Below are 144179 nucleotides of genomic sequence, written 5' to 3'. Positions count from 1 at the left end.
AACATAAATAGTAGTTTTCAAAAGAAACATGGACATTTCAGGCCATTAATAATATATTCTCAAGTCCCCCAAAGGATTGACTGAGTGGATTAAGTTTCATTGTGTGTCCTGGGGCAGGTGGAAGTTCTTCAAACCATTTTGTACTGAGGTTCTCTTTGTATTACATTTCTTCAGCTTCCAGAAATCCATAAAACATCAGTTCCGTAATCACTGTCCTACCTCATCAAAGACAGCAGAGGGAGGAGAGGTAGGTGATCTCCTCCACTTCTTGGAACAAAGAAAAGATTGCTGCCCCCTCCTTTTCTCTCTCTTTGATGAGGCAGAGCTATCATCGTAGAAGCTAAGAGCTTATGAATTTAGGGAATTAAGAACCAAACCACACTTCTCTCTTGGCGTTTTATCAGACTCTTCTTTCTGAAATATTGCCAGATAGAATAGCATGCGATTAGGAAGAAAGGGGAGAACCAGCATGATCTGGTGAATGCTTCACCTTTGCTATTCCCTAGGCATAGGCTCTGACCAATACTCAGTGAAGCCTCAGTGCAGATTAATTCAAGATAGGAGGTGGAAGGTTTGCCAGGTACTTGAATGACTTGGCACATTCTTGGTCAGCATTTGGGTGCCCTAAGAGGCTGAACTCCCAGTTACCAGAAATAATTCTCCAATAATTTCTCTCCTCACACACGAAGAGCTGGCCTGGCCCAAGGCTTAACCAAGGCCAGTTTACTCATTCAGACATGTTTACTTTCTTTTTAAAAGAAAGAAGAAGAAACAAAAAAAGAGAGCACAAGCAGCTGCAGCCTGATCCTTGGTCATGTTTTGCATTTTGAAACTTTTTGTAAGTGTGGTATAGCCGACTGACCCAGACTTTTTTTTCTTTCTCTGAGAGAGTAGTCCCTCCTGCTTTTGTAAAAAGTGCAAATGAAAGAGTGCCCTGATGTTTGAGTAACTTACTTTACTTGCAGGGTGGGCCAGAAGAGGAAGTTTTGAGGGAGAGATTAGAGAGTTTAGATGGCAGAAAAACTGAGTAGGCAAAGAGGAGGAAGCTATATGAATAAAGGCTAGGGACTTACTGGAATTTTTATCAAACTCTGTTAAGGGGGAAATTACCCAGTCGGAGGTCGAAGCCAAATCAATATGATACCTCCTCTCCCCTGCCAAGGAATTAGGAAGGAATTTTGTACTAATGGGGCCCCAGAATAGTTATGGACACATAAGAATGTAAATTAAGAGGAATGGGGAGAACTCCTGTTGGGGCTTTGCCATTCCTAATCAAGCTGTGACTACAAATACTCCAAAGTGGTTGTGACCCTGTCTCGGAGAAATTTGATGTTTCCCTGTCACACAGAAAAAGGCATTGACATCAGAACAAGGCAGATTCATAAATTCAGCAGCATGATTAGGGGCTTTGGGGAATAAATCTAAATGTATGTTTATATGTTTTTGGCCAAATTCTTTATAGTCCAGTTTCCCCCAGCTTAAAATTGGAGCTAAAATGCTTGCCTTGGTAGGCAGGTCACTTAATTATAAAGAATGCTTCAAATCAGAGACGTGCTTTTTGCATTCACAGAGTCGTTTGGGAAGGTAGCTTGGGTGACTTGTTTCCTGTCAAAGTTTAACCTAAAACACTTAAGACATAAAATATTAGCAACCTTTAGCTAACCTATTAATATTGTTTCCTATTAACTTGTGTAAATCAAACATAGTGGCTGAAAATTAACTTTTGCAGCACTGAAACAAGAAGAGAGTAAAATTTTGATAGTAAGTAGAAAAACTGATTGATTAAAAGTATCATTCACACAAAATCAAAATTAGCTCAACAGTCTATTCTCAAGTGTTCTGTTCATGCTAGGCATTACGCGAAATGCAACATGTTAGAATTGGAAGAAAACTTATTTATTTTATCACCTAAGTATAACACTGATTTTACAGATGAAAAAATTGAGACCCAAAGAACAGTGATTTACCCAAGATTGCATAACTAGTAAGTTGCAGAGCTGAGATTAGAGCACAAGTCATTTGTCTCTTGGTTTTGAGCCTCAGGCTGTACCAGAAAGTTATAATCTGTGTGTTCAAAAAGTTTATCAGTAAGAGGTGATGAATTCATGCTTTGGCCAAACCATACCACTACACTTTGGTTGATGTTTATGTCATTAACAGGTATTAAAAAAGCAGCATATACAGTGGGTAGTGAGTTGGCCTTGGTATCAGAATGGCCTGGATTCAAGTCCTACCTTGAAACATGCTGGAAGTATAACCCTGGGCAACTCACTTAACCTGTCAATGCCCCAAACATTATAAATTGCAGGGCATTTGGTGGTCTGGATTGGTAAAGCAGGTCCCTCACTGGAGTTCCCTATACCAGTAAAATCAAAGGTCTAGACAGCCCACAGAAACCATCCACAAAACAAACAAAAATCATCAGGTATATCTGTGTATTTATTATTTGTCCAACAATGTGCTAAGCATGGCAGAGTAGCTTGGGTTGATCTGGATTTTCATCGACATTGATATAGTTATTACTTCCATCTGTGTGAATGTGACAGTGTTCCTGTGCACTTTCTCATCCCATGCAATTTTTTTCCATGTTGCTCTGTAAATTTACCTTACAGAATCGATTCAATGTGCTCAAGCCTTCTTCAGCTGTTATTAGAATCTTAAGGGTACCAATTATCTGTTAGTGCTGTCTTTCTGTTTTCTGTCATTCATTTTATGTTACTGGCCCGCCTCTGTTCCCATTCATTCACATTTTCAATAATGTCTTTTACATCACTTCATGAATAAGAGTTTTCATTGGTAATATGCTTTAGCCTACTTACACCCACCATGAGTCTTTGTATTCTGCATTACTTATAATTTTCATCCTTCTGAGATCAGTGTTCCGTAATTTGAGTCTTCACTGAGAGAATACTCATGTTAAAAATATGTGCTTTTGCAGCAGCAAGTATTTGAAATCATTGAAAATATCACACAATTTCCAAATTTCAATCTAGACCAATCTCCTTCTGTTAGTCAGTTCTGGGCCCAGCTCATTGTCCATCTGCAACACTTGTCTAAGAAATCTCTCTCTCTTTTCTAGATACAGAAATGTAGACAGAACTTAGAGATTTGTAACAAAATCTCTTTAGTTAAATCTACATCAATGAGAGATAGTTATAACCATTCACGGTAGAAAAATAAAGTGGATGAAAAATGCGTGTCCCTGGACTATGATGGACTGTGCTTAGGAAGATAGTCATTGAGTTATTCTCTATACAGATATTTTATTATCACTCTTTGGAAATATAAGATATAAATAGATGCTTGTAGGTTGAGAGAGAGAGAGAGAATGAGAACATGATGTCTCTTTAGAGAATAACTTAATGGACTTCCCTTCTAGATTTATATCATAGTATAGGCAATATGTACTTTCCCCATCTACTTTATTTTTCAAATACGAATGATTAGAATGAACTCATTTTTTATTGCTGCGGACTGAAGCTTTGTAGAATTTTGGGGATAGTTGCAGTGATCACAAAGTCAACGTTGAATAGGAGCATTTGGAAAACTTTGCCACCAATAAGGTTTTCTCTGAACATTGAGCCATGGAAGTTACAAGAACTATGAGATACAATTCCTGTCCTTGAGGAACTCAATATCCAGATTAGGAAAGGTAAAAGTTATACATAAGAAACCATTAGAGAACGACATAAAACATTTTATAGTGTCATGCCTAATTGTATTGAGTAAATGATCAAAGTTGACTTCAGAATTGAATTAATATAACATATTTCTCATGGTTTTTTTTTAAAAGCACATGATGTAGACTCAGTTAAGATAATATTTGGAGGGGGGGAGGTGGAGCCAAGATAGTGGAGTAAAAGTAGTGACATGTTTGAGCCCTCCCCCAAACCCCTCCAAATACCTGTAAAAAAATGACTCTAGACAAATTCTAGAGCAGCAGAACCAGCAAAAAAGACAGAGTGAAATAGATTTGCAGCCCAAGACAACCTGGATGGTTGATAGGAAAGGTCTGTTGCCCTTGGCTGGGAGAGGAGCGCAGTTTAGTGTGGGCCCCACAGGCAAAGACAAGGCTCCAGAAAACCCAGCTGTGGTGGTTTCCAGACTTCTCAACCCACAAATGCCAAAGACAACTTAGATGGTTAGTGGGAAAGGTTTGTTGGAGCTGGGTGAGAGAGGAGCATGGCCGAGCCCTAGCCCTAGTGCAGCCCCAGGGCGGCAGCCACAGTGGCAACCCTTACTTCTGGAGCTATTGGCGCAGTGAGGGGATTAAGCAGCTGATCAGAGAGGGATTGCAGGGATCACTTTGCTGGCTCTAAGACGGGATTCTCTTGCTTTGCCTGTGCTTGGATCTTCATTGCATTCTTGGGTGGTGGTCCAGGGGCAAGGAGTGCTGGCAAAGTGGAGTTTGTGGTGGTGGTAGAGAGAGAATTCTCCTCACAGTTCCAAGTCAGAAAAGAATACTTGTGGTCACTCATAGACCAGAGCACAGTCCAGGAAAGGACTAAACACCTCTCCTTTGATCATACCACCTTGGAAGAACTGAAAATTTACAGGGCCCTAGAATTATCTCTGAAAACAGCTGCACAAAACTCTGAAGCTTGTGACAGTATGATCTCCACACTGGAAGCAGAACTCTACCTTAACAAAGAATTGAAAAGTCAAGTAATTGTCTGGGAACATGAGCAAAATGCAAAAAACTCAGACAATACGATCTTTCTTTGGTGACAAAGAAGATCAGAACATATAACCAGAAGAAGACAACAAAGTCACAGTTCCTACATCCAAAACACCTCCAAGAAAAATATGAATTGCCTTCAGGCCATGAAAGAGCTCAAAAAGGATTTTGAAAAGCAAGTAAGAGAAGTAGAGGAAAAAGTGGGAAGAGAAATGAGAGTGATGTAAGAAAATCATGAAAAACAAGTCAACAGCTTGCTAAAGGAGACCCCAAAAATATGAAGAAAATAAAGCCTTAAAAATAGACTAACCCAGGGGCATCTAGGTGATACAGTGGTTAGAGCTGCAGCCTTGGAGTCAAGAGGACCTGAGCTGAAAGCTGACCTCAGACCTTGACACTTAGTAGCTGTGTGCCCCTGGGCAAGTCACTTAATCCTGATTGCCTCACCAAAAAGGAAAAAAAATGACTAACCCAAATGGCAAAAGAGGTCCAAAAAGCCAGTGAGGAGAAAAATGCCCTAAAAAAGAAAAATTGGCCAAATGGAAAAGGAAGTCCAAAAGATTACTGAAGAAAATACTCCCTTAAAAATTAGAATAGAGCAATTGGAAGACAGTGACTTTATGAGAAATCAAGACACTATAAAACAAATCCAAAAGAATGAAAAATTAGAAAACAATGTGAAATATCTCATTGGAAAAACAGCTGACCTGGAAAATAGATCCAGGAGAGAGAATTTAAAAATTATTGGACTATCTGAAAGCCATGATCAAAAAAAGAGTCTAGACATCATCTTTCAAGAAATTATCAAGGAAAACTGCCCTGATATATTAGAACCAGAGGGCAAAATAGAAATTAAAAGAATCCACAGATCTCCTCCTGAAAGAGATCCCCGAAGGAAAACTCCTAGGAATATTGTAGCCAAATTCCAGAGTTCCCAGGTCAAGGAGAAAATCTTACAAGCTGCCAGAAGGAAACAATTCAAGTACTGTGGAAACACAATCAGGATAACACAAGATTTAGCAGCTTCTACATTAAAGGACCACAGGGCATGGAATATAATATTCCAGAGGGCAAAGGAGATAGGATTACAACCAAGAATCACCTACCCAGCAAAACTGAGTATAATCCTTCAGGGGAAAAAATGGTCATTCAGTGAAATAGAGGACTTTCAAGCATTCCTGATGAAAAGACCAGAGCTAAACAGAAAATTTGACTTTCAAATACAGGACTCCAGTGGAACATGAAGAGGTAAACAGGAAAGAGAAATCATAAGAGACTTATTAAGATTGAACTGTTTACATTCCTGCATGGAAAGATGATATTTGTAACTCATGAGAACTTTGTCAGTATTAGGGTAGTTGAAGGGGAAAAAATTGTATGTATGTATATATAGATAGATAGAGGGCACAGGGTGAGTTGAAGATTAAGGGGTCATATCTGGAGAATAAAATTAAGGGATGAGAGAGGATGATACTCGGAGAAGAAAGGGAGAGGTAGAATGGGGTAAATTATCTCACAAAAAAAAAGAAAGAAAAGTCTCTCACAGTGGAGGGGAAACGGGGAAGGTGAGAGGGAATGAGGGAATCTTATTCTCATAGGATTTGGCTTAAGGAGAGAATAACATACACATTCAATTGGGTATGGAAATCTGTCTTACCCTACAGGAAAATAGGGGGAGAAGGGGACAAGAGAGCAGGGGGTGATAGAGAGGAGGGCAGATTGGGAAAGGGGTAATCAGAAGCAAATACTTCTGAGGAGGGACAGGGTCAAAAGAAAGAATAGAATAAATGGAGGGCAGGATAGGATTAAGGGAAATAGAGTTAGTTTTTCACACATGTCTACTAAGGAAGTGTTTTGCATAACTGCACATGTACAACATATATTGAATTGCTTGCCTTTTTCAATGGGGTGGGTGGGGAGGGAGAAGGGAGAAAATTTGGAACTCAAAGTTTTAAAACACATGTTTTAAAAAAATGTTTTCACATGCAACTGGGAAATAAGAAATACAGGAAATGGGGTACAGAAGTCTATCCTGCTCTACAGGAAGATAGAAGGGGAAGGGGATAAGAGAAGGGAGGGGGGAGAGACAGAAGAGAAGGCAGACCAGGGGAAGGGGTATTCAGAATGCATGCCATCTTGGGGTGGGGGAGGGGTGAGAAATTTGGAACTCAAAAACTTGTGGAAGTGAATATTGAAAACTAAAAATAAATAAATTTATATTAAAAAAAATTAGAATGGAGCAAATGGAAGCTAATGACTCTATGAGAAATCAAGAAATTATAAAACAAAACCAGAAGAATGAAAAAATAGAACAGTGTGAAATATCTCATTGGAAGAACAACTGACCTGGAAAATAGATCCAGGAGAGATAATTATTGGACTATCTGAAAACTATGATTAAAAAAAGAGAGGGGCGGAGCCAAGATGGCAAAGTAAAAGCAAGGACTTGCTTGAGGTCTCCCCCAGACCCCTCCAAATACCTATAAAAATGGCTCTAAACAAATTCTAAAGCAGCAGAACCCACAAAAAGACAGAGTGAAACAAATTTCCAGCCAAGACAGCCTGGATGGTTGATCTGAAAAGTGTATCGTGCTATGATGGTAGAAGAGCACAGTTAGGCACAGGCTGCAGCAAACTTGGAGCAGTCCTCACAGGACTAAATCACAGGCAGCTGTGGCGGTTTCCAGACTTCTCAACCCACGAACACCAAAGACAACTTAGAAGGTCAGTGGGAAAAGTCTGCTTCTTTGGTGAGAGAAGAGCTTGGTCTCAGAGCTCAGAGTCCGGAGTGCTGCCCTGGGGCAGCGGCTGCCTCCTGAGCTTTTGGCCCACAGACTGAGGGGAATTGAGTGGCTGATCAGAGGGGAATTGCAGGGATCTCTTTGCTGGTGCAGGATTCTCTTGCTTTGCCCATGCTTGGATCTGGGGCGTAGTTCTGAGGGGCGGTCCTGGGGCAAGAAGGAGCACTGGTGTGGTGGAGCTTATAGTGGCTGTGAAGAGAAAACTCTCACAGTTCCAAGGCAGAAAGGAGGACTTGTGGGTCACTCATAGACCAGAGCACAGGTCAGAAATGGAGTAAACACCTCACCCTTGATCATACCACCTTGGAAGAACTGAAAAGTTACAGGTCCCTACAAGTATCTCTGAAAACAGCTGCACAAAACCCCTGGGACAGTACATTCTCCACACTGGAAACAGACTCCTACCTTAACAAAGAGTTTGTAACTCAAGTAATTTGCTGGCATCATGAGCAAGCAGTGCAAAAAGAGTCAGACTATATTATCTTACTTTGGTGACAAAGAAGATCAAAACGTACAACCAGAAGAAGACAACAAAGCCAAAGCTCTTACATCCAAAGCGTCCAAGAAAAATATGAAGTGGTCCCAGGCCATGGAAGAGCTCAAAAAGGATTTTGAGAAGCAAGTAAGAGAAGTAGAGGAAAAACTGAGAGTGATGCTAGAGGAGACCCAAAAAAATACTGAAGAAAATAACGCCTTAAAAAATAGCCTAACCGGAATGCAAAAGAGGTCCAAAAAGCCAGTGAGGAAAGCAAAACTGGCCAAATGGAAAAGGAAGTCCAAAAGCTTACTGAAGAAAATACTTCCTTAAAAATTAGAATGAAGAAATTGGAAGCTAGTGACAATTTGAGAAATAAAGGCACTGTAACACTAATCCAAAAGGATGAAAAAATAGAAGAGAATGTGAAATATCTCATTGGAAAAACAACTGACCTGGAAAATAGATCCAGGAGAGAGAACTTAAAAATTATTGGACTATCTGAAAGCCATGATCAAAAAAAGAGCCTGGACATCATCTTTGAAGAAATATCAAGGAAAATTGCCCAATATTTTAGAACCAGAGGGCAAAATAGAAATTGAAAGAATCCACCGATCACCTCCTGAAAGAGATCCCCAAAGGAAAACTCCTAGGAATATTGTAGCCAAATTCCAGAGTTCCCAGGTCAAGGAGAAAATCTTACAAGCAGCCAGAAAATACCAATTCAAGTATTGTGGAAACACAGTCGGGATAACACAAGATTTAGCAGCTTCTACATCAAGGATCTGGAGGGCATGGAGTATGATATTCCAGAGGGTAAAGGAGATAGGACTACAACCAAGAATCACCTACCCAGCAAAACTGAGTATAATCCTTCAGGGTAAAAAAATGGTCATTCAATGAAATAGGGGATTTTCAAGCATCTCTGAGGAAAAGACCAGAGCTGAATAGAAAATGTGACTTTCAAATACAAGACTCAAGTGAAACATGGAAGAGGTAAACAGGAATGAGAAATCATAAGAGACTTATTAAGGTTGAACTGTTTACATTCCTGCATGGAAAGATGATATTTGTAATTCATGAGTCCTTTGTCAGTATTAGGGTAGTGGGAGGGAAAAAAATTATATGTATGTGTACATCGATAGAGGGTACAGGGTGAGTGGAAGATGAAGGGGTGATATCTGGAAAATAAAATTAAGGAGTGAGAGAGGATTATACTGGGAGAAGGAGAAATGGAGAAGTAGAATGGGGTAAATTATGTCACATGAAACAGACAAGAAAAGGCTTTTACAGTGGAGAGGAAATAGGGGATGGTGAGAGGGAATGAGTGAATCTTAGCCTCATAGGATTTGGCTTAAGGAGGGAATAACATACACAATGGGGTGTGGAAATCTATCTTACCCCACAGGAAAATAAGGGGGGAAGGGGGCAAGAGAGCAGGGGGTTGATAGAGGGGATGGCAGACTGGGGAGGGGATAATCAAAAGCAAACACTCCTGAGGAGGGACAGGGTCAAAAGAGAGAATAGAATAAATGAGGGGTAGGACAGGATGAAGGGAAATATAGTTAGTTTTTCACAGCAGGAATACTATGGAAGTGTTTTTGCATGACTGCATATCTATATACCTGTATCGAGATGCTTGCCTATTCAATGAAAGTGGGTGGAGAGGGAGTTAGGGAGAAAATTTGTAACCCAAAGTTCTAAATATGTTAAAATTTAAAAAAATATTTAAAAAGAGCCTAAACATCATTTTTCAAGAAATTATCAAGGAAAACTGCCCTGATATTCTAGAACCAGAGGGTAAAATAAAACTTGAAAGAATCCACTAATCACCTCCTGAAAGAGATTCCAAAAAGAAAACTCCTAGGAATATTATAGCCAAATTTCAGAGTTCCCAAGTCAAGGAGAAAATATTGCAAGCAGCCAGAAAGAAATAATTCAAGTATTGTAGAAACACAATCAGGATAACACAAGATTTAGCAGCTTCTGCATTGAGAGATTGGAGGGCTTGGAATATGATGCTTTCAGTGAACATATAGAAGATGAACTTATATTCCAATACTTTCTTTCAATTACAAAAAACAGTCATTTTATCCACCAACAGTACACAATGGCATTAAATGTAAAAGAATAAAAGCAAGAGGAGAGAGAGGAGGACATTTTTTTCTGCTTGGAAAAAAAATTATTAAAAAACCTTTTGAAAAATTAAGAGATGAGAATAAGATGAGTAACAATAAAACTAACATTTATTTCATGTTTTAGAATTTGCAAATTTCATTATCATTAAATCTCAAAAACAACCAACCTAGTGAAGTAGGTGCTATAGCTATAATTTGTCTTGTTTTACATTTTTGAGGCTCAGAGTTTAACTTGTTTGTGATTATGCAGTGTCAAAGGTAGAATTTGAGCCCATGTCTTTATAACATCCTGCTTATATAACTAATCACTCAACTAATATTTAGTGGGTTCCTACAATGAGCTAAGCACTACTAACATTCTTAGTGCCCCATTCTTGATTTTACAGGGACTGTCTTATTTGTAGAATATTCATTGTAGAATACGTGTGTGTTTGTGAATGCATTTAGTATGTGTATGCACTGTAGAATATTCATAACTATCCCCTTTGTTGCTGCCTGCTTTTTGGCAGTTTCAATGGTAGTTAACACCCTTTACCAAAGGAAGGCAAAGGAGAATAAATGAAAATCCAGATAATAGGTTGTTTGTAAACTCTTCAGTAGGAAGTGTGCCTAAGGTGACTTGCTTAATCTCAAAAGTGGTGCCATAGTTATATGAAAAAATCATTATTGATTATAGAAATGAAAATTAAAAGAACTTTGACATGTCATTTTACATGTCAGATTGGCTAAAACAATTGAAGGAGGATAAATGTTGGAGGGGATGTGGAAAAATTGGTACACTAATTCATTGTTAGTGGACTTGTGAACTGATCCAACCATTTTGGAGAACTATCTGGAATTATGTCCAAAGAGTTACTAAACTGCATACACCTTTGATCCAGCAAAGAACCTATGTTTTGTAAACTATTTATACTAGTTCTCTTTGTGGTGGCAAAAATTGGAAATTGCAGGGATGTCCATCAGTTTGGGAATGGCTGAACAAGTTGTGATATATGGTTGTGATGGAATTAATGCTATAAGATATGATGAGCTCAATGGTTTTAGAAAAACATGGAAAAACTTGCACAAAGTAATGAAGAGCAGAATGAGCAGAACCAAGAGAATGTTGTATACAGTAATGGCAATACTTTCTTAAGAACAACTTTGAACAACTAAGTCATTCTAACTTTTATAAATACTCAAATTGACTACGAAGGACCAATGAAGGAAGATGCTATCTACATCCAGAAAAAGAATTAACAAATAGAAAAGTATGTATAGTATGATTTTATATACAAACACATATATGTATGTATATGCACACATATTTGTGTCTAATGGTAGCCATCTCTAGGGTGGGGGGGAGAGGGAAGGAAAAAAGGTAAAAAATTAGATGATGATTTATCATTTTTAAAAGGAATAGCAAATTATACATGGTAGACTTGTAGTTTCACGTGCAATCATCTTTTTAAAAAATTTTACTGTTAGGGAAATGCTAATTTTACTTCAGAAATTAAAAATAAAAAATATTTTTAAAAAATTGATGACATCTTCTTGTATCTGGTGCTGCAGCAAAGCACTTGAAGGTGGAGATGACTTTCTCTGACTGATAGCCGTGGTTCTAGTTGGTCATGCATGGATGACAGCTGTAAGACATGATTTCGACAGCTCTTCGTTTTCTCCTCATTTTGTTACCTCCTCTTATCAGAGCATTTGTTTCCAGTTGAAGTGGCAGAAATCTTACCATAGTGTTTCAGTGTTCTCGTTCTGTCTGTGTATCTATCTATCTGTACTTAGTTTAGAAACAGTTGCAGGTAATTGTGCATGGAACTCAGGGGAGACTTTACCATTATAGAATGCCACACTTGTTCTGTCTCTTGCAGGCAGCCCTGCTTTTCCAGTTACAGTGCCTTTCTCTCGTTCAACTGTTGCTCCAGTATTCCTCTTAAGGCAATGACAGCAACTGTCTGGGCTTCTTTAGAGACTCAAGATACTCCTTGAGCAATTGTTTCTATAGAACGGTTAGCTATGCTTCTGCTCCTTGATATCATATTCCTTCTGTTGCAAACAATAAGACCTTATAGTCAATATCCTGGTAGTTCTATGAATGTAGAAAAAGAAAAGTATGGCCTTGAGTCCCTGATTCTGTGTTTTGAGGTGGCCAAGTTTGAATTAAGATAATTAAGCAAAACTTCTGTATGATTCCAGACCAATCACTCAACTTTTTGTGACTTAGATTAGAGCTCTAGCCCCCTTACCTCTCTATGAGGATGAATATGAAGATGAGCATGATAAAATGAGAGGCAAAACATGTTTTGCTTATCATCTGAGATGAATAAATAAATATGAGGTTTAAAATAGCATTTTGAGCACTCCTTGCTAGAGCCATGTCAAATAGAATTACATTTTTATGGTTTAATTTGAAATTTTGATGTTCCTAAATCGCATCTTTTTTCTTCTCTTTTGTTTTTGGTTGTTGTTGTGAGGTGTAACTTACTTAGTAGGAGGTATCAGAAAAAGGTGATATTTTAAAATATATACTGATAAAAATTTTAAAATAATATTTAAAAACTCTTTATGTTCAGGATGGCTCCCTTTTGGTAGTGAATATGTCCGTCAGATTCTTCTGACTGACCACTGAGACTTGCACATCATGAATCCATCTTTTTTAATTTTTAGGTGTTCCTTTCCCAAGGAACTTTCTTCAGATCTGCAAGAAGATTCTGTGTCGTCTTTTCCGGGTATTTGTGCATGTCTACATCCATCACTTTGATCGTGTGATCGTAATGGGTGCAGAAGCCCACGTCAACACCTGCTACAAACACTTCTATTACTTTGTCACAGAGATGAACCTCATAGACCGCAAGGAACTAGAGCCCTTGGTAAGTGGAGCAAATACTGATTATTTTCATTCACTCATAGAGCTAGAAAAAGGCAAGGAGGTTCAAGAACTGCAGTTTTAAATCTTAACCATTTCTTCTATTTAGAGATTGCTTCTATTCTCAATAAGTAGTAGAGATCCCAGCGCTACGAGAAGGGGCTTGAAAATCAACTGACCTGTGGTTCTGCACTGTGAATGCCCTGATCCAAACTCTCTACTTGGTCATCATTCCTTCAGCTGGTTGGTACAGTGGATGGAGCACTGCATCTAGAGTCAGGGAAACATGAGTTCAAATCCAGCTTCAGACAGGTACTGGCTTTGTGACACCGGGCAAATTGCTTAACCTCTTTTTGCCTTAGTTTCCTTAATTGCAAAATGGGAATAATAATAGTACCTACTTTGCAGGGTTATTGTGAGGATCAGATGGAATAAAGATTATAAAGTGCTTAGCATGGTGTCTGGCCCATACGAAGCATTTACTTAATAAATGCTTTTTTTCCCCACTTACACTTCCATTATTGTATCTCTCTATTTGAATATAAACTCCCTGATAGCAGAGACTATTCCACTTTTGTGGATCAGGAATCTAGTCCACTACTGTCTGTACTTTGCACTAGGTCTGACACATAGTAGGCCCTTCTTAAAATGTTTATTGATTGACCGGTTGATTAAGCAGTCTTCAGGAAAGGAAATGCCCACATCTATCTATTCAGGTTTTTCATAGTCAGGAACTTCTTCCTCTTGTCTAGACTGGCTCCATTTATAGAATCATTATTATACCTTTGGAAAAGGGATACAGTATGGCATAGTGAAAAGAGCACATTTAAGTCAAAGAACTTAGTTTTAAATCCTTTATTACCTGTGTAACTTTGGCTAAGTCACTAAACCTTGGCCTCAGTTTCCTCATCTGCAAAATGAGGAAGGCGAGATCCAGATCTGTGATCCTATGAGCCACAAATCAACTTTGGGACCACACTAAAATCGAATTGGTGCCTCATTGTGGTATCAGGTACCACTGTAGTGGTTTGCCATTTCCTTCTCCAACTCATTTTACAGATGAGGAAACTAAGGTACACAGGGGTAAGTGACATGCCCAGCATCACATAGCTAGTAAGATTTGAACTCAGGAAGATGAATCTTCCTGACTCCAGGCCTGGAACTCTATCCAGTGTACCACCCAACTGCCCCATTCAAGGTCATACCAACCAAGAATGAACAAACCCAAACAAACTAGAAAGGTTTTGAGGATAGGTCCTAATTGGACTGTCATCAGAGTATTAGCCTGAGTTTAATAGGCTTATCAACTATGTAACTTTTGGGGAGACGTCACCCATTCTGTAAAATGAGAGGTTTGAATTAGATCAGTAGTTCTTATGTTGGGGTTGGTGAACTTGGTTTTAAAAATATCTTGGTAATAATATTTTGATGTAATTTGTTTCCTTTGTAATTCTATGTATTTTGTTTCCTGCATTTAAAAACATCATTCTGGCAAGGGGTCTTTCCCCAGATTGCGAAAAGGGACCATGTTATAAAAAACATGGTTCAAAAGAACCCCTAGATTAAATAATCAGTAAGGTCTGTCACATTTATCTCTAACACTATGAGTTCAGAAGTTTGTACGTGGTTACTTCCATCAACATGGCATTATAATCTAGCATTCTTTCAGCTACAGCTTGCCAATATCGGTAATATGAATAGGTATAGTTAATGCTTGGTTATGTTAATAATACTTTTAAAAATAGTTAAACCATAATTGCCTAGATTACAAGGGTGGGGATCCTGCAACCTTGAGGCTGTACATGGCCCTCAAGGTCGCAGGTTCCCCACTCCTGGCATTATGTATTCACTAGGTGATCCTGTAAAGAGATGATAAATGTTGGCTAGATGAGCAACTACGAGCTAGGTTGTCTGTAATTGCACTAATTAAAATCACTAAGGAGCTCTAGATTCATTGTATGATTGTATTGATTTTAAAATGTAGTATTTCTGGAAAACTGTCATATGATCAGTAGATTTCCATCCCCCAAATCAATAAGTATGATGTATTTCACTAGTAACCCCTTTTTTGCTATGCTTGCTGTTGTTATTTAATCAATTAGTTGTTTCCAACTCTTTGTGACCTTATTTGAGGTTTTCTTGGCAAAGATGCTGGAGCGGTTTGCCATTTCCTTCTCTAGGTCATATTACAGATGAGGAAATTGAGGCAAACAGGGTTAAGTGACTTGCCCAGGGTCATACAGCTAGGAAGTGTCTAAGCTCAAGTTGGAGCTCAGGTCTTCTAGACTCCAGACCTAGCGCTCTATCTACTGTGCCACCTAGCTGTTCCTTTTTGCTGCACACTTGTTTTAAAATCAGCTATATCAAATTAAATAAAAATAGTTCTACTGATTCACGATAATAGGAAAAGAAGGTATTATGTGGGATAGAATTAAGTATGAAGCATAATCGTTGCTTTCGTGGATCTTACAGTCTACTAACAAAATATTTTCTTAGTACTCAGATATCCTCTTTCACTCTTGATCTAGGACAGAGATGTCAGGCACACTGCCTGGGGGTGGCATGTGGCCCACACCACTCAGGTGCTACCTGACTCAGGTTAAAATGTAATTGGGAAATATTTAACAAAATAAATAAAAATTCAATAAAATACAGATAATGCTGTATTTTAAATTGGTCAATATGCAGCCCGCAGGGATCCTTATATGTGGCTTGGTAGGCCCTGTTTCTATTTGAGTTTGATACCACTGATCTAGGATTAAGTAACCAGATGACTGATTACAGTGGAAAGAGTACTAGATTTAGAGTCGAGCTACCTAGATACACATCCTGACTCTGCTATTTGCTATCAGTGTGACCATGAACAAATCACTTAACCTCTCTGGGCCTCAGTTTCCTCAACTGTAAAATAAAGTTGTTGGACAGTAACCTTGAAGATCCCTTCTTACTCTCAATCTGTAATTATTTAATTATTTAGATGCTGTAATTGTTAACATTGTTGTCTTTTGGATTCTTTTTCCTGAATTGCCTCATCATAGGTTAACTGTTCCAGTTAGTTCTATTGTTGAAGTTTCTCCATAGAATGACTCACCTGTCCTCCTAGTACAGATAGATAGATGGAAACATGCAAGAGAATTTTTTGTTCTTTTAGGGAACACATAAGACACAACTTAAACATTGGGAAGAGAGGGATTAGACACCCAACAACTGTTAGACAGAAAAAAAAATCATTTAGTGGGAGGGTGCCTTGAGCCATAGACAATCAATTAACAAGCATTTTTGGAGTGTGTACTACATATGTACCAGGCCTCATACTAGACAGTGAGGAAATACAGAACAGTATAAGACATTTCCTGCTCTTATATTCAATGCAAGGGGACAGCACATAAATATATAAGTGTGTACAAGGTAATGGGTGAGGGGAGAGAACATGGAACTAGGGAGATCAGAAAAGGCCTTATATAGAAAGTAATGATTGAACTGAGTCTTTAAGAAAACTAGCTATTCTAAAACATTGTGGTATAAAGAGTATATATATTCCAGGAATGACAGAAAGCCAATGCAAAGGTGTGGTGATGGGAAATGGAGTTCTCTTTATAAGTAACAGTAAGAAGACCAGTTTGACTGGACCATAGGATACCTGAAGAGGAGTGAAGTTTAATAAGTTAATTCTGTAGATTTTGTTAATTTTTTTTAAGAAGTTAATTCTGGTTGTCCCAAAGGTCTTTGGTCCCAAAGGTAGTTGGGATCAGGTTGTAAATGACTTTAAATGCCAAATGGAGGAGTTTGTATTTGATCCTAGAGGTAAGCCACCAAAGTTTATTGAATACAAGAGTGACATGTCTTTTGGTGCTATCACACTGGCAGTTACGTGGAGTACATATTGGAGTAGGGAGAGACCTGAGGCAAGTAAGCCCACAAGGAAACAGTTACATTAATCTCAGCCAGAGGAGATGAAATCCTGATATGAGAAATGTTGTAGAGTTAGAAAAAAACAAGAGTTGGCAACTTACTAGATATGTGGTATGAGAATGAGTATTATGAGAATAAGTTTGACTGGATGGTGGAGCCTTTGAAAGAAAAAGGAAATATGGAAAAGGCGTAAGTTTGGAGAGAAAGATCATGAGTTCTGTTTTGGAAATGATGAGCTTGAAATATCTACAGGATGTCCAATTGGAAATGTCTAGTAGGCAGTTGGAGATGTTGGATTTATGGTCTGAAGAGAGACTGGGGATGGCTGTGTATACCTGGGGAACGTGAGTGTAGAAATAGTAATTAAATCCAAAGAAGACCATCAAGTGTTCATTCATGAGTGGGAACAAGAAGTCCACATTCAAGAGAATGTAGAGAGAAAAGAGAAGGGGGCACAGGGCAAGGGAAATATTGACTTGATTAGACCCTATCTCTAGGATGCCAGTCTCTGATAAGTGAGCTTTCACCTTATCTTGTCCAGAAGAAGGCCTCCATGTCACTTCCCGGACATTTCCACACCATGCTGTTATGAACATACTGTCTTCACTTTTCCCAACCCCTTACCTTCTTAGGATATAAACTCCTTGAGGTCAGGGGCCGTCTTGCTTGCTTATATTTATTATCCCCATTGCTTAATATGTGCCTGGAACATAGTAACCTTTAATAGATGCCTTATCAATTATTGTCGCTCAGTATTAGAAGTATCTAAAGGTAGAATCACTTCTCCTAGGCTACATTGTGTTTCCCCTTTTTGAAAGTTTTCAAGTAAAGTCTGGATGATCACTTTGGGAGCGTATTATAATGAGGATTGTTTTCAGGTATGGGTTGGACTGTGTTAACTGAAGTCCCTTTTCAGTTCTAAATTCTGTTATTCTGTGAATAGACAATCTCAACTGGAAAACTAGAAGAGGGTTCCTGGAAGGTATAATGTGTTAGGCTTTTAATGATAAGCAGAAATTCAGCAGGTGAAAAGGGGGAGGGAATGTATTCCAGGCATAACAAACACATATGAGCAGAAGTGTGTACATGTTTGATGGGCAGAAAATAGCCTCATTTTATTTGAGCTTTGAAGAGGGAAGAAGAATATGAAATAAGGTTGAAATAACAAGATGTTACAAGATTCTGGAGGGCCTCGATTGCCAGGCGATGGGGTTTGAACTTTACTAGGAATGCCTTTAGTGGCCACCTATGATTTCTTTGGGGGGGGGGTGTTTTTAAAGGCAGTTCAGGTTAAGTGACTTGCCCAGGGTCACACAGGTAGAAATGTCAAGTGTTTGGTCTGAGGCTGGATTTGAACTCAGTTCCTCCTGACTTCAGAGCTGGTGCTCTATCCACTGCGCCACCTAGCTGCCCCTGCCACCTGTGATTTCTGAGCAGAAGAATAGCATGACATGAACATATTTTGCATGAGAAACATTATTCTGACACACATTTGAAGGATGGGTGACAAATGGATGGAGAAAGAATTAGGGGCAGGAAGACTTATAGAGAAGGCTATTCTATACAGGTTATTACATTTGAGAATCTGAAATAAGATGTTGCAAATTAAGGAGGAAGGAGATGAGGGTGATAGATAATTGTGGCAGTGGAATCAACAACAAAACCTCATAACTGATTGTCTGTGAAAGTTGAGTGAGAGAAAAAAGTCAAAATGACCTAAAGGACAAGATAATAGGAGACCAGGAAGTAAAGTCAAAATGAAGAGTAGGTTCAGGGATGATGATAATGAGTTCAGGTTGGGATATGTTAAATTTGAAGTGCTAGATTGAAGTGACTACAACTTGCAGTAATAATAACTTGCTTACATAGTATTCTAAAGGTTATAACGTACTTCATGTACATTTTCTCTTTTCATTTATTATCATCCCCATTTTACACATGAACAAAATCTCAGAGAAGTTACATGATTTGCCCATGAACACACAGCTATTAAGTGTCAAGCATAGATTTTGAAACCAGCTCTTCTTGACTGTCTCTCTATGCCACATTGCTCTCAATTATGTCCAGTTGGAAATGTGGGTCTGAAGCTCAAAACAGGCATTTTTAGGATTAGATATCCTTCATCAGCCATCTATTTACTGTAAGTGTAGCTGTTATCAGACGAAGAATACACTGAAGTTTGATAGTGTAGAAAGAAAGGAGAAGATGGCTAAGGATAGATCATTGGGCCACCTATTTGATTTTCTTAGCTAATTAGTGGTAGTCTGACCATTAACCTATGCATCCACCAGATACCACCCCATTCAGAGGTGAGCTAATCACAAAACACATACTTGTTCTTTAGATGTCTTTGAGGCCTTTGAATGCTGGTATTCCCAATGTTCCCTCACATCCATGGTTATATTCTACATTGGTGCACTTCAAGATTTAACCCAGACATACTACCATCTTTATACTGCTTCTACCCTTTAGCTACTAATTAGAAATTCTACTCTTCTTTTCTTCATTGCCTCTACTCTGATGTTAGATATTTACTAAACATTCCCATGCTACCTGTGCAGCCTTGGAAGGTCTGCACCTGCCTTCAAAGAGATTATACACCTTGTATCAGAGTCATATCTTTGATGAAGGTATGCTCTCTTAGAAAAGGAGGCATTCTCAATTGGAAGATTCAGACAAGCAACAGGTAGCTAAGTCTGAGGGTATTTGTCTTGTCTTTGGCCAATTCTTCTTAGAATCAAACTCCAAATTACAGAATTTTTAAGAGTCATACCATACCTAGTCAAACCCATGCTCAGGAATCACCAGTATAACATACTAACAAGTGGTTGTTTAACATCTGCTCAGAGACTTCCAAGGACTAAGAATCCACCACCTTCAAAGGCAGCCCGTTACATTTTTAACAGCTCTAATTGTTAGGAAAATTTTATTTATCAATTTTTCCTGACATCAAGCATCAGTTTGCTGCTTTATAACCCCCACCCATTGCTCCTACTCTGTTGTCTGGAACAAAATAGAATAAGTATTCCATGTATTATCTTATTAAATATTTGAAGAAGACAGCTATTATATCCCTCCTCCCCAGGTCTTCTTCAGATCAAATTTCTCCAAAGGTCCAAAACAGAGAAGGCATCTGACCAACATTAGAAAAGCATAGAACAGAGCCTGGGTTAGGTTAGATTAGAATAGTAGCTTCCCAATCTTTGTTCCAATCTCTAAGTGACACAGGGACCAGTATATGTTATGAATTGGCATGTGTCTCTTGTAATCCCAGCCTTTTAAATGAAATGCTACTTAGAATTTAGAAATGGTAGAAAGGTCAGTTTAGTCTGCTGAATTGGAGAGCACAGCATGTCAACTAACAAGATTAGTCTCATCAATCCATTTTGGAGCCTGCTTGTCAGCTGTTGCCTAGACCAGCAGCCTGGGAATCCACAGAAACATATGACATTTCTTTTAGCCAACAGCAAGAAGAGTGAATAGGTCTGGGGCCTTGAAATGGACACAGGCATGGCAAATAATCTTTCATGTAAATCCAACAGCTGAAGCTGATCCGCATCCCAGCAAGTTTACAGTTGGAAGAAACAAGCCCAAACGATTTTGGTAATTAGAAAATGGGCCAAGCGCTAATTGAATAAAGTAGACTGTTGGGCCCTTTTCAGTGCAGAAGTCAGCTCACAGATGTGATGTAATCAATCCTTAACAAATTTTCAACGTGTTTTATTGTAGCCTTATTTTAAAATAATCCTTATTGTCTAAAAACTAGTCAGGAAGGTCTGTAGTTGATAAAGAACAAGTTGAAGCAGGTTATGGAGAAAGAAGTGGGTATGAGAGAGGCAGGAAAGATAGTTCCTTTTTTACCCCAGTGTGACCTTGGACAAGTTATATAAAAGTCTATATAAAAGTGGACATAATTACACCTATTACTTACCTCACAGAGATGCTAAGAATCCAAATAAGAGTATATACTGAAATTTCTATGAGAATATCCATTGAATTTGCTGTGACCTTCTTAGAAGAACAGCATCATATGAATTTTCAGTACTATTGTTCAGTTGTCTTGGTACTATCTCAGTGGTAGTTCTACAAACACTGAATAGAGAAATATTGCATACCCAGAAAGTTGGCAAAAATCTCAGTGGTAGTTCTACAAACACTGAATAGAGAAATATTGCATACCCAGAAAGTTGGCAAATATGACAAAACATAAAAACAGTCAATGTTGGAGATGCTGTGAATTGTGCCAACCATTCCTGAATACAATTTGCAAATTATTATATGAAAAAGTTACACAGCTAATTGTACTTTGGCTCAGAGATCTCACTACTGGATTTATACCCTATAGTAATCAAAGACAGAAAGAATCCAAATATAACAAAATATTTGTGGTTATACTTTTTGTGGTAGCAAAGGGCTAGAAACAAAGAGAGCTAATCAATTGGTAAATAGGTAAAAAAAAAACCTGGAATATGAATGGAATTTTATTATACGGTAAGAAGTGACAAGTAAGAATTCAGAGAAACATGATAATACTTGTATGAAGCAATGCAGAGTAAAGTAAGCAATCAATTTATTTTTAAATGATCCTTACTATCCAGGAAACAGCTAGGGAGGTACATAGTTGTTAAAAAGCATGTTGAGGCAGAGAATAGTATACACAATGATTACAATAATATAAATGAGAAGAAGTCTAAAAGGAAGCCAATCTCTGACTGATGTAATAACTAATCTTGGTCCCAGAAGAACATTCTTCTTCCTCTTGCTAGAGGGGACTTCAAAAAGTATAATGCTGTATAGAATTTTAGTTGCAATCCTCTTGGTTGGTTATTCTTCATTATATTTTGTTGTTATTGTTGTAAGAGAGGGCTCAGTGGTGTGGCAGGCAATGGTGCTAAGTATGGAAATGACTGATATCAAAACTCAGCGATATAATTCCAAGATGTGACCATTCTGGTATGTAACTAAAATGACATAAAGAAGTTGTTAGAAGTTGAGAAGACTAAGGAGTTGTTTAGCCAAAGTATTGGATTAAAGATGCTTAGGATGATTGCAGAAGATGAGACAGAGAGAAAGACCAGGAAACAGAATATGAAAGACCTTAAGAAGCTTGGAACATGATGTACATATAGGTGAATACATGATAACATCAATGAAGGTGAGATGGATTGCACAGACTTCCAGAGAGGAAAGTTCTTTGGAGGATGGAGGCAGGGAAATAATCTTTAAATAGCAGTGGAATCAAGAAGTATGCCGACTTCAAATCAAGGGGAGAAGAAGAAGGGGTAGCTTCAGTAGATAAAATTGCAAGAGATGTGGTACACTTCATGGAGATCCAGGTCCCTGTTAAAGTAAGAAAGTAGAAGGAAATTTGTTGATTAGATTTATTTGTTTATTTATTTTGCAAAGGCTATCTAAGCTAAGCATTGTAATAGTGGTAGAGAGTGTCTAAACTTAGGAATGAGCCTTGATAAAACAGTGTAGAACACTGAACACCATACTCTAGGCACATTGCATACAGATACTTGGAGATTGAGGAGGAATCACCAACTTAAAACAGAATAACAGCTTGGAAATAGAATGGCCCAGAAGATGCAAAGCTGGATGTATTAATTTCAGTTGTGTCTAGTGAACACATGACCAATAATGAGATTCTCATGAAGAACTCTTCTTAAGATCATAGCATCATAGGAGCACAGACTTCAAGCCAGAAGAGACCTTACATATCATAGAGACAAGAGTGGATAGTGTTGTACTAGGAGTTAGGAAGACCAGAGTTCAAATCTTGCCTCAGATGCTTCCCAGCCATGTGACCCTGGGAAAGCTATGTAACCTTCCAGTTTCCGTTTCCTCATCTGTAAAATGAAGATTGGCAGCTAGGTGGTGCATTGGGTAAAGTGCCAGGTTTGGAGTCAGGAATATTCGTCTTCCTAAGTTCAAATCTGGCCTCAGATACTTACTAGCTGTGTGACCCTGAGCATGTCAGGTAACCCTGTTTGCCTGTTTCTTCACCTGTAAAATGAGATGGAAAAGGATATGGCCAATCACTCTAGTACCTTTGCCAAGAAAATCCTAAATGGAGTTATAAAGAGTTGAACATGAACTGAAAAATGAGGATAATTATAGCATCTTCCTCTGAGGATCATTATAAGGATGGAATAAGATAACATATCTAAATGTTTTAAAAACCTTAAAAGTTCTACAGGAATGCTAGTTGTTATCATTACTGCTACTACTACTAGTACTACTACTACTACTACCACCACCACCACCACCACTACTACTATTACTACTACTACTACTACTACTACTACTACTACTACTACTACTACTACTACCACTACTACTGCTATGACTACCACCACCACCTAGTCCAGTTCCCTCATTTTACAGGTGAAAGGAGCTGAAACCTAGAGGTTAAGTGACTTGCCCAAGGTAGTAAACTTAGTATTCGTAGAGCCAGGATTTGAACCCAGGCCCTCTGACTCCAAATCTCATACTGTTTATCCTGTAGCATGTATAGTGGTACCCAGCTTTCTGGTGCTGCCCACAATAATCTGTTTCTCAGAGTTTTGTCTATAATGAAAAATTAAGAGCAGACATTTGTGGTCACAGAGCAGTGTTACAGAATCATCCTGCAAGAGAACATATCAAATAAGAGCTCCACAGAGCTCATCAGCAGTGGCAGGTATAGTGTAGGCAGTTTATCATAAAAAGAGGCATTGCATTAAGTTGTAAAGCCCTAGAGTAAGGTTGCTGGCAGAGGAGGGTAGAGCTGTGTATCCAAGTCTTGCAAGGACATGCAGCTTCTCATAGCTACCTACCAAATAGGCCCTGGGCCTTTTGGAGAAATGTCAGGAGGACTTCATTCACTGATATTGGAGACACTGCTGGGAGAAACTAGCCCCTGAAGTCTTTGTAAAGGAAGAAAATTAGCCCAGGGTAAAGTGAGGGGGAACAAAGACCCTAACGATAACTAAAGGAACTACTTTGAAAGTAGTTCCTTCTTCCCCAGTCAATTGTAATCAATGATTCTTAACCTGGAATCTGTGAATTTGTCTTTTTTTTTTAAGTGTCCTTTGATAATTTGAATTTTTAAAGTGTCTTTTGAATTCAAAATCAATGTAATCTATTTCCTTTGTAATTATATGTATTTTATTTTATGCATTTAAAAAATATTATTCTGAGGAGTCCATAGTTTTATCAGATTGCCAGAGGTCCATGACAGAAAACAAGAGCAAGAACCACCACTTTAGATGAGGTATGATAGAGAGCTTAAAGGAGCAATGACAGTAACCCCAAAAACTTAGTTTTAAGCTTGTTTAGCAGCAAAATTACTTGGTGGAGTTCATGTTGCCTGCTTTCCTATTTCAGTGATTCTGCAAGAACCATGCTCTCCTTCCCACCACCAGTAGCCTCTCTGTGTGTGTGTGTGTGTGTGTGTGTGTGTGTGTGTGTATGTGAGTGTGTGAGAAGCAAGAACTGGCTTTGGCATTCTTGAGCCAGTAGCCTAGGCCAGACTCCATGAGGCTGGCTCAGTCAAGTATCACAGCTAGAAATGCATAAGGCAGACTATGGCCTGTTTTCTTGGTGTAATGTCTTTAGGTTTTTTGCCTCACCAGTTTCTCGCCAGATACAGGGACATAGGATAGGACAATCAAGCCTATGAAAAGGCAACAGTGTTGTGGACCAACAGATAGAATTGGTCCAAATGTCTTGGAAAACAATTTGGAACTCTGCAAGCGAATTGAATAAAAATTCATTTTCTCTGGCACAGAAATATACTACTGTGCATATGTCCTAAGGGGGTTGAAGATAGAAAGAAAGATTTGCCATATACAACAAAATTCAGAACACTTTTTTGATAGTCAAGGACAAAATGAAACAAAACAAAAAACAGAAACGAAGTCGGTGTCTATTAGTATGGTATGTGTCAGTTATGATATATGTATGTAATGGAATACTCCTTTGCCATAAGAAATAACAATCAACCATGAGGACTCAAAGAAATTTGGGGAGACTTGTATGAACTGATGCATAGGGAAGAAAGCAGAACCAAGAGAACAACATACATGCTGACCACGGTGATGTAAACGGAAACAACACTAAAAGACTTCAGCGTTCAGGTGACGTCACGTGAAATATTCTTCCTTCATCTGGAGAGTGGGAGATAGTGAACGCAGGTACAGAATACTCCGTATCCTGTCCAGCAAAGTTAACGGGTTGGTTTGTTTTCCTTAGGTATTTGTTTGTTTGTTTGTTTTGATTACGAGGAAGAGTTCTAACAAGAGATAAAGTAGAGGGGCAGCTAGGTGGTGCAGTGGTGCACTGGCCCGAGAGTCAGGAGGACCTGAGTTCAAATCCAGCCTCAGATACATCACACTCAAGTCACTTAACCCCAATTGCCTAACCTAAAAAAATAAATGTAAGAGATAGGGTAGAGTAAGTTTGAAAGAAACTTCAATAAACTTTTGTTAAAAGTAGCACCAGTGAAGTCACCCACTAAGAGTCAATGAGAGGCCTTAAATCCTCAACATGCTTGATCCTTTGGGGGTATATTGAGCTCATATATTTAATGAAGGCAACAGAGTTAGTGGGCCTGTTGAGTTAAATGTGGCCTAAATGGGAGATACAGACAACGTTTCTCTCCCCAGAATGAGCTGAGGTTGGTGGGACTGAGTCGTCCCCATTATAGGGGTCATAACTGGAGCCTGAGTCAAGGATTCCCAGAGGGGAGGTTGTGCCTGGACCTTTCTGAGGGGAGAAAGAGCAAGTTAAACAGTTTGCCAGAACCAGAGGGACCTTGCCTCATATGTGGTATGGAGATACCTAATGGACCTCCGTGAGAGGAGATGACAGGAGTAGGAGTTGGGCTATTCCTTTGTAGAATACAATTCCTTTTGTTAGAGGGAAAGGGCAAAGGAACATTAGCAAGACACTGGGGAGGAAGAAAGAAAGAAAGAAAACAAGAAGCTAAAGATTAACCTTTAGTGGTTAGAATCAATCAAATGAAAAATATTTTATAAGCACCAGCTATCTGCTGAACAGTATGCTGAGGACTAAAGATACAAACGCAAAGAATGAAGCAATCCCTATTCACAAGGAACTTACATTCTAATGGGGGAAACAGCAAGTATATCTATAAGTATAGATGTATAGCACAAGCATAAAGTGAGTAAATAAAAATAACCAGGGTGTCCCAAAATTCTTAGTGCAGCATTAAGTTTTAAGAACTTCAGAAGTATAAAGGCCATAAAATTACAAGAAAGCAACATTTTAAAGGTGAATTTTTCAACATTTTAAAATATTGCTACTAAAATTCAACACAGCCACTGTCTTGTGCTATATACACTGCTCTAGTCGACTTTTGAACTTTGTAAAAATTTTCATTTATTTGTTGCTCTGTGACTGAAAGGATTATATTTGTAATCCTAGCTTTGAAATTATACAGAGAAATTGAGGTTTTGATTCATATATGACAGTTTGGAAATGTCCCCACTGAAAAAAAGAAATCTAATGGAAATAGATAAGGTGACCAAAGTGGCAAAGCAAAGTCTTCCCGCTCTGAGAAAATATACAGTACTTACATGTGAAGGTTTATAAAACTGTGCCAATATTTTGACCCAACAATACCAAATCTGTATCCTAAAGAGATTAAAAAAAGGGAAAAGGACCTATCTCTACAAACATCTTTACAGCACCTTTTTGATGGCAAAGAATTGGAAATTGAGGAGATAGATAACCATCAATTGGGAAATTCCTGAACAAGTTGTGGTATATGATTGTGATGGAATACTATTGTGCTACAAGAAATGACAAGCAGGATGGTTTCAAAAAAACTTGGAAAGATTTGCATGAACTGACACAAAGTGAAGTGAGCAAAACCAGAAGAACATTGTATATAATAATAGCAATATTGTATGATGATCATGACTTAGCTATTCTCAGCAATACAGTGATCCGAGACAATTCCAAAGGACTTATGATAAAAAATGCTGTCCACTTCCAGAGAAAGAAGTGATAGAGTCTGAATGTAGATTGAAACATGCTTTTTTTTTTAACTTTATTTTTCTCAGAATTTTCTTTTGCAACATGGCTAATATGGAAATATATTTTGCATGACTGCTGTTGTATAATTTATATCAAATTGCTTGCCTTCTCAATGAGAGGAAAGAGGAGGAAGGGCAAGAATTTGGAATTTTAAAAAAGTTTTGATGGACATCAAAATAGTTTTTACATGTAATTAGACAAAACATTAAAAATTTTAAAATATATCATTCAGAAACTGTCACACATATAATAACTGACAGGGTACCCTATCAGGTTAAAATTTAAATGATAAATCAATTAATTTTATTATTTGAAACTCATGGTGAGCTAGGTAGTACAATGGATAGACCGCTGGTCCTACAGTCAGAAGAACCTGAGTTCAAATGCAGCCTCAGACACTTACTAGTTGTGTGACCCTGGGCAACTCACTTAACCCCAATTGGCTCCTACCCAAAAAAAGGAAGAACTTCACAAAACTACATAAGGGTAAGAAAAATTAAGCTTTCAGTACTTTTTGGTAAAAAAATTTTTGAGATGTTCTGTTCAATACAGGGTAGTTTGAGAAAGAAGGCATGACCAAGTGGTAGAGGTAGTGGGGACAGGAAAGACTTCACCAAGAACATGATGCCTCTTAAAGGAAGAGAGGGAATCGGTGAAGCAGATGGAAGTAAAGAGGGAGTGCATTCCAGGCAGAGGGGACAGACAACGAGAAAAAGGCATGCATTCAGGAGATGGGAGGTGGTGTGTTAGGAACAGAGAAAAGACCAGTTTGGACAGGTCACAGACTATGGGAAGGCAAATAGTGTCAAAGAATGGAGGGTAAACTCTGAATAGATAAACAGGGAGAATTGGAGAAGAGACAGAAGCATTGGTTGTAGAAACAGTGGAGGAGAAAAGAACAGCAGCAAGAAGAGCAAAGATAGCAGAAAATAAGAGCAGTCCTATGGATGTTGGAATATTGGGAAACTTTTAGTCGAGTCAGCAAGCATTTTAATAAGCATTTACTATATGCCAGGTTCTTTGTTAAGCACTGAGTATACAACAATAATCAAAGACCATTCCTGACGAAATCCAGTAGAGGAGACAACATGAAAATAACCATGTACAAACAATATACATACACATACACATACACACACACACACACACACACACACACACACATACATATATATATGTATATGATTTGAACATTATGCAGCTCATACCAAAGAAACATCCTATAAAGGTATCAGACAAGGATGAAGGCTCCCACTCTCAAGCTCCCACAGCATATTATTCACACCTACATGCTACCGAATAGAGGCATGGGAAAAGGGAGATAAAAGAGAGGAGGAAGGGATTCTATTAGTCTAAAATCACTAACAAAGAGAATACAGCTATGTACCTGAGACTGTGAGGGCACAAAGCTGCCAGTTATGCCTTGGCATCTGAGCACCCACTCAGAACTGTGAACAAAGGCAGAGCATCTTACATTATTAGTGATTTCAAAATTATGTAATAATGCTACCTGCTATTACAAAAAATTCTCACTTGCCCAGCTTTTCATAAAACAATTTATGCAAATAGAGAATTACATTAAAAATTTCTCTTGTAGCGTTGCCATCAACAAGTTTGCAAAGTAACAAATCTTACCTAATGTCAGATTCAGCAACATTAGTTATATCCATGTCTGTATTTATATATCTATGTATAGTACATGCCCAAATATTATTTATACTATGTATATGTATATGTATATGTATATGTATATGTATATGTATATGTATATGTATATATACACACATGCATGCCAGCCATATATGTGTGTGATCACATGGTGATCTTTAGCTATATCTGTTGCTTTGTCCAGTGTCAGTGAAAAATAGGAAGATACTAATTTCTCAACTAATTGCTTACAGGTCTTCAGTTATCTGTACCATTCTCCTTACCTGTTCATGTGATGGTCCAATATCAGTAGTTGTAACCACCAGTGTTTCTTCTATCAAATCAGGCTGTTTACAGTTAGAAATTCTGTAAGCCACTTTCTTAGAAAGCCAGTTACCCTTTTTTATGTCAGACTTGTGTTTGTTTGAAGACAGCTATCATGCCTCTTCTAATTTCTCTTTTCTTCAGGCTTAGTTTTGGTTTTGTATCTGATTTTTGGAAAAAATTGTCCCATCTTGCCAGTGTATAATGTATGTATGCTTTCAAGATGTCATTTCAGTCTATCAGAATCTAGTCTATCAGTAGGTAAACCAGATAGTCTTTCCTTTCTATCAGTAACAGTACTTGCATATCTCAAAGATAAATTCAGTGGCTTGTGTTTTCTAGTTTATGTTTTGCTTTGTTTTTTACTTCATATTTCCTAACTGTCTCTTGGATTGTTCTGGTTTCAGCTGCTTCAGGGTGTTTTCAAAACAGTTTCATGTTTCTCCATCACAGACATTTTTCTGCTTAAAAGTTAGACAATAAAATTTAAATTACACTTAAGTTTAATTGTCGAACATTGCAAGCAGCTATGTGTTCTCAGTTTATTTCAATTTAAAAAAAATTTTGGAAACCAGTTTATTATATTGTATTTTTCCAAAGTGAATGGTTAAGAAATAGAGCCAATTTTTTGGTAAATTTTATCTTCCACACATTTTTAACCTTGATTTTATACATATCATGTTCAAAATCAGCAAGCAATGCACACAGAGTTCATCTGTATGAGCCTGTACTAAAATGATAGTAACAGTGGGTGTATTGCTATGATGTGTTCACATTAACTTTTTTCCATGGCATTTCCCTTTTAGTGCATAAACACATAGACATTTCCCATTTTGAACAAAGTTCAAATCAAAGTCAACAGAAGTGAGATTAATGCAGTGAATTCCCTCCAACTGATAGTGTATACAATACAGTCATTATTTAATACAGTATGCACAAAGAAGATCCAATTTGAATGGGCACGTGTCAAATCTCATTTAGAGACCATAGCCTATAGGGAGCAGATGAAGGAACTAAAAACATTTAGCCAGGAGAAAGGAGAAATTAGAAGAGACATGATAGCTGTCTTCCAGTATTTGAAGGTTGTCATGTAGAAGAGGATTAACTTTATTCTGCTTGGTCTGGGAGGTAGAACAAGGGGAAGTGAATGGAAATTGAAGAAAGTAGATTAATGGTTGAATATACAGAAAATTTCTTAATAACAAGAGCTCTCCAAAAGCAGAAGGGACTGATTTGAGAGGCTGTGAGCTTCCTGTTAACTACAGATCTTCAGGTAGAGACATTATGACCACATGTTGAGCAGGATATTGGAGAGGGGGATTTCTGTTCCAGAGGTGAGGTTCCACCTCTGAGGCACTGTTATTCTCTGAGACTTATGGGATGCTTGTTACATACAAAGCAAGTGTCTGGAGCCTTCATTGGTGGAGTATTTTAAATTTGTGACAGGTTTTTTTTTCCCCTTGGCAGGAAGGGGGTGGGAAGGCTGAAATAGAATCAGCTGTTGGTGGTTGCTAGTGGCACTTCAAGGGGAAAGTAGTGAGCTGCTGAAGATCCTCTAAGTAGCAGTTTAGTGTTGCCAGACAAAAGGCCTAATCTGAAAATTGGCGAGGACTCCTAAGATTATTTTCAATGAACTACATTGTGTTGGGCAATCATTAATGTGGTCAGAAAAGTTACTTTTCACTTCAGCTTTTACTTATGCATCATTTGTTCATGCCTGGGGTTCTTTTTCTTTTAGGTACATAGCTGGATAGCTAGTTGAAAGTTAAAATGCAAAGGATGATGAATTCTGTGTGTGTGCATGTGTACGTGTGTGTGTGTGTGTGTGTGTGTGTTTGTGCACATGCATATATGTGTTTTGAAGAAAAGTGGAGATCAAGTTTTTTTTAATATTCAGATTATTCATATAAAGGCTAAAAGATATCTCTTTCATCTTTCCCTCAGACCTCTGACATCCTCAGTCAACACGCATTTATTAAATATTTACATCTCAAGTACCATGCTAGGTACAAGAATTATAGAGACAAAATTTCTTATCCTCAAGAAACTTAATCACATATACCTTTGAAAAGGTGTTCCTATAGTACATTTAAAGGATAATTAAGAAAAACCATAATCCTACAATATGTTGTTTACAAGAAACACATTGAAAACAGAGGGATACACATGGAGTAAAGGTAAAAGTCTGGAGCAGAATATATTATGCTTCAGCTGAAGTAAAAAAAAAAAACAGGAGTAGCAATCCTGATCTCAGGCAAAGCAAAAGCAAAAATAGATCTAATTAAAAGAGATAAGGAAGAAATTATATCCTGCTAAAAGGTGCCATAGACAATAAAGTAATATCATTACTTAAACGTATAAGCACCAATTGGTATAATATCCAGATTCTTAGAGGAGAAGTTAAGGGAGTTAAAAGAAGAAATAGATAGCAGAACTATGCTAGTGGGGGACCTCAACCTTCTCCTGTCAGAGCTAGATAAATCTAACCACAAAATAAACAAGAAAGAAGTTAAGGAGATTGATAGAATTTTAGAAATTTTGGATATGGCAGACCTCTGCAGAAAATTGAATGGGGATAGAAAGAAATATACCTTTTTCTCAGTGGTTTTTCACAAAAACTGAATATGTGCTAGGGCATTAAAAACCTCACAATCCAATGCAGAAAGGCAAAAATATTAAATGTGTCATTTTCAGATCATGATGCAATAAAAATTACATGTAATAAATGTCCATGGAAAGATAGGATAAAAATTATTTGGAAACTAAATAATCTAATCCTAAAGAATGAGTGTGTCAAACAACAAATCATAGAAACAATTGATAACTTTCTTCAGGAGAATGACAATAATGAGAAAGCATCCCAAAACTTATGGGATGCAGTTCTTAAGGGAAGTTTTATGTCTCTAAATGCTTACATGAATAAAATAGAGAAAGAGGAGATCAAGCAATTGGGCATGCAACTAAAAAAGCCAGAAAAAGAACAAATTAAAAATCTCCAATTAAATACCAAATTAGAAATTCTAAAAACCAAAGGAGAGAATAACAAATTTAAAATTAAGAAAATTATTGAACTAATAAATGAAACTAAGACTAGTTTTATGGGAAAAAAAACGATAAAACAGATAAATCTTTGGTTACTTTGAATAAAAAAAGAAAGAAGATAGCCAAATTACCAGTTTCAAAAAGAAAAGAGTGAATTTACCACCAAAAAAGAGAAAATTAAAACAAGAATTAGGAACCATTTTGCCCAACTGTATGCCAATAAATTTGACAAGTGAATGGATGAATATTCACAAAAATATAAATTGCCCAGACTAACAGAAGAGGAAATAAAATACTTAACCCCATTTCAGAAAAAGAAATTGAACAAGCCATCAATGAACTCCCTAAGAAAAATTCTCCAGGGCCAGGTGGATTTACAAATGAATTCTATCAAACATTTAAAGAACAATTTAATTCCAATACTATATAAACCATTTGGGAAAACAGGCGAAAGAAGAGTGCTACCAAATTCTTTTTATGTTACAAATATGGTGCTGATAACTAAACCAGGAAGAGCCAAAACAGAGAAAAAAAATTGTAGACCAATTTATCTAATAAATATAGATTTAAAATTTTTTAATAAAATATTAGCAAAGAGATTACAGCAACTTATCTCAAGGATAATGCAGTATGACCAGGTAGAGATTTATACCAGGAATGCAGGGCTGGTTCAATATTAGGAAAACTATCAACATTATCTCAATAGATTCAGAAAAAGCCTTGGACAGAATATAATACCCATTCTTATTAAAAACAGTAGAGAGCATAGGAATAAATGGAGTCTTCCTTAAAATGATAGGTGGCATTTATCCAAAAACATCAGCAAGCATTATATGTAATGGGGATAAACTAGAAGTATTTCCAGTAAGATTGGGGGAGAAACAAAGATGCCCATTATCCCATTGTTATTCAGTATTGTAGTAGAAATGTTAGTTGTAGCAATGCAAAGAAGAAACAAAGCTATCACTCTTTGCAGATGATATGATGGTATATTTAGAGAATCCTAGAGAATCAAGTAAAAAATACTTGAAATAATAAGCAACTTTAGTAAAGTTGCAGGATATAAAATAAACCACATCAATCATCAGCATTTCTTATGTGTTACTAACAAAGCCCAACAGCAAGAGATAAAAAGAGGAATTCCATTCAAGGTTACTGTAGACATTATAAAATATTTGGGAGTCTACCTGCCAAAATAAAGCTAGGAAGTATATGAACAGAATTAGAAAAGACTTTTCACATGAATAAAGTCAGATTTAAACAATTGAAAAAATATCAGTTGCTTATGGGTAGGCCAAGCTAATAATAAAAATGACAGTTCTACCTAAATTAATTTGCTTGTTCAGTGCCATACCAGTCAAACTACCAAAAATTATTTTATAGAGCTAGAAAAAATAATAACAAAATTCATCTAGAAGAACAAAAGTTTCAGAATATCAAGGGAATTAATGAAAAGAAATTCAAGGCAAGGTAGCCCAGCCATACCAGATCTTAACTTGTATTATAAAGCAGCAATAATCATCAAAACTACTTGGTACTGTCTGAGAAATAGAGTGGTGGATTAGTGGGAAAAGGTTAGGTACACAAGACACAATAGTTAATGACCATAGCAATCAACTATTTGAAAAATCTAAAGACACCAGCTTCTGGGATAAGAACTGACTGTCTAACAAAAACTGCTGGGAAAGCTGGAAAACAGTATGGCAGAAACTACCATGATAAAGTCAAAATGGGTACACAATTTATATAAAGACTGATACTGTAAGCAAACTAGGGAGCAGGGAGTAGTTTATCTGTCAGATCTGTGGAGAAGGGAAGAATTTATGACCAAACAAGAGATAGAGAACGTTATGAAATGCAAAATGAATGATTTTGATTCCATTAAATTGAAAAGTTTTTGCACAAAGAAAGCCAGTGCAACCAAGATTAGAAAGGAAACAGACAGCTGGGAAACAATTTTTACAAGTGTCTCTGATAAAGGCCTCATTTCTAAAATATATAGAGAACTGAATCAAATTCATAAGAATAAAAGTCATTCCCCAATTGATAAATGGTCAAAGAATATGAAAAGGCAGTTTTCAGATAAAGAAATTAAAGCTGTCTATAGTCATATGAAAAAATGTTCTAAATCCCTATTGATTAGAGAAATGCAAATCAGAACAACTCTAAGGTACCAAATCACACCCATCAGATTGGCTAACATGACAAAACAAGAAAATGATAAATGTTGGAGAACATGTGGGAAAATTGGAACACTAATTCATTGTTGATGGAGTTGTGAACTGATCCAAACATTTTGGAGAGCAATTTGGAACTATGCCTAAAGGGCTATAAAAATGTGCCTGCTCTTTGACCCAGCAATAGCACTTCTAGGTCTGTATCCCAAAGAGATCACACAAATGGGAAAAGATCCACCTGTTCAAAAATATTTATAGCAGCTCTTTTTGTGGTGACCGAGATTTGGTAATTGAGGGGATGCCTATCAATTGGGGAATGATTGAACAAGTTGTGGTATATGAATGTAATGGAATACTGTTGTGCTATAAGAAATGATGAGCAGGTGGACTTCAGAAAAACCTGGAAAGATGTGTATGAACTGATGCTGAGTGAAGTGAAGTGAACCAGGAGAACATTGCACCCAGTGATAGTATTATTGTGCTATGACTAGCTTTCATAGACTTGGCTCTTCTCAGCAATGCAAGGATCTAAGACAACTCCAAAAGACTAATGATGAAAAATACTGTCCACATTCAGTGAAAGAACTATGGAATCTGAATGCAGATCGAAGCATACTATTTGATGCCTTTTTTTCTTTTGTTTTGTTTTGTTTCTTCTTTCTTGTAGTTCCTTCCTTCCACTGGTTCTAATACTTCTTTACAACGTGGCTAATGTGAAAATATGTTTAATAAGAATGCATATGAAGAACCTATATCATATTGCATGCTGTCTTGGAGAGGGAAAGAAGGGGGAGAAAATTGAAAATTCAAAAGCTCTCGGAAGTGAATGTTGAAAACTAAAAATAAATAAAAATAAAAATAAAAAAAGATAGCATCTGGAATCAAGAAGCCTTGATTTCAGATCTAGCCTCACCCATTAGCTGTGTAACTCAGGGCAATTCACTTAACTACTGTCTGCCTCAGTTTCCTCAGATGCAAAATGTATGTAATAATAGCACATACAATCCAGGTTTGTTATGATGAAATGAGACTCCAAAGTCCTTAGCATAAAAAGTAATTAGATATATGCATAACTTTTCAGAAAGACAACTTGTATTAAAAAAAAACTGACTGTACTGTTGCTTGCTCTTTCTACCTGCTCACAAAAAAATACTCAAATCTCTTCTAGCAAAAAAAAAGACATTACTTTGACCTTCTTCCCCTTTAGATAAACTCCATATGTCACACTTGTTCTTTACTGCCAAATTTTTATAAACAGTTATATCTCTGTTTGGTAATTTTACTTCCAGTTCAAATATGACCTCAGACATTTATTAGCTATGTGATCCTAAGTCACGTAACCTCTGCCATAGTTTCCTTAACTATAAAATGGGGGTAATAATAGCACCTGTCTCCCAGGATTGTCATGAGGATCAAATGAGGTAATATTTGTGAAGAATTTAGCATAGAGTAGCTATTCCTTCCATTAGCTCAGGATTAATACTTTCCAGTCTGTGTTCTGCCCAACTATGTTATAGAAATTTCTATTTCTCAGTCACCTTCTATTTATCAGATCTAATATTTTTTTATTTGTCATTATTTTCTTTGACCTATTTGCCACACTTGACACAACCAACCCTTTTGTCTTGGTGTGCTACCCTCTCTTGGCTTCTGTAACAATGAACTCTCATGCCTCTACCTTTCAGATCATTTCTCTGAGGTCTTCCCTGGCTCAAATTCCCATTCCTTGGATGTTGGCACCACCCAAAGCTCTCTCCTTGGCCTTTTTTTCTTCTTTCCACACACTCTCTCATTTGGCCATATCTTCCACTCCTGGCTTCAGTTATCACTTCTATGCATATGAAAGGTTTTATCTCTAGAAATGACCATTTCCCAAACTTCAAACCCAAATTCCTATACATTGCCATCTAGCTGCTTCACTGGTACGTCAGATTCCCCATGTGCCAAACAAAACTCCTCTTCTCCCTTAAACAAGCTCTTTCTAACCTTCTTGTTTAATCCATCAGTATCCTTTCACCCACCCAGGCTTGATATCTTGAAGTCATTCCTTTGTCTATATAGTGTCCAAAAAGTCTAAGTGCAGTTTTAAGCTTAAAGCTTATTTTAAGCTTTATAAGCTTATTATTTATTGTAGATACCTTGTCTATCCCATTAGTCACCAAGTCCTTATGAGTCTAACTTCACTGTCCTAATTTAGGCCCTCAGTGTAGTGCACCTGGGCTATTGCAATGATCTGACTGATTTCCCTCCTTGCAGTCTCCCACATTCCAATTTTTCCTACCTATCACTGCCAGAATAATTTTACTACTGCATGTCTCTGATCTTAGAAGCAGCTAGGGGTACAATGGATAGACTGTTGGAGCTGGATTCAGGAAGACTTGAGTTCAAATACTGCAGCAAATACTTCCCAGTTGTGTGACTGGGCAAGTCACCTAACCTCTCTTAGCCTCAGTTTCCTTCTCTATAATATGGGGATTATAATAGTAACTACCTCACAAGGTCATCATGAGGATCAAATGAGATAATGTGTAAAGTGCTTTGTAAAACTTAAAGCACTATAAAAATAGTAGGCATAATTATTGTTGTCATATGACTCTTGCTAGAAAAGCTTTAGGGGTTCATCATTGCTACTGAACCATGGACTAAAATCTTCAGTCTGACGTTCAAATCCTTCAAGAGCTAATAATTCATGTTTCTATAGTAGTTTCAGGTTTCCAGTGTACTTTTCTCACAGCAACCCTGTAAGGCAGATGCAGCATGAGGATTATGATTCCTATTTTGCAGACGAGAAAACTGAGGCCCATGAACATATAAGCAAGTACTGGCCAATTTGATCTTCTTTGAAAGCTTCTCCATGATTAAACAGGATACAAAATATCCGCTTCAAAGCAAATGTTAATATTTATCTGAGGCCAATGGCAGTCAATCCTCACTGATGCAGTACACTTTGTTTCACAGATATTCTCTTGGAAGGCATGGTTTATCCAAATTATGTTAATACCTGAACGTTCAGGGAGCAGAGCCAAGATGGTAGAGTAAAAGCAGTGACTTGCTTGGAGCTCTCCCCCAAATCCCTCCAAATACCTGTAAAAAATGGCTCTAAACAAATTCTAGAGCAGCAGAACCCACAAAAAGACAGAGTGAAACAAATTTCCAGCCCAAGACAACCTGGGTGGTTGATTGGAAAGGTCTATTGCACAAGGCTGGTAGAGGAGCGCAGTTCAGCGTGGGCACTCAGGCCAAGACCAGGCCTCAGCAGGACTGAGTCACGGGCACTTGTGGCAGTTCCCAGAGTTCTCAACCCACAAACACAAAAGACAGCTTAGAAGGTCAGTAGGAAAGGTCTGTGACTACCATGAGAGAGAAGCTCAGTCCCAGCCCCAGCCCTGGTGCAGCCCCCAGGGCAGCAGCTTCTTCTGGAGCTCTTGGCCCACAGACAGAGGAGAATCGAGTGGCTGATCAGAGGGGGATTGCAGGGATCTCTTTGCTGGTGTTGAGGCAGGATTCTCTTGCTTTGCTTGTACTTGGATCTGGGTCCCTGTCTTGAGTGGCTGTCCTGGGACAGGGAGGAGCCCTGGCTTGGTGGAGCTTGTGGTGGCAGTGAAGAGAGAATCCTCTTCACAGTTCCAAGGCAGAAAAGAATGCTTGTGGTCACTCAAGCCAGAGCACAGGCCAGGAAAAGAGAATACACCTTGCCCTTGATCTTACCACCTTGGAAGAACTGAAAATTTACAGGTCCCTACAAGTATCTCTGAAAACAGCTGCACAAAATCCCTGAAGCTTGGGACAGTACATTCTCCACACTACCTTAACAAAGAGTTTGAAAGTCAATTAATCGACGGAACGTGAGCAAATTGCAAAAAGGGTCAAACCATAGAATCTTTCTTTAGTGACCAAGAAGATGAAAACATACAACCAGAAGAAGACAACAAAATCAAAGCTCCTATATCCAAAGCCTCCAACTAAAATATGAACCAGTCCCAGGCCTTGGAAGAGGTCAAAAAGAATTTTGAGAAGCAAGTAAGAGAAGTAGAGGAAAAACTGGCAAGAGAAATGAAAGTGATGCAAGAAAATCATGAAAAAAAAGTCAACAGCTTGCTGAAGGAGACCCACAAAAATACTGAAGAAAATAACACCTTAACAGTAGCCTAATCCAAATGGTAAAAGAGGTAAAAAAAACCAATGAGGAAAAGAATGCCTTCAAAAGCAGAATTGGTCAGATGGAAAAGAAAGTCCAAAAGCTCACTGAAGAAAATACTTCCTTAAAACTTAGAATGGAGCAATTGAAAGCTAGTAACTTGTTGAGAAATCAAGATATTGTAAAACAAAACCAAAACAATGAAAAAATAGAAGACAATGTTAAATATCTCATTGGAAAAACAAGTGACCTGGAAAATAGATCCAGGAGAGATAATTAAAAAATTATTTGACTATCTGAAAGCCGTGATGAAAAAAAGAGCCTAGACATCATCTTTCAAGAAATTATCAAGGAAAACTGCCCTTATATTCTAGAACCAGAGGATAAAATAGAAATGGAAAGAATCCACCGATCACCTCCTGAAAGAGATCCCCAAAAGAAAACTCCTAGGAATATTGTAGCCAAATTCCAGAGTTCCCAAGCCAATGAGAAAATATTGCAGGCAGCCAGAATGAAACAATTCAAGTGTTGTGGAAACACAGTCAAGATAACACAAGATTTAGCAGCTTCTACATTAAGGGACCTGAGCACTTGGAATATAATATTCTGGAGGTCAATAGAGATAGGATTACAGCCAAGAATCACCTACCCAGCAAAACTGAGTATAATCTTTAAGGGGGAAAAATAGACATTCAGTGAAATAGAGAACTTTCAAGCATTCTTGATGAAAAGACCAGAGCTGAATAGAAAATTTGACTTTCAAATACAAGACTCAAGAGAAACATGAAGAAGTGAACAGGAAAGAGAAATCATAAGGGACTTATTAAGGTTGAACTGTTTACATTCCTACATGGAAGGATGATATTTGTAAGTCATGAGACCTTTGTCAGTATTAGGGTAGCTGGAGGGTGGAAAATTATGTGTAGGTAGATAGATAGATAGATAGATAGATAGATAGATAGATAGATAGATAGATGGCATAGGGTGAGTTGAATGAAGGGGTGATATCTGGAGAATAAAATTAAGTGGTGAGAGAGGATTATACTGGGAGAAGGAGAAAGGGAGAGGTAGAATGAGGTAAATTATTCACATAAAACAGACAAGAAAAGGCTTTTACAATGGAGGGAAAGTGGGGGAAGGTGAGAGGAAATGGGTGAATCTTACTCTCATCTGATTTGGCTTAAGGAGGGAATACCATACACACTCAATTGGGTATGAATCTATCTTACCCTACAGGAAAATGGGGGGAAGGGAATAAGAGAGTGGGGAGATGATAAAGAGGAGGGCAGATTGGGGGAGTGGGTAATCAGAAGCAAATACTTCTGAGGAGGGACAGGGTCAAAAGAGAGAATAGAATAAATAGGGGACAGGATAGGATGAAGGGAAATATAGTTGGTTTTTCACAGCATGACTACTATGGAAGTGGTTTGCATGACTACACATGTATAACCTGTATTGAGTTGCCTGCCTTCTCAATGAGGGTGGGTGGGGTGAGGGTGGGTGGGGAGGGAGGAAGGGAGAAAATTTGGAATCCAGAGTTTTAAAAACAAATGTTAAAAATTGTTTTCACAAGCAACTGGGTAATAAGATACACAGGCAGTGGAGTATCAAAATTTATCTTGCTCTATAGGAAAATAGAAGGGGAAGGGGATAAGAGAAGGAGCAGGGAGATAGAAGAGAGGACAGATTAGGGGAAAGCGTATTCAGAATGCACACATCTTGGGTTGGGGACGGGTGAGATGGGGAGAAAATTTGGAACTCAAAATCTTGTGGAAGTGAATGTTGAAAACTAAAAATAAGTAAATTACTAAAATCTGGAAAAATGTTTATTGAATTGAAAATGTTGCAATAATAGTACATTTCTCAAGCTATAACAGAGATAATTTTGTTTTGTAACTTCTGATTATTAGTATCAAGAGAAATATAAGTCAGGAGGAATAGATTTAGAATCAGAGGGAAACCTAAAGGTCATCTAGTCTTCACACTCCCTACCACTTTCCCTTTTTTTGAAATTGAGGATATTGAAGTGAAGAAAGCTAAAGTGAGGGGCGGCTAGGTGGTACAGTGGATAGTGTACCAGCCCTGGAGTCAAGAGGACTTGAGTTCAAACCTGGCCCCAGATATGTAACACTTAATAGCTGTGTGACCCTGGGCAAGTCACCTAACCCCAATTGCCTCAAAATAAAATCTGTCCTGATCTACAGGAAAATAGAAGGGGATTGGGATAAGAGAAGGGGGAGGGGAGATAGAAGGGAGGGCAGATTAGAGGAAGGGGTATTCAGAATGCACACTGTCTTGGGGTTGGGGGAGGGACAAGATGGGGAGAAAATTTGGAACCCAAAATTTTGTGGAAGTGAATGTTGAAAATTAAAAATAAATACATTAATTTAAAATTATTAACAAAAAAATCTCTAAATATTCAGACTGGTGTTCTGCATACATTTCATGCGTAATACATTTGCTGAATTGAATTTTTCCAGAATTTAGTGAGTAAGTCACATGTATTAAGTGCCTACCAAGTATCAGGCTCTGTGCTAAATGATAAGAATACAAAGAAAGGAAAAAACAAAAATATTTTTAAAAAAACCCAGTTCTAGGTCTGAAGAAGCTCACTGTCTAATGGAGAATTTAATGCACTAATAAAAAGTATCCATTCAACTTCCAAACACATGGAGTTGTGTGAGTGTGAGAAAAAAGGGGAAAGGGACAGGTATCCTAAAGAAGCTATTGTTATTTTTATTTTCATCAGCTTTGCCACATATGTTTCTATATATCCTATCTCCATCAAGAACATGCAGCTTGGAGAAAGTATAGAATAAATCAAAGAATCCTGATGGATTGTATTCTTTGCCATTGGTTTTTCCTTGAAATAAATAATATAATCACTAAACTAATGTAATACATCTTCTTGAACAGTTTGCTTTTAGGTTGCTTGGCGCTGTCGTCGCCAGGCCTAAACCCTGAGCAGCTGTTGTCATTATATACTCTTACTGTAAACAATATAGTCTTTCAGAAACTGGCTGCCACGTCGACTGTCTCCTTATCTGTGGAGCAGGCTGCAACATAATACTATAACATTTTCTCTACGTATTAGTGAATATAGATTATGAACTCATATAATTTTCTCTTATTAACCTTTGAAAAACTGGCAAATCAACAAAAGTCTAATGAAACTTTGACTCCATCTAGCACTGCTGATTTAGTTTTATGGCTTAATGACTAAAAATTGAGAAATTACATTGAGGAGCCCACTCACAACTAGACCTATCTCCATTCATCTTTTAGGGGCCACACTTTAGATATATGTCTTTACAGAGGATTGATGGCATCTTTGGTACGTGAATTGACTATTACCCTTAATTCTGCAGGAAGACAGCTGATGTCTGACGGATGTCATTTTAATGTGTTTTGTTATTTTTTAATAATGGCTTCTCTGACATTTGCAGTAAGTGAATATGGCATTCTATACCAAAAATGATAATGTTTTCAAATGAAGATTTTGTGAAATAGACAGAAAACATGTAAAATTTTCTTCTTCAATATTGACAGAAATGAAAGAATACATTATGTTGACTAGATATTGGCCCTTTAGAAATTCTGCTATTCTTCCTTTATTAGGCATCAGTTGGCTCTTGTCCTGGAACCTACTTTTCTTTCTTTCCCTTTTTAAGGCTTCGTTTCATTTTGCTTTTCAGTAGAGCATGTTTTGCTAGTATGATAATGAGAAAATCTTTCACATGTAGGATCTGTGTCCAGTAAGTCTACTGAGATTATTTGCCTTTGGAAAAATCTATAAAAATGGCTCTTTGCCCCCAGAATGAGAAGCTTGAGGTCAAGGGGAAAAATCGTGTATAAGGAAAAAAAATGGAATCTGACTGCTATTCTGTTTTGAAATGCAGCAATACTTCTTTTTACTCTAATGCATAGAAGGTGACCAGGATGGTGAAGGGCCTTACAATTACATCATATGAGGACTGACTGAAGGGAAAGGAAACATTAGCCTTGAGAATACTTAGGTAGGACATGATTCTTCTCTTCAAGTGTTTCAGGTATTTGTCAGAGAGAAATTAGGCTTGTTGTACTTGACCCAGAAAACCAAACTAGGAATTATGGGTAGAAGTTACAAGGGTAGATTTAGGCTTAGTAAATGGAAAACTTATTAACAATTAGAGATGTCCAAAAGTGGAATGGGCTGCCCTGGAAGGTAGTGGATTCTTATCCCTTGGAAGTCTTCAAGTAAAGGCTATATGACCACTTTCAGGGGTCATCCTGTATCTCTCTTCCTTTTCTTACCCAAACTTCAAGAAAAAAAAATGCATTCCTCATCTCCACTTCCTTGCCTCCTACTCATTTCCCCAGATTCACCACTTGTCTCAAGGGCATCATCATTCTTCTCATCACTTAGATTTGCAAACTAGGAGCCATCCTTGATTTTTCATTCTCCTTCATTCCATGTGTTCAAATCAGTCACCAAGTCTTTTTGATTTCACATCACCATCTCCCACCATAATCATTCTTGTCCTGAACCTTATCACCTTTTGCCTGAGCTATTGGAACGACCTCTTAATTAGTTTCCCTGTATCTAATTGCTTCCTTCTCCAAATCATCCTCCACATAGGTGCAAAATTGATTTTCCTAAAATATAGGTCTGACCATATCATTCTTCTACTCAAAAAAAAAAATTTCGGTGGTTTCCTATTGCCTTTAAAATACAATACAAATTCCTCTTTTTATTATTAAAGTCATCACAAACTAGCTAAAGTCTATTTTTCTTGGCTGCTTACATATTATTCCCACTCACACATTTTATGCTATAACCAGACTGGCCTTTCTTGCTGTTCCTTATATACAACATTCCAATGTGGTACATTGATCATTGCCTTTGGTTTTCAGAGAACCTGGGTTCAAATCCTACCTGTGATGCTTACTAAACCTGTGTGACCTTGGGCAACTCACATAACTTCTCTAGGCTTCAGTTTCCTCATTTTGAGATGAAGGGTTTATATTAGATGGCCTCTGAGGTCCCTTCTAATTCTACATATATGATTCTATGGTCTTCCGCCTCTTTATCCTTATATAGGCTATACAGTAGTACTAGAAACAGAAGGCTTAATGCAATCAATAAAATCCATAAAAGGTCCAAATGGAATCTCACTTTTAATTCAACTGGAAATGTGTAGTTATCAAGTACTAGAATTTCATTATGAAAGGAAGAATCTTTTAAGTAGCAAAGAGGAGACAATTCACATATAAAGAAATTGTGAATCATAAATTCTTTGATTATGAGAAATTAAAATAAGTCTGTACTATAATATGATGAAAAGCAAAGGAAATTGGTATGTTCTACAAAATAACACATTCTACAAAGCTGAGCATAGTTGTTAGCAATGGTCCTGCAAAGGATCAAAGACTTATTCTTAAGAAAATATGAGATGGTTAGGTCCTTTGACATTCAAATTCAGCAAACAAAAATACCTAACAACTTGCAAACGAGTCTGGATAATATGAAAACAGCTAAGTGGTGAATCCATGTGTTTGCATGTTACCAGAAGGGAACAAAAGTGTAGCTATCCCTTTAGAAGCTTCATTTTGTGGGACCTTGAGAAAACAAAGAGAGAGTATCTTTGGGCTTATCCCAGTGAAGGGTAGAGATCCCAGAGATGTGAAGGAGTAGGGAGAAATAAAAATTAAATTTATATTTGTTGGAATGGGCTATCATAAATAAAGGCCATTCAGACAAAGAAGTGAAATAAGAAGCAGAGCAGAATCTGAACCACACATACCTGGACTGGACAAGTGTAGCAGAGGGAAAACACAAAATGCATTGTGTTAAAGCTCAATCATGTCCATGTAGCAACAAACCATATCCTGTATCATGCAGATCTGAGGGTGCTTAAAATACTTAAGAGGGACACTATTACAGATATACATGATAATGACTTTTCATCATTTTCAGAGTTTGGGGAAAGAATGGCAGTTTGGGCTTTTTCATAGTCAAATTTATAAGTCTCTGTGAATGGCATGTATTGTATATTTAGTTACGCATTCTGTAAATGCATGTGGTTTTGTATTCACACACACTCATAACTCTGTAGTTGAACTTCTATTGTGTCAGCAATGTGTATTCCACTTTAAGCACACAGCAATTCAAATCAGCTCCACTCTTTCCGGTTTGGGGAGGTCTGGTATGCTACATTTTAAATGTTATTTCTTTGGCTTATTTGCAGCACTGAGTCCAAAGCAAGCACAAAGGACATAGCTAACTACTATATGTGGACAGAATCCTATATATATACTCATAGCAGGGAAGGATCTGGAAGATTTCCATAGTCTGGCTGCCCTGCATTTCTCAATAGAATTCACATCTTGAGATGCTATCTGGCAAAGTCAGGAGTCCCATTTGAGGGTCCCCACCATTTTCGTGGATCTTGTCCTCATTCCCATTTCTATTCTCAATAAATTCCCAGCTTATTTTGTAGCAGAGGAACAGTATCACCAGTCTTAGGTATCATTCAGGGGAAAAGAATTCAGCTAGGATGGACAAGGTATTTGAGTGTGTCTTACACTGTGTCTTATAGACACAGTGTCTTGTCTGTAGTCGTCATTCAGTAAATGTGTTGGTTGACTGAGATTCCAGTCCCCCTCATTATTCTCATACTGTCTTTTGTGTTTAGAGCCATAGATTGACACTATGAGTTTTTGAAATATTAACCTTTTGGCAGTTTCTTTCCCCCAAGTCCTTTTAGATTTTCCCAGGTACTCTAAATAGGTGATTAGCTGCAAATTAGAAGGTGGTGAGAGAAATAGGAAATCTGTGCTATACTCTACAGTTTGGGGAGAGACACCTGATTACACATCATTTTGCAAATCAACTCAGCATTGCTAAACAAGATCAACTGCAAAATCAGTATGATGACTCTTACTGCACAGTGACACAGATGTGAGAATGAGACTCACATGTGAGAATGATGTCAGAGAGACTACAAAAATGTTTTCAGCTTTACAGACAAAAGGTGTGATGGAAATATTCTTAATAGGTATGATAAAATTATTACCTCATACCCAGACAGCCTCTGTCTCCTCCACTAACTCAAGAACATCTCAATCTGCTTTTCCAAAACTGTCAGTAAAGTTTGCTGTTTGTTGTTCAGTCATTTCAGTTGTGACTGACTTCTCATGACCCCATTTGGGGGTTTTCTTGGCAAAGATGCTGAACTAGTTTGCCATTTTCTTTTCCAGTTCGTTTGACAGATAAGGAAACTGAAACGAACAGGGTTAAGTGACTTGCCCAGGGTTACACAGATAGAAAGTGTCTGAGGTCGGATTTAAACTGAGGTCTTCCTGACTCTAGGCCCAGTGAACACAGCATCCACTGTGCCTCCTAACTGCCCCCTCTGTAAAGTTACTTCCTATTTGTTCTGAGGACAGAAATGTGACAGACTGAAAACTGCTGGGAGAAGAGTCATACTTCACTGTGTGTTAGCAGAAAGGATTTAAGGTTGCTTCAATCCTAGGCATTGACACAGTTCTTATGAAGCCATAGAAGTTCCTTGTTTTGCTCTAGGGTTTACTGAGGGGAAATGAGGTCTTTGTTAGAAAGAGAATGCTCTAAGCAGCCCAGTAGTGTCAACAACTGTACTGCAGGTGGGGTGGGGATAGGATTATTTCCTTTTTAAGTGGCTTAGATTGATACCAATGTTTAGCTCCTCTTATTGCTGTAGCTATTTGAGATCTGGGAAACAAAGGAAGGTGGGACAGAGTGAAGCCAGAATACTGCACTACCTTGTATTACTATCTATTTTTATGCATATTTTAAATCAGTACAACCAAATTTTAAGACTTTGCCTGCTAAGATCTTGTCCCTGAAGGGAAGGACCTAGTGAATATTGCCAGTTGTTGGGAATATCTGTAAAGCAGAAGAAGCACTGGTCCTATAGAGAAATTGGTAGTGAGAAGATCTTGGCAGAGCCTTCTGACCATAGGACTGCAATAAAGGTAGTGGTGCAGGGCATAAGATTACAAGACATTAAAACATTACTAGTAGTACTTCAAGATGGAATAGAGTGTGGAGGGGTTTGGTTTGGATTCAGAAAAAAACTTAATTTCTGTTTAAAAAAATCAAACACCTTCTACCCATTTCCCCCTTTTTCGTATTTCATTATTCCCTTCCCTGCCCCCAATCACAAGGGCCATTCTTAGGATTTTTTTTGAAACATCAATTACATAATGCTTTTCACAGAATCTGTGTGCTAGAAGGGGCCAGAAAGTGGTCAAGTAGTCCATCCCCATGGGGATCTATCATTAGCAATGTCCTCAGACTATCTCATTAAAGTCACCAAAGAAATGATTCCAGCCTCCTTTGCTAATGTGTCCAACCACTCTTTTTAGTTATTGCCCTTACCACTGACCCAGGGAAGCTGACTTTTCCAAAGGGTCTTTCTTTAACTCATAACAATTAGAAGGAGAGATAAAGAATACCAAACATATCTACTTGTCATCCAGTATTAAAAATAATGATAGCCTTCAGTGCACTGTGTATTGGCAGGAGCTTAGGACCCCTCAGGGGCTCTTTTGGCTACATTTTGGCATTGTACATAAGAGGAAAGGGTGGGAAAGTGGAAGACTAGTAAGAGAAATGGAATTTTCAGGATGCCCAGAACTTTCATCATCCCTCATTCCTCAAAACACAAACAAAAAAAGTGAATAAAACACAATCTGGAGTTCTTCAAGTCTCTAAGAAACAACATCCTACTGATTCAATTCAATTTAGTAGTGAAAAGGATCTCAAAAAGCCACATTTTTGATGTCTCCGTTTTTCTGCTACCTCACCCTGAACAGACAAATGGGTCTTATTCATTAAAATCTCCTTGGAAGGAAAATCTCCATAAGATTCCATGCCCAGTGTTACCTGACTGCATAACCACTTCAGTCATGCTTATACTTTTTTTTTTACTGCAATTTAAACACATTTCATCTTCTCTGACTACTCCTTACCATTTTTTCTTGTTCTAATCTCATCTAAGTGTAATCTCTCTTATTCTTCTGGAATTAATTTTTTTCTTGACTAGAGAGCAAATATATTATGTTCTCAGAGCCAGAAAAAATTTACAAACTTGTCTTTAATCCTTATAATTTCAGTTGTACTTGTTTAAGAAAATAATATAAAAAAGAAAGATAGTGTCCAAGTAGTTTTTAGTATAAGAAATTGTTGCTCTTCTTATTAGCAAACCATTAGGGATCTCTCTTTCTTTAAGAGCTTATCTTTCTCATTAATGTATTTTTTGTATTGATTGATAGATTGAGATCAGATTCCCTGTTGTCATTCCAAGTACAACCACTACTCCCACTGCTAATTATCAGGGAAGCTTTGATCTATTCTTTTTCCAATTTGGACTGGTTTGCTCTTTTGTAGGCAGGTGGCCCCTTATACTTAGGACTCTATCGTATTAGTGCCAGATTTAATGCAGATACCTGGTAAGTTTTAGCCCTACTGCAGCTCAGACCTTGTTGTTCACTTGTTCAGTCATGTCTGACTATTCGTGACTAACTGTCCATATGGTTTTCTTAGCAAAGATACTGGAGTGGTCTGCCATTTCCTTCTCCAGTTTTAGTCAGAGGTTAAAAGGGTCATACAACTAGTGTTTAAGATCACATTTGAACTCTGGTCTTTCTGACTCCAGGCCCAGTACTCTGTCGACTGTGTCACTTAGCTGCCCAGCTCAGAACTACTGTGTTCAAACTGCTAGCCTCATCCTCCTCAGTAGTAGGGAATACAAGCATGCCCTACCACATCAGGTTTCTTTAATATCTGTTCAAATCCAGAAGATGTAGGTTCAAAACCAGACTCTGTTACTTACTGTCCATATCACCTTAGACAACTCACTTTAGCTTTCTTCAACTCATGTCATCCAGATACCTTCTACCACTATGTTCTCCTTCACCTCTGTCTCACATAATGAGGTGGCCTTTCTCCTTGCCAAGACAAATGTGCTCAAGTGGTTCCGTTCCATCTGATCTTCTCCAGAGGTTTGTCCCCTCTGTCATTCCCACTCTTTCACTATCTTAAGTCTCTCCCTGTATACAGGCTGCTTCCCCATCACCTACAAACATGTCCATGTCTTTCCTATCCTCAAAAAAACCCTCATTTCATCTATTACCATTAGCTATCACCCTATATTTCTTCTCTCTTTTGTACCTAAACTCCTTGAGAAGGACATCTACAACAGGTGCCTCCACTTCTTTCCTCTCACATAACTCTCTTATCGTTTGGCTCCCAATCTCTTCATTCAGCCAAAACTGCTCTCTCCAAAGTTGGTATCTTCTAATTGCCAACTGTAATAGACTTTTCTCAGTCCTCAATCTCTTGACCTCTTCTCAGCCTTTGACACTATTAATCACCCTCTTCTTGATATTCTCTTCTGTCTAGGTTTTCAAGACATTATTATTTCCTGGTTCTCTTCCTACGTATCTGATCACTCCTTTTCCTCTCTTTTGGTGGATCTTCATCCAAGTCATACCCACTAACATTGGTTTTCCCCATTACTTTGTCCTTGGCTCTCTCTTCTCTCCTACCTCTATGTTATTTCACTTGATGATCTCATTACCTCCCTTGGATACATTTATCATCTGTAAGTTCAGTGACTGTCAAATCTGTTTGTCTAGCTCCTACCTCACTGCTGTGACTTCCAGTCTCACATCTCCAACTGCCATCTGGAATGCTCAGACTGGATGTCCCATAGATATCTGAAACTCAACATATCTAAAAATTTAACTCATCATCTTTTTCCCCAAACTTCTCCCTTTTCTTAATTTCTGTGTTACTGTTCTGGGCACCACTTTTTCCCTAGTCACTGAGGCTCAAAACTTAGGTATCATCCTTGACTCCTCACTCTCACTCCCAATATCCGGAGTGCCAAGGCCTGCCAATTTTACCTTATAATATGTCTCACACATGCCCCACCTTCTCTGACACTGCTACCTAGTGCAGTTCTTCATCATTTCATTCTTAGAATATTGCAATGTAGCCTGTTGCTTAGTATACTTGCTGCAAGTCTTTACACGCTCCAGTCCATCATCTACTCAGCTGTCAAGTCAGAATTATCTTTCTAAAATGTAGGTCTGACCATGTCATTCCTCTTTACTCCAGAGCCTCTTTACTGGCTACAGGATTAAATATAAAATCCTCTGTATGGCATTCAAAGCCCTTTATCATTTGGTCCTCTTCTACCTTACTAGTCTTGTTATTCTTCCCCTTTCTCCCACGTATTCTTCATTGACATTGACACTATTGACACTGATCCCCTTTCCATTCCTCAAACAAGAGACTACATCTCTCAGTTCTGGGCATTTTCATTGGCTTTCCTCCACGTCTGGAATGCTCTCCCTCCTCATCTCCACCTCCAGGCTTCCCTTGCTTTCCTTCAAGTCCCAGAAAAAATCTCACCCTTTTATAAAAAACCTTTCTTGAACCCCCTTAATTCCAGTGCCTTTCCTATGTTTATTATTTCCAATTTAACCTGTATTTACATAGTTGTTTGCATGTTTTTTCCTTGCTGTAGACTGTGACCTCCTTGAAGACAGGAATTACCTATTGCCTTTCTTTGTATCCCTAGAGCTTAACATAGCTATTAACATAGGTATTTAATGCTTATTGACCAAGTTTTCTTATTCTCTAAATGAGACAGTTTGACTAAGTGATATCCAAGGACCCTGGAAGCTCATAATATATGATCTGAATTGTTCCCCTTCTCCTGCTTCTTCTCTCTTTTCTTGTTCTTCAGTGGGATCAGTGCCCATAACTCCATTGAACAGAAAGGTAACCAAAATTCAAGGCAGAATATATACTCTAAAAGCCTTTTCTGTGTTTGCTGCTATTTCTGTTTCTTTTGTGATGTGACCCATGCTTAACCTCTGCATCATTGAACTCTGTTGAAATGTTTAAAAAAAAACAACAACAAGAAACTTAGAAAATCCCTTTTGCCAAGCCCATTTTCTTTTTTCAAAATAATTGTCATCAGATTCTTCCAAACTCTTTTGCTTTGTTCTTACAGATCTGCTGTGGCTGTTTCTCCTGTTATGTAACCATACAGCTTTTACAAGGGCTTGTATGGACAGGCAGCTTTGCTTACAAACCGTTTGGCTTACTTTTAAAATTGGAAATTTGTTCAAATTGGAGGTTGTGTTTAAAGTCCATGATCTTTGTCCAGCTATGGTAAAGAGTCAATAGCTTGCTGCTTACAAAATTAAGTGGATTAATAAACTAAGTAGCAGTTAGATGTACTGAAATCATAAGGCTGTCAGTGTAGATTATTAGCTCCGTTACCGTGATTTACTTCTGGAGGCCTTCATATCTTTATCTATAAAATGTGGAGGTAGACTAAGGGCCCTTCCAGCTCTAAATTTCAATGATTCCATAACTTGAGTGGTAAGAGCAGCTTCTGTAGCCCTCAAGACAGTTATTTGTTTTAGTATTAAAAACAGTGGGTAGGGGGGCGGAACCAAGATGGCGGAGTGAAAGCAGTGACTTGCTTGAGCTCTCCCCCAAACCCCTCCAAATACTCATAAAAAATGGCTCTAAACAAATTCTGAAGCAGCAGAACCCACGAAAAGACAGAGTGAAACAAATTTCCAGCCCAGACAACCTGGATGATGATCAGAAAGGTGTATCGCGCCGGGCTAGGAGCGCAGCGCAGCGCGGCGTGGGCACGCAGGCTGCAGCAAACCTGGAGCAGGCCTCAGAGGACTGAATCGCGGGCAGCTGTGGAGGTTTCCAGACTCCTCAATCCACCAATGCCAAAGACAACTTAGAAAGTCAGTGGGAAAAGTCTGTTTCTGTCAGTGGTCGGAGAGGAAGGCAAGGTTTCAACTCCATTCCCCAAGAGTGTGGCTGGGGGGGGGCAGCTGCTTCCCAAGCTTCCGGCCCACAGACTGAGGGGGAATCCAGTGGCTGATCAGAGAGGGACTGCAAGGATCTCTTTGCCAGTGCTGAGGCAAGAATCTCTTGCTTTGCCCGTGTGTGGATCTGGGTCACAGTTCTGGGCGGCAGTGCTGGGGTGAGGAGGAGTGCTGGCATGGTGGAGCATGGAGTGGCTGTGGAGAGGAACCCCTCCTCACAGTTATGGGACAGAAAGGAATACTTGTGGTCACAGGCCCCAGGAAAGGAGTAAACACCTCGCCCCTTATCATACCACCTTGGAAGAACTGAAAATTTACAGTCCCTACAAGTATCACTGAAAACAGCTACACAAACCCCTGAAGCTTGGGACAGTACACTTTCCACATTGGAAGCAGACTCTTACCTTAACAAAGAGTTTAAAACTCAAGTAATTGGCTGGGATCTTGAGCAAGCAGTGCAAAAAGAGTCAGACTATATTATCTTACTTTGGTGAAAAAGAAGATCAAAATATACAACCAGAAGAAGACAACAAAATCAAAGCTCCTACATCCAAAGCCTCCAAGAAAAATATGAATCAGTCTCAGGCCTTGGAAGAGCTCAAAAGGGATTTTGAGAAGCAAGTAAGGGAAGTAGAGGAAAAACTGGGAAGAGAAATGAGAGTGATGCAAGAAAATCATGAAAAACAAGTCAACAGCTTGCTAAAGGAGACCCAAAAAATACTGAAGAAAAACAGTGGGTACAATATGTTCCCATTTTAAAATAGAAATATAAATCCATAAGACAGGATAATAGCATATTTTTGTTAAAAATTATTTTTGTCTACTCACTCCCTAGAAAGATGTTAAATAGTTATTAAAATTTCATTTCTTAAAATGCACATAGATTAGAAATGGGAAATTATTTGCAGTATTTCCTAATTGTAAACTAGAACTTTAAATCCATAAAACAGAATAATTGCATTTTCTTAAGTTAAAAGTTGTTTTCAGTGAGGTGGCACAGTGGCTAGAGCTCTGAACCTGGAGTCAGGAAGACTTGAGTTCAAATTTATTACTAGCCTCAGACATTTGCTAGCTTGTGTGACCTTGGGTGAATAAAGTCATTTAACTTCTTCCTGCCTTAATTTCCTCATCTGTAAAATGTTTCATCTCCCAGGTTGTTGTGAGGACAAACAATATGGTATTTATAAAATGTTCTTCAAGCCTTAAATCACTATATAAATGCTAGCTATCATTTTTGATATCCCCTCAAATGTTTAAAACTCAGTTATTCATACTTTACCTTATTAAAACGTATCTAAATTAGAATTAGGGAATAAGTCCAGTTTCCCTCTTCTAAAAGCAAAGAGCCATTATTCCATGAATATATTGTTTCTCTCTACTATTCTCTACATACTTTTTTCCCCTTATTTTCTTCTCTCTTCTTTCTGGTTTCCATAACATGTCAGACACCTAAGATAGTTAGTAATTCAAGAAGTTGAACTAATGGAAAAGATTTGGGGAGGAACTTTGAAAAGAATGTAAAGAAAATAAAATCTCAGCACAGCTGATAACTTGTAAAGCTTAATGTGAACTATTACTAAAATATGGCAATTTTTAATAAAACTTATGATAGCCTTGCAAATGTAATAGCAGTGTTTGCAATTTGTAAGTTTATTAATTGACTCAAAGTTTATATCACCATGTCCATTGGCCTGTCTTAGCATAAGTGATGTTGAACCCTGAGCGTGAACAAGGCATGGGTAAAATGCTCATTCACTCTTCTTCCTAGCTTGAGGTTTGTAGGAAGGAAGCAGGATCTAAGACAGATTTAAGAAGTCATAAAACAAGATATCATTATCTACAGGTTTCAATAATCAAGTATATTGTTTACTAAGAAGCCACTGAAAAGTCTGTTATTGCCATTGGTACATTTTTTTTTTCAAACCAGTTCCTAGAGTTTAGGAGTGACCCTGGGCTTCTGCATCTTCCAATACTGTCAAATCATTTCAGTGGATAGTTTTGACAGAGCTGTCCTTAATGGTCTTCCATAGGTCTTCCACATTCGCTACAGACCTAGTATCTATGGCCATGAAAGTATGTAACTAGGAAGAACAATATGATACAGAAGAACTTTTGGTGGTTTTTATGAAGCCCAATTACCATTCTTTTCATAGCAAGTTTTTAATTGATCTCAGCAAGCACTACTCAGTGAGAAGCCTTCAAGAATTCAGTTGCCTGGATGAGAACAGTCTGAAACATGATTGAACCTGTTATAAATTCTATCTGAAACTTCTAATCATCTTTTTTAAACCCTGAAGGTTCATGCTAATCCTAATAGAAATTTTGATAAAACAACGTAATAAAACTTTTTCCCTTTTCTTTCCGCTGACATGCTAGTACTCCTACATACATGTATATGTATACATATGTATACAAATGCATGTCACAACTATTCTAATGACTGATAATGGATAATTAGAATACATCCATAGATTGTTACTCTTCTTTTTTTTTTAATTGCTGTCATTTTTTTTTCTTGGTTTTCATTAAAAATGCCTGCAGTAAGACCAGTCATGATTACGGAAGATGGATGATGATGATGATGATGATGATGATGATGATGATGATGATGATAACAAATGCAACAATAATGTGTGTGTGTATGTTAGGTGCCACAGTGGATCATCTTCCTGAGTTCAAATCTGGCCTGTGTGACCAGGGACAAATCACTTAACCCTTTTTGTCTCAGTTTCTTCATCTGTAAAATGATCTGGAGAAGGAAATGGCAAACCACTCTTGTATCTTTGCCAAGAAAACCCCAAATGGGGTCATGAAGACTTGGACACAACTGCAACTGAACGAGTAAACAAAATATATGCACAAATATACGTATATGAATATATTGCTTTATATGCAGATGTGTTGCATATGTACAAATACATATATTTTACTTTAAGGTTTGCAAAACACTCTATAAATATTAACTATTTTATCCTCACAACAGCTCCAGCAGGTAGATGCTGTTATTATCCCCATTTTACGGATTAGAGAACTGAAGCTGACAGAAGTTAAGTGACTTGCTCAGGGTTACATAGCTGATAAGTGTCTGAGGCTGGATATAAACTCAGAAAAAAATGGGCTTCACCTCTAGCAAAGAGTACTTAATAAAAATGAACTAGTGGTGTGCGATGAGATTTTCAGATTAATTTTGAATTCAGATAAATTTTCAGATATGTCCAGTGTATGAATTTGTTTTGACTGTATGTATTATTTTAAAAGGAGGACTTTTGTTTGTTTTTTTTAAGAGAGGTGCAGTGACTTATGATAGCTAATGATAGTGATGCAAAACAGAAAGGGGAAAAGAAAGACGAGAGAGTTGATGAAACGTTAAAGAAATAAAACAAGACAGAGCAGAAAGATTCAGAGAAAGATAGGCAGAGTGGTGTAGCTACTATCATGTTGAATCTAGTAGATGGTTTCTAAAGAAAAACAAGATGTGCATATGGGAGACTCGTGATTTCACAAAGAGACCTCTTTTTCTGTGGTTTGCATATGAAATATTCATGTTTATTGATGGTAAGGGTCATAAAAAATTTTTAAAAGAATTCATTCAGTACCTCTTGGTACTCATTAGCTCCAGAATCAGAGAACCATGGTTCAAATTTCACCTCTTACTTCCTATGTGATCTTGGACAAATCACTTAACCTCCCAAAGCCTCAGTTTCCTCATCTATAAAATATGGGGTTTGGCCATAAATTTTCCTTAGGTGTCCCTTCAATATCTGTATCTATAATCCTGATACTTCTGTGACCTTTGACAAGTCACTTAACCTAGACTTTTTTATTCTTTACTCATGTCCAACTCTTCATGACCCCATTGGAAGTTTTTCTTGGCAAAGATACTAGAATAGTTTGCCATTTCCTTCAATTCATTTTACAAATGAGGCAAACAGGGTTAAGTGACTTGCCCAAGGTCACACAAATAGTAAGTGTCTGAGGCTAGATTTGAACTCAGAGTACTGGCCCAGTGCTCTATCTACTGCACCACCTAGCAGCAAACTAGACTAGGTGATTGCTAAAGGCTCATCTTGACTTGAATCTCATGGTCCACAATCTAGGTCAATCAAATTCATTTGGATATATGTATGTTGCACAGGCTATGAATGCACATTGACTTATTACAAATAATTTTAAAGTCAAGCTGACTATTCAGCTGCAGTTCATGCATTGCCACACAGATGCATGCACAAATGGCTGTCACCTCTTCCCCTCTACATTGTGTCTCTTCCTCTTCCTACAGCTCTCTATTTCACATTATAAGACAATCTCTGTCTTAGTGGGTACAAAGGCATTCTGTCAAAATGCAGATGTCTACAGAATCTGAATAGAAACAAGAAGTAGAGTGTAGCTTGTGTGTTAATCAGATTCTGACCTAGGAAAGATCTGAATCAGGTGAATGAATTCTCGTTTTCCTGTGAGCATATACATGTATATGGGTATCATAATTTGTGGACAGAGGCTGGAATGATTATACTCCATTGCTTCAAAGAATCTGTGGTCTCATCAGTGTGGGTACCCCCAACAATGTAGAACACAATCCACGAAAGTTCTACCCATCTGATGCTACTGTGCTATGCCATCCTATAAATCCAGCCTGGAGGGTTCACCCAGCTTTCGGGACCTTTTTTTGGATTCCCTTGACATCATGTGAACACCAGAAAAAAACACAGGAGTAGGCAGTCTGTCTCTTGCTTTTGCTACTTAACCAGACCATCTCTTTTTCTTGTTATGTGTTTCTCTGAAGGTGCTCTTTATCTTTTTCCAATTTAAAAAAAAACACTTTTATTTAAAGTTTTAAGTTCCAAATTCTATCCGTCCCTCCTCCCTGAGACAGTAAGCAATCAGATATAAATTATATGTGTACAGTTATCCCATACTTCTTTAACCAAGTGTTTCCTGCTATTTGCTTGTGGTGATTTGAGTTTCTCTTGATTGCAGGTACTTGGCATCAGCTATGATGGAAGTCAGGCCCATCTTAGCTGATATGGTCAGCATATTAATCGTATATTGATATTTTTCCCTCCACTCTTCAGAAATTAAGATAACAGACAGTATTGTCTGCCTCAAAGACTAGAGGGGAGTACTATGAATTTTGGTCACTGCAGTGTTCAGTGGCTTAACTAGATGCGTTAATCAGTCATTTGTTCATTCAACAAACACTGATTATGCACCAGTTCTGTGTAGAATTATCCTAGGCACTCAAATCTGGAAAAATTTTGGTAAGACATAATCCTAAATTCATAGATATGGATTTTAAAGGCCCTGGCACATAGTAGGTGCTTAATAAATATTGATTGATTGATTGACTGATCTAGTCCAAGCCCCTCATTTTATAAATGAGGAACTTAAGACCCAGAGAGTCTCTGGGTAACTTATCCAAGTAACTTATCCAAGGTCAATGGGTAATATGTATCAGAAGCTAGATTAGATGTTTTATCCCTGTCCTGTGACTCTGGATACTTTTTTCATTGTACCATATCCCTTCCTGCCTTCTTGCAGACTTATCCACTGATAAGCAAACATCACTTTTAATACACAATATTAGTGCATGTACAAGTTCAGTATATTACAGCATTGAAAAACATATTGCTATGTGAACTCTAAGGGGGATTCAGAACAATTGACGGAAGCAGTCATTTTGAGGTAAGCTTCAAAGATTATATAAGAACTTTTATTTGTTGAATAAAAAGTTAAAATTAAAAAGGAAGAGGGAAGACATATCAAGCATAGGGCACAGCATGAACAAAGATATGAAGGCACAGGAAAGTAAGGTGTTTTGGCAGAGAAGGGAATAATCAGTCATCTAGTTTGACTAGAGCATTGTGGGGGAGTAATATGAATTATAGCTGGAAAGTGTGGTGGTGGCAGAAAGGTTATTGTGGCATTCATATGGAACATGGTTTTAAGCAGGGAGAGAGTAGGAGTAGCATCTGTAGATAGACTGTTGGAATAGTAGTCAGGTGGTCATGTGGGCCTGTATTATGGGGGCAGCAATAGGAGTGGAGAATGCAGAGGAGGGAATGGATCTGACGTGGACTGAACTTGGTAACTGATTGCATGTGAGAGAGGAAGAGAGAGCCAAAGATAAGCCCACAGCTTCAAATATGAGAGGCCAAGTCAGTGGCAGTGCCTTACACAGAGAGAAGTGAAAAAAAGGAGCAGACTTAGAAGAAAAGATTTTAAAATTCCATTTTGAATAGGTTGAGTTTGAAGTATAGCAGTGAGATGCCCAGTTTGAGATCCCCTCTAGTGGAAAAAGCATTGTGTCTGGGGTCAGAGAAACTGGTTCACATTCTGTCTTTGATGCTTACTTCTTTGGTGATTTTGAGCTAGTCAGTTCATCTCCGTGGGCTTTAGTTTACTCATCTATAAAATGAGAGTTGAACTAAATGCTCTCAGATTCTTGCCATCACTAGTTGTATGATCTTATGATTCTGTGATAAACAGCTGGGAGGTTAGATGTAGAAATCATTAGTGTGTATAGGTGTGGTGCAATCCCTTTCAAACAAAGTTGCCTTGTTCATTTTATTATAACTCCTGAGTACCCCTGAGTGTGGTAGACCTCACCTACTGGGGAAGTGGGGTAGAACATCAGAGGAGTTCTGAGCTGCAGTGGGCTAAAGTCAATTGAGTATACATGTACATCTAGCCACCAATTAGGTGAGCCCTGAGGAGGAGAGGGGCCCAGGCTGCCTAAGGAGGGGCAGATCAGCCCCTGTTTGAAAGAGATCAGGTAAAATCTTCCATGCTGATCCGAGTTTAGACAGGGCCTGTGTAACTAGCCAGAGTTCTTCCAGCCTGATTGAAATAAGGAAACCCAGTCACAAAAAAAATCCTAATTACATCTCTCACTCTTCTTTTTCAGAAAGAGATGACCAGCAGGATGTGTCACTAAAGAGCCATCCATCAGAAGAAAGAGGAATGCAGTTTCCTCAGGGGATTGAACAGGAGCATGAAGGAGACCTTTCAGAAACTAAAAAAGCTTGTTGATTCCCAGGAGGTTGGGGACAGACAGTGATTTTTCTCTGCCATGCTTCCCATCCACTGTGTATGCTCTTAACTCTTGGAGTGCTGCTAGCAATATTCTATTGACCAGGTGTATTATAAAGCAAAGCAAAGAAAGAGAAAACTACCATTTATTTTTCTGGTTCAAGAACTCTCCAGAATGAAGCCTCTGCAGTTACAGACTCCTAACAGTTCAATACATGTTCCAGTTGTCTCAGCTTTACTGGAATTCAGGTCTTGAGACTGAGATACATATTTGTACTTTCCCCCCCACTGACTAGACCAGTTGTCAACTGGTCTATTTTTCCTGTGTTTTATTTTCTAAGTACAGTGTGAATTTGAGAACTCTGGATCCTCAACAGATTTTTTTTTCTATTAACAAGTTTTCCATCCTATAAAGTCCTATCCTGATCCTGTATAATATTTTGAAATTCCATACAATAAACTCTTGATAAATCTATCAGAGAGCAAAAGCATAACTTTCTCTTATGGGTCTGCTGCTTATGAGGTCCTACTCCATTTTCAAATAGTGTCTTTGTATTATAACTAGAGGAAGTTCAAACACCACCTTCTGCAAGGGACCTTTGCTGATGCCTCCCAGCTACTAGTGCCTTCTCCCTTTTTTACCCCATCCACACCCCTACACAGAAGGTTACCCTTTATCTGTTTTGTATATACTTCTATATGTCTGTATTGTCTTTCCTGTTAGAATGTAAACTCCTTGAGGGCAGGGACTCTTTTTTTTTTTTTGTATTTGTGTCCCCAGACCTTTACACAGTACCTGGAACATAGTTGGTGCTTAATAAATGCTTATGGGTCGATTGATTAAGTCATAATTTCCCAGAGTAAGGTTTGCCAAAGCATTGGCCAAGTTCCTGAGTGACTTTGGTTATAGTATGCATTCAAGACCACTGTACTAGGCCTTGGGGATACAACAACAGGAAATTAAAAGAGCACCTGCCCTCGAGGAATTTCTTTCTATTGGAGGATATACCACGGACACAAATAAGGAAATTCAAAGTATATACAAAGTAATTTGCAAGAAGTAGAGTGTGCTAATTAATTGTTGGGGGCAAGGGGTAGAGAGGTGTCAGGAAAACTCATGTATTTTGTACTCTCCTTTACTCCCTTACTCTTTATCTCTTCCATTCAGAAAATTCTTCCTTTTGTTAGAAGGGACACAAATGGAAACTAGAAATTACAACTCGGCAATTCAGTGGTGAGAGAAAGCAGTCACCCACCTTTTATATGGGATTACGTGAACAAAACATTCGGTTGAATGCTTCAGCCTGTGCTACATCACACAAGTCTATGTCTTCTTTCTCCTTCTTATTGTGCCTGCAACAACACTGTATTACAAAATATTGTGGGCTACAAGGTACGTAGTATTTCAGCCTGTTACTGTGCCATGTTATCCAAAGACACAGTATAGCTCTTATTTCTGCCTCTAGTCTCTTCCCACTTTTCTTTTCATTTGACAGTCCCGATGATAAATTCTGTGCTGGTTTATACAATCACAGAATTTCGGAGCTGGAAGAGACCTCAATGACCATCTTGTCCAACTCATCCCTGAAAAATAATGCCCACCGTAAGAGAGTAGAGTTATCTTTTTAAAAAATTATACAGGATTTTGGTAGATGAAGTGTTCATTTTGTCTTTTTACCCATGGTCCTGACAGTTTGTAGTTTGTGACATTCATTTACTTCATGTTGATTTGAATTTCACAAAATATCAGTTTGTGGAAAATAACCAAAAGAATAAGATTACAAAAATAGATATTTTAATGCAGTTTTTGTTAAAGTATAAATACAAATAGATCAGAAGAAATAAAATTATGCATCCACACAGACTAAGGGCTAGACTTCTGAACCCCATAGCATTCAGTGTTGGGTCAACCAAGAAGACCTGCCTTTGGTTTGGAAGAGGATGTAATTTGATTTTTTTAAAGGCCCAAATGCTGCTACCTCTCTCTATGCTCTTGGCATTCAGTTTTCTTAGATCACTGACAAACATGCCTCTCCACTGTGTGTCTATGTCCCTATATGAATAGAAAAACAAAGATCAACACATTGATCTATCTTAAGCGTCATTTTTGGTCAGGAATCCACAGAGAAAACATCCCAAAGATTCAAAGAAAAAAAAATAAGTAGAACCATCTTCAGACCTATGCAATATAACAAAACCTTTATGAAACAAAAATAAAATATAAATCTTGGTGAGTCTTCTTAAAACCTTGTCGTATCTTTGAAAAACTTAAAAATATTGGTGTTTTGAAGTCAAAATCATGAGTTTTCCTATGTTTCATTGATGCCACTTAGGATGCTATTTGTGCCTAATTTTGTAGAAGTTAGAAATCTGAATTTGCTAACAAATATTTTTAAATACTGTTTTTAACTATTTCTGCATATGAAATTTTTGCTCAACTTTTTTTTTAAGTGGCTTTGTGAGTCTTTTTCCTCTTGGTACAGTTTTCCTCTGGCTGCACACCCTCCTAATTGCACTAATGAACTATTCTAGGGTGTGTGTGTTTTGTTTCGTTTTGTTTTTTTACAAATTATTGTGGGTTTGTGTTGGTGTTTTGTTTTGATTTTTGTTGTCTTAGCTGTAAGCTGGATCTGTAAGATTTTGTTTAGCAAATTCCAGAAAGAAACCATTAGGTAATTTTGACCACTTTTTGTTGGCTTGACTGCATAATGTACATGTATGTCTTATGTGAAAGGAAATAAAGTGGATGAAAACCCTAAAGAGAACAGCATAATCCTTTAACTGTTGGCCTGGCATGAGGCCTCCCTGCTTTGGGAAAGATGATATAAATATGGACTTCATTCCTGGCTTCTATTGTGCTTTATTATGTCATTGACTAACATCACTATGACATTTGAATAATAGTTCTAAATGAAAAAGGAGGATGCAAAGGATAGAGTAATTAACCCAAGAGTTTTGGATATTCAATACTAGATAACTTGCCCCAGTTCATGGTAAATTTTATCATCTCTGTATTATAATCTATTTTGTTCATGTTCCTTGATGTGTTCAGCAGGGATTAGGTGCCATTTCAATGGATGTCAATTTCTAACATTCATTTAACTGAAAGATGAAGATAGAATGCCCTTACAGGAAAGATTTGAATCAATTTCCTATTTTCCATTTGCCTTGTAATTTAACCAGGTATAAAATATGTGCATTTCTCTTATTTTATTTCTTATCTCATGTTCTTACACTTAGGTCCCCATGCTTTGTTAATCTAGCTCTTCCTACTGCTTTTTTTGCATTTTAAATTAATTATTTTGTACTAATAAGCATTTATTTTCTCTTTCTTCCATTCACTTTCACTCAAAAAAGAAAAAAAAGCCCCAAATCCCTAATAACAAGTATGCTTAGTGAGAGCAAATTCCTACATTGGCTATGTACAAATTGTGTCTCATTCTGCATTAGTACATCACCTCTCTGTCATGAATGAGTTGGACAGGATTCTTCATCATCAGTCCTCTTCAACCATGGTTAGCCATTGATCCAAAAATCAGAGTTAAGTCTCTTAAAGTTGATTGTCATTACAATGTCATATTACAGTATAAATTGGTTTTGGTTATATAAATTGGTTCTGTTTCAAGTCACTTCATTCTGTATCATTTCATACAAATCTTCCCAGTTTTCTTTGAAACTGACTCTCTATTTCTTTTAGCAAAAATAATGTTCTGTTACATTCATATACAATAATTTTTTTCAGCCATGCCCTACTTGATGGGCACTCCTTAGTTTTCAGTTCTTTGTACTACAAAAAAAGAGCTGCTATAAATATTTTATACAAATGTTTTTCCTCATTTTCAATCTTTTGGGGACATAAGCCCAATATTGGTATTGTTATGTCAAAGAATTTTTGATCAATCCATAAACATTTACTAAGTGTGTACTATGTGCCAGGCACTGTCATAAGCTCTAAGGATACTAAAATAGACAAAAAACAGTCCTTGCCCTCACAAAGCTTACAATCTAATAGGAGAGACAAAAAAAAAAAATGTACAAACTATATATAGGATAAATGAGAAAAAAACTAACAGAGGGAAGGGACTACAATTAAGAGGAATTGGGAAAGGCTTTCTTTAGAAGATGAGGTTTTAGTTGCAACTTAAAGGAAGCCAGGGAAGTCGGTAGATTGAGATAAGGAAGAAGAACACTACAGGCATCAGAGAGAACCAGAGAAAATGCTTGGAGCTGAGAGTTGGAGTGTCTTGTTTGTATAATACTAAGGAGGCCAGTGTCACTAAATTGAAGACTACGTGGTGAGGAATAAGATGTAAGAAGACAGGAAAGGAAGGAAAGAACTAAGTTATGAAGAGATTTGAATGCCAAACAGATTTTGTATTTGATCCTGGAGATGATAGGAAGCCACTGGATTTTATTGAGGGGTGTGTGTGTGTGTGTGTGATATGATTGAACTTTGCTTTAGGAAAATCACTTTAGCGACTAAATGGAGGATGAATTGAAATGGGGAGAGACTATTATAATAGTTCAGACATGAGGTGATAAGATCCTAAACTAAAGTAGTAACAGTGTCAGAGGAGTGAAGGGAGGCATTCAAGAGATGTTGTAAAGGTGAAATCAAAGGTCTTGGCAAAAGATTGAATATGGAGGGGGTGAGAGATTATGAGGAGTTGAGGATGACTCCTAGTTTGCCAGTCTGAGGGCCTGAGAGGATGCCCTCTAGAGTAATTGATTAAGTAGAAATGGAGGAAGGTTTAAGGGGAAAAATAATGAATTCTGTATTGAACGTGTTGAGTTTAAGATTTATACTGGAAATAGGCAGAACCAAGATAGCAGAGAAAAGGCAGGGATTCACTTGAGCTCTCCCCAAAACCCCACCACAAACCTTTAAAAATGACTCATGACAAACTCTAGAGTGGCAGAACCCATAAAAAGAAATGAAACAATTTTCCAGCCCAAGATAGCTTAGAAGTTCAACAGGAAAGCTCTGTTGCACCAGGGTGAGAGTGGAGTACAATCCAGTGCAGGCCAAGTCAGCAGACTAGGCCCCAGCAAATCGGGAACAGGCCTTGGTGGTGACTGAATCAGTGGCAACAGTGCCATTTCGAGACCTCTCAGCCCACAGACAGCAAGGAGGTCAGAAGGAGATTACAAGGGTCCCTTTGCTTGCATTTGGGACAGAGCTCTGTCACTTTGCCAATAATTGGATCTGGTGGCAGTCCTGGGTCTCAGTCCCAGGGCAAGGAGGTGCACTAACACATCAGAGCTTGTGGATGCAGGGGAAACAGGGACCCTGATCCCAGTTTCAAGGTGGAAAAGAGTGCTTAGGGTCACTTCCAATGCATAGTGCAGAAGAGTAGTAAACACAACTCTCCCTAGATCATATCACCTTGGAAGAAGTGAAAACTTACAGAATTAACTCTGGAAATAACTGCACAAAAAACCCGAAGGTTGGGACAGTGACACTTCTGAAGCAGAGCTCCATTTTAACAGAGAATTAAAAGTCGAGAAATAGGCTGGGAAATAAGCAAACAGCAGAAAAAGATCCTTCTTATAGAAAGTTAACTATGGTGATGGGGAAGATTAAAACACAAACTCAGAAGAAGACAACAAAGTCAAAACTCCTAAGTCCAAAGCCTCAGAAAAAAAATATGAATTGGCTCCAGGCCATGGGAAGCTCTAAAATGATTTTAAAAATCAAGTAAGAGAAGTAGGGGAAAAATTGGGAAGAGAAATGAGAACTATGCAAGAAAATCATGAAAAAAGAGTCAACAACTTGATAAAGGGGGCACAAAAAAAATACTGAAGAAAACACCACCTTAAAGAACAGAACAGGTCGAAATGGGAAGAGGCACAAAAATCCAAAGAAGAGAAGAATAACTTGAAAAGCAGAATTAGCCAAAAGGAAAAAGATATACAAAAATTCACCAAAAAAAAGAATTTGTTTTACACTCTTCGTTCCCCAGGTTCTGAAGCTATTGAAAATAATTCAGATTTATCATTCAAAACACCCCGAACTTGCCCTTCTCCATAGGAATTCTATCTCTTTGCCATATGCTGTAGATAGGACATTTCCTGAATGAATGCCTGTAGCTAATGTCCAGTGAGTTGTTGGTAATTCAAAGCCACACAGAAAATCCTAGAAAATTCATTTCTTCTTGCCTTATGATATGGTCCTATATTATGTCATAATATATTAATGACCTCCCTATAGCATGATATACAAGGAAACACTAGTGGCCTGCATAGTTCCTACCGATCTAAAATGGTGTTAGGCAAAATAAAAGCTGGAAGGATAGAATTAATAGTCCTTTTTAGAATTTAATGAGAATGCCATTTTTTCCATTAAATTATTGGAATATTTATATCTTTAATTCATTGTTCCATTTTTGTCAGTTGTTTGTTTTGTTTGTATACTTGTAATAATGTAAGTCAGATCTATAGTTTGGATATTACCAGTGACAAGGAAGAATTAGCACAATTGATCTAGTTTCTGCTTAAACATAAATGACAAAAAGAGATTCTGTTTTAAGTGGTCTGTAAGTGACCATAATTACATTTGTATAAGTATGTTTGAAATGTACATGTGTGTATGTAAAGTGAATTTTGTTATTCTTTTTTCGATAATAGTTCCCAGGATCCTAGATAATAGTTCCCAGGACCCATGACTGTAAACAATTTCTACTGTGACTACACAGTGAGATATAATGATGAGAAAATGTAAACATTTGACTTTAGGTGTAAACAGTGTACTGTGCCTGTGCTATGCTGATTCACCATGATATTGCTAAAGTTAATGTACACTTGGGAGGCTATTGCTGGCAAAATGCCTTGTTTTGTGCTCCTCTATAAATCAAGTGAGCATTGGCTAGTAAGTGGGGATTTGGGGAATATGCCAGCTGAAAGCTGTGTGTGCCTTGACCAGCCCCCATCAAGGCTTGGGGAAAATGTGACAGTGTAATGCTGTGCTTCCTTCAAAAGGCCCCCATTGAGGCTTAGGGGGAATGCACAAGCTGGAATTCTGTGCCTGTCTCGATCGGCCCCCATCGAGACTTAAATAATTTATTTTCTATTCTTCTTATATTCAGAAGAATAGAAAATAAATTATTTAACCCCTTGTTATGTCTACTTTCCTGTCCTTCTGGCTGTCCAGATCAAGAGTGAACCTGCTAGAGGATGGAGCCCAAAAGCTCCAGTGCTGCCTGCTGCCTAACAGTATGTTTTGTTTAATATCCTGTTCATCATAGCACAATAGTATTCCATCACAATCATATACCACAACTTGTTCAGCCATTCCCCAATTGATGGGCATCTGCCACTGATAAAAGAGCTGCTATAAATATTATTGCACATATAGGTCCTTTTCCTTAAAAAAAAAATCTTTTGGGGATAGAGACCTAGTAATGGTATTGCTGAGTTAAAGGGTATGCATGATTTTAGAGCCCTTTGGGCATAGTTCCAAAATTGCTCTCCAGATTGGTTGGATCATTTCGCAACTCCACCAATAGTGCATTAGTATGCCAATTTTCCCACATCTTCTCCAACATTTGTCATTCATGTGTGTATTTCAGATGGAAATGTAAGCACTGCCTTGGCATTACAAGGCAAGCTAGAGATGGATACCTGCTGGTGTAGGCAGATTCCCGCCATTTCTCCTCTCCTAAATCTTTTGGGGAATTGACCGTAACCTGGGACTAGTGGGAAGGCTTTGGTGTGACTAATAGACCTGACCTCCCAGCCTAGAGGTATATGGACAGCTGGAGCCACCCAAGATCTGAAAAAGAGTATGCCAGAACCAGTGGCTTGAGGAAGCAAGAGAGAGCCAATGGCCACCATAAGAAGCCCCAGAATTGGAGACTCAGTGAATAAAAGCTATCAAGGAGAGCAATACCAGCCTTGAGATCCTCAGCACTGAATTCCAGGCTTTGGGCTTTGTGTGCTGATCATGGATATAAATGGATATTGTGCCACTGAAGCCCCCTTTGACCAGAGACCCAAGGTAACAGTTCTTCTACTTCCCTTCTTCTTTCCCTTAATTCTAGTATAACTATGTTGTTTATACATTGTCTCCTCCATCAGACCATGAGGTCTTTTGGATCAGGGGATGCCTTTTATCTTTTTTTGTATTCCAAAGGTTTAGCACATGGTAAGCACTGAATAAATGTTTATTGACTGATTCTCCTAATGGGTATGCATCTATTTTCCCAAAGTTATTTCTGTTTCTTAAAAGTTTTCATAGCTAATGATTTTATTATGTCCTTTAAGTAGAGAATTGTCTGCATTTCTAAGCTATATGTATCCCTTCTCAAAAGCTGTGAGCCACTGGGGCATGCTGGATAGGAGAGAGATTTACATCTGTGCTACTTTGTCAAAGTGGTTCTCTGGCTAGGGGCCCACAGCTGAAATAAATAGAATTATTGATTCATTTTTTCACAACTCAGATTAAAGAAAGAAAATTCATACCATGCCTTCTCCAAGCAGTAAATGAATTGTCAGTTATGCTGGGGTAAGGGTCAGGCAACTAAAATGGTGAAGCACCTTGAATCTATATTATATGAAGACTGGTTGAAGAAACTAGTGGTCGTTTTAGCCTGGAGAAATGAAGAAGTCTATCCAAACAAGGAAAGGGGGCACTGGGCAACAATTGAATCTAGTTTTATCTGTATCTTTCAAAGAAAGGTTTGAAACACCTACACAGATGCACAGCAATAATTTGATGAAGAAATAAATTAAACTCAACAGGGAAATAGGGAACAGGAAGAAAAGATAGAAGAATAAGAGGGAAGGTAGATTCAGGGAGGAATTAGTAATAAGCAAAACACGTGCTAAGGTCAGAATGGGAATTGTGAAGAGGGGATTTAAAAGTAAATAAAGACATAGGAACCTGTGATTGGGATCTGTATAAAAGGAAGAAAAGAGAAAACAGGAGAGCCAAAGCAGATTACATCAAACATAGAGCACCAGTGCTGAGCACACTCCTCTCCTGTCACCCTCTTTTTGTTGCATAATGTATATGATATATAAAATACTACCTACCAAGATACACAAAGGAAAAATATTAATACAACCACTAAAAAGTCTTTAAAGAAACATAGAACCAAATAAGTGGAAAGATATTAATTGCTTATCGTTGGACCACAACATTGTAATTAAAAAGAACAGTATTACTTAAATCAATTTGCTTTTCAGACTAACAAAAGATTACCATATAGAGCTAGAAAAAAAAATGTTGGTGATGAAATTCATCTGGAGGAATAAAAAAGTCAAGAATTTCAAAGAAAATAATGGAAAAGGTTGGAAGGAAGTGGTCCTAATCATAGCAGACCTCACACTATACTACAGCTATACTACAAAGTAATAACCATAAAAAATACTTGGTATTGGTTAAAACATAGAGATGTTGGTAATTGGAACAGGTTAGGTACACAGCATAGAAAAGCAAAAAAATCTAGTAATACAATGTTCAAAAAGCTCCAGAACTTCCACTTATTAGAATAAGGACTTCCTACTTGACAGAATTTCTGGAAGAAGTTTCAAACAGTCTGGCAGAAATTAGATTTAGATCAATAACTCACATCATACATCAAGATAAGCTCCCATGGATATTTCACTTTGATATAAAATCTCACATCATAAATGAATTTGAGAAGCAGTGAAGAAATTAGGATCATTGGATAGGGGAAAGATTCTTGTCCAATCACAACAATAAAGAAGTGATAAAACAGACAATTTTGATTACATAAAATTAGAAAGTTTTTGCATAAACAAAACCAATATAATTAAAATTAGAAGGGAAATAAGCAAATAATAAGCTGTTTGCTGCAAATTTATGGTAAAAGTCTCACTTCCAAGACATATAAAGCACGTATTCAAATTTATACAAATAAGAGGCATGGAACAATTTAGATAAATGGTCAAAGGATATGAACAGGCAATCCTTGGGGCAAGAAATGCAAACTATCCATCAATAGCCATGTGAAAAAATGCTCCAGATGATTAATAACTAAAGAAGTATAAATTAAGGCAACTTTGAAGCTCACTTCATACCCATCAGATTGGCAAAGAAGCAAAAAGAAAAGAAAAATGTCAAGTATGGGAAGAGCTGGGGGAAAGCAGGCACAATTGGTATAATTGTAAATTGTTCTGACCATTAAGGACTTATGCCCTTAAAGTTACTAACCATGCACTGTTGACTTCCAGTCTTGCATCTCCAACTGCCTTTCAGACATCTCAAATGGGATGTCCTGTAGAAATATTTTTTAAAAATTTAATGTATTTCCCAATTACATGTAAATATAGTTTTAACACTCTCTTTTCAAATTTTGATTTTCAAATTTTCTCCCTCCTTTTCTCAGTGAGAAGGCAAACAATTTGACATAGGCTATACATGCATAGTCATGCAAAACACATTTCCATGTAAGTCATGCTGTGAAAGAAAACACAGACAAAAAAATCACAACAATAAAAACAATGCCCTTTGGGCATAATTCCCAATTGCTTTCCAGAATGGTTGAATCAGTATAAAACTTTACCAACAGTCATTAGTGTTTTAATTTTCCCACATCCCCTCCAACATTTGTCATTTTCCTATCTGATAGGTGTGGGGTGGTACCTCAGAGCTGTTTTAATTTGCATTTCTCTAATAAATACTAATGTAGATGATTTTTTCACATGACTATAGATAGCTGTTACTATAGGACTCTGTTACTTTGCCCATATTCAAATCTGGTGGCAGTCCTGGGTCTCAGTCCCAGGGCAAGGAGGTGCACTGTCACACCAGAGCTTGTGGCCGCAGGGGAGCAGGGATCCTAAGCCCAGTTCCAAGGCTCTCTGTGATTATTCAAAGTAACCTTAAAGAGTCTTAATCTTTGAATCAGGAAATAAAGGTAAAGCTTGTTCTAGGAATCTAGGAAGGCCAATTGATGTGAAACCTTTTTTTTTTTTAAATTTCTTTCCATTAACCATCATAACATCCTTCTAAGGCAAATTGGTGTCAGGTATTAGTTAGCTGAACACCTATGTTATAGAGATAGATAAGGAAAGTCAAGTGAGAAGAGGGTCTTATAGAGAAATTAGACGAATTTGTGCAAAGCCAAATAATAATTCTCTAAAGAAAAGAAGATACGAGCTTCATCATCATTGTCTTCATCAGCAAATTCAGCAGAATTGAGTACTTACTATGCCCAAAGCACTGAGTATACACTATATAAGATATACTGTGATGCAGTTCTAAGATACATCAAGACTTTTCAGATACCCTGTGGCCCAGTAGTAAGAAAAAGCACAAAATAAAGAACTCTTTATACTTGCTTTCTGATCTAAATTTCCTCTAAAATCAAGCTATATGTATATTTTTATATATCTATATCTTTCCCTCTATCTCCCTTTTTGTAAGCTTTCTAATTGGTCTTATCTTGTCATTTATCTGCCCACATATAGTATAGACATTTTTTAATACCTGGTAGTTGTCTCTCTTTTTGTTTCTTTTACCTGTATTTTTTTAACCAGATCTATCATCACTAAAGGATGTTCCCAATGAGAAACTCCCTCCACCCAAGCAGATCTGTACCTTCTCTGCATCAACTGCCTGCGATGAGAAATTGACAATGTGTGGCAGAGGCAGGACTGGAACCCAGGTTCAGCCCTCCATGTACTGCCCCTCATTTGTATTATCTTTTCTAATAAACAACACTTTACGTTTTTCCTTGCATGTGTGCTTTGCTATCAGAAGCCTGATTTATAAAAGTCCAAAAAATTCATGCAACAAATAAATCAGGAGAAAAAGGGTTGTTAATGTGTATTAACTTAATTAACTTAATGTATTCATTAATTAATATGTATTAAGTACTTATTCTGTGCAAATGATAAGATTATTGGGGTCACCAAGAAGATAGAAGAGACAGAGAGGCCTTATGTCCAAGAAACTTTCAATGTAGGTAGGTAGGGGGAAGGGAAAGAGAAGGAGAATAGGAAAATAGAGCACTTATTTTGAGATGTGCTACACACACTTGGAAGATAAGACAAATACATGAAATATCAATTGCTAGATTTTGTGATACAAAAAACTGTAAATGGTAACTGAATTCCACAAGGGTAGTGACCATGCTTTATTTAAACCAGGGTTTTAAATCTTTTTTGTGTGTGTCATTGGCCACTTTAGCAGTCTGATTAAAAAAACACTATGGACTCCTTCTAATGATACAGTTTTGAATGCAAAAATTAAAATATATAGGATTATATAGGAACCAATTATAATGAAATAAATTTATTAAACTATTATGAATTTTTAATTTTATTAAATATTTTATTAAACTATTTTTAAAATGAACTCACAGCGCTTAGGTTACCAACCCTTAATCTAACTTTTGTAACAGTGTTCTCCACATAGTAGATAATCAGTTGAATTTCAATCTTTCATGTTATAAAAACTTTCTTCACTTTAGAAAAGAATTCATTGTAAAGTTCTTCTAAGTAGTACTTGCTCCTAATGCAATTAAAATATTATTCGATTTAGAATTCTATAAAAATTATAGAAAAACCTATTTAGTATTTTTTAGAAACATTTGCCAAGTCCTTAAGCCCACATTGAAAGATAAATTGCAGTTTACCACCATAGCCACCGGGGGGGGGCTCATTCATTTTAATTTTCCAAAATAATTTTCTAAGAACAAAGTTACCTTGTGGTTTTCCCGGGAAGAGGCCTTGCTAATATGAATCCTAGGAGAAACCACATCTATTAAATTGACCACATGTTTATCTGTTAAAAACTGCTCTTCTCCTAGGATTCAGTAATTTTTAAAGAAATCCTTGTAAGTCCAGACTAGTCCAGCATTCTTAGAAATATTGAAGTTAATTTGTGAAAGAGAATTGATTATAATTTCCTACCAGAAGATATGTGTATGACTGCCATAAGAAAAACTCTGTAACCACTCCAAAATGTCAGGCTGCTCTATCATGCTACTATACCATCCTTCTATTTCTCACAGTCTGAAAAAGACTTCTAAAAGCTCATCCATGTACCATGCTCAGTTCTCTGTCTCTTTCTCTGTGTCTGTCTCTCTCTGTCTCTGTCTGTCTGTCTGTCTGTCTCTCTCTCGCTTTCTCTCTCTTCTCCATCTCTGTCTCCTGCTGTTTTGGTCTCTCTTTTTCTGTCTCTTACTTATGACTAGCATTCTCTTTCCAACAGGATCTACAAAGACTATATTCTCTGAGGCTCTAGGCAAAAAATATTTTTCCTTTTCTGTCTCTTCCTGTGGTCTCCTTCTTATCTTGTTCATTTCCATCATTTCCCAGGCAGGTTCTTTCCATCTTCTTTTTACATTCTGCCCTTTGGAATTTCCTTACATTCTTAAATTTGTCAGAGCCCAGCATGATGACAATGATGGCAGGAAGTAAGTGGATTAATGGTCTGGTGTTTGGTGTGAAGACTAACAAGGAGAAATCAAAACTGTGCTGATGGAAAACCATTTTGAGCAGCTAATAAGGGCCAGATAGGTTAATGTCAAAACTTCAGGAGAGCAAAGTTTAGTAGGTATTGTTATAACCAGAAAAGTTTGCTAATAGTAGGCAAGGTAACAGGTATAGAAGCATTATGTGCTCTGATTAATTACAAAAACCAAATTCAACTTCTGAGAACAAATGATAAAACACATATCCATCCTTTGGGGAGAGAGATGGAGGACTATGGCACTGTTAAATATGGTCATTGTGTCACTCTGTTTTGCTTAACAATTTTTCTCTTACAATGGAGGGTTCGGTATTGGACTGATATTTTGCAGGAATGACTGGCTTAAAAACAAAAGACAACAATAGAACTTAAACAAAATAAAGTAAAATCAATACAGAGAATTATTAAAAACCTGAAATAAAATGGAAGCATTTGATAGATGCAGGTACAAGTAGATCCAAAACCATAATATTTAATAGGAGGTAGTAACATAATACTTAAAGGATGTAACTGACCTGAGTTGAACAGAAAAACAAGGGAAAACATGAAACAAACCTGTATCTACATCACAGTGACACTCAGCTATGAGGTTGGTCACTAGAAAGATAAGTTCTCTTGTGACATTGTCAAACAGTTCAAGGATTCCCTTTAATGAAGTATGCAGGTGTGGTGAGTGCAGCTACTAAGGAGTCTTAAAGGTGTTATGACTTGGAATCCCTAGACGCTGGAATTTTCTCAACTGTTACTTTTAACCACACGCAATAATTGAAACCTGGCTATCCTTTGAGAGTCATCCCTGGTGATCCTGTCCAGTAGAGACTGCTCCCTCAACCACTGTCCTAGAGTCTCAGTGTGAGATGGATACATTGACATAGTCTTGTGCCCCACCCTTGCTGCCACTCTTTGCTGTTTTTAGACTACTTTTCTACCTAAGTCAACAATCTTTATGTATTTGAAGGTAACTTCAAATAATTCTTCAAAAATCTCCTTATCAGTGTTGATATGATCTACTAGACTGCAGGATATCCTCCTTCTCTTATTAATGAGTTTATCACCTGGATCTTGGTCTTGCCAGCTACTCCATCTTCTTCTCTGCTCTACATTGACTTGAATATTCATGTAGATTGCCTTTCTAATGAAGTGGGTAGACCTGGAGTCAGGAAGACCTGAATTCAAATCTGGAGTCAAATATTTACTAGCTGTGTGACCCTGGGCAGGTCACTTCATCTCTGTTTGTCTCAGTTTCTTCATCTATAAAATGAGGATAATAATAACACCTACCTCCCAGGGTTGTTGGGAGCAGCAAATAACCTAATAATTGTAAAGTGCTTAGCACAGTGCTTGGCATATAGTAAGTATAACATAAGTGATAGCTGTTATTATTCTCTCCGTTCAATTTAACTTTGAATATTGATTTCCAGAATAAATGAACCAGTTCATAGCACCGCCAATAGTGCATTAGTATGCCTGTTCTCCCACATCACTTCCAACACCTGTCATTTTCTTTTTTGTTGTTGTTGCAAATCTTCTGGGTGTTAGATGGAATCTTAGATTTGTCTTAATTTGTATTTTTCTTATTATTGAAACATTTTTCATGTAATTGTTGATAGCTTGGATTTTTAAAATTATCTATTCATATCCTTTGACTATTTACCTATTAGGTAATAGCTCTCATTTTCATATACTTGAACCAAATCACTATATGCCTTTGATATCAGGCCTTTATCAGAGAAATTGGTAAAAAGATTTTTCCTAGTTAAGTATTTATTTTCCAATTTTAACTAGCTTGGTTTCATTTGTGCAAAAAACTTTTCATTTTTATATAATCAAAATTGTCCATGTTATCTCCTGTGATTTTCTCTATCCGTTATTTGGTCAAGAATTCTCCCTCTAACTATAGTTGTGATAGATACTGCTTTTTCTTCTCTCCTAATTTGTTGATTTCAGTGGGGTTTTTTGTTTGTTTTTTTTTTTTGTTTCTGTTTTTTAGGCAGTTGGGGTTAAGTGACTTGCCTAGGGTCACACGGCTAGCAAGTGTCAAGTGATTGGTCTAAGGCCGGATTTGAACTCAGGTACTCCTGACTTCAGGGCCAGTGCTCTATCCACTGTGCCACCTAGCTGCCCCTTCTCTCCTAATTTGTTAATGATATAACTATTTATATTTAGATTATTGTATGTAAAGTAGATTTTGTTATTCTTTTTTTACATACTAGTTCCTAGTAGTTTTTGTCAAATAGTGAATCCTGGTAGTTGGTATACTTAGGTTTTACCAAATATTGTGCTACTATGCTTGATTGCTTCTGGATCTTGCATACCTAATCTGTTACATTGACTAATTTGTAAAAAAAAATTTAATCACTACCTAATTATGATTACTTCTTTGTAGTATTGTTGGAAATATGCTACTGCTAACCTTCCTCCCTTCCAACGGTTGTCATCATTTCCTTGAGATACTTGGGCTTTTAGTCATATAAATGAATTTTATTTCTCCAAGTTCTGTTAAGTAACCCCTTGGAACTGAATAGCTCACTACTTATTTTCCTCCTTTTATTTCTTAAGAGTGATTTGTAGTTATTTTCATGTTATTCCTATCTTGTGTCTTAGTGAGTGGACTCTCAGATACAGTTTATGTTCTATAGTTATTTTTTAATAGAATTGATTTTTTTTTTGCTTTCTTATTGGGTTTGTTGGAAATATACAGAAAGTCTGATGATTTTTGTGGGTTTATTTTATATATTCTTACTTTAATGATATTGTTTTAATTAGTTTTATTTGAATTCTAGAGTTCTCTAAGTAAATCATCATGGAATCTGCAAAAGCCACAATTTTATTTCTTCTTTGCCTATGCTTAGTTCCTCAATTTTTTCTTGTTTTATTACTATAACTAGCATTTCCAGAACTATATCAAACAGTAATAGTTTCAGATAAATATTCTTTACCATATTAAGGAACAGTCCATTTGTTCCTATGTTTTTAAATATTGGGCTTTTTTAAGTAGAGTGTAGTCTTTGCTAATATTTTTTTCAATTTTTATATCAATGCCCATTAGAGCTATTGATATATAGTTTTCTTTCTCTACCTTGTCTATCTATGACTTAAGTATCAGTATCATATTTGTTTTTTAGTTGAAAATCCAATTAGTTGATTGGTTATTTTTCTCTTTAATTGATGAAAATGTTCAGAGGTATGGCTTTTCCCCTAATAAATGCTTCGGCTTCATCCCAAAGTTTTGGTAGGGTTGTATCATTTTCTTTGATTATGTTATCTATTCTTTCTATGATTTGTTCTTTGATCCACATCTTCTTTGGGACCATATTATTTAGTCTTCATTTAGGCTGAAATCCTCTTTTCAAATATCCTTTATTGGGGGAGGGGGACAGAGCCAAGATGCCAGAGTAACAGCAGTGACTTACTTGAGCTCTCCCCCAAACCTCTCCAAATGCCTGTAAAAAATGGATCTAAACAAATTGCAGAGCAGCAGAACCTACAAAAAGACAGAGTGAAACAAATTTCCAGCCCAAGACACCCTGGATGGTTGATTGGAAAGGTATGTTGCGCTGGGCTGACAGAGAAGCACAGCAGTTCAGTGTGGGCTCCTCAGGCAAAGACCAGGCCTCAGTGAACCTGGAGTCTCAGGGGACTGAATCATGGGCAGTTGTGGTGGTTTTCAGAGTTCTCAACCCACAAATGCCAAAGACAACTTAGAAGGTCAATAGGAATGGACCGGGAGACTGTGGTGAGAGAGGAGCTTGGTCTGGCTCCAGTCCTTGTGCAGCCCTGGGAAGGCGGCTGCTTCTAGAGCTCTCAGTCCACTGATGGTAGGGGGATTGAGCAGCTGATCACAGAGGGATTGCAGGGATCTCTTTGCTGGTGCTGAAGCAGGATTCTTTTGCTGTGCCTGTGTTTGGATCTGGGTCACATTCCTGGGTGTCTATCCTGGGGCAAGGAGGAGCCCTGGCTTGGTGGAGCTTGTGGTGTCAGTACAGAGAAAATCCTCCTCAGAATACCAAGGCAGAAAAGAGTGTTTGTGGTCACTCATAGACCAGAGCCCAGGCCAGGAAAGGAGTAAACACCTTGCCCTTGATCTTACCGCCTTGGAAGAACTGAAAATTTACAGGTCCCTAGAAGTATCTTTGAAAACAGCTTCACCCCTGAAGCTTGGGACAGTACATTCTCCACACTGGAAGCAGACCGTTACCTTAACAAACAGTTTAAAAGTCAAGTAGTTGGCTGGGATCATGAAAAAAACTGCACAAAAGAAAACAGACCATAGAATCTTACTTGGTGACAAAGAAGATCAAAACATACAACCAGAAGAAGACAACAAAGTCAAAGCTCCTACATCCAAAGCCTCCAAGAAAAATATGAATCAGTCCCAGGCCATGGAAGAGCTCAAAAAGGATTTTGAGGGGCAGCTAGGTGGTGCAGTGGATAGAGTTCAAATCTGGCCTCAGACATATAACATTTACTAGCTGTGTGACCCTGGGCAAGTCACTTAACCCCATTGCCTAACCAAAAAACAAAAAAAGATTTTGAAAAGCAAGTAAGAGAAGTAGAGGAAAAACTGGGAAGAGAAATGAGAGTGATGCAAGAAAATCATGAAAAACAAGTCAACAGCTTTCTAAAGGAGACCCACAAAAATACTGAAGAAAATAACACCTTAAAAAATAGACTAACTGAAATGGCAAAAGAGGTCCAAAAAGCCAGTGAGGAGAAGAATGCCTTCAAAAGCAGAATTGGTCAGATGGAAAAAGAAGTCCAAAAGCTCACCGAAGAAAAAATACTTTCTTAAAAATTAAAATGTAGCAAATGGAAGCTAATGACTTTATGAGAAATCAAGAATTTGTAAAACAAAACCAAAAGAATGAAAAAGTAGAAGACAATATGAAATATCTCATTGGAAAAACAAGTGACCTGGAAAATAGATCCAGGAGAGATCACTTAAAAATTATTTGACTATCTGAAAGCCATGATTAAAAAAAAAAGCCTAGACATCATCTTTCAAGAAAATATCAAGGAAAACTACCCTGATATTCTAGAACCATAAGGTAAAATAGAAATGGAAAGAATCCACCAATCACCTGCTAACAGAGATCCTCAAAGGAAAACTCCTAGGAATATTATAGCCAAATTCCAGAATTCCCAAGTCAAGGAGAAAATATTGCAAGCAGCCACGAAGAAACAATTCAAGTATTGTGGAAACACAATTAGGGTAACACAAGATTTAGCAGCTTCTATATTAAGGGGCCTGAGGGTTTGGAATATAATACTCTGGCAGTCAAAAGAGATAGGATTACAACCAAGAATCACCTACCCAGCAAAATTGAATATAATCCTTCAGGAGAAAAAAAGGGATATTCAGTGAAATAGAGGACTTTCAAGCATTCTTGATGAAAAGACCAGAGCTGAATAGAAAATTTGACTTTCGACTACAAGACTTAAGGGAAGCATGAAAAGAAATCCTCCTCCCCGCCCCAGGACTGCCACCCAATACTGTGACCCAGATCCAAGCATGGGCACAGCAAAAGAATCCTGCCTCAGCACCAGCAAAGAGATCCCTGCAATCCCTCTATGATCAGCTGCTCAATCCCCCCACCATCAGTGGGCTGAGAGCTCTAGAAGCAGCCGCCTTCCCAGGGCTGCACAGCCAGACCAAGCTCTTTTCTCACCACAGTCTGACAGACATTTCCTATTGACCTTCTAAGTTGTTTTTGGTGTTTGTGGGTGGAGAAGTCTGCAAACTGCCACAGCTACCCATGATTCAGTCCCCTGAGGCCTGCTCCAGGTTCACTGAGGCCTGGTCTTTGCCTGAGGGGCCCACACTCAACTGCTGTGCTTCTCTCTCAGCCCAGCACAACATACCTTTCAATCAACCATCCAGGGTGTCTTGGGCTGGAAATTTGTTTTACTCTGTCTTTTTTGTGAGTTCTGCTGCTCTAGAATTTGTTTAGATCCATTTTTTACAGGTATTTGGAGGGGTTTAGGGGAGAGCTCAAGCAAGTCACTGCTGTTACTCTGCCATCTTGGCTCATCCCCCACTACTTGGATTTTGTTGCCTATCATCTATGATAAGCTATTTATTTTCCTTCCACTTTTTCTCCTCAAGATCTGTGATTGCATTTTTAACTTCACTTGCTACTGTTTGAGTCATTTCTTCTAGCCATTCTTTGAATTCTTATGACCAAGCCATTCTTTTCTGAGGTGGTACTTGTACTCATTGTTGTTACCCTCTTCTGGTTTTATCTCCTAATTTTTTTTTTCATTTTATGCAGAATTTTCTTCTGTTTACTCACATTTCTAAGTTGATCTTAGATGGGGATTTTGTGCCAGGGCCAGGGCATACTGCTTCTTGTACTGCTAGACAGGGTAGGCACTCTATATTATATACTATTACCTCTGGAGTTTGGAAGCTGTTGTTGCTGCTACAATTCTGTATAGGGTGGCTAGGACTACACCCTTGTTTACCCTTATTCTCCTTGGTAGTTTAGCTGGGCATTAGTGTCCTTCTTCGAACATAATCCCTAAATTAGAGTTTGGTCCTTTCCCTGATCAGAAATTATGCTCACAGAATCTCCTAGAAGTCCCTTAGGTGACTTTGCTCTACATAGTGCAATAACTTTTAATAGAACATTGACTTCAGGGCTCTTGGAGAGCTAATTGACATATGGAATGCTTGGTGCTATGCTGGTTCTGTCTCCTGCTGTGGCTTCTATAGTAGTACTAGCCTCAGGCTTTTTGGAGTACATTGAGGCATACATTCAGTGACATATCTCCCCACACAGTCACTAATCAGAGACTGGTTCTGTCCTCTCATGATGTTCTAACAGACCAGGGCCTATATCCCACTGGCTTCAGGTTCCATTTACCAGAGGAGCTCATACTGGCTTCCACCTCCCCCAATGCAGTCTGCTCTGGGTGCCCTCAGGCTTCTAGCCATCTTCTTACACAGTACTGGACTGAATGAAAGAGCTTACTATTATTTTTGTTCGGTATTCTTCATGCTTGTTCCATTTTATGCCCTTTTAGATCATTGCCAGAGCATTTCTGAGAGGGCTAGGTTCCAGCAGGAACTTTCACGTTACCATCTTCACCAAAAGTCCAAGTTAATTTTTTGAATGTGAATATTTGATTATTACCCCTCTCCTCAAAAACCTTTCAATAGCACCCCACTACCTACCTAGCAAGTAAAAACTCAATTCCTTCACTTAGCATTCGAGACTGCAACAATCTAGCTTTGAACTATCTTTCTAGTCGTTTCACTGTACATATACTCTATAGTCTTCTAACCAAATGTAACTAAGCACCATTCCTGGAACTTTTACTACATTTTCCTATCTCTGTAACTGCTCACACCATCTCTTAGAAGGAAAAATTTTTTCCCATCCTTCAAGGCTCAACACACATGTCATTAAGTCTGGCCTTATGAATGAAAAAATAGAACATTTATTGTTTATTATGTACAAACAAATGTGACACTGGGCAAGTCACTTAACCCTATCTGCCTCAGTTGTGTCATCTGTAAAATGAGCTGGAAAAGAAAATGGCACTCTAGTATCTTTGCCAAGAAAATCCTAAATGGGATTTTCAAATCCAAAAGTCAAAAATGACTGAAATGACTGAACAACAACAACAAAATAGGACTAAGTAGCTTTAAAATTCCAACAAATTTATCCAATATTTTTTTTCCTGAAGGAAAAGTAGCATCATGTACATGAATGAGACTCTTCTTAAGCATAAACCTATCATTTCTGATTATTTTAAAAAGATAATAATTTTGATTGTCATTACTTCAAAAGATATACAGAACTAAAAAGATTTTAAAACTGGAAAGCAAATATTTTGAATTCATTATTATTAATGTTTTCAACGAAAAGGCTGAAATAGATTTTTTATTCAAATATGTTCCTTCTTGTTAATTCAAATATATTATGTCCCAAACATCATTTTGTGAAATTAATTTAAAAAAAAAGAAACCACTGAATGTAAAATATTCTTCCGATTGACTCAAACTCATCTCATTCTACATTCTAACTTCCATTGAGTGGTGATGTCACAATGTTCTGGCTGGGTAATGGGATGCTTTGAGAAATAGAAAGAAAGCTCTAGGCAGATCCAAGAGAATTACCAGATAAGTCATAATTTTCCCTATGAATTTCTTTTTGATCATTTTTTTATTTGGACTTTCTCCCCCAGGGATTAGCAAAAAGTTCAGCAGTTTAATAGGTGAGTTATGATTCGGGTCAAATCTTCTACGGTAATAGTAGAGAAGAAAGATGAGTAACTAGCTCTATTTTCTGAGGTGGGACAGTACAGTAGAAAGAACACTGACCCTGAAGTAGGAGGACCTTGACTCCAAACCCCGCTCTGTGTGAATTTAGCCAAGTCACATTATCTCCCCAGGGCCTCACCCATAAAATGAGGAGATGAACTAAAGGGCCAGTCAGGTCCTTTCTAGCTCTAGATCATTACCCTATAATGTGAGAGAGTTTCTACTTTTAATTCATTTGCTGGGGGACAGGGGAAAGTTTGGCTTTTTTCTTTTTCAGTTACAAGCATTTTACTTCACCAAGGTAAAGAAACAAGAGGATTACTTAAAAATAGAAGGTGGTAAGAACATATGGAAATGAGTCTTTTGAGTCAAGACTGCTTTTTTATTTGCAAGCTAGGCAGAACTAACATAAAGAAACTTAATAGAAACTTTCAGCAGTGATCCTTCTTGCATGCTGACAGATTGAAGTAAGACTGAGAAATAACTGTTACTTTCTTTTTAACTCTGAGTAGATGTAGTTCATTGGGTTGGCCATAAGTGTTTACCAGAGTTGTTCTAGAATAGCCTGTTGCCAAGCATATAAACACAGCCCTTGTGTAGCGTAATACAATTGATAAAGCATAAGATCCAATTCATTAAACAAATGAGAAGACTTGATAGCAAGTAAATTCCCAAGATTCAAACCCAGGTCTTTCAACTCCAAATCCAGTGTGTTTCTACTATGCCATCCTGCCTCACCAGAAGAAACAGGTGAAACACCCATCATCCCCTAACACCCTGGCCTATGGGAGACCTTGTTTTAATTATTGCTCCTTTGACACAGGAGCTGTCATCCTGTACTTGGGCTTCCTAGGGATAGGAAGGTGAGTGAAGGAAGAGAAGAAGAAAAAAGAGAGCAGGAAAGAGGAGAAAGTAGGAAAAAGGAAAATTAAGAAGGGCTTTCAAGAACACAAAGGACATCTAATAATGTATTTTCTTCTTTTTTAGTACCTGGTAAAACATTTCAAAGAATGTCCAATAATTATATACCCCCAACCACGTGCTTTGCCTAGTGTATGATATGAACAATAACAACAAAAGATTTGCTTTTCACAAAGTGTTATTGTCTGGTACCAATTAAATGTTTTATTTTGTAGGTGCACATAGAAAGTCTGTACTTGTGTACCTAATTTTAGCTTTTGGTCTTAAAGTTAACTTGTCCTCTAAAAAATAATTGTTTGATTAGCCCACTAATTTTAGCAATGACTTCTCCAACAATATGTTGAACAAGATGCTTTCTTTTAGTTGTTCAGTCATTTTTCAGTTGTGTCCAACTCTTCATTATCTCATTTGGGGTTTTCTTGGCAAAGATATTGGAGCAGTTGGCCATTTCCTTCTCCAGCTTTTATAGATGAGGAAACTGAGTTAAGTGAACTGTCCAGGGTCATGCAGCTAGTGTCTGAGTCCAGATTTGAACTTAGGTCTGTCTGACTCCAGGCCAGGCACTCTATCCACTGTACCACCTAGCTGCTATTTTTAGTTGATCTATACTTACTTGCTAATATTATTATCAGATGACTCTGAGCCATTAGATGATGTGGAAAAATATCAAATGTTTGGCCTCCATGGAACATTTTAGTAGAGCATTTTAGGAAGCCATTTTTGCTCAAAATTAACTATGACAATAGAAAGTAGGAAGTTCTTTGGATCAGGTAACAATGAATCATTGAATTAAGGAGGTAAATCTATATATAAATGGACAATTGCACCATTAGTTGTTTTTACTATTTACCAAGAGGTGATAAACGTGCTTCATCAGTAGTCTTCTGGAGTTGTGATTGGTCATTGCAGACTTTCAAAGTTGTTCTTTATAATATTATGGTCATCATATAAATAGTTCTGCTGGTCTTGCTCACTTCATTCTTCATCAGTTTATTCAAGTTTTCCAAAGTTTCTCTAAATCTATACATTTTGTAATTTCACATGGTGTAATAATATTCTATTATGTTTGTTTAACATATGTTTAGCCACACCCAAAAAATGGGCAACCACTGTTTTCAGTTTTTTGCTACTAAGAGTTGCTATAAATATTTTATACACATGGCTCCTTTCTCTCTGTCTTACTTCTTTTGCCTAACAGTGGATCAAAGATCACTTTTAATCTTCTCTCAACCTTCTTTGGTCAATAATTCATCCCTATCCATAGTTGTAAAATGTATTTTCTTCCTTGCTACTCTAATTTTCTCATGCTGTGATCTTTCACATGTAGGTCATACATCCATTTGGATGTGCTGAGATGTTGATATAAGCCTAATTTCTCCCAGAATTCTTTCTAATTTTCTTATCCCTTTTTGTCAGGCAGTGAGGCCTTGACCCTGATTTCAGTTGTTCTTGGATCTTATCTACCTGATCTATTCCACTAAATAACTTTTCTGTTTTATGGTTCCAAATAATACTGATTTTTTACTTGTCATCTGGCACTACTAAGACCCATTCTTCCTACTACAACCACCCCTCTCGTTATTTCTCTTGAGATTCACATTCTTTTGTTCCTCCAGATGAATTTTTTTTTTATCATTTGTTCCATTTCTAAAAGTAATTCTTCGGTATTTCATTGGTATAGCAGCAAATTTGTCAATTAATTTAGGAAGCAACAACTCAAAAAACCTGATAAGAATAATAATTTATAGCTCAGAAATCTTCTGTTCTTATTGATCAATCTTTTGAAGAGTCAGGGAATCATAGTATCAAAGCTTTAGTGCTGGTAGGGATCTTAGAAGTCATCTAATGTTCAACCTCTTCATTTTAAATATGAAGAAACTGAGGCATAGAAAGTAGAAATGTCTTGCCCAAGGTCACAAAAATAGTAACTGAAAGAGTCAGAGGATAAGAATTTCTAATATTTCTAATTGAAAACATCTTTTCTTCCTCTGGACAAACTATATAACTGCTTTTCATTTTTTATGCATTCTAAATTATGGAAAATTTAAGCTTCAAAATTAGATGTGTATGTTATTCTCATGCACTGAGTTTTAATTTTAAAATAGTAATCTGGGTCCTAATATAAAATTTTAAAATATTTTATTTTAACCTTCTCTAAATTTAAATTTAACAAAAATTTAGATTCTTAAGAATAAAAAAATCAAAGAATTTTGGAGTTGGAAAGGATTTTAGAGACCATCTTATTTTTCAGATGAGAAAACTGAGCACTGAGAGGTGAAATTGTTTGCCCCAAGTCATACAGCTAACTAGTAGCAGATCTAGGATTAGAGCTACAACTACTGCCTTCCCGGTGATTCCCATCCCTTAGTCAAGGGCTCTTTCACTCCATCAGCTGATTCTCTACAAGTGACATTCAATTCAAATAATATTTGTTAAACACATGCTGAATTCAGAGTGGTAAACCAGAGGCTAGGACAGAATTTAGCTAAGATATAATCACTGTCCTCGACAAGTGTACATTCTAGTATCAGGATAGAACATATACACAAATAATTATGGCATATAGCATGTGATAAAAGTATAAACACATGTAAAGCCAAATTTTATTTTTATTAATGAATGGTTTTTTTACACAGTCATTTCCCCACATAGCACCCTCCCCTACTGAATAAGATAAAAAAAAAGTTCAGCACAACTGACCAACAAAATAACCATGTCTACCTGCAAATGAAACATTCTACTGCCATAGTCCCTCACCTATATGGGGAAAGATAGAATTGCCATTAATTTTTTTCTAGGAACAAGATTGCTTCTTGCAATTATTCTGAATTTGATCCCCTTTAGTGTTGTTTTCATTTACATTATTGTAATAATTATGTACATTGTTCCTTTGATTCTACTTACTTCACTTCACAAGTTTATATAAATCTTCCAAAGAATCTCTCAATCCCTCATTGTCATCATTTCTTACTGAATGATAATATTCTATTACATTGAAGTATCAAAATTTGTATAGTCATCTCTCAGTTGTTGAGCACCCATTAAGATTCTGGTTGTATTCAAAACCATTTTTTATACGAGATCTGAGGGGAAAAGTTGTTATTGACAATAAAGTGATAATTACAGAAAAGAATTAAAGCCAGCTATCATAATGATGATGTAAAGTGAATTCATAATAAATGTTGGATGAATGGAATGGAATCTGAGATTATGACAGGTTGTCCTCTGAGCAAAGTTGTCTTTACACTATATTCCTTATTAGGTTGCTTCTTTATTTTAAGTAGTGGTGTTCATCAAAGTGCATTCTTGAATGTTGCATTATCTTTTCATTTATGCTTTCAATTCCTTGTTATTTTATAACCAAATCTAGGAATTAGGGAAGCCTAATTATTATATAAATAATACACAAAATCAATTTGCTCCTTGTCCATTCCTTCCCTTTGAGATTTTTTAGAGGAACTTGTTTTTTTATGAGAGGAAGTGGATTAATATAAGAAATATTTTTCATTATTAATCCTCACTTTTGCAAAATGTAATAATAATGATAGTTGAAAGTTATACATGGTGCCACAAAGGGTTTAATGGCTTAAGACTTCACTAAAATTTTAGGGATATCTTTTATAGGGCTTTAAAGTTTTTCTTTTCTTTCAGCCAAAAACAAGGTTTATTAGAACATCCTGTCATATTGGGCAGACTCTTAAGGAGTCTGAACATTAGTGAGCTATTGGCTAGATTTTAAGACTCTGAGCAGTGGCTAGATTTTAAGAATCTAAGCACCTTAATGGAGACAAAATGTACTATGGGAGGGATCTAGGAGTGGCCAAGTAGTCTGAGATAATAGAATTCCAAGGACCTGGACCACAAGGCCAAGGGAGAATGGAGCCTAGATAGGATTAAATGTGGAAAGTGGCCTGGGGCCATAGGGCAGCCCACAATGAAAGGCCAGTTGATGAGATTATAGCCTCAGGGGAATACCAGAGATTTGGCCATGTGGGCAAGTCCGGGGTTTTTCCTTTTTGGGGTCTACATCCCAACCTCATCATTTCCCCCTCAAACAAATGGGACCCAAATTCTTTTGGGATAAGGGGTGAAGGTTTCTGCTTCTGAAACTGCTTCCTGCTGGCAAGGGGTGTAGAGCTGTCCCTGCCACAAGGGGATCCCAAAGAGGAGGTTGACTGGAACCAAGCACAGACTGCATCCAGGGAATGATGGGGGGGACATTGGCTGGTGTCTGCTGTTTGCTACCAACCGTAGATGAATGGCCTGTAGTCTGGAAGACAAAATCTGACAGAAAAGACTGCAGAGCCCAGATGTGACAGGATAAAACATCCTTAGCTCTGTTTGGATTCAGATAATTCAGTTTTCCAACCATGCAGTATCAAATCCACCTCATAGCCAGAGTCAGGAATAGCCAGGTGGGTATTTTCTTTTCTTTTCTTATATAAATTTATTTATTTTTAGTTTTCAACGTTTGCTTCCACAAGATTTTGAGTTCCAAATTTTCACCCCATCTCACCCCTCCCCCACCCCAAGATGGCATGCATTCTGAATACCCCTTCCCCTAGTTGCCCTCTCTTCTATCTCTCTCCCCCCTTCTCTTATCCCCTCCCCCTTCTGTTTTCCTGTAGGGCAGGATAGATTTCTGTACCCCATTTCCTATATTTCTTATTTCCCAGTTGCATGTGAAAACTTTTTTTTTAAACATATGTTTTTAAAACTTTAGGTTCCAAATTTTCTCCCTTCCTCCCTCCCCACCCACCTTCACTGAAAAGTCAAGCAACTCAATATAGGTTATACACATGCAGTTATGCAAAACACTTCCATAGTAGACATGTTGTGAAAAACTAACTCTATTTCCCTTAATCCTATCCTGCCCCTCCCATTTATTCTATTCTTTCTTTGACCCTGTCTCTCCTCAGAAGTGTTTGCTTCTGATTACCCCCTTTCCCAATCTGCCCTCTTCTCTATCAACCCCCTGCTCTCTTGTCCCCTTCCCCACCTATTTTCCTGTAAGGTAAGACAGATTTCTGTGCCCAACTGAATGTGTATGTTATTGCCTCCTTAAGCCAAATCCTATGAGAATAAGTTTCATTCATTCCCCCTCACCTTCCCCCGTTTCCCCTCCACTGTAACAGCCTTTTCTTTTCTGTTTTTTTGTGAGATAATTTACCCTGTTCTACCTCTCCCTTTTTTCTTCTCCTAGTACAATCTTCTCTCATCCCTTAATTTTATTCTCCAGATATAACCCTTAATCTCCAACTCACTCTTTGCCCTCTATCTATCTATCTGTCTATCTGTCTGTCTGTCTGTCTGCTAATCTATCTATCTATCTATCTATCTATCTATCTATCTATCTATCTATCTATCTACATACATATAATTTCCCCCCCTCCAACTACCCTAATACTGAGAAAGGTCTCATGAGTTATAAATATCATCTTTCCATGCAGGAATGTGAACAGTTCAACCTTACTAAGTCTCTTATGATTTCTCTTGTTTACCTCTTCATGTTCCACTTGAGTCTGTTTGAAAGTCAAATTTTCTATTCAGCTCTGGTCTTTCCATCAAGAATACTTGAAAGTCCTCTATTTCACTGAATGACCTTTTTTTCCCCTGAAGGATTATTCTCAGTTTTGCTGGGTAGGTGATTCTTGGTTGTAACCCCATCTCCTTTGCCCTCTGGAATATTATATTCCATGCCCTGCAGTCCTTTAATGTAGAAGCTGCTAAATCTTGTGTTATCCTGATTGTGTTTCCACAATACTTGAATTGTTTCTTTCTGGCAGCTTATAATATTTTCTACTTGACCTGGGAACTCTGGAATTTGGCTACAATATGCCTAGGAGTTTTCCTTTGGGGATCTCTTTCAGGAGGAGATCTGTGGATTCTTTCAATTTCTATTTTGCCCTCTGGTTCTAAAATATCAGGGCAGTTTTCCTTGATAATTTCTTGAAAGATGATGTCTAGGCTCTTTTTTTGATCATGGCCTTCAGATAGTCCAATAATTTTTAAGTTATCTGTCCTGGATCTATTTTCGAGGTCAGTTTTTTTTCCAATGAGATATTTCACATTATTTTCTAATTTTTCATTCTTTTGGATTTGTTTTATAGTGTCTTGATTTCTCATAAAGTCACTGTCTTCCAATTGCTCTATTCTAATTTTTAAGGAAGTATTTTCTTCAGTAATCTTTTGGACTTCCTTTTCCATTTGGCCAATTTTTCTTTTTAAGGCATTCTTCTCCTCATTGGTTTTTTGGACCTCTTTTGCCATTTGGGTTAGGCTATTTTTTAAGGTGTTATTTTCTTCAGTATTTTTGTGGGTCTCCTTTAGCAAGCTGTTGACTTGTTTTTCATGATTTTCTTGCATCACTTTCATTTCTCTTCCCAGTTTTTCCTCCACTTCTCTTACTTGCTCCTCAAAATCCCTTTTGAGCTCTTCCAAGACCTGGGACTGATTCATATTTTTCTTGGAGGCTTTGGATGTAGGAGCTTTGACTTTGTTGTCTTCTTCTGGTTGTATATTTTGATCTTCTTTGTCACCAAAGTAAGATAATATAGTCTGACTCTTTTTGCGGTGCTTGCTCATGATCCCAGCCAATTACTTGAGTTTTAAACTCTTTGTTAAGGTAAGAGTCTGCTTCCAATGTGGAGAATGTACTGTCCCAAGCTTTGGGGGTTTATACAGCTGTTTTCAGAGATACTTGTAGGGCCCTGTAAATTTTCAGTTCTTCCAAGGTGGTATGATAAGGGGCGAGGTGTTTACTCCTTTCCTGGCCTGTGCTCTGGTCTGTTAGTGACCACAAGCACTCCTTTCTGTCCTGGAATTATGAAGAAGGTTTTCTCTCCACTGTCACCACGAGCTACACCATGCCAGCACTCCTCCTTGCCCCAGGACCTCCACCCAGAACTGTGACCCAGATCCAATCATGGGCAAAGCAAGAGATTCCTGCCTCAGCACTGGAGAGATCTATGCAATCTCCCTCTGATCAGCCACTTGATTCCCCCTCAGTCTGTGGGCCGGAAGCTCAGGATGCAGCCACCGCCCCGGTGCCCATGCTCTGCTCGCTGCGCTCTGGATCTGGCTCTGACCTAGCTCCTCTCTCAGCACCTCAGAAACAGACTTTTCCCACTGACTTTCTAAGTTGTCTTTGGTGTTTGTGGGTTGAGAGGTGTGGAAGCGGCCACAGCTGCCTGAGATTCAGTCCTCTGAGGCCTGCTTCAGGTTCACTGTGACCTGTGCGCCCATACCACACTGTGCTCCTCTACCTAGACATTACGATATACCTTTCTGATCAATCATGTAGGTTGTCTTGGGCTGGAAATTTGCTTCACTCTGTCCTTTTGTGGGTTTTGTTGCTTTAGAATTTGTTTAGAGCCATTTTTTGGAGATATTTGGAGGGGTTTCGGGGAGAGCTCAAGCAAGTCACTGCTTTCACTCCACCATCTTGGCTCCGCCTGTCCCAGGTGGGTATTTTCAAAGGATTATAATGGGGAAACTGAGCCAGGAAGATCCCTCCTTAGACTGAGGCTAAAATTGTCCTCTCAGCTTTTCCCAATGCGGACTTCCCACCAGTATCACATTCTCTCTGAGTAGCTTGTGGCATTTCTCTCAGATGGTGGGTTATTGATGGATTATGATTCAAGACAATTCAAAATAAAATCCTAGGAGCATTTACCTCAAACATCAAGTTTCATTAATCACAGTTTAGGAAAAACTTTTTCAGGATTTACATCTCAAACTTAAATTTGTCTGGTATAAAAAGCTAATCATTAGAGATTTCTATACACTTGTAAATTCTCAGCAAGCTATAACCCAAACAAGCTTTTTGGCTAGTTTACACATCAAAACAATAACCAACAATAGCCAAATTATTTCAACGGTAACCAAATTATGAAAAGTTGCTTGACATAACTGATACAAAAAGTTTACCAATTTGAAAGTTGAAACAAACCCATTACCAATCAGGTGACTTCAATTTTGTCAAATTCATTCCCAATTACTTTATACAGAGAATCAACATCTCATCATTAACAGTTAAAATTACAAATTTGAAAGAGTGTGCTTACCCAAATTCAGAGCCTAGCTTCATTATCTTGAGCAGTATGTGCTGAACCTGGGTGATGTTTTCAGGCAAAGGTTGCCCTAGGGCCCAAGGCCATTGCCAAGGGGGCCTACTCTGTAGCTGCTGCCCCTCCTCCTTCCTTCCTTTCCCAAGTGGGGGAGGGCAAAATCAAGGGTGAAGGGTAAAGGGTGAAACTCTCTTCTTCTATGAGAGGAATTAACAATACCCTCTTAACTTAAGGGAAGGGAGTGACCAGGGTTGTAAGGAAGTGTTTCGAAACTCCTTAATGATCAATAACAAAATCTTTAGAATCTGCCAAGATATTTTTAGCTGTTCTAACTTTTCCCTGTAACCTCCATGAAGGAGGATTCAGGAATGTAGAGGGAAGTAAGTAAGCCTCAAGGAACCAAAAAGCAGCTGCAGTTTTTCCCAATTCCCTAGTGCCAAGGGAATTAACAGAATTGGGCATACACTTCCAGATAGGTGTCCATCCTTGTCCTCTATGCTGTGGAAGGTCCAATCCAGTGGACCAAGAGCCTGAGAGCATCAGGCCGAGTTCAAAGTTGGTGGGGGGGAGGGCTTATGTACATTTGAGTCTTGGCTAGAGAAGAACTTGAGGTTAAGCAGTTTCCCTGTATGGGGCACCAAAATGAGGCAGTTTAGGGGTTCAGGGGTACTGGGACCCCAAAATCACAACATGTGGATCCTGCCTGAAAGAATTTGACCCAAGCGTTCTTTCAGCCCAAAACAAGGTTTATTAGAACATCCATCATATTGGGCAGACTCTTAAGGGGTCTGAACATTAGTGAGCTATTGCCTAGATTGTAAGAATTTAAGCCTTTGGCTAGATTATAAGAATTGAAGCCTGTTTTAAAGTTTTAAAAAGACACTTTAAGGATATGATTACATTTGATGATTATGATATCCTTATAAGGTAGGTAGCAAAAGTAATATTACTCCCAACTTTCAAATAAACTAATATTCAAAGAAATGGAGAGATTTTTCCAAGGTCATTTGGAATTAAACCAGGTCCTTTGACTCCAAATCTGATGCACTTTTATACTGCACCACAATATATCAAATTATTCAACATGACTGAAAAGAGGCAGTGAGATGGCACAGTAGATATAGCACTGGACCAGGGTCAGGAAAACCTGATTTCTGATGTGGTTTCAGACACTTACTACTTATGTGATATTGGGCAATTAATTTGCCTGTCTTAGTTTCCTCAAATGTAAAATGGGGATAATAATAGCACCTACCCCCAGGATTGTTGGGAAAATCAAATGAGATAATATTTGTAAAGCACTAAACATAGTGCCTGGTGCATAGTAGGTGCTTAATAAATGCTTGTTTCCTTCTTCAATGCAGACTAATTATTATATGTTTACCATGTGTCAGACATTGGGTTAAGGATTAAGAATGTGAAAACAAAAACAGTTAAGTCCTGCTCTCAAGAAGCTTATTAAAATTCCCTAGGGATCACCGTTAATTGGAAACTATGAATTTTATTTTAATACTAAAATATTATTGATGTGTTAGAATATTAACATTGATGTCATTGCTTGGCAAAGTATCATTTTGATTGCCACTTGGCAAAAGTGGCAGAGACACACTTTTAAATGATTTTTAGTATGCTTTAGTTCTTTCCATTGACATTGTTGTAGTTACTGTGTATATTGTTTCCTTGGCTCTGCTTACTTCATTCTTTGTCAATTTATATAGATGTATACATGCTTCTCTGTATTCATCACACATAAAAATTCTTATAGCACAATAATATTTCATTATATTCATGTACCATAATTTGTTTAGCCATTCCCCAGTTAATGGGTATCTACTTTGTTTCTGATTCTTTACTATTGCAGTACGTATGTACACTTGCCTAAAAGACTATTTTATGGAGAATTCACACAAGGCAAATGCTCACATGGTGGTTAGAAGAAGCAATACAATTCCCCAATTGCTAAATGGTCAAAGGATTTGAACAGGCAGTTTTCAGAGGAAGATACTAAAGCTATCTATAGTCATATGAAAAAATGTTCTAAATCACTATTGATTACAGAAATGCAAATCAAAACGACTCTGAGGTAGCACATCACACCTATCAGATTGGCTTAACATGACAAAACAGGACAATGATAAATGTTGGAGAAGCTGTGGGAAAATTCGAACACTAATGCATTGTTGATAGAGTTGTGACATGATCCAACCATTTTGCAGAGCAATTTGGAACTATGCCCAAAGGTCTATAAAATTGTGTATACCCTTTGACCCAGCAATAGCACCACTATGTTTATATCCCAAAGAGATCATAAAAACGGGAAAAGGACCCACTTTACAAAAATATTTATAGCAGCTCTTTTTGTGGTGGTAAAGAATTGGAAATTGAGGGGATACTCATCAATTGGGAGATGGCTGATCAAGTTGTGGTGTATGAATGTAATGGAATACTATTGTGCTGTAAGAAATGATGAGCAGGCAGGATTAGGATTTCCTAATGCTGAGGCATCTTTGCATCCTTGGTATAAACCTCACTTGAACATAATGAAAAATGTATTGGATAAGTTGCTGTAGTCTCTTTGAAAGGATTTTGTTCAATATTTTTGAGTTCATGAATGATATTGGTCTATAGTTTCCTTCTGTATGTTATCTTTCCCTCATTTAGGTATTTAGGACTACATTTGTCTCAGAAAATGATTCTGATAGGGTGATTTCTTTCTCAAATTTTGGAAATTATTTGTGAACTATAGGTCCTGAATGTTCTTTAAAAGTCTGATAGAATTCTCCTGTGAATCCCTCAAGATTTTTCTTTGGTGGTTTGTTACAGCCAGATTTATTTCCTTTTCTGAGATTGGGTTATATAAGATCTTTATCTGGTCTTCTGATAGTTTGGGTATTTTATGTTTTTGGAGGTATTCTATTTCTTTTTTGTTCTCAGTGTTGTTGGCATATAATTTGCATAATATGTACTGATTTATTCTTTTTATTTCTTCTAGTTTTGTTGTGATTTCACCTTGCTTATTTGCTATCTTATTTATTTGGTTCTCTGCTATCTTTGACCAAAGTAACTAAGTGTTTATCATTTTATTAGCCTTTTCAAAGAACTTTTAGTTTCATTAACCATTTATGTGGGGTTTTTGTTTCCAATTTATTTACTTCCCATCTAATATTCATATCTTCTCTTTTGTTCTTATTTTAGATTTGTTTATTTGTTGGTTTTTAGGTGTAAAAATTAATACTTAGTTCATTGATTCTTATTTTTCTATTTTGTTAATGTATGGATGTATATATGTATATATCTATATACTGCTTTAGCTGCATCCCAGAAATATTGGTGTGTTGTTTCATCATTATAATTTTTATATAGTTATTAATTGTACAAGCATAAGGAGTATAGTAAAGTACAGCAGTGGGCCCCACATGTGTAGAGAAGCTCACAAGTGACAGTGGGGCTATTGTGTGGTTTGAAGGGAGGTAGAATATTCATCTCTAGACTCTTCTCTTACCATCCTTCTCCAAGGGAGATTTTCATTCTTGCCAGGAGGGGAACAGGGAAGCAGAAAAGAGAAGCAGAGGCCACTCTGTTCTCCTCGGAGACAGCTAGAAGTATATCTATCTGCTCTTTTAAATTTTCTTTAGTCTGGGGAATATGACTGGGTTCTATCTAACTCATGATCACTTTGTCGCTTTGGGGGTATAGGGAGATACCAAGCTTTGAATCCAAGGATTGACTCCTTTCTCTCCAAATACCCATTCCACAAAAATACACATAGAAATCCATTTATCCAAATCATAGCAAAACAGAAATCAGAGAATGTATACATAGGAGAATATATGTCAGACCAGGGGTGGGGAACTTGTGGCCTCAAGGTCCTCTAGGTCTTCAAGTGGGCCCTTTGGCCAAATCCAAACTTCATAGAACAAATCCCTTAATAAAAGAATTTGTTCTGTAAAACTTGGACTTAGTCAAAAGGCCACACTCAAAGACCTAGAAGGTTACATGTGGCCTTGAGGTTACAGGTTCCACACCACTGTACCAGACAACACAGGAAGAAGGCGCTCTCCCAGTGCTAATGAGGCAACTCAGCTCAACAAAGAGAATATCCTTGATCCAACCCAATTGGAAACTCCTCGAAGTCTCTAGTGCAGCAAGCTGCGAATAGGGACTTGATGGAGATTTCCCACTCCTCTCATGTCTTCCCAGAGTCCTTTCCTTCAGCAACCTGAAATTTGACCTATTTCATCTACTTTCTTGGAATTGGAAGTTGACTTAACATTCAAAGAAAACATGAAGCTTGTCCAGTCCCCAAAGAGGGGACTTTGAGAATTGAAGCTCTCTATCTCTCCCCAGCTCTTTCCCACCCCTCATGTAGGGGCCTTCATCTTCATCAATAAGGAGAGAGTCCCATACCAATGGGCTTGCAGACAGGGTTTACAATTGTTTCTGTGATTTGTTCTTATTCTTATTTATTACTTAAGGTTTCATTGTTATATCTCCATTTGGGTCTGTTTTTGGTGCCTGAGCCTGTTTTTACTTTTACTGCATTATGTTCTGTTGTTCAGTCATTTTTTAGTCATGTGAAACTTTTTGTGACCCCATTTGGACTTTTCTTGGCAGAGACATTAGAGTGGTTTGCCACTTTAAAGATGAGGAACTGAGGCAAACAGGGTTAAGTGACTTGCTCAGAGTCACACAGCTATTAAGTGTTTGAGGCCAGTTTTAAACTCACGAAGATTGGTCTTCCAGACTCCAGGCCCAGCACTGTATCCACTGTGTCACCTCATTATCCTTATGGTCTATGAAGGCTATACTAATTATTTTTTTATATGCAATATTTCTGGGCCCTAGTATAAAAGTTCCATAGGGCACTAAGAAATATGTATATTCTTTTGCTATCCCATTTAGAAGATGCCATAAGTCTTTTAACTGTAGTTTCTCCAGCAATTTGTTTAGTTTGATATTTTCTCTTTTGTTTATCTTTCTGTTAGACTTATCTGAGTCTCAGACAGGGATGTTGATGTCTCCTATCACGATTGTTATATGTCTTTATGAATTTAGTTGCTAAGACACTTTGAGTGTATAATTTCATCACTGACATGGCTTTGTTATCTATGATTTCTTTCAGCATAATATAGTCTTCTTGTTTATCTCTTTATTTTTTGAATGTTTGTTTTTGCTTTTTCAGAGAGTATGGTTGCAACTTCTGCTTTTCAGATTCACCTAATGCATAGAATTTTTTTTTCATCCCCTCAGCTTTATTTTTTGTGTATCTTTGATTTTTACCTTTGTTTCTTGTTAGCAATATTAGGGTTTTGTTTTCTTATCCAAACTGTCACTCTTTTTTCATTTTATTGATGGCTTAATCCATTCATATTTAAAGTTATGAATTAGTTTATATTTTCCTCCATCTCTAAAATTGATTTTTTAAGTTATGTTTTTCCTTCTTTTCTGTAAATATAGGGTTATGTTCCTTCAGTTACCTTACTTTAAGGTGACCCTGTTCTCCCCTAGCTTTCTTCCCCTAACCCACTCACCCCTCCACTCATTTGTTACCCCTTTTCCTTTGGGAAAATTCCTTTTTCCCTCCTGCTTTTATCTGGTTATATAATTCTTCTCCTTTCTTTTTTCCTCTCAGTTAAATAGACTCTCCTTTCCTCTCCTTTTCTTCAGCTAGTCCTGTCCATTAGTTTTTAAATTTTTACTTTTTTGCTCCTCTTCCCAAAAAGGATTTTTCATTCTCTTCATTATCCTTACTCTTCTTCTCACTCTAGACACTTATTCTCTGATTAAAACCCCCATAATTATCTCATCTCTGTCTTTTCTCTACATTCCTCCTGCAAAGGGATCCGTTGTAGGCTTTCTCCTATGTGATTTCAGCCGCTGCCTTGTAGAGCTTGCTCTGTTGATTCCCATTTTCCATTGTGCCTTACACCCAGAACCATATCAGTTATATCAGGTATCATGAAAAACATGGCAGAACCCTTACCCCACAATGTCCCTGATTATGTAACTCACCATCAGTACCCTCCTATGGTTATGTTAACTTGGTGAATGAACTATTCAGCTTTCACTGATTTAATTACAATTTGCATGCTGATGATTCTCAAATCTGCCTATCCTGCCCTAACTTCTTTTCTGACCCCTAATCTTGTATTTCCAACTCCCTTTCAGACACCTTAATCAGGATATCCAGTAAGCATATTAAACTCAATGTGTCCAAATCAACTGATTATCTTTCCTCCAAACCCTCCCCCACTCTGAACTTCCCTATTACTATAGAGGGTAACTCCATCCTTCCAGGCTGTCAAATTCCCGATGTAGGAGTCATCCTTGACTTTTTGCCATTTCTCACCTCCCATATCTACCAAGCCTACCTTTGCAACATCTCTTGAATATGCTCCTTTCTCTTCTCTGACAATGATACCACTTTGGTGCAGGCCCTTATCACCTTACACCTGGACTATTGCAATAGTCTGCTGGTGGGTCTGCCTGCTTCTAGTTTCCCTCCACTCCAATTCATTCTCCATTCAGCCACTAAAGTGATTTTCCTAAAGCACAGATACAATCATGACCTTCCCCATTATCCTACTGAATGTACTCTAGTAACTTCCTATTGTCTCCAGGATCAAATACAAATACAAATCCTCTGTTTGGCATGGCCTTCATAGCCCCCTCCTACCTTTCCAGTCTTTTCACACCTTCTCACACTTCTATCCAGTGACAATGGCCTCCTTGCTGTTTGATGAAGATATTCCATTTCTCCACTCCAGGCATTTTCTCTAACTGTTCTCTACTGCTGGAATATTCTTCCTCCTCATCCTTGCCTTCTGGCTTTTGTGGCTTGCTCCCATAATTCTTTTCTCTTTTTTGAACCACTTTCCAATAAACTTTAAGTCCTAACTAAAATTCCATCTTCTACAGGAAGCCTTTCCCAGTTTCTCTTAATTCTAACCTTCTGTCTTTTAATTATTTCCTTTTTTTCCTATATATAGCTTGTTTGTATTTATCTGCTTGTTGTCTCCCCTATTCAATTGTGAGCTTCTTGAGGATAAAGACTATCTTTTGCCATTTTTTATATTGCCAGTGTTTAGCACAGTGCTTGGCACATAGGTGCTTAATAAGCGTTTATTGATTGATTGACTAACTTTATCATCCTTTATGAGCTAGCTCGATTATCCCTTCCTTTATGAAACTTGCCTCAAGAGCAGACATAATCCTCCCCTTCTCAGATTTCTAGCATTTTATTTGCACCTCTTTTGGGCACTACATTTTGGGAAGGGTACTATCAAGCTGCAGCTTGTCTGGAGCAGGGTGACCAGAATGGTGAGGGGATTTTAAACTATGCTACTCTCAGTCTTTCTTTCTCTCTGTCTCTCTGTCTCTGTCTCTGTCTCTGTCTCTGTCCCTGTCTCTCTGTCTGTCTGTCTCTCTCTCTCTCTCTCTCTCTCTCTCTCTCTATATATATATATATATATATATGTATATATATACACACACATATGTATATATATCTCACTGTCTCTTCCCCCCTTTATATTATATATATAAAATATGTATTTTATATATTATATTATGTAGAATAGAATGTAATGCTACTTACTAGCAATGTGACTTTGATGATGTCATTTATTTTCTCTGACTTTCAGTTTCTTCAACAGTAAAATGAGGGAAACACCCCCAGAGAGTCAAAGACAGAAGAAAAGAACCTATATGTATAGAAATATTTATGTCAGTACTTTTTGATGTGTTTAAGAACTGGAAACAAAATAGGAACTCATCAATAGGATAATGGTGAAACAAATTATTGTACATGAATGCAATGAAATATTGCTACACTGTAAGAAATGTGGAAATGAGTGGATTCAGAGAAACATGGGAAAATTCATATTAATTGATGCAGATGAAGTGAGCAGAACCAGAAGAATGACTTATACATCCACTACAATAACGTAATGGAAAATGATTTTGAAAGACTTAAGAATACTGATCAATTTGGTGATCAATTATAACTTCAGAAGACTTATGATGATGTATGCTTCTATATTTTGGCAGAGAGGTGATGGAAGAAAGGTTCAAACATAGCTAATATATGGATTTGTTTTGCTTGACTATACTTATTTGTTACATAGGAGAACATTTATTTGGGGAAGGAGAGGAGGCTGAGATTTGTGGAAGAGAGCAGGGTGGATTGGTAATAGTGCTGCAAAAACAGAAGAAGAAATAAAAGAAAAGAATGTTAGTGAAACATTTTAAAATACAGATGAGGAAGTCCAGAATGGATCACAGATAAATAAGGCAATTTTGGTACTAATGTGTTAAATTTAATAGATGCTTTAAAAACTTAATGTAATAAAAGCTTATGGTTTTATATATAATCCTCTTTTTCTCTATATACAATATTCATTTTCACTAATTTCATAATATTTTTAAATTAAAGGGGAAAATAATATGAGAGGAATGAAATAAATGGCATCCTTGGTCCCTTCCACTTTTAACTCCAATAGCCCTACGATTACCTTCTTCCTTCTGCTGATCCTCCTAGTTATTGAGTAACCTTATAGTCATCCTGGATTCTTTTCTCTTCTTTGTCCCTCATATCCAATCAAATGACAAGTCTTGCCGATTCTACCTCCATAACATTTCTTGCATCCCTCCTCTTTTCTCCACTCAAAGAAACTATCAGCTATAGTCAAGCCCTTTTCCACCTCTCACCTGGAAAACTATAAGTGTTGTTTAGTCATTTCAGTCATGTCTGACTCTTCATGCCCCTATTTGGGGTTTTCTTGGCAAAGATTTGGAATGGTTTATAATTTCCTTCTCCAGCTCATTTTATAGATGAGGAAACTGAGGCAAACAAGAGTTAAGTGACTTGCCCAGGATCACACAGCTAGTAAGTGTCTGAGGCTGGATTTGAATTCAGTTCTTCCTGACTTCAGGGCTGGCACTCTGTCCAGTGCACCACCTAGCACCCCTCTTCTCTTCATTCAGAGAGACTACCAGCTGTATTTAAGGCCTTTTACATCTCTTACGTGGAAAACTATAATAGCCTCCTTATTAGCCTCCTTGTTTACAGTCTCTCTGTTTTCTAATGTTTCTCCATATAGCCGCCAAAACAATCTTTGTAAGGCACAGGTCTGGTCATGACACTGCATTGCTTACAAATCTTCAGTCACTCCTCATTGCATCTAGTTCAAAATACAAATTTTATTCTCTTTGCTATCAAGCTCCCATTTGCCTTTCTACCCTTACCTCAAACTATTTCTCTTCAGGCTTTCTACATTCTAGCTGTAGAAGATTATTTCTTAAATTAATTTCTGGCCACCATATTTTAACATAGCCTTTCCTCTGTCATGATTGGAAGGCATTCCTTTCTCCTCTCAATCTTAGAATCCTTCTTTTTTTCCTTTAAGACTCAATTCAGATGCTATCTTTTCGTAATGCCTTCTCTACTGCCCCTACTAACAAATACTTTCCTTCCTCAGATTACAATGTGTAAACATATCTGTGTATGGTCATAGGCCCCCAAAAGAATATAAAATTCTTAAGATAAGGGACTAATATACTTTGTCTTTGTACACCCATCACATAGCAGATTGCTTTGCACATAATAGGTATGTAGGTAGGTGTAAAGTCTGGGCAAGGTATACCTGCATACCTCAGTGAAACATTCGTATTGGTCAGACCCTTCCTCTCAGGGCAAGAGTAGTGGGGATACTTTCCCAGGGACTGACAACACCAAGGGGCAGGGTAGGCTCTATGCAAGTGTATGAGTAGGGGCTTAATAAATTGAATCAGTAGAATGAATAAGTGATACTTAGGTAAAAAAAAAAAATAAAGGGGAAACATGACAGATTTTTATGCATTTTTGAAGAGCCAGAATGGAAAGTTGGAGGAAGCTTAGTCATTGAGGGCAAAACTAAAGAACTAGAGAAAATCTCAACTAAATAAAAGAGAAAGCTTCCTAAAAAGTACAGCCATCCAAAAATGAAATGGACTTCTTTGGAAGTTAGGGAATCCCATTTCACTGGAGATCTTCAAGCAGAGCTTGGATTGCCATTTGTCCATAGTTCTTTTTTTTTTGTTTGTTTTGTTTTGTTTTTTAAATTTATTTTTGGCTAGGCAATGGGGTTAAGTGACTTGCCCAGGGTCACACAGCTAGTAAGTGTTATGTGTCTGAGACTGGATTTGAACTCAGGTCCTCCTGAATCCGGGGCTGGTGCTCTATCCACTGTGCCACCTAGCTGCCCCATCCGTAGCTCTTAATCAGGTATAAAAGTTGCACTAGAAGAGCTCTGGGGTCCCTACTTTCTCTGAGAACTCTATTTTGTATTACAAGTATGCATTTTTATGTGTTATTGATTCAATGGAAAAAATTCTTGGATTTGGAGTTAGAACACCTAAAGTTGGATCCTAGCTGTGCTGCTTACAATCTATGTGACCATGAGCATATTAGGTCTCAGTTTCATCATTTATAAAAAAGAACAGATGAGACTAGATGACTTACAAGGCCCTTTCTAACTCTGAATCTATTATCCTGTTAACTTGTAAGAGTCAGGGACATGTTTTATTTATCATTATATTCTCTGGCACCAAACATAGTATCTTGCATAAAAACTTAGCAGATGTTAGTAGAATAAAATAAAATGGAAAAATTACCTCTGAGATCATTTAATTGACTTATCATTAAACCTGTTTTTTAAAAAATCATGAGATTATTATGAAATGACATGCCACTGGCTTTATGGTTGTTGACATTCAGTCGTTTCAGGTGTATCTGACTTTGTGATCTCATTTGGGGTTTTCTTGGTAAAGATGTTGGGTGGTTTGCCATTTCTTTCTCCAGTTCATTTTACAGATAAGGAACTGAGGCAAATAGGGTTAAATGACTTGTCCAGGGTCACACAGCAAGTGATGCTTTATGGTGCCATAGTATAAAACATGCTTGTCAACAGCAGGAACATTTGTTTTGTTGTCTCTGAGATTCCAACTATCTCAGTGTCACGTCCCTATCTTCTATTAACTTTCTGGATACAGCTAGATGAAAGGAAATATATTGTTTCATTCCATTACTTGCTTCATGGATGAAGAGATGTCATTACACTTATCCCTTCCTTTTCCTACTTCACTACTACACAGAAGGCTTTCATTTTCATTCTTCCAATGCTATATTCTGCATATTATTTTATATGACTTTGTATCCAGAGAACTTTATAAGACCTTAATAAAGTAAGCAAAAGTAAGTTTTCATGTATAATAACAGTATAACCATAATGTATATATGGTTCTGACACAAGGATAGCCCAGAATATAATGGAAATGCAAACTCTATAAAAGACACCACTACAATATTTTCCAAAGTAAAACAAAAATGCATGTCAAAATTGTCTCACTAAAATGAGTATGTGAGGATAAAAAAATGCTTATTGTATTTAATAAAGGAATTAATGTCAGATTTCTAATAAATGGTATATTCATGTTCCTAGGTTTCCCTGAAACTATTATTTTATCAAGCCACAATGAAGATGTTAACAAAAGCACTGAAGATGATAATAGTGACATTAATGATAGTGCGAACTTTGATGTTACTGAGGGATATGACGTAGCTCCACTACAATGTACGATTTTACAATTTACTTATGTAAAGGGAAAAATTAACAGGCTTGTGCTTATAATAATTGTCTACAATGATTTGATTTTACTGTCATGTTTTATATGTTCCCAAGTATGTTAATATTCATTTTACATTTCTTTTTTATTCTGATTCATCCTGTAGTTCAATCTACTTGTTAAATAGAACTCATTTCCTACTACTATTTTTGCCTATGCAGCTTAATGAGATTATCTCTAGAAGTTCTTATTTTATTTTAATAGTTTTCTGTAGTCTTATGATTATTTGTCACCTAAAAACATCAACAACTGACAGACGTGTGGTGAGTTAACTAAGATTTGTGGTAAGATGGGTTGCAATCTGCATGAGCACAGGAATCATCCAAGTCAATGAACATGGAAGTATTGTGAGATGCTTTCCAAGTGTCCATTTAAATTCTAAGGATTTTAAAGTACAATTTATAACCAACCAACCCCCATATATTCACAGTAAGAATTCCCCTTCTATTAGGTAAATAATTTTTCTTTTTGTAAGGAGTTGTCAAAGTTTTATTGTACACTCAAGATAATAAGAAGCATCATTTCATGTGGCATTTGGTTATCTGATATTGTGATGCCCATGATAACTATCTGTAAAAAGACCATTATGAAAATAAGTGCAGCTTATGCATGAACATCTAATACAGAAGAGGAAGTCTATAAAAATTAATACATTAATACTCCAAAAATACATTACTACTCTTGACTTCTTGAAAGGAGGACATTGTGAATGTGTGTAAATATGTGTGAATGTGTGTGTATATACGTAGGTATGATGGAAAATATGGTTCAGGAGTAAAAAATGAGAAAAACTAATGTCTTGCAGATTACAAAGATGAATTATACCAAAATATTGTGAGCAATTTATTCAAGGACCTTATTTGGGTTTTTCTTGGCAAAGATACTGGAGTGGTTTGCCATTTCCTTTTCCAGCTAATTTTACAGATGAGGAAATTGAGGTAAACAGGGTTAACTGAGTTGCCCGGGGTCACACAGCTAGTAAATGTCTGAGGCAGCATTTGAACTTAGGAAGAAGAGTCTTCCTGACTCCAGGCCTGTCACTCTACTGTGTCACCTAGCTGCCCTATTATTAGGCATACAACCTATGACCTTTGTGAGGCTTTAATGAGGTAATATTCATAGAGTAATTTGCCAGCCTTAAAAGTCTATATAGATGTCGATTATTATTACTATTTAACATGCCTTGTGAATGTAATCTGTCAAAAATGAGAACTTAACTAATTGCTGAAGATTTTTTATTTTTTAGTGACAGTTGAGAAAACTTTTAATTTTTCTGCTGAAAGCTATGGAATATTAAAAGACAGTATGCATAACCTTCAAGACTACCGTAAGTATTGAAAGTCACTGTGTCAAGTTTTGGGCTCCCCACCCCTAAGTAGCAAAGGTATCAACCAAGCAGGGCCCAAACAAGGTGGTTTTTCTTTTTATTGATTCTAAACAAATCCAAATGATTTCCCTGTAAAGCAGAACTGATTCCTGTGGTAGATTGATTGATAGTTTCCTAAGACACGGCAATCACACTGGGCTTTCAGGCCATTTTCACTCTATGGCGTAATATTCTAGGAGGATCTTCTCTCCACTCACTCAGAACTCAGTGGTCCATGGCACTGATAAATTTCAAAGATGAAAGAACTAATATTGTTTATCGTTGAATACGTGTCTCTGTGTTCCAAGAAGACATAGAGCAATTATAGTGAAAAATGTTCAGGAGGCTAGAATTAGCCAATGAATTTTGGCTTGGGATTAGAACAATGAATTGTTTGTTAAGATAACATGATCCAACTTCTCCCATCTTTTTATTTTCCCCACTTCTTTCTCTTTTTAACTTCAATTTCCACCTTTTGCTCTCCCACCAAGCATGGCTACTCTGTAAATGATCAGCAATACTAGCAACAGGTTACTTTTGAGACTATGAAAAGATCGCAAACATTTATGTGTATTTCACTTTATAGTTAAAAACCTTTCAAGGGAAACACCTGAAGAAGAAATACAGCATCCTAAAGTACATGACTGTAAGTTTATAACCATGGGTAAGCATTTCTTGACATGATTCTCAATAGTAAGTTTATGTACTCTGAGAAGGCAAGGATGAGCGATTCAATTCATTTTTATAACTAGTTTTTCTTATAGCATTTGAAGCATTTCAAACTTCAGAATTTATGATTTAAAAGACAGGTAGCAGTATCTCATAGGGAAATGCCATTTGAGAAAGAAGTTCAACATCGGGCATCTCATTAACAGTATGCAAATATACTGAAAATGGCATTTGGAGTTTAAAAAGTAGAAAGTTAGAACTTGAGCAGCCTGGCAAACTGACTCTCTCCAAGCAGGGATTCCTAATATGTGTGTGTGTGTGTGTGTGTGTGTGTGTGTGTGTGGGGTGTGTGTGTGTGTGGTGTGGTGTGTGTGACCTCTTTGACAGTCTGGTGAAGCCTATGGACCCTCAGAACAATATGGCATAACAAAAATAAATAGGACTACACAGGAAACCAATTATTTTGAAATAGTTATAAAAATATTAAAAGTTCCAAGTTCACAGACCCTCTGAAATAAGTATGTACCCTGAATCTATGCCTAAGGGGTCTGCAGATGCCCGGTTAAGAACTCTTGATTTAGAGAGAGGAGCTTTGAGGGGATCTCTGGAATCCTCAACAAAATTTTAAGAGCCCAATGTTTTTGTACCACTGACTCTGACATTGCCCTGAGATTTTCAGAGAATTCTTGCCACTTCAAATGCTATTGTGTTGATTCAAACAAAACAAAACAATACAACCAATTCCCACTCTGGAGTAACAATAATTGATTCCTTTTGCATATTTTATTGCTACATTCCCAGGAATCCCAAAGGAGATCCTAAATATGGAGCTCCCATAGCACAGCCCCAGAGACTCAGGGGAAAATAGATAGGATCAGGTAATCTAGACATCTTTCGTCCAAAATAAATTATAGGGATGATGAGTTTGTCACCTGTTTTTTTGAGGGACTTCAGCTACTGGGACTACAAATCTTACCTTGAATCAATGCCCCTAATGGGTGATATTCTTTTCTGTCAGCAAGATCCTTGTGTGGGTGATCATAGTGGACTCATTGCTATTCCCACAGTAATCTAAACCAGCACTTCTTAAACTGTAGGTCATGACCCCATGTGGGGTCACATAACTAAATATGGGGGTCGTGAAAAATTTTACAACAGCAAAAAGGTGTTTCTGGCAGCACTTGCCTGTGTTGCATTACACAACCTCACTGTAGCCTTGGTTCTGAACATACAACACTCACACTTTGCACTGCATATGCTATCGTGCCACACAACGCCAACAAACTCTGCCCAAAACACCTCAGCTCAGATTTGAGGGCATCGTATGTTATAAATTGCAGTGTTTTTACTATACATATAAAATATCAAATGAATTTTGGCTTGGCATTAGGACAGAGTTTCCAACAATTTCTGAAATGGCCCTAAACATACTTCTGCCATTTTGTACCATGTATTTATGTGAAGCAGTGTTCTCAGCATTGACGATTATAAAATTGAAATATAGATCAACTCTGAAAAATGTTGAAGATGCTCCGCATCCTGCAGAGTCAAATATTCCGCCAAGATTTGATTCTTTATGTAAAAATAAATAAGCTCAATCCAAGTCATTAGTATGCAAATTTGCTTTCATCTTTAATAAATGGTAAAATTATATGTATACCAAAGAATTATTTTACAATAAATTTCTTTATGATTTATTATCAATAAATGTTTGATTTGTATGCTTATTTTATACACCTATATGCCTGAGCTCATGTAAAAATGTCTTAGGTGGAAAGGGGTTGTGAGTGGAAAAAGTTTAAGAAGCCCTGGTCTAAACTACACTATCCAGGAGTACTTTAGGCCTTCTAATTTAGACAAAAGCGAATGAGGTAGAAAACTGCTGGAAAGGAAAAAAAACAATGTCACTCTAGTTTTTGTTAGTATATACCCCACATTCACAGAAGCATAGAGAGTAAGGCATGCCTACGTAATCTTTGCCCAGCACTTTATCTCTGTCGAATACTTAAAAATGTATTACTTGAGTAGTGAATACCCCATTTCTGAGTGTTTCATATGCACATAACTGCTGATTTCATGCTACCTTCTTTCTGTTCTACCCTCTGCTGTCCTCACTCTGGACCATTCCCAGAATTGTCTTTTGTTTATGGAGACACCTAGTGGTCACACTGGGAAATGTCTGGCCTAATTTCCATTCCACCTTTCTGTCTTTGCAGATATACCCATGGATATCCTCTACCCCTACCTGTTATCCTTACCACCACTGACATTCCTAAGATCCTAAGTTTCCTAAGATCATTGTGTGGGTAATCATAGTGGACTCATTGCTATTCCCACAGTAGTCTAAACCAGCACTTCTTAAACTGTGGGTCATGAACCCATGCGGAATTGCATAACTGAACATGGGGGTTGCGAAAAATTTGGCAATAGTAAAAAGTTTCTGAATGTGCAACAACCAAAAATTAATTCAAAATCAAGTGTGTAATAAATCCGAAGTGTTTCTGGCAGTGCTTGCCCGTGTTGTATCTTAGGCAATCTCTTTTTCACATGTCTGTACATATGAATGTGGCTATTCTGTGACTTTGAGTTTACATCATAATTAAGAACAATGATTGAGATGTGACATGCAAGATATCAACATAGTACTGATATTACCCTTTAGAATTACAAATAGGGTCATATCAAGGCAATGACGTTCCTTTTTTTCCCTTTTCTTTCATTTCTTGTCCAGTTGCCTTGGAAAATGTTCAATATTTCTGTCATTCTCTCTCATTTCTCAGAGATCAAATAAGAATAATATATGTAAGACACTTTGTAAAACTGAAAGTGCTATGTAAATGCAAGCTATGACGATGATAATGATGATGATTCCTTTTACCTTTTCATTGTTCTACTTGTGAGCCAAAAAAGATTGTCATCCTAGATTCTTAGTAATTTTAGATGAAAATAAACTTCATCGTCCTCTTCCTAGATAATGATTTGGAACCAAATGAACTCCCTGACTTCATACATCTAGATATACTTACTGAAGGTATGTAAAACTACCTCCATAATAATCAGAGAAGAAAAATCACAATAAAGTTTTTAAAACAAGAAAATTGATTGTAAATAGTCAAAACCGTATATATAATGAACAAATTCATTAGAGGAGGGCAGCAAAAATCATTTAAAAAAACACTTCAGTAGGATGCTTGGAGAATTTCTTACTGCTATAATTCTGAGTCTGGAACCAAGAGTTCAGTTCACTGTCAAAATTTGTTTGAAAAGGTGTTTTTATCGGTTTCTATGCGAATACCATCAATAACATAATTTTTATTAGTTCATTTCCATTCAGTTCAACCAACATTTACTACGAGGTATTGTACTCAATATTGAGGGTATATAAATGAAATGACACAATTCCAGACCTAATAATTAGGGAGGATAATATGGTGGATAGAAACCTGGCTTTTGAGTCAGGAAAACCTGGTTCAAGTCCCACCTCTGACACATTCTGACTGTGATCTTAAAGTCTCTAAACCTCTCTGGTTTTGGGGGGGGGTTTTTGAGTCATTTCAGTCATGTCCAACTCTTCGTGACACCATTTGGGAGTTTTCTTGACAGAGATACTGGAATAGTTTGCCATTTCCTTCTCTGTCTCCTTTTGCAGATAATGAAACTGAGGCAAATAGGATTAAGTGGCTTGCCCAGGGTCACACAGTTAATAAGTGTCTGAGGCTGAATTTGGACTCATGAAGATGAATCTTCTTGCTTGGCATCCCAGTGCTCTATCCACTGCACCACCTAGCTGCCTCCAAACCACTCCATACCCAACTAAGACTCTAAGTTGTAGAAAAAGGTGCTGACCCTTTTTGGTAGGGGAAGTTCCTCACCAAGAACTCACTACATGGATGAAATCTGAAATCACAGGTCTAGCTTATTTTTATATACATGCACATACTCACACACACACACATATACATATACACACATACATACATTTATGTGCACATATATTTGTAATATAAAACACATTATACATGTGTGTATGTATAGATTCATATATGTCCTGTATATTTATATGCATTATGTATGTATGTCCATATGCACATACATATACACACTCCTATATAATTATAGAAGAAGTACAAGGTGATTAGTGCTAAAAACTTTGTGCAAAAGACAAAGTCCTTTGAGAAATATGAGGAGAAAAAGATCACTTTCAACTGAGAGTATGGAAGAGCTGGAAGGGAACTCAAAAGCCAAACCTCTCATTTTGTAAATGGAGAAACTGAGACCCAGAGAGGTTTCATGATTTAACCAAAGTCACATGGGTGGTGTCAAGGGTAGGATTTGACTCTGGATCCTCTGACTTCAGAGCCAGTGATTTTTCCATTGTACCAAACTTTCACTGAGAAAGTGGTACCAAAATTGGGTCTTAAAGAAAGAGAATCCCCAGACAGAGATAGGGATTCTTTTTGTAGAATAAGCTAATCCTTATTTATAATTACAGGACGATAGGGTTTAGAGCTTCAAGGAAACTTAGAGATCACCTGGTCCAACCTTGTCATTTTACAGATTAAAAAAAAAAAAACTAAGGCCAAAGGAAAGGTTAAGTAACTTGCCCAGATTCACACAAGTAGGTAGAAGAGCTGGGGTTTGAACCCATGTCTTCTGACTCCAAGTCAATTGTTCTTTCTACTACCAAGGAATGAGCAATTGTTAGCATTTCTTGAGGTATCTGGATGTACCTTGATCTGAAATCAGATTTTCTCCAGTTAATGCAAATTAGACTAGTAAAAATGTTTCTAAATTGTGGTAATTGTTAAAGAATTAAAATATTTTAACATTGCTAAAGTATGAGTCAGATACTTTTTTTCTCTTTCTACCAGAAATTTAAAGGAACCAAGTCTTTTGATTATATTATCTTATTATATTTTAACAGAAGAAAGAAATCGTGATCCTGAAAAGGGCCAATACAGGAACCACTTAAATAAGGGTAAACATATACAGTGAAGTATCGGAAATAGTCTTCATAAAATAAGCCAACAAAAATAATTTTTAGCTTATGAGAACTGATATTTCTATAAATCCTACTAATTCCATGAGCCCAGAGGTCAACACTTGTGTTATTATTCCTGAATATAAAAGGAAAAGATAAGATTGCAAACCGTTATGTAAAATGGTCACTCATTACCTAATGAGGCCAAACCCCCCCCCCCAACATTTTTCTAGAAGAAGCATACTTTAGTCATTGCCTTAAAGTCTTTCTTAATTTCATGAGTGAGGGTGGAGGAGAGCAATATTTCTTTCCAACATGTTCAGTCTGTGAATCTTTTATGTAAGAAAAGAGAGAGAGAATACATGAACTGATCAATAGATATACACACATATAATGCACTTACATGTTTATATAAAAAATTTTATATAATAAGAAGATGATGTTTTGGTAACTTACTTTAATTTGCAACTACATATTTATTAATTTAACAGTGTTAGAGGAACTGCCCATGCCACCAAAAATTAAGAAAGTGGAAATGGATGAGGAAGCAGTTAATAATGAAAATGAGTCAACAGTTCCAAGTAAGAACAAACATTAAAAATAAACGTATAAATAAATGACTATCAGATCATGTGCTCATTTCGATGTTTTGCATATTAATGTTATTTACTGTAGTGGGACAGAGTATGCCAGATTTTAGTGCCCTACAGGGCATTCACAGCATCAAAAGAGCTAAGAGTGGTAAATAAAAATCTTTTTTCAGTTCTGTGTTTCCTCAGAACTTTCTGGTTTGAAATTCCTATGCCTGATTCAAGCAATCAAAAGTGTGTATTTGGGGGCAAAGGAATTATTTGGAAAGCGATGGATATAAATACAGTTAGGCTCCATTATGCCATTCTACCTTTAATGAAGAGGCTTAGTGTTGTTCAATCATGTGTGATTCTTTGTGACCCTGTTTTGAGGTGTTTTATTTTGAGATACTGGAGTGATTTGCTATTTCCTTCTGAAGTTCATTCTACAGATGAGGATCTGAGGCAAACAAGGTTAAGTGACTTACCCAGGGACACATAGCTAGCAAGTGTTTGAGACCAAATTTGAACTCAGGTCTTCCTGACTCTGGGGCTGGTGCTCCATCCACTACACCACCTAATTGCCCATTCATGGGGAAGTGTTGCTCAGAAATAATGAAATCAGGTAGGATGAGACTCCTGAATAGAATATAGCTTGGCAATCTTTATTCAAAAGGGACAGAAGAAATGAAAGGTGGTAGAGAAACATTGCATACTAAAATATTCATATAAAGAAATACAGGAACTAGAAGGAGGAAGAATGGTGGAAAGAATCTAGGTGAGAAGCACTAGCAGGAAATGAGGAACAAAGAAAAATGAAGGAGACTGTCAAGGCATTTGTCTTAGCATAAAGTTGATCAATGAAATACTTTTAAAAGACAGGTCTATATAGCAATATTATATAAACCTGCATAGTATCTACGACCCTCATTGTTGTTCATTCTTTGTTCTCAAATAATTCTACTGTACTGTCTTGCTCAGACCACATATGGAATACTGGGTTCAGTGCTAGGTGCCACATTTTTTTTTTAAAAGAAAGCCACTGATAAGCTGGAGAGTGTCTTAAAGAGAGTATCCAGGAAGATGATAGACCTCAAGACCATGCCATCCAAGTTGTGGCAACTGCAACAAGGATTTAGGTTGGATAAGACAGAGACTTGGTAAAGGGCAGGAAGAGAACATGAGAGCTGTCATTGGAAAAGAAAGTAGACTTTCTACTTGAGCCCAGAGGTCAGCATTAGATAAAACAGAAGTTTCAGAGAGGTATATTTTTAGGTTCAATGTAAGGAAAAACTTGATAACAATTCAAGCTATCCAAAAAGTGGAAGAAAACAACCTCAGGAGGTAGTGAGTTGTCTCTAACTAGAGATCTTCAGGAGAAGGTTGGGTAATCAGTTATTGGGAATGTTGTAGAAGGCATTTCTATACAGCTATCTACTGGACCTCTGAATTTCCTTACAAACCTGAGATTTTTCTGATTCTATGATTATCTGAATATTGCCTTGCCAAAGGCTCAAACATACCTAGTCATAGCCTTGTATGTCTTATGTATCAGCCCCAAAAGATCTTCATGTACATATATAGTTTATAAAACATATGTAATTTTATGTAGGCACAAAATAATTATATTCACTCGTTATTAAGCTATGGCGGGGGGCAGTTAGGAATACAGTGTGATAGAGCACTGAGCTTCAGGTCAGAAAGATCTGAGTTTAAATCTACCCTCAGATACTAACTAGCTATGTGATCTTGGGCAAGTCACATACCCTGTCTGTTTCAGTTTGCTCAGCTGTAACATGAGCACCTACTTCCCAGGATAATTATGAAGATCAAGTGGCTTATAATTTAAGGTAGCTGTGCAGAGAAGTTTGAGGATATTTCACTAGTCAATTAAATATATGTAAAGGTAAGAAACTGAATACAAAAGTGAAGTTCACTTGAAATATAATCTGGGAGTCATTTTACCGAGATGCCATAGAACTTTAAACAAAATGACAAGGGGGAAGAAAGAGAAGGAAAGAGAAAGGAGGAGGCAGAGGGAGAGGGCAATGATGAGAGAGAGAGGAAGAAAGAAAACTGTAGCAACTGAGAAAAGAACCTTTTAAGGATGATAATAAAATTTTAAAGTATAAGTTAATCATTTAGCTTCAAATTCAAAAGTCTTCAAAATGCTAATATCTGTCTGTTTAATTTTCTCTGAGATGTTTAATTGACCAGCAAGGTATATGAAATTTCAGATTAGCAGAATATTGTTTAGGTGTGAGATACCAAACAAAGCTTGAAAGATGAATCTCCTGAAAAACTGCTTTTAATTCTGGTACTTTTAGTGAAAGATAATGTTAGTGCCAAGATTGTTTCCATTATGTCACCATAAATTGCTACAAATGCCTTTGGCCAAAAACGTGCTTTGTAAAGAAAGCAATAACTAATGGGCAACATTTTTTTTCTTCAGAAAACAACACAGTAGGATAACGTATTTTACTATAATTTATTTTGCTATTTCTAAAACAAATATTTTCTGAGTCAGAATAGGATCTTAGAGAGACAACTACATGTATTTCTTTCCCTTAGTTTGTAGATTGTGTTCTTTAAAAGTGAGTTGTTTTTTTTTAATATCAGAAGTTAGGGAAAGAGGAAAATGTCACTCCTTCTTTCCTAATTGACAGGATCCAGAAGTCAGAATTGGATAATTAACTTAGATTAGAGTTGTTGTTAGAGGACAATGGTTCAAATATTGACTCCATTACTTTTTTTTCTGTGTGATGTTTACCTTTCTATATCTGTCTCCAAAAGAAGATGGAGCTAGATAACTTTTCTTTCAAAAAAACTTTATTGATATCTTTTGTTTTTACAACACCTTCATTTTCCACCATATCTTTACCAGCTTCTTAACTCAGAGACCCACCTTTTATGAGCAAAAAGCATGAATTATATAATTTCTTTTTTTTTTGTTTTTGGCAATTGGAATTAAGTGACTTGCCCAGAGTCACACAGCTAGTAAGTGTCAAGTGTTTGGTCTGAGGCTGGATTTGAACTCAAGTCCTCCTGACTTTAGGGCTGGTGCTCTATCCACTGTGCCACCTAGCTGCCCCCTGAATTATATAATTTCTAAGTACTTTTCCAACTCTAAGTCATACAAACCTAGAAGATGCCTAATTTAAATCTCCCTGGCTTTTTATTTTGAACGAGCACTCTGGACATTCAATCTAATAATGCTTTGTTTCATTAAATCAATAATTTTCAAAGAGAAAAATATAAGCTTAGAATTGGATGAAAGTATTTTCATTAAAATAGACTTGTAGCAACCCTGCCCAAAAAGTACCTTGAAAAATTGTAGCAAAGAAAATTTTTCCCATTGAGAAATTTAAAAACATAGTTAGAAAAATAATCTAATCTTGAAGCATACTGATTTTGATATTCTTTTAATACAGTTCAGTTCAGGAAACTTTTATTTAGTTGTGTCTTATGTCCAAGAACTGCTAGGCACTGGAGATACAAGGACCATAAAGAAATAGTCCCCAGCCTCAAGGAACTTACAAGTTACCCTGGAATAGAGAAATAAAGTTTGAAGATTTAGGTCTAAGGGGCAGCTAGGTGGTGCAATGGGTAAAGCACCAACCCTGGAGTCAGGAGGACCTGAGTTCAAATGCTGCCTCAGACACATAACACTTACTCGCTGTGTGACTCTGGGCAAGTCACTTCATCCTAATTGCCATGCTGGAAAAAAAAAATATTAGATCCAGAAGCAACCTCTGGTGAGTGACTTATCTAATCCAACAATATTATTTCAAATATGAACAATCAAAGTCCATAAAAATTAAGTGACTTGGCCAAAAAACATACAAGTATTAAATAGAAGAGCTAGCATCTCTGCTTTGTTAAATGGCTGACATTGGAGAGGCCTCAGAGACTAATGGTGAAAAATTCAAGATTACTAATTAATCAAAATCTTTGCAGTTAAAAAAAAACCTCCCGAAAAGTAAGATTTCTTCTTTTGTTTCTTTTGGTCCAGATCAATTACATATACGTTAACCAATGTTTTAGTAAATATTGTTCTTTTGCTTATATTATGACACAGGCTTCTAATATTGTGTTGCCCTAAACAGCGCCTGTAGGTGTTCACTATAGACTGGTCAGTCCGTTGTAAAAGTTTTTTGTTCAAACCTGAGCAGTTTCTGTTCTGGATTTTCTTTTAAGATTTTAATCTTTTGGTGTGACAGTATTAAAGTACCTTACATAACTAATTACTTTTGTTTAATTTCTTTTTATTTTCTCTAAGTCTCTGACATCCCTTATGAGACCATTAGCCAATCTCTTCAAAGAGAAGATGTAAAGCTAAAAATAATGCTGACTATATCATTGTTGACGTTCATCATTTTCTTAATCTTCACGTGTATTTGTTGTTTCATTTTCTCCCAAGCACCGAAGAAAAGGTAAGTTTTCATAAATCTGGATGCAGTCACTTAGTGAATTCCAGGCACAGTATTATGCACAGAAGATAATAGTCTATGACCTAAAAGATTTTGCATTTTAATGGGGTGGGGGGAAGATCGCACATAAAGGGAAGCTAGAAAGGGAGAGGGGCTAAGAGGCAGGATATGGAGACTTGATATGGAGATGGACAGGAAGTGATTTGGAAGCTGGGACATAGGCAAGAACTTTCCAGGAACTGGAACCCAAAATTCCTTGGAGAGGGGTGAGGAGGAAAGAGGATAATGACTAAAATGCAGGCAGTATGGTGTAGAGATGTCTGGGAAGGAGGTGCCACAATTAATTAGAGAAAACCCAAAATGTAATGATAAGTTATTAAACTAAATGTAAAGATGCTTTACTGCCCCTAACCTTGCATGTGTCAATGCTTTTCTCAAGAAATTGAGGGGAGTAATCTCATTGACATCAGAGCTTTAAATCATGAAACCCTCAGATCAGAATTCAATTCTAGGTTGGGAGACTTGTGCAAGAGACCTCTGGGGTAGGCAGAAGATAGGATTTCTTTCTTCCCTCTTGGGCTGTGGAGTCCAGAAGCAATGTGGTTCAGTGTTTTAAGAGTTCAGGGGACAACTGAGTGAGCAGAGAAATAAACTCCAGACAGACGGTTACAGAAAGGGATATTCACAAAGGAGGAATGGGTCCTCTTTCAGCAGAAAAGAGACAGCTATGGAGAGGAGTAGATCCTGGAAACCCAGCTAGCAACCCATGCAGCAGAGATGTACCTGAAGAGAACTGCATGAGCACTCTAGAAAGGACTCCCAAGTTCTCCAGTACTTGGAGTTGCTTTTGCCACACATATGTTACTCTTTTGCCTCACTGTCATTAGACTCCAATTTTGAACCTACTCTTTCTAGGGGTTCCCCCCTGTTCTAGGAACAATCTGCTTTCTTGTTGTTGTTGTTTTCATTTATAAGTCAATGCCAGTTCCTTTGAGACAATTTTTGTATGATTGAAAGCTTTGGTATTAATATTGATTGTATTCTTATATCCACCATGAATCTAGAGACTAATATGAACAGTATGTATTTGCATCCATAGAATATTGGTACCTAGCAATTCACTTAGAACATACTAAGTAGGAATTCATACCTTTCTTTTTTTATTTATTTTTGGCTTTTAAGCAGAATCAGACCATTTTTCTCATTGCTATATAAGTCCAGACAATTTGAGAGCCAAATGGACTGCCTGTTGGCCTAGAAACCCCAAATAACCAATCCCAAGTGCTTAATACCAATTTGGAAGCCCCATATCTCTGAAACTTTTAAAAATTTGTTTTCTGCTCTAAGTTAGCCTGACTGATGTAATAATGGGTAAGTTCAGACCTCTAGTTAGATTCCATATGTGTTTCAGGAAGCCATCAAGATATTTATGTTCTATGTCCAGGAGAATTTTGCCCCCCCTCCCAGGATTAAACCTGGTCTACACAAGTGGGTCCAAAGTAGAGCAGATCCTTAGGTTGAGGGTCCCAGCTACCTTGGCCCAGTGAGACCTGTGTTGTTACATAAGCACCAGGACAAGGCAGTTTGGTTTCTCACCTGAAGGGTGAGAGGCTGATTTCATATTGACCCCAAGTCCCTAAACCCTATTAGAAAAGTACTGTATATTCTTGGAGCTCTGTAGGGATCAGGCTTTCCCTTTGAGAAGGGAAGCTTGATTTTTTTTCCCTTTTCTTTTACTTATTGTCTTTGGGCTAGGGAAGTCCTTTGCAATTACAGTGATAGAAAATAACCTTTGAAAATTTTTGCAGAATGATGTCTGCTTGTTAAAACTGTGTAACAATGAGTTTGAATATGAGTATAATCTCTAGACCCATAAGTTAAGATAGGCCTGTATACTTGTGGAAGAATATTAATTTCTAGATCATTTGTAAACTGTGCCACATGGACTTTGCCAGAACATGCTCTAGTTGATTTATTTGGGGATAGCAAACGTATAAGCAGAGAGAGCGTAGGGATTCTTTCTCCCCACCTCAGATGATATAGTCATAGAAAGTCCAGAATGTAAACAAAATGTCAACATGGTTTTAAACATATTATAAATATGTGTCCATGCCTGTTTGGGATGCATGAACACTTTTCTCAAACAGAAGCAAAAGATCAACCAATTTGGACAATCAAGATTTGAAATAACTAAACCCTAGGAAAAGAGCTCAGTTCCAGTAGAATCCAGCCTCTAGAAGGCTTTGTGAATGAGATTAATTCAGGGCAGGATGTTTTCACTCTCCCTCTGCCATCAGGCCTGGCATCCAGAAGTTTGAGAGTTTCATAGGTTCAAAAGAATGTGAGACACAAGTGAGGGAGCCAAACACTTCAGACAGATATGGATAAAAATTGCAGTCATTTTAAGGAGGAAATATCTTCATGAAACAGGGTCTTTGGCATCAGAGAAAAGAGGCGACTATGGAGAAAAGCAGACTGGGAAACTGGGTGAGTAACTCAACGAGTAGAGATGCTAAACGCAATGGTAACTGTTGGAAGACTTTGTGTAGAGAAGAAGGGCCTCCTAGTTCCTGATATCTCTAACAAGAGATACCTTTATCACATATGTATGCATCACTACCATAATAGTCTCAAGTTTAAGCCTTCTCTTCCCATGTTTGCTACATGTGTTTGTGGACAATTGCTCACCAGATTAATAGGTGTGTGTGTGTGGGGGGGGGTATTTGTAGCTACCATTTTTGCTTTGACATCTTAGTAAATGCTTTTGTTAAGTAGAAATCCCTTTGAGGACCCAACCTGCAACCTGTGAAAGCAAGTTGAAGTAGCTTGGGAGTTGTTTTAAGAATTTTTTATTTCCTTTTATTAATCTTTAACATGTGGGGTTCAAGGCCATTTTTCCTAGTTAGGAGGTTATTAAGGTGACTGAAAACTGTCATAATCTGGAGATAAGAAGAAAAAAGAGAGGTGGGGTTTCCCAGAATAACTTAACTTGCTTCATTTGTGGAAGAATCCCCTTTGTCTTTAGATATCTTTGTAGCATGTAAATCTACTCCTCTCAATGAATCCAGTGTAAACTCTCAACATTGAAAACTTAACTTCTTATTATGTAACTAAGTCTGTCTGACTAAAGTGAAGGTCTGTGTGATTTTTATGACCTATAAGGAGAGGTTTAAGAGACTATATGTTAAAAGGTTATTTACCTGCTTCTCTGACATAATTTTTGTTTATAAAAAGCTTTGTTAGAATCACAATCTTTGTTCAGAGTTATCTTTTTTGAGCCCTGAACCTGTTCTTAAAAGCATAATCAAATCTCTGTTTTAACATCTGGAATCCCTGTGTTGTGATAGAATTTTTTGGCAACAGTTACATATCACATGAAATCTGTGGGAAAATTTTTTCTGTAATAGAGTGTTTTTTGTGGTTTAAGGTGGCTTATTTGGCTCAAAGCTAAGATTTCATTGGTGTAAGTAGCTGCTGGTTAGAAAACTCCCTCTGTTAATACCAATCAGCAATTGCTTTGCAATTTATAAAAATTGTTTTGAACGTTGAGAGGTTCAATGGTTTATCCAAGGTCTCTTTAGTAGGACCTGAATCCTGGTCTTCCAATCTCTGAAACCAGTGCACTATTCTCTTTTCCTGCCTGCTGCACAAATGGTATGTATCTTTCATATCATTTTTTGACATTTATGTATAACATTAAATATGACAAAAAACCACACAGTGTTCTTTCATCCTGGGAGAAAAATCCTTCATGTTTCTGATTGTTTTTTTTGTTAATGATGTTTCCTTTTTTGATTATTATGAACAAATTGAATTTGGGTTTCATTTTCTTTGGTGTCCTGTGTGGTATGCTGATTTGAATTTTCATTTGATTTTTAACAATTCTGGGAAATCTCATACAATTTCCTGAAACATGACACTTGAATTCTCTCAACATTTTTCAGAGACCCAGTAATTCTTAGGTTATTTCTCTGGCTCTGTCTTCTTGTTTCATTACCTTTTTTTTAAAGCATTCTCAAATGTTCATCTAGTTTGAATTCTATTATGAGTTTATTTGCTATTTTCATGTCACTTGTATTATTTTCTCATTCACCAAAACAGCTTAGCAAATATGTAGATTTATTAATTGTTCCAAATTGTTGAGTGATTTTTTTTCCTGTTCCTCCTTTGTTATTTCCAATTCCACCTTGGTGTTTTTTTTTTTAAAAGGCAATTGGGGTTAAGTGACTTGTCAAGGGTCACACAGCTAGTAAGTGGCAAGTGTTTGGTCTGAGGTTGGATTTGAACTCAGGTCCTCCTGACTTCAGGGCTAGTGCTGAATCCATTGTGCCACCTAGCTGGCCTTTTCAATTCCATCTTCATTGCTGCCAAATCTGTTACCTCAACTACTGAACTTATTACCCAATAATAGATCCAATTTTTATTCTGGAGGCCTTGCTTGTATTTTTATTTTTTTATTTTTGGATTTTTCTCCTTGGTTTCTTTTGGTTTTTTGTTGTTGTTGGTTTTTTGTTTTTGTTTTTGTTTTTGGCTAGGCAATGGGGTTAAGTGACTTGCCCAGGGTCACACAGCTAGTAAGTGTTATGTGTCTGAAGTCGGATTTGAATTCAGGTCCTCCTGAATCCAGGGCCAGTGCTCTATCCACTGCGCCACCTAGCTGACCCTCCTTGGTTTCTTTTAATCCATAATCCTGTGTGGAGGCTTTAATTTTTTTTTAAATCTTTCTCTTTTCTTCTGTGCAAAGAAATTTTTCATGAAGATTTTGTTATTATTCTTTTACTTCATTTGGTATGTCTGCAATTTTTTGAAGGGTTGTAGGACTATAGATCTAGAGTTTAAAGGGACCCTATAGTTCATGTAGTCCAATCCTCCAATCATTTTACAGATAAGTAAACTGAAATCCAGAAAGGTTAAGCAATTTGCTCAAGGTTACACAAGGTGAGTGGTAGAACTGTTATTTGAACGTAGGCCCTCTAGCTCCAAATCCTTTCTACTGTGCCATGATACACAGTGGGTAGACCTTTCACTCTACAAACTTGCAGGAAATCTCCAAGCTATAAAAATTTTTTAAGGCATTCAGGTCATTTCCCCATATAAACCTAGGAACTGGGATGTTTATTCCATGTGAGAAAACACTCTAGCTTCCTAGAAGATAGTGCCTGCTCCATATAAATATATATAAATATATTTGTATTCATATGCACTCATCTTTTGGGTGTTTAGGTGGACTCCTGCTTAAAAAGGAGAGTGACTCTGGATTTAAATAGAATGATATTTCACAGAATCTCAGATTAGATATGACTTTCTTATTTGGTGATCATGGGAGACAAAGGTTATGAATTATTTCTTAAAGGCAACTTGTTTTTGTATTTCCAGAATTTCCTCTTCTACTAGAAAAGCATTCAGAGATCTGAACAACAAACATTTCCTTTCAGAATTATTTGTTAAGTGCTTATTCTTTCTTTCTCCTTAAAGGAATTATATTTAAATCAGTTCTAAATTAGGTGATTATTCAATTAAAATTATTTAATGTAACAAGTTGATGTCAAACACCCTGATGGATTTGTTTTATGGTGATTTCCTCCCTCCTCTCTGTCTCTGTCTCTGTCTGTCTGTCTCTCTCTCTCTTTCTCTCTCTCCGTCTCTCTCTCCTCTCTCTCTCTCTCTCTCTCTCTCTCTCTCTCTCTCTCTCTCTCTCCCTCCCTCTCTCTTTCTCTCTCCCCTCCAATTCTCTCTCTCTCTTTCCCTTTCTCTCTCCTTCTCTCAGAACAGTTGTTTCTGCTGAACAAATATGGTACATACACCTGCTTCTGTATTCCACAATACAATTGGTCCTGCCTACTAAGCTCCTTTTAACTAAATTTCTCTATAAATGTTTCCTATATCATTTTATTAAGCACTTCTTAAAATTATAGGCATGGGTTTTAAACCTACTTCAGTCTCAGAATTATTTAATTACTCAGGCTAAAATAGAAGGAAAGAACCACATGAGGTCAAAGTTTTCATTTGCATGGTGGCACAAAGAAGTATAATTATATCAAGAAGCTATGATGAATAAATAGTAAATGATACAATATTGGCATCAGTAGATCATATTGGATTTTTAAAGCTTAAATTTTATTTTCAGATCCACGTTCTCTCCCTCCTACCTCCCTGCCTTTTAGTCCCTCATTGTGAAAAAACAAAAACCCTTTTACAAATATGTATAATTGAGCAAAACAAAAATCCACAATGACTATTTATTTTTAAAGTCTCCGTCTGCATCACCTCTTGATCTTGTGGTGGGTGGTATTCTTCATCTTGAGCCCTCCAGAATTGTGTTTGGTTGCTGTGTAGATTAGAATTAAATCTTTCCAAGTTGTTTATTTTTACCATATCACTGTTATTGTATTAATTGTTCTCTTGGTTCTGTTCCCTTTGCTCTACATCAGTTGTGATTGAATTTAAGGGTTAATAAAGTCATCCCTATGAAATCGAGCCTTTCAAAATTCCTTTAAAAGCAGCTACTTTCAACAGGAATGAGCAGCAGCTATAGTAACATTAGCCCAAAAACACTTTTCAATAAGGAAAAATATTATTTTGTACAATGATTGACTCATGGAACAAAAGGTGTTCATGTGTGGTAAACTCTGTTGGAAAAACAAAGAGGGCTTTGGAAGAAAAATATGAATACTTTATCCAAATGCAAAAGAAATTAGAAACAAGAGAAAAAGTATCTTTAAAGTTCTTTGGGTTATTGATTTAAAGCTGGAAGGGACCTTAAAAATTATCCATTTCAACCACCTCATTTTATGGAGGAAGACAATGAAGCCCATGGGGGGTTCAATAACTTACCCAAGATCATACTGGTAGTAAGTAACATTTTGTTGTTGTTGTTCAGTTTGGTCCAACTCTTCATGACCTCATTTGGGGTTTTATTGGCAAAAATACTAGAATGTTTTGCCATTTCCTTCTCTAGCTCATTTTGCAGATGTAGAAACTGAAGCAAACAGTGGTAAGTAACTTGTCCAAGGTCACACAGCCAGTAAGTGTCAGATATGTCTGAGGTCCGATTTGAACTCAGGAAGAAGGAGTGTTCCTGACTTTAAGCTTGGTGCTTTATCCATTGTACCACTTAGCTGCCCAGTAAGTAACATAGCAGGGTTCTGATAGAAGACTGTCTGATTCCAATCTAGTACTCTTTCTACGAATATTGCCTCTCTATGAATAGAGTACTAGGTCTGGATTCTGGATCACCTGAATTCAAACCCAGTCTCAGACACTTGCTAGTTGTGTGACTCTGGACAAGTCACTTAACCTCTGTCTGCCTCAGTTTTCTCAACTGTAAAATGAGAATAATAATAGCAACTACCTCCCAGCATTGATGTGAGGATCAAATGAGAATATTTTAAAGCCCTTAGCACAGTGCCTGATACGTAGTAGGTATTTAATAAATGCTTGTTTCCTTCCTCTCCTATTTTAAGAAATGTTTAAATTGTATACTAGATTTAATAGTTACATGGAAAATAACTTTAAATGTATTTGTTAGTTGTAGAATAATTTCAGAATTTAAAAAAACCCTCTAAGGTTATATTCATATGAACTATCCTATTTGATTGCCTTAATCATTTAATTCAGTCAAAATCGTTGTTTCAAGTTCCCTTGTTTAGAGACAGCCTTATCATGGGAGGTAGCAGGCATGATACCATGAGAAAAGCATTTCTTCTTGAGGAAGAGGAGCTGGGTTCAAATCTTGCCTTTGATGTGTGTTATCTGTATAAGCTTAAGTCACTTAATCTCCTCTAGCGTTCAGTTTCTTCAGCTGTAGAAAGAGAGAGTTGGATTAGATGGTTTCTAAGATCCCATCCACTACTAAATCTATGATGCTTAAATGATAAATTAAATGTGTATATGTTTGTGTGTGGTGTGTGTGTGTGTGTGTGTCCACACCCAAGAAAGAAAGAACACAGGGTTGCTAAATATTAACATCTAAGTGGCTCAATTTAGACTTTTAACATGGCCCCACAATATTCTGATCAAACTTTATACATTCTAGATGAAAGGAAATTTTAGTATCTTCTGATAAAGATAAATATTATAATTATTAACTTATAATACATAATTACTCTAGTAAATTTTATAAATTAAATATTTGTATTGAATATTATGCTGCAAAAAATATTTGCTGAAGTTTAAGAATATTTTAGTTCTGAAAAAACATAAAATTGGAGATGATGCTTTGGTGAAATAAATCAAATATGTGTTCTTTTTTTCCAGGCCTAAAAAAAATCTTACCATTAGACCTGAACTGGCAACCATGTCTTATTTTCAACCAGCAGAAGGTGTATCAGAAACTTCCTTTTCTAAAAGTACACTTAGTAGCACACTGTGGGGGCCTGGATGTCCAGACTTTAAAAACGGAATGAATGTGTCAGAGGCAACAGGGACAGTACAATTTCTGCATAAAATGGATGAAGAGTGCATGAAGTCCTTACGGGGTAGTAAGGAACTTGAGCTTAGCAGTACTGAGCCACATAGTATGGAAAAGTCCGGCGATGAGATGTCCAGTCAGGAGTTAAACAGTTGGGAGTTGCCCGGTACAGAGGCTGAAAGTAGTGGAAAATAGACTAATTTTTTTCGTAAAAATAAAAATAATTTGTCTTTTGAACCATTTTAATCTTATAATTATATTTGTATTTTGATGGGTATTGTAGGTAGAGTGACCTCTTATTCTCCAAATCAAAAACTGTTAGATTAGGAAGAGAATTTAATGGTCATCTAATCCATCAAACCCACCCATTCCAGACCAACATTTTTCAGGTGAAATAATTAAGGCTCAAGGATATTAAGCAAGGGAGGACAGATACACCGTTACTGTATGGCAGAGACATGATTTAACCCAAGTATGAATTCAGTACTCTCCCCACAAAATCACACTGCTTCCTGCAATGACCTTTTTTCATTCTTTATCCTTCTCGACCTTTTTGTAGGATTGCACACATATTCCTTTTTCCTTTGGCTTCTGTGACATAACATCTGATTTTCTTCTCTAAATGCTCCTTTGAAAGATTCCACCTCCTTCTTCTTTTGGCATAGGGTTATGGGTGTCCAAGGGTGTGCTGGAATCAGCTCAAATAGCCTGGAGAGAGCCACTTATTAAATTTTCAATGTGAGCATTTACAAATTGAGGTTTAATTTATTGTTTTGTTGATTGTCCAGATTTAAGAAAGTGATGGAGAAAACATTAATAATGTATATTGAACTTAAAAGTGTGTCCTACATACATTTTAGGGTAGATAGTCAGTTGTTAAACATTTAGCAGCACACCCTTGGAGGTGTGTCCATTCTCCAAAGTGGTACTTGATATTTTTCTCTCTTCTAAACTTTCATGATGATCTCCTTCATTCACACTCCTGTACAGATGACTTGCAAATCTATATTCACAGTTCAGTTTTTCTGAAGCTTTAGATTCACCCTTCCAATTGTCTACTAGTTATCTCCAAACACATGTCTCATCACTAGCTCGTTTAACATATCTAACTAAAATTGAACTCATTATTTCACTCCTCAAATCCTTTTCCTGATTTTTGTATTTTTGTTAGTGGTACCACAATACCCACAATCATTTATGCTCTCGTAACCTCCAAATCATATGGATTTCTTTTCATTTTTCCCATATATCTAACCAATTGTCATATATATATACATATATATATATTTGTTTTATCCTCAAGATCTCTCCAACTGATCTTAACCTACTATTCCCACAGACACCATTCTGGTGCTCATAACCTTTCATCTGAACTAAAACTATAGCATACTAACAGGTAGCATACTGGCCTCCAGTAAATGTTCCCCTTTAATTCATTCTACACATCACAACTAGATTGGTCTCCTTGACAGACAAGTTCATTCCACTACTGAAAACACTTCAATTCTTCCCTACCAATAACAGCTAATAAGTATTTGTTGAACAAATAAATTAATGAAATTCCTTGGTTATGAATATTTATTGTTTTTAAGGAAAAAATATAGAACAATGTTTTAAATCGACAATTCATCACTTATGAATAGGAACAAAAATTATGTAAAAGGACTTCAGAAAATTATTCACCTTAGATGATTTTGTCTTTAAGCTAGGCCATCTAGGTACATATTAAAAGATTTTTCATAAACTGGTAGATGAATTGCCTAGTTCTAGAGATGAGACTAATTTATTCATGCCTCAGGAATTTATCATTGAATTCTTGAAAGTTCAAACTAAGCTTGCAAAATTGCAAAACTAAGGATGAGATGGAAAATAATTGTTTCATATTCAGTCCATCAACAATGGATCAAATTTATCAAGAGAAAGGTATTGTAAATCAGCTGACATACTATGTGCCAGTCACTGGGATACATATCAAGGAAAAGAAGGCCAGTGTCTACTCCCAAGGAGCTCACAGTTTAATGGGACTTGCCATAATGGGATTACTTGTGATTTGCCCACAAGGTCACTCAACTAAGTGACAAAACTGAGACCAGCATCTGGATATCCAGCCTCCTACTCTAGTATTCTTTTCCTCATATTGAGGAGGCAATAAGGCATGTGGGAAAAGTGGGGGACTTGAAGAGATCTGAGTTTGAATCCTGGCTCTGACACTTTCCAGTTATGTGCTGTTAAGAAAATTGCTTGTTTTCAAACTCAGTTTCCTCCTCTGTTAAATGGGGATAATAATATTCACAACACCTAAACCAAAGAGTGGTTGTGAGAAAAGCACTTTGCAAGCCTCAAAGCACTATATGAATGCAAATTATTGTTATTACATTGTTTAGGCAGACAAGGACAATGATGATGATTGTACAACACTTTATGGTTTATAAAGTACTCTTACATGAATTATTGCACTTGAGATGCATTCTTTAGCATGATGTCTTAGGAGGTATGTACCTGTAGTAGGGGGTTGTTTGAGAAAGAGAACTCCTAAGCAGTAGCTGCCAAAGGTCACCTACCCATTCTAGAGTTTATAATCTCCAGATAGGATGGATGCCTCACTTTCAATATGTGTGACATTTTTTCTTGAGGAGGGATATCCTGAAGGTACTATTTCAGGCAGGAAGTACATGGGCACCAGAAATAGGATCTTGAACCTGGAATCAGGGTTCTTCATTTTTTAAAAGAAGAAGTTTTTTTTTTTATATATAGATATATGTATCTCTAAGCAGTCTACAAATACTACATATCTCAAAAGAGTTATATAGGATCCTTTCCACATTGGAAAAAAAAAAAAGGAAATTTCTGAGAGAAGCTGTTCCAGGATCTAGATTTAGTGGTTAGGCAGATTCATGAAATAATCTTTCTTAACTCATCTTCTCCAGTTTTTTCCTGCCCCTCTCTGTTTTTTTCCTCTTCTAAATTTTCTTTCTCTTGGTATAACTGGCTCCAGGAAAAATTGTCAAATCAGCAGAGGTCTTAAGGAGCTTCTGCCATCCAATTCTTTCTTTGTTTTTGCTTTCCAGCCCTAACATGCTAGCTAATTTTGCTACCACATTAAGCAGTTGACTCACATTGAGTTTACAATTCATCAAAACCTCAGATTCTTTTCAGACAAACTGCTATCTAACCATACCTGCCCCTTCCAGATTGTTTAAACGCAAGTATAAGATTTACTATATATCATAATTGAATTTCATCTTATTAGAGTCTGCCCAGTCTTCTAGCCTGTCAAGTTCTTTTTGGACTGTTGTCCACCATTATGGCTTTCCCTTCTGGCTCTGTATGATCTGCAAATGTAATAATCATACCGTCTATGCCTTCATTCCAAATCACTGATAAAAAATATTAGCCCATCTAGGATCAAACAGAGATCCCTGGGGCACTCTGCTATAGACCCTCTGCCAGACTGACAGGAAACATTAAGGACTATCTTTGAGTATGATTATTCAAACAGTTAGAATTGGAATTAGAATTCAATCAATTAGAATTAGAATTCATCTATTTAATTATATTATCATCTAAATTCTTCCATCTTCTCCCCAAGAACAGCACTCTTCCCTTTTCCCTGAAAATATCCCATGCTTTCAGCCTACTTAAGCAGACAGAAAGAAAAAAATCATTGGTTTATTCATTCATGCCAAGCAAGGTATCAACACCTAACTGTATTATGCTTCGTTTTCCTTGTGAAAGGACCGACTCCTCTGAAATTTATAGTCTTTATTAATGAGGGACCTGGGTCACTAATGGATTAAGTGACTTGCCCAAGGTCAGAGGCAGGACTTGCACCCAGATCTTGCTGACTTTGAGGTCGGTTCTCTATCCACTAGGCCATGCTGCCTCTTGTTATACCTAAGACAAATGTGTTTTTTAGGCAGGACCACCAGGAGAGGGCATAACTTAATCCAGATTAATTCTTAGTATAGGAATTTCAGGAATTGTGGCATCTAGGTTTAGGAGTGAAGAAGATTTCACCATATCCTGCAACTCACATGATATAGGTAATCTACTCTGTTTATGAGGAAAACCACTCCAGTTTCTTAAGGATAGTACCACAGAAGGCCAGCCCCAAGTTTTCCCAGGATATTCAAAGTCCTTGGCTATTATTATTTATATTGCTCTCCCCAACTCTAACTTCTAGCTTCAGTCTTTCTCCTACACTTTTCCTAGGTACATGCATTACCTACGCCCATAATTTTGCCTGCTTGACTTCCATTGTTTCACACTCCACTTTCTTCAGACCTTTTCCCCCTGTCCTTGCCTCCTCTCCCCATTCCTTTGTCTTCTCAGGGTTCTGCTCCTCTGTCTGACCATTGGTTAAGAAGGCACTGAAGCTCCACCTCTGAGAAATAATAAATAGCACAAGACCCAGGTATAGGAACTAGCTAACATCAGGGCAGTTGTTTCTTTTGTAGGGGTGGTGGTTTCTTGTCTGCTACGGGTTTTACTGACTCCTATTTGAAGAGCCAGGCTGGTTACTTTGTAGTACCAGCTATTCATCTGAAAATGAACTGATAGGGAGCTAGTGCCAGCATCTCTAATATGACTTGTGTGGTGTATGTGTGTATTGAGTGACACAGATTTGGGGAAGAATTCAGAGATGCAATGGGTATAAATGGATCATTTTGAGGACACGAGTGAGGAGGGGAGGTTGCCATATGGTGACAGAAATACCTTGCCTCTGTGAACTCAGCAATAAATAGCCGTTGGAGTCTATTTCAAAGGAGGCCTGGCTGGCTCCTCATTAAGAATGCCATTCCCTGATAATCTGGGCATATTTCTTTGTTTAGAGAAAAAGGTATAAAATATTCTCAGGATATCATGGGCTAAGGAGTTTTTTTCAAAAAAGAAAAAAATAATGTGAGTAATGTCAATATGAAGTATATGCATAAACTTATTTGTAAGCCATATGTATAATCTTTTGGAGGGCTTAATTCTTCCATTTGGAGTCATTGTAGTTGACCCTCATGTTCTTTCATTTCCCCTGTATAATTCAATAATGTTATACAAGTTATACTATCCCCATTCATAATCAATATTTTAATTAAACTGTCAGAGAAGATTGATTGCTAGAGAAAAGAAATGGATTTGTGTCATTTAATAATTCTATCTACTACCTGTTCAAGCTCTGCCATGGTGTAGTGATCCTAAGTCCCTGTAGAGTATTTCATCTTTCATTTGACGGCCAGGGAGAGAGGAAGGAGGAACAGAAAAGGAGAAATATATTTTGGTTTTTTGGGGGGTTTTTTTGGTGAGGCAATTGGGGTTAAGTGACTTGCCCAGGGTCACACAACTAGTAAGTGTCATGTGTCTGAGACCAGATTTGAACTCATGTCCTCCTGACTTCAAGGCCAGAGCTCAATCCACTACGCTACCTAGCTGCCCCGAGAAATATATTTTGAAGATCTAATTCTACTCCTACTTCTAAGGTTTTCTGTCTTCTAATGTCCTCTTATTTGTTTGTTTGTTTGTTTTTTACCTCTTCTATCTATCCTTTCCCCCAAAGTGAAGGAGCATATAGTCTATCTAGGTTGGCTGCTGAAACCATTCCTCCTCACTTTAGAGATCCTAGAAGGTGTAATATTTGGTTGGTTGCCTTACTTCTCTGAGTCTGTAGACTGTCACACTAAAGAGATATGCTTTTTTGAAGTGGCATAACTTAAAGCTAGGAACCAAATTACTTCCTAACATCATCTGTGTCCTTTCCCTGATTCTTTTTTTTTTATAATTAATTTATTTAATTTTAGTTTTCAACATTCACTTCCATAAGATTTCTCCCCCTCCAAATCTGCTCTTTCCCCACTCCAAGAAGGCATGCGATCTGATATAGGCTCTGCTTATACATTCATATTAAGCATATTTTCCCATTAGTCAAGTTGTAAAGAACAATTAGAACTAATGAGAGGAACCATGAGAATAAAGCGATAAAACAAAACAACAAAGGAAAAGGAGAGCAAATAGTATGCTTTGATCTGCATTCAGACTCCATAGTTCTTTCTCTGGATGTGGGCAGTAATTTCCATCATGAGTCTTTTGGAGTTGTCTTAGATTCTTGTATTGTTTTGAAGAATCAAGTGTATCAAAGTCAGTCACTGCACAATGTGGCTGTTAATGTGTACAATGTTCTCCTGTTTCTGCTCATTTCACTCTGCATCAGTTCATGTAAGTCTTTCCAGGTTATTTTTAAAGTCTGCCTGCTCATCATTTCTTATAGCACAATAGTATTCCATTACATATATATACCACAACTTATTCAGTCATTCCTCAATTGATGGGCATCCTCTCAATTTCCAATTCTTTGCCATCACAAAAAGAGCTACTATAAATATATTTGTATGTGTGGGTTCTTTTTCCACTTTTATGATTTCTTTGGGATGCAGACCTAGTGGTGGTATTGCTGGGTCATCTTCAACAATATTTATCATTGTCCTGTTTTGTCATGTTAGCCAATCTGATAGGTATGATGCGGTACTTCAGAGTCATTTTGATTTGCATTTGTATAATCAATAGTGATTTAGAACATTCTTTCTAAACATTTCTAAACATTTTCTCTAAAAACTACCTGTTCATATCCTTTGACCATTTACCAATTGGGGAATGACTTTTATTTTTATAAATTTGACTCTGTTCTTTATATATTTTAGAAATGAGGCCTTTATCAGAGATACTGGTTGCAAAAATTCTTTCCCAGTTTTCTGCTTCCCTCCTAATCTTGGATGTATTGACTTTGTTTGTACTAAAACTTTTCAATTTAATGTAATCAAAATTATCCATTTTGCATTTCATAATGTTCTCTATCTCGTTTGGTCATAAATTCTTCCATTCTCCATAGATCTGAAAGGTAAACTATTCCTTGCTCTTCTAGTTTGCTTATAGTATCAGTCTTTATATTTAAATTCTATACCCATTTTTACTTTATCTTGGTATAGGGTATAAGATGTTGGTCTATGTTCAGTTTCTGCCATACATTTTTCCAGTTTTCCCAGTGATTTTTAAAATTAATTAATTTATTTTTAGTTTTCAATATTCACTTCCACAAGATTTTGAGTTCCAAATTTTCTCCACATCTCATCCCTCCCCCCAACCCCAAGATGGAGTGCATTCTGAATATCTCTTCCCCTAATCTGCTCTCCTTTCTATTTCCCTCCCCCCTCCTCTTATCCCCTTTTCATTCAATTTTCTGTAGGGCAGGATAGATTTCTGTACCCCATTGCCTGTATATCTTATTTCCCAATTGTATGTGAAAATAATTTTTTAACATTTGCTTTTAAAACTTTGGGTTCCAAGTTTTCTCCCTTCCTCCCTCCCCACCCACCCTCATTGAGAAGGCAAACAACTCAATACAGGTTATAAATGTGTAGTCATGCAAAACACTTCCATAGTAGTCATGTTGTAAAAAATTGAGAATATTTCCCTTAATCCTATCCCACTCCCCCATTTAATCTATTCTCTCTTTTGATCCTGTCCCTCCTTCGAAGTGTTTGCTTCTGATTACTCCCTTCCCAAATTTGCCCTCCCCTCTATCATCCCCCTGCTCTCTTGTCCCTTTCTCCCCCTATTTTCCTGTAGGGTAAGATAGACTTCTATACCCAACTGAGTGTGTATGGCTTTCCCTCCTTAAGCCAAATCCAATGAGAATAAGATTCACTCATTCCTTCTCACCTCCCCCTGTTTCCTCTCCAGTGTCAAAGCCTTTTCTTGTCTGTTTTATGTGAGATAATTTATCCCATTCTACCTCTCCCTTTCTCCTTCTCCCAGTATAATCTCTCTCACCCCTTAATTTTATTTTCCAGATATCACCCCTTTATCTTCAACTCACCCTGTGCCATCTATCTATCTATCTATCTATCTATCTATCTATCTATCTATCTATCTATCTATCTATCCATACATACATATAATTTTTCCCTCCAACTACCCTAATACTGACAAAAGTCTCATGAGTTATAAATGTCATCTTTCCATGCAGGAATGTAAACAGTTCAACCTTAATAAGTCCTTTATGATTTTTCTTTCCTGTTTACCTCTTCAGATTTCTCTTGAGTCTTGTATTTGAAAGTCAAATTTTCTATTCAGCTCTGACCTTTTCATCAAGAATGCTTGAAAGTCCTCTATTTCACTGAATATCCATTTTTTCCCCCTGAAAGATTATACTCAGTTTTGCTGGGTAGGTGATTCTTGGTTGTAATCCTATCTCCTTTGACCTCTAGAATATTATATTCCAAGCCCTCCAGCCCCTTGATGTGGAAGATACTATATCTTGTGTTACCCTGATTGTATTTCCAAAATACTTGAATTCTTTCTTTCTGGCTGCTTGCAATATTTTCTCCTTGACCTGGGAACTCTGGAATTTGGCTATAATATTCCTAGGAGTTTTCCTTTGGGGATCTTTTTCAGGAGGTGATTGGTGGATTCTTTCAATTTTTATTTTTCCCTCTGGTTCTAGAATATTAGGGCAGTTTTCCTCGATAATTTCTTGAAAAATGATGTCTAGACTCTTTTTATTGATCATGGCTTTCAGATAGTCCAATAATTTTTAAATTCTCTCTCCTGTACCTGTTTTCCAGGTCAGTTGTTTTTCCAGTGAGATATTTCACATTGTGTCCTATTTTTTCATTCTTTTGGTTTTGTTTTACAATGTCTTGATTTCTCATAAAGTTAGTAGCTTCCAATTGCTCCATTCTTATTTTTAAGGAAGAATTTTCTTCAATGAGCTTTTGGACTTCCTTTTCCATTTGGCCAATTCTGCTTCTGAAAGCATTCTTCTCCTCATTAACTTTTTGGACCTCTCTTGCCATTTGGGTTAGGCTATTGTTAAAGGTGTTATTTTCTTCAGTATTTTTATGGGTCTCCTTTAGCAAGCTGTTGACTTGTTTTTCATAATTTTCTGCATCACTCTCATTTCTTTTCCCAGTTTTTCCTCTACTTCTTTTACTTGCTTCTCAAAATCCTTTTTGAGCTCTTCCATGGTCTGGGACCAATTCATATTTTTCTTAGAGGCTTTGGATGTAGGAGCTTTGACTTTGTTGTCTTCTTCTGCTTGTATGTTTTGATCTTCTTTTCACCAAAGAAAGAATCTATGGCCTGACTTTTTTTACACAGTTTGCTCATGATCCCAGCCAATTACTTGAGTTATAAACTCTTTGTTAAGGTAGGAGTCTGCTTCTAGTGTGGAGAATGTACTGTCCCAAGCTTCGGGGGTTTTGCGCAGCTGTTTTCAGAGATACTTCTAGGGACCTGTAAATTTTCAGTTCTTCCAAGGTGGTAAAATAAAGGGTGAGGCGTTTACTCCTTTCCTGGCCTATACTCTGGTCTATGAGTGACCATAAGCACTCTTTTCTGCCTTGGAACTTGAGGAGGATTCCTTCTGTACTATCACTAAAACCTCTACCACGTCAGCACTTCTTCTCACCCCAGGACCACCATCCAGGACTGTGACCCAGATCCAAGCAAGGGCAAAGCAAGAGAATCCCGCCTCCGCACCAGCAAAGAGATTCCTGAAATTCTCCCTCAGTCTGTGAGCCAGAAATTCTAGAAGCAGCCACTGTCCCAGGGCTATGCCAAGACTGTGGCTTGGACCGAGCTTCTCTCTCACCATGTTCATAGACTGTTCCTACAGACCTTCTAACTTCTCTTTGGCATTAGTGGGTTGAGAAGTCTGGAAACCTCCACAGATCCCCTTGAGGCCTGCTCCAGCTTCACTGAGGCCTGTTTTGCCTGCACACCCACACTGAACTATGTTCCTCTTCCAGCACAGTGCAATAGCACTTTCCCATCAACCATCCAGGTTGTGTTGGGCTGGAAATTTGTTTCACTCTATATTTTTGCGGATTCTGCTGCTTTAGAATTTGTTTAGAGCCATTTTTTTACAGGCATTTGGAGAAGTTTGGGGGAGACCTCAAGCAAGTCACTGCTTTTACTCTGCCATCTTGGCTTTCCCTGCCCCAGTGATTTTTGTTAAATAGTGATTTTTTATCCCAGAAGCTGAAGTCTTTGGATTTATCAAACAGTGGATTAGTATAGTCATTGACAGTTATGTCTTGCATACCTAACCTATTCCACTGATCCACTACTCTATTTCTTAGCCAGTACTAAGTAGTTTTGATGATTACTGCTTTATAATACAATTTAAAATCTGGTACAGCTAGGCCACCTTCCCTTGCATTTCTTTGCATTAGTTCCCTTGATATTCTGGACTTTTTGTTCTTCCAGATGAATTTTTTTTCTAGCTCTATACAATTTTTTTTGATATTTTGATTGGTATGTTGCTAAATAAGTAAATTAATTTAGGTAGAATTGTCATTTTTATTATATTATCTTGGCCTACCCATGAGCAACTGATATTTTTCCAATTATTTAGATCTGACTTTATTTGTGTGAAAATGTTTTATAATTGTGTTCATATAGTTCCTGATTTTATTTGGGCAAGTAGACTCTCAAATATTTTGTAATGTCTAAAGTAATTGAAAATGGAATTTCTCTTTCTATCTCTTGCTGTTGGGCATTGTTAGTAATACAAAGAAATGCCAATGATTTGTGTGGGTTTTATATCCTGCAACTTTGCTAAATTTGTTTATTATTTCAAGTAATTTTTTACTTGATTCTCTCAGATTCTCTAAATATACCATCATATCATCTACAAAGAGTGATGGCTTTGTTTCTTCTTTGCTTATTCTAATTCTTTCAATTTCTTTTTATTTAATTGCTGCTAACATTTCTAGCACAATATTGAATAATGGTGGTGATAATGGACATCTTTGTTTCCCTCCAATTTTACTGGAAATACTTCTACCTTATCCCCATTGTAAAGAACTTAGCACAGGGGCAGGTATTAGGTGCTGTACAAAGTTAGCTGTTTTATTCACGATTATGCTTGCTGATGGTTTTTGATAGATGCTACCTGTCATTTTAAGGAAGATTCCATTTATTGCTATGCTTTCTAGTGTTTTTAATAGGAATGGGTGTTGTATTTTGTCCAATGTTTTTTCTGCATTTATTGAGATAGTCATATGACTTTTGTTAGTTTTGTTATTGATATGGTCAATTATGCTGATAATTTTCCTAAAATTGAACCAGCCCTGCATGTCTGGTATAAATCCTACCTGGTCACAGTGTATTATCTCAAGATAAGTTCTTGTAATCTCTTTGCTAATATTTTATTTAAAAATTTTGCATCTATATTCATTAAGGAAATTGGTCTATAATTTTCTTTACTGATTTGGCTCTTCCCGGTTTAGGTATCAGCACCATATTTGTATCATAAAAAGAATTTGGTAGAACTCTTTCTTCATCTATTTTATCAAGTAGTTTATATAGTATTGGAATTTGACTGTTTGGTACAATTCACTTGTAAAGCCATCTGGCCCTGGAGATTTTTTCTTAGGGAGTTCATTGATGGCTTGTTCAATTTCTTTTTCTGAGATGGGGTTGTTTAACTAACTATTTTATTTCCTCTTCCATTAATCTAGGCAATTTATATTTTTGTAAATATTCTTCCATTTCAGTAAGATTGCCAAATTCATTGGCATACAGTTGGGCAAAATAGCTCCTAATTATTGTTTTGATTTCCTCTTCATTGGTGGTGAATTCACCCTTTTCATTTTTGATGCTGATAGCTTGATTTTCTTCTTTTTTAAATCAAATTAACCAAAGGTTTATTTATTTTATTGTTTTTTTCATAAAACCAGCTCTTAGTTTTATTTATCAGTTCAATAGTTTTTTTTAATTTCAATTTTATTAATCTTTCCTTCAGTTTTCAGAATTTCTACTTTGGTGTTTAATTGGAGATTTTCAATTTGTTCTTTTTCTAGTTTTTTTAGTTGCATGCCCAATTCATTGATCTCTTCTTTCTCTATCTTATTCATGTAAGCATTTAGAGATTTAAAACTTCCCCTAAGGGCCACTTTAGCTGCATCCCATAAGTTTGGTATATTGTCTCATCATTGTCATTTTCTTGGATGAAATTATTAATTGTTTCTATGATTTGTTGTTTGACACACTCATTATTTAGTTTCCAATTAGTTTTTAGCCTATCTTTCCATGGCCCTTTATTGCATGTAGTTTTTATTGCATCATGATCTGAAAAGGATGCATTTAATATTTCTGCCTTTCATCATTGGATTGTGAGTTTTTTATGCCCTAGTAGATGGTCAATCTTTGTGTAGGTGCCATGTACTGTCAAGAAAAAGGTGTATTCCTTTCTGTCCCCATTCATTTTTCTCCAGAGGTCTACCATATTTAACTTTTCTAAAATTTTATTTATCTCCTCAACTTCGTTCTTGTTTATTTTGTGGTTAAATTTATCTAGTTCTGAGAGGGGGAGGTTGAGGTCCCTCACTAGTATAGCTTTGCTGTCTATTTCTTCCTGTATCTCTCTTAACTTCTCCTTGAAGAATTTGGATGCTATACGAATTGGTGAATATATGTTTAATGATATTACTTCATTGTCTATGGTGCCTTTTAGCAAGATGTAGTTTTGTTCCTTATCTCTTTTAATGAGATCTGTTTTTGCTTTTGCTTTGTTTGAAATCAGGATTACTACCCCTGCTTTTTTTTTTTTTTTACTTCAGCTGAAGCATAATATATTCTGCTCCAGTCTTTTATCTTTACTCTGTGTGTATCCCTCTGCTTCAAATGTATTTCTTGTAAACAGCATGTTGTGTGATTATAGCTCTTAATCCACTCTGCTTCCCATTTTCATTTTATGGGATGCTCCTATTCACCCTCCTCATTTATGCTTTACTCTCTCCTTTCTCCCTTTTCCTCCTCAGTAGAATGTTGTTTTCGACCACCACCTCCCTCACTCTGTCCTCTCTTCGATTAGCCCCTTCCCTTTTGTTTTCCTGTTCTCCTCCTACTTCCTATAAGGTAAGTTAGATTTCTATACCTAACTGATTATATTATTTCCTCTTTGAACCAAATTTGATGAGAGTAAGGTTCAAACAATGCTCATCTCCCTCCCTTCTTTCCCTCTACTGTATTAGATTTTTGTGCCTTTTCATGTGATGTAATTTATCCTTGTCTGCCTCGTTCTTTCCTCTTCTCCCAATACAATTCCTTTTTACCACTTAGATTTTTTACCATCACATCAAAGTCAACTTATACCCATACCCTCTGTCTAAGTACCCCCTTTTAAATGTTATAATAACATTACAGTTCTCAAGAGTTGCAAGTGTCATCTTCCCTGGTAGGTATGTAAACAGTTTGCCCTTATTAATAACATGTTGTTGGTTTTTTTTTTCTTTCCTGTTTGGCTTTTTATGCCTCTCTTGAGTCTTGTATTTGATGGTCAAATTTTCTATTGAACTCTGGTCTTCTCATCAGGAAGGTTTGGTTGTCCCCTATTTCATTGAATGTCCATCTCCTCCCCTGAAAGATTATGCTCATTTTCACTGGATATTTAATCCTTGATTGCAATCCAAGCTCCTTTGCTTATGAAATATCATATCCCACACCCTCTGATCTTTTAATGTAGAAGCTGCAAGGTCCTGTGTAATCCTGACTGTGGTTCCATGATATTTAAATTGTTTCTTCCTGGCTACTTGCAGTATTTTCTCTTTGATCTAGCAATTTTGGAATTTTGCTACAATATTCCCTGGAGTATTTAATTTGGGATCTCTTTCAGGAGGTGATCAGTGGATTCTCTAGATGACTAATTTACCCTCCAGTTCTAGGACCTCAGGACAGTTTTCTTTGATGATTTCCTGTAGGATGTTGTCCAGGCTCTTTTTTAAAATAATGGTTTTCAGGTATACCAATAATTTTTAAATTGTCTCTTCTGGAACTATTTTCCAGGTCAGTTGTTTTGTCAATGAGGTATTTTATGTTATCTTCTATTTTTTCATTCTTTAGTTTCTGTTTGACTGATTCTTGCTCTTTCATAGAGTCGTTAGCTTCCACTTGCCCCATTAGAATTTTTAAGGAGTTGTTTTCTTATATTAGATTTTGTACCTACTTTTCCATTTGGTCCATTTTACTTTTTAAGTTCTTCTCTTCAGTGAGTTTTTGTGCTTCCTTTTCCATTTGGCCAATTCTACTTTTTAAAGACTTGTTTTCTACAGTTAATTTTTGTCCATCCTTTCCCAAGCTATTCACTTTCTCTTGCAAACCTCTCATTTCTTTTCCCAAGTTTTCTTCTACCTCTCTTATTTGGTTTTTAAAATTGTTCTTAAGCTTTTCCAGGAAGGCTTTTTGGGCTTGAGACCAGTTCACATTCCCCTTTGAGGTTTCAGGTGTATGTATATTGACAATGTTATCCTCTTCTGAATTTGTGTCTTGATCTTTCTTTTCCCCAAAATAAGAATCTATGGTCATATTCCATTTCTGCTTTTTGTTCATGGTGTTTGGCTATTTCCTGAATTAAAAAATAAAAGTTGAGTTCTCCTGCTGATACTGATGCTGAAGCTTACCCATGCTTCTTTTCCTGTTCACCTAGGCCTTGCACTTGAATGTTTGGCTCTTGCTCACCTGGGCCTTTCACAGGGATGTTTTGCTGCTGGTGGATGTCTGTAGCCTGGAGCTTTGCCTTCTGGAGTTATGCTTCCCAGAGTTGTGTTGAGGCACTGAGTGATTTTACTGTGGGAGAATCCTGTTGCCTGTGGTGGTTTTCCAACCTGGTGTCTACCAGTTCTCCTGCCTATATTGAGGTTCTGGGGGTGGGGAGTAGGGCTCCTGGTATTTGCACTTGCCTGCTCCACCAACCTGGGTCTCAGGATCTCTCCCTGGTATGTTGAGGTGGGGCTTGCTGTTGACTTGCTGGGACACTTCTAGTCCTGTACTCCACCTCCTTCCCCAGAGCAAGAGGGGCCTTTCTCTTTAATTCCCCAAGATTCCTGGGCTTCAAGACTGCTGTGCTTTGTTTTTTTGCTGGCTCAGGGTTTTTTCCTGGTTGATATTTTCTGGGCTTTCAAAGGTCAATGAGAGAGGGTGAGCGCAACTTACTTCTTACTCCATCATGTTGGCTCCATGAAGCAGAACTCTTCCTGATTCTCAACTTCCAACCCTGTCTTCCCGTTTCTGTTCAATTGAATTCCATTTTCTACCCTTGATTCCCAGCTAAGAAACAAACAAACAAAAAATCTCCCAAAAGATATGCTTTTAATTTTTGTAAGGTCTGAAACACCCACTCAATTTCAATTGTTTTCTTTCTTAGATTGGCTGTTAATGTGTCTACCCTGATTGCCTGGCCCCACCTTGTGCCCCCTTGTAGCTGGAAGCAATCTCTTATATTTTCCTTGAAACAGGATCCTAGTAACAGTGAATATATCAGTGCTCTGTTAGAACTGTGCCTCTCCATTTAAAATCTCACATTTGAGTGGGGTTTTTTATTATTAAAAAATTTTTTTAAAAGCAGCTTGAAACTATAAGAAAATATAAATGTGAACTCTTATCTGTGAGAAACATTTGTGTTGATTTCATGATTTATCCTTAATCTACAAAATTTTAAATGCTGTAAAATATTTAACCATCATTTTTCTTTTCCCTATATTTGTCTGGGGAGAAAGTTTCAGAAGAAAGGAAATAAGGAAGGAGGGGAGGCAGCAAGGAAGGAAAGAAGGAAGAGGGAAGGAAGAATTTAGTATCACATGTTTAAGGTCACAAATTGATAATTATTAAAATAGTTCCTCAAAAATTTTGTAGAATTTATAATGTCTTTGTTGATTATGAGAAATCCTTTGATTCAGTTACACATTCATAATTTATTCATCTGCTGCAACTGTATAATAGAGGCTCAAGCATAGTGAAAATAACTGAAGTATTTTATTTTCACATTGAAAACTAGTCTCTATTTAAAATATTCCTACAGGACAATAACAAAGAAAAAACAAAGAAAATGTAGTTTTTAGAGAGGTATTAAAAATGTTTGAGTAAGAGTGGAACACGTTTCTTTTGCAGTAGCATGTGAAACCAAGCAATCTCAGATTGTCAAGAATCACCTTTGAATGCATTTTCACTGAAAAAAATACATTTTGAGACAAGGAATAACAAACTTGTTTGTAGGAACTATCCCACCCAAACCCCTCAAGGAGAGATTATATTTTGCTTCTAGGCAGAATTTTAAACACATCAGTGGAATGCTTGTGTCTTGGCATCACAGATTACAATACAATTATGTATGGCATGTGTTTGTAGAGTATGATGGAAACAGGCATGGGTTTAGGAAGGAGAGGAAAAAGCACTGAATTTTTACAGGCTTTATTAACACTGTGGTATCCACTCCTTTCCTAGTTGCTTGACTCACCTTGCAGGGCTTTTGTTGTTTTGTCTTGTGACCCCATTTGGAGTTTTCTCAGCAAAGATACTGGAGTGCTTTGCCGTTTACTTCTCCAGCTCATTTTACAGATGAGGAAACCGAAGCAAATAGGATTAAGTAACTTGCCCAAGTTTGCACAGTTAGTAAGTGTCTAAGGTTGCATTTGAACTCACAAAGATGAAACTTCCTGAGTTCAAACCAGCATTTAAGTTTGGTTATTTTCTGCAGAAGATTTTGGACAAAGCCCACTTCCTCTTTACCTGGGACAATGGGAGAGGAGATAAGAAAGTGAGGGAGGGAGGTACTTTCAGCTGACACTCTGCCTCCCCACTGCTGTACCTGCCCAGTTTCCCTAGAAGCTTTGAGCTCCTGTGACAGTAGAATTCCAGGAAAGAGAGGAGTGATCAAAAGTTGTTTTTTGGTAACAACGAAAATACATTGATTGTTCTGAGTATTCCCTCATCCAAGGTGACATTGGAAGCACAAGAATAATGTCATTTTAGGAGGGAGGAAAATACCTTAAGAGGGATGCACACTGTTGAAACTTGTGAGGTAAAGAATTTATAACTCAATGGGGCATAGAAGTTAAAAGTCAAATAAAAAAAATACACTTTATTGATGCCTTCTCTAATCACCTCATTTCATGTTTTCCACTTCCTCTCTTGGTGTCTGAATAAATGTCTTGTGGGCCTGTTACCAAATGAAACTAAAATTATATCAAATTACTTTTCCTGGTAATTATCCAAATGTTTTTCCTTTTGCATTTTTTCTTAAAACAACAACAGCAACAATAACAACACTGTTGTGTGTTTACATCCTAGAATCCTTTGACTTAAATTTTTTTTCCCCTGTGTACAGAAATTTCCTAAAAGGTTTATCTGAACTAGTAAAGTATTTATGGTCCTTAGGCTTCAACTCTTGATTTGTTTATGAAAACAGTTATTTTAATTAACTTAAACCTGATGTTTAATTAGGAAATTTAATCATGATGCTGCATGATTAGGAGACATTTTAAAATAGTTTCAATACTGGAAGAAGCAGGAAGAAGGAATTGACAATTGTACACTCAGTTGATAAAGAAAAGGGAAAGGGATGAGGATTCCCATAAGGCAATGGAGATTTAGGAAGAGATTAACCTCTTATCTTTTTTTCCTTTTCTTCCCCACTCTTGCAGACTCAGTATATTATTTTATTTGGGTGGTATTATGTATATCTTAACCCAATAGGAAAACTTAAGAATCTCTTTTTAAAAGAAATATCAGTCTGCCATATAGTCTTCCTCTCTGGTTTAAGGGAAGCATGTGATTTGTTTTTAGAGTTTTTGATCTTGTTCCTGTTTTAGGAACATTACATTGGGTATGGGCGAAACTTAAACCTAATAAGAATGTTAACATCTCTAGATAAGAAAATTGATGGCCCAATATTATTGGGTCATTGGCTTTTTATTTTGTCAATTTTAAAATCTATTTCTTCCAATCAAATACTTTTGAACAGACCCAACAGAGACAGTAAACTACCCACTGTGTTCCATTTCATGTTTGAAAACAGTAATGCTCTTACTCCCAAAAGTATTACTTACTCATCTCTAGTAAAATCTGAGTATCAAATTAATTAAGTTAAGACTGAAGCTGAAGAGAATCAGAAGAAGCCTTCAAAGTATGTTTTTGAACCTCAAAGTGTCATGGAATGGGTCTCATTGTAAAAAAGATACTTCTGAAAATGACGGACTCCCAAAAGAGTATAAGAATGAAGCAGTAAGGATCAAAGACTATCATTTGGAGTCCAGGAAGATCATAGACCACAGTTGTCCAGCAACTAAACTTGAGTATGATTCTTTGCTCAATTATTCTTTAGGGTTGGTTAATACAGCTAAAGGAAAACAGGGTAAAATTGAAATAGATTTATTCTTGAATTTTACAAAGCCTGTACTCAAAAGTCAGATTGAATGCTGTAAGAGACAAAGATGTCTCTTTCCCCTGTAAAACTGGAAATAACTTTCCAAGAGTTGGGTGAAGATGATCTTGTAATTGATATGCCACCAATCTTGCCTATTTCCAAGAAATCTACAATAATTAGAAGGCTTAAAACTTCGAATATGGAAGAAAACATTCATCTACCAGAGGAGAGAAATCTTACAGATAGTGACAGGGACAACTTCATTGATTAGAGAGGAAAGAAAGTTAGACAAAGAAACAAATAACAGAAAACACCAAGAACAATTTGAAAAGCCCCTGAATACTGCAACAATAACTCAAACTGCAGATTTACAATGTATTAGCCATAATTGTAAGGTGGAAAATCTTATCAATGAAGAAAAAAACATGCATTTATTTCAAGAGAAAATACTAAAAAAAAAACCAAACCCAAACCAGATACCAATTGAAATGTACAAAATTGATGATCCAAAGGTTGGAAATGTTTTGAAAACAAGCAATAATGTTCATAAAAAACAAGTGGAGTGACAGTATTCACCAAATCTTCCCCAAATAACTTACTCAGGAAGATTTTAAAATGGCAAAAGTATGTCCATAAAAGATATATACAAGAAACCAGAATGAAGGTAAAGTTGAATATATGCCAAGGAAATTTAGCCACAAAGAAATGGAAAATACATCTTTTTGTCATATCTTTCTATCTTTCCAAACCATCCCATTTAATTAATCAGATTTACAGTAAGACAGATGCCTTGAATTCTTATAACCATCTAAGTAATGATGACAATAATGCAAAAATTGACTGTACCTTGAAGAGAGTGAAGAAATTGTAATAATGACCTCTGAAAGAGGCAGAGCCAAGATGGTAGAGTAAAAGCAGTGACTTGCTTGAGCTCTCTCCCAAACCTCTCCAAATACCTGCAAAAAAGAAAAATGGCTCTAAAAAAGTTCTAGAGCAACAAAACCCACAAAAAGTCAGAGTAAAACAAATTTCCAGCCCAAGACAACCTGGATGGTTGATGGGAAAGGTCTGTTGTACTGGTCTGGGAGAGGAGCACAGTTCAGTGTGGGTCATCGCAGGCAAAGAACGAGCCTCATCAAACCTGGAGCAGGCCTCAGGGGACTGAATCATGGACAACTATGGTGGTTTCCAGACCTCTCAACCTATGAATGCCAAAGACAACTTAGAAGGTCAGTAGGAAAGGTCTGTGACTATGGTGAGAGAGGATCATGGTCCGGCCATAGCCCTGGCGCAGCCTCAGGGTGGTGGCTGCTTCCTGAGCTCCGGGCCCACAGATGGTGGGGGGACTGAATGACTGATCAGAAAGGAGTGGCAGGGATCTCTTTGTTGGCGCTGAGGCAGGATTCTCTTGCTTGCCCTGATCTCGGTCACAGTCCTGGGTGGTGGTCCTGGGAAGAGAAGGAGTGCTGGTGCGGTAGAACTTTTAGTGGCGATACAGAGAGAATCTTCCTTACAGTTCCAAGGCAGAAAAGAATGCTTATGGTCACTCATAGACCAGAGCACAGGCCAGGAAAGGAGTAAACACCTCACTTTAGATCATATCACCTTAAAAGAACAGGTCCCTAGAAGTAGCTGTGAAAACAGCTGCACAAAATCCCTGAAGCTTGGGACAATACATCCTCCACATTGGAAGCAAACCCCTACCTTAACAAACAGTTTAAAAGTCAAGTAATTGGCTGGGAACATGAGCAAACTATGCAAAAAAAACACAGACCATGGAATCTTACTTTGGTAACAAAGAAGACCAAAACATACAACCAGAAGAAGACAATAAAGTCAAGGTTAGTTTTTCACAACATGACTATTATGGAAATGTTTTGGATGACTACATATGTATAACCTGTATTGAGTTGCTTGCCTTCTCAATGAGGATGTATGGGGAGGGAAGAGGGGAGAAAATTTGGAACCCAAAGCTTAAAAACCAAATATTAAAAATTGTTTTTAAACAATTTTTAAATGCAACTGGGAAATAATATATACAGGAAATGGGGTATAGAAATCTGTCGCGCCCTACAAGAAAATAGAATGGGAAGGGGATAAGGGGATAAGAGGATAAGGGGGTCATAGAAGGGAGGGCAGATTGGGGGAAGTGGTATTCAGAATGCACGCTGTCATAGGGTGGGTGGAGGGGAGAGATGGGGAGAAAATTGGAACTCAAAATCTTATGGAAGTGAATGTTGAAAACTAAAAATAAATAAATCAAAGTGAGAAAAAGCAAATTTCAAAATAATATTCTATGTTTGTGTGTTCTATTTTTGTTTTTGGTTCTTAAAACTTGGAACTTTATCCAGCTCTGGCAGATAGCACTTATTTGAATAAGTGCTTTCAGAAGATATAATGATACTATGTAGACCAAACATCCATGCAAAAATATTGTTCTCTTGTCTTCTAAGGTATTGCAAAGTTTGCACACCAGAGTATTAACTCTTTTTTCTATAATCTGCTATCTATGTGTACTACTACTGTGGAAGTAGGTTTTAGTAAAATGAACTTTACTTTAAAGGTTATAGTAAAATGAACCTGTGTTTCTTTGGTGTGTGCGTGTGTGTGTGTATAGTCACATATATATCCACACACACATATATATATATGCATCTGCATATGTCTATACATATATAGATACACATATACTTGTATCAGTTTAACTTCCAAATATAACCTTCTCCCTTCTCTAGCAAGCCTTTCTTTGTAGGAAATAGAGTGGGGGGAAAAAAAACAAAACAGTTCAACAAAACTATCTGACTCATTAACCAAGTATCCCTAGCTTGCCTTCCCTTCAAAGGCAGGAGAGAGGTACATTTTCTCCATCTCTTCTTGGGGGCTAAGCCTGAGACTTTATTTCATTGTGAGATACGAAATCTTTTGAGCATGACCCTAATTAGTATTTTTTATCTTAGACGTAGAAATATTATTAGATCTTTCTTCTGAGCCCAGACATTTGTAGAGCCAATTAATTTGCAGCCCTTCTTCTTTCCCTGCTTCTGTCAATTCGGGGCTGTAAGTAACCTTAATGGAACTTAGCCTTCAAGCAGCATTTTTTGACAGTTTAAATCTGTATTTATATCCCTAATGAGTAAATAGTGAGTGTAACATTGCAGTCAATGCCTGCATATTATGTGATTTTTTTTTTCCATCAATGGCTATGACTTTTCTTCTCTTTCTCTGGCAAGAGTAGTACCTTCTCATGCATTCTACAATAGATAATTGCTCATGAAAATGTCAGATTTATCTTTCACTAAACTTTTTTCCATTCCCCAAGAATAAAAATCTACTGAAAGTTAAACATATCTGTGTCCAGTCACCTAGCTGGAGACCTAAGAGCCTGTGCTTCAACAAATGAAATAAATGATCTCATTCCAGAATCCCTACAATCCCTTACAGATATAGAAAGCAAAATTAAACAAACTGAGCTGTTTGATGTTTGATGTTCAAAGGTTAAGTACCCCAAATTTGGTAAGCATGCAGAATTTGATAAAGCACATTCGTATGAAAATGATGTGAAAAGTTTAGGGATACTTAATTTTAAAGAGCTAAACTAGATAATAGATAAGTTTGTTAGTTGTTAGCTTTTCTCATCCATCTATACCTTAAAAGCTGACAAAAAATGAGACACTTAAATGCAAACGGACATCAATGATATCTGAATCCACAGCCAAAGTGCCTCATGAAATGAGGAATGATATGTGAGCTTCTTTGTTGAAGAGTGTATGAAAATTTGTGAAACTATGGATGAAACTTTTGATAAAGTTAGTATTGGGTTATATAATTATTTTGAAGATTTTTAAAAGTCTCGCAATTTAGCAAAACTGATCAACATGTAGAAAAAATCTGAAATTATTTATATGAAATGTTTCATATCCACATCCTTGGATCTCTATGTCCACAGAGGAGTGAAGGAATGGGGAGGTATCTTCTCATAGCTGTCCTCTGGATTTACTTTTGAAATATTGAGTTTTGATCATTTTGGGGGGTGTAACATTTTTTTATTACATATATTGTTTTCCTAGTTCTGCTGACTTTACTTTGCATAATAAAATCTTTCTATGCTTTTGTCTGTTTTTTATCACATTCTTTGTTTCTTAAAGTACCATTCCTTTCCATTCACAATTTGTTTAGCCATTCCCCAATAGATGAGTAGATGCTCATTTGTTTCTAATTTTTTACTACCACAAAAAGTTCTTTACCCCATATTTTAGTGTATATGGATTTTTTTGGCAGTCATCTCTTTGGGATATGTGTCTCTCAGTGGAATCCCCAGGACTTTTTTGTCATTTTGAAGGCAAATTGCAAAGACTTTTTCTTATTATATACTTAGATGTATTTTCTATCCCTGGAAACTGGGTCACAGAATCATAGTTTTAGAACCAGGAGGGGTCTTAGATTAATCCCTTTATTTTAAAGATGAGGAAACTGAGGCTAAAGGTAAAATGACTTCCAAAGTGGCAAAACTGGTTTTTGAGATATGGTTTGAACTCAGTTCTTTCTGACTTCCAGCCCAGTGCCTTATCCGTTGTAAAGTGGATTTTTTAGACATTGTAGTGACACATGATTCACAATGCTATATAAGCATCCCCTAGAGGATATTAGTGTTTAAAAAGATGGATTTTTGTGTAGAAAGCATCTTGATACCATTGAAATCACTCTGTAATTTCCCACATGCAATCTGTTTACCTTTTCTCTGTTTCTGAATCCAGTTCATTGTCTCTATATCATGACTCTTTAAGGTGCCTGTACTAATTAATGGACTTACTCAGTGGGCTACCCATTACTACATCTTGAAATCTGGGTAATGTACATTCTTTATTCATTGGGTTTTTTCAGTGTTGGTTGATAGATCAGTCTCTTAAATGGCTATGGATCTCACCGAGGATGTTCTGTAGTATTTCCCAGCCTTGATAGAGTGAGCATAATGTCATCCACAACTAGGAGCAACCAGAATACCTCACCAGCTATAAAAAGTATTTTCTGTTTGACTCTA

General features: G+C 37.1%; 2 protein-coding genes across 4 annotated transcripts in view; both read left to right on the top strand.

The window, feature by feature from the left end:
• MOB3B (MOB kinase activator 3B) overlaps positions 1-60924 on the top strand; it is a 283599-nt gene extending 222675 nt beyond the window's left edge. For all 3 annotated transcript variants that reach the window (XM_078152837.1, XM_078152838.1, XM_078152839.1), the window contains exons 3-4: positions 12751-12953; positions 58035-60924. In XM_078152837.1, the coding sequence (XP_078008963.1) occupies positions 12751-12953; positions 58035-58064 (233 nt within the window). In that variant the 3' untranslated portion in view covers positions 58065-60924. The remainder of the gene's footprint in view (positions 1-12750; positions 12954-58034) is intronic.
• Positions 60925-79653: 18729 nt separating this feature from the next.
• Positions 79654-121146, top strand: EQTN (equatorin). Its single transcript, XM_020970034.2, has 10 exons — positions 79654-79826; positions 100343-100474; positions 101773-101853; positions 102479-102538; positions 105533-105592; positions 107486-107539; positions 108034-108123; positions 112391-112544; positions 114972-115028; positions 120798-121146. Exons 1-10 carry the CDS (start codon positions 79751-79753, stop codon positions 121144-121146), a joined length of 1113 nt encoding a protein of 370 aa, XP_020825693.1. The 5' UTR covers positions 79654-79750.
• The last annotated feature ends 23033 nt before the right edge of the window (positions 121147-144179 follow it).

This window comes from Phascolarctos cinereus, unplaced genomic scaffold (genome assembly GCF_003287225.1).
Source record: "Phascolarctos cinereus isolate Bilbo 61053 unplaced genomic scaffold, phaCin_HiC Scaffold_4;HRSCAF=312, whole genome shotgun sequence".
Classification (NCBI taxonomy): Eukaryota; Metazoa; Chordata; class Mammalia; order Diprotodontia; family Phascolarctidae; genus Phascolarctos; species Phascolarctos cinereus.
Note: the sequence above shows the minus strand (reverse complement) of the source record. Positions and strands in the feature narration are given on the sequence as shown.

Coding starts and splice junctions, on each gene's coding strand:
- EQTN (XM_020970034.2), top strand. CDS start 79,751: ATGAATTTCTTTTTGATCATTTTTTTATTTGGACTTTCTCCCCCAGGG. Junction 107,540..108,033: donor CAGGAACCACTTAAATAAGG/GTAAACATATAC, acceptor TTAATTTAACAG/TGTTAGAGGAACTGCCCATG. Junction 115,029..120,797: donor AAAGCAGACTGGGAAACTGG/GTGAGTAACTCA, acceptor CTTTTTTTCCAG/GCCTAAAAAAAATCTTACCA.